We start from the raw sequence: 136,631 nt of genomic DNA on the forward strand, positions 1-136,631 counted from the left end.
TTTATTATAGTGTTATGACTTTATAAATGCTGAAAATGTATTAAACCTGCAAAATATTCCTTATATTAGAGCTGTTTAGGTAGTATCCCTGTATTGAGAACAAAGGAATATTCAACCAACAGTGGTTCAGAAAATACATAACAATGGGCAGTTAATAAAGTTTACGAGAATTACTGAATTATTATAATGTTGATGAAAAGGACGTTAAGTACATAACTGTTAAATATTTGCTGTTGCAGAAGCATATTAATTGCTTAATGGACTGTCAACATGATGTTAGTCACAAGCAAAATTTTATACATGAAGGAAGTTGATATTTTCAAGTGTAGTCCTTTTACTGGATTTTTTTACATTTTTCAAAGTAATCTGAATAAGTTTTCCTTTTTATCAGACTAGATTGGGAATAGTTGGTTAAAATAATGTGGGTGATTGTATGAAATTAGAAATATTTATGTGATTGATACAAGTTAATATTTATGTATCTTTTAAATATCCATTGAAAATACTTCCATCTAAAATCATACTTTTACATTTTTAGAATACTTCAAAGTATTCGTAATATATTTTTGAAAACTTTTTGTAATGTTGAGTCTGTTTACTCTGTACTAAAGAAGGTCTACATAAAATGTGTACAATCTATTGAAATTATTTTAATAAAATGTTACTTTTCATTCCATTAGACATGTTTTTCAGTCAATCTTAAAGTATTAGATGAAAGTTTGGATTATATTTTTTGCCCTTTTTTGTTTCAGTATTTTTACATTGAAATGATTATTTATTGTTGTTTACTTCTTTCAGAGAATAATTTGGCATGTTCTTTATATTCAGGAATTTTTTTGAGATTATTGATAGTAGATAGACACACCAAACTCACAAAAAAAACTTTTAAATGACAGATCTCCAACAGATTTTTTATCTCTTAGCTATCATCTAGGGTTCATATTTATCAGAAATGCTAAAAAATGTATGGCTGCACACACTGTGGAAAGTTTTTGAAACCATAGCTTAAACAAACACATTAAAATATCTCAGAAATCCTTCTATTAAAAAAAGTATGCTGAGTGGTTCTTATTGTAGTATATTTTGTCTTAAAATATTTTGAAGAATATTTTTCATAGTATAACTACCAAACAATGAGTTGTAGTTTATGACTTTTCTTTAATTTTTTAAAACTCAGCTGTATAAAAATGACTCAAAGTTTTGTTACGCTGTCCTGTTATTTATTCTAAATTATTTATGAATTGCATTCACTTGTCTTGCAGAAGTAAAAGCTTTATGTATTTTAGCTGTAGTTGAAACATGAGAACTGAAAATTTATATAATCAAGTGTTGTATATGTATGTAATATGTTGTATTAGTTTAGTTTGAAATTATAAAGTAGTATTTATAGAATCCCAGAAAACTATTATAACATATGGCTTGATGTGTTGCACAGATAATTCTTTGGTGCTTATTAGATGTTTTTGAATATGAAAATAATGCAGTTTTTTTGTTAGTCTAATTTCAGTTAGTTTTGAAAAACAATTTTAACAGTAACTGCAACTGGCTTACAAGAAGGTTTGAACAAATCTTTAATTTGAAAATGAGACCCTTTGTTTGTTTATTCACATTTTTTCTTTGTTTGTGGATAAGAAACATATTGAACTTCCATGTATATTGTATTGTACTCTGCTTTTCAGTTTAAAAGTTTCTCTTGTGAAGTGTGTTGTAATTGAGTTTACTTTTATTTCTTCCATTACAAATACACTGCACACAGAACACAATTTTTTTTTCTTTTAAAGTAGTTTGTTTAACTTACACTTTTTTACCATTATTGTGATATAAATGAGGCCTTCTCACTGCAGTCCTTTTTCTTGTAGTTGATTGTGAAAAAGCAGTTGCCCTCAGACTCGTTTTTAAGAAACCTTCCTAAATGTTTCTTCTTTCTAGGCTTGTCATATAGACACATAAGTCTTGGTGTATTGGACACTGTGTCAGGAGAGGGAATTTCCTGCGACATCTGCCACAAGATTTTTTGTTCTCGTGCATCAATGCACTCTCATCGTTACTTTCAACATCGAAGCTCTAGAAAGTTTCCTTGCTTACAATGTGGGAAAGTGTTTACACGCAAACCTTCTTTACAAAGACACTACCGTTATTCTCATACAATATCAAAGTTGTAGTAGTTTTGTTGACTTGTTTTTCTAGAGATGTTTAGCTTTTTTATTTTTACACATTGTTATGAATATTTTAAGGTGTACTTTCACATTTATTTTTTCCTGCTTCAAAGAAAAGAAAAGATTAATTTTAATTAAAAGTGTAATAGAATAATTGATTTTGTGAGTTGTGGATTCTAATTAAGTATTCAAACCTTTTATATTGAGTTAAAAATAAACACATAATGTGTTTTTCAAGACAGAAATAGACATTTTATGAAAATGTTAGAGGTATACTTATTTTTACTTAAAAATATCTTTAGTTGAATGTGTTTCTTTGGCAATAGGAAGTAAGGATAAATTGAAAGCATAGTGTTGTAAATCTTTTGAACAAAATTGTTTTACCTTAAATATCCACAAAAATATCTAAAAACATCAATCATTATGTATCAGAAATTAAATTGATGCCTTTTTACAGCTTTGTGTGAATTCAAGAAGCCAACATCCTAAGATAGTTGAGTTAATCTTTTGAAGTGTACCTCTTAAGTTCCCTATTTTTGATTGATAAAGCAATAAACAGAACTGTGACATGGCACTTTTATTTTATTTTTTCAAATCTTATACAGTCATTCTTGTAAGAAAGCATATGAACATGTGTGCTTAGAAACAATACCATGGAACATTTGACAGATATTTGATTTTATTTATTAAATAATATGTAACTCTTGACATAATAAGAAGTTTTATCTTGATAAAAAATTGTTTGGTTTTTGAGGAACAAATCTCACTGGTTTTTATTTTTATCACATTTATTTTTGATGTCAGGAAAAGTATTGTTAGATTAAAAATGAGTTCACATATTTTTTTTTGTAAGTTTCATTCTTTTTTAAGTTTCACAAACCTTCTTGCTAAATATTAGTTTATAAGAATACTAAACTAATTCTTTGAAAAGAACCACAACACCAGAATATAAATTATAACAAGAAACATGTATACTTAGAGAAATCTATAAAAACTATTATTAGCATTCTTTTTTAGATAATTTAAACAAAGTCTTCATGATGTACAAAGATGAAATAGATGGCAACTGCCTAGTTCAGTGTGAAGCGTGGAAATAATCTTGGAGAACTAATCTACAAAAGTAGCACAGAAGAAATGTTCAAATGTTAAAAGACTTCCATCTTTTAACTTCAGTTGCTGCCCATTTCATTTTTAATTGTTTACCAATTATTAGTAATCTTAGTTTGTTTTGTTGTATTTTTAATAAGTAAAATGAAAGTGTTAAAGAGTATTTTGTTTTAAACTTGTGTGAATAATATCAGAAATTAGGTCAGATGTAGATAACTAAGATGTGTCTTTGAATTGTAAATTGTTATGAAGGCTCTTTCTTCATTGGAAGCTACATCAACTTAGATATAAAGTTTAATTTATTTTATAGTAATATCTGTTAATTTTGACAAAGGTTGTTTTGTTTTTATATGCAAAAGTACAATAGAAATTAAATAATATCTTTATCAAAAGAAGTTCTGTAACTTTGTCTAAGTATAGTTGAGATCGAAAAGTATAACTGAATTTAATTTATATTTAAAACTGAAATTCAAACCTATGTGGTTTTCTTAAATTTTTTACTTTGTGCTGCTTTTCAAGAAAAATAATGTATGTAGCATGACTGCATTTCATGAAAGTTTAGTATTTTTTTTTATTCTGAAATATAAAAATGTAATTTCTGTGATCAGTTATATATGTAACTGACAGATATTTTCTCTAAGTTATTTATTTTTATTGTTATTATAACTTAAGTTTTTAGATTCACTCTTTACAAATCATTATTGGTATAGGTGTAGTAGCTTTGCATTTAGTTACATAGATAAAACAAAGAACATTTGATGTTTTTTGTAATGTAAGGTTCTTAGCTGATAGTGTATTATTTAATAACTGGAACTCAAAAGCCACATTTTTAACTAGGATCTTCAAATGAATGTCCTGTGTGTCAGCGAACATTTTCCACAAATTATAACATGAGAAGACATTTTCTTGACCAGCATAACAACAAAGCAGTTTTTCCTTGTCGTCTTTGTCCTGCAGAGTTCAGACGATCAGATAAATTAAAGATTCATTTAAGAGCTGTTCATGCATGGGATAACTTTTAAGAAGAAGAAACATTTAATTACGTTTTTAGGTAAGAGTGTGTTTCTTTGTTCTTTATTTTAACCTTGAGACCACATTTAACAAACTTGATAAATATGAATTCTTAAGAATTTCTCTTTCTGTTAAAAAATACAAATTGTCATGAATGTATAAGGGACTGTTATGTATATTAATAGATAACTTCAAAATAAGCATTTCAGGAAAAAGAAAAATTACACATACACATATAGTTTGCCAATTTTAAATACATTTCACATGTCAAAGCATACTGTAAACTTTGTGTATGATGTTTTGTTTGTAACATTGATAATACACAATTTGTTTTGATTCTGAATATCCAAACTGCAGACTTAGAAACTTCCATTGAGAAGAGTTAATATAAAATGTTCACAATAAAGTAAATGCAAATTAATCATTTCACTTCCTTGTGTATCTTCTACAAGGAAGAACAAGTTAACTTATGATAGAGATTCAGTGATCTTAACTAAAGCATTGGTGAGTGTGGTAATTCTTGTTAATGTAGTTTGTGTCTGTACATCTGTGACCAAAAAGCTCAAGTGCTGCAAGCCTTAATAAAGTTGCAAGAGTGAAATGTTGGGGTGAAATAAAGGTTGTTTTATTATTATCTGGAGAGTAAACGTTGTTTCTAACTATACATTTACATGCACAAAGAGATGATACTTGTACTGTAAACCTTAACCTGTACTCCATCATTTCCTTCGGATCTTTTTTAATGTATTCTCCTCCTTTAATTTTCTGCAAGGTTCCACTCAGTAAATATGATGTTTGCATGTGCTGATATGATAATAACCTTTATCCACCTGTACTAGTATAAAATGTTATTCTTGCCCTGACAGCATTTGTGACAAGTTTTTTTCATATAAATATGCTAAATATCACAATGTTAGCCTGCATTGTTTTTGCCAAGAAATCTTTTTTTCCTAACAATTTTTGCCTTACATAGCAATTAATTACTTATTTAGAATTGTATATCAGTGCACAAGTAATTGTTGACCATAATTTTACATTTGAAATTTTCAGTGGAAGATAACTATTTAATGCATTTTGTAATCTAAACCTGACTGCATCCCGATGTTGTGTTGAACATTGCTGACTTCTGCTCTGTGTAGCTACAAATGTACACCACAAGAGTTGTTTTTTGTTTGTTTTTTCTACTCTTCCAGAAGTTTTTTTCATGTTTCTCGTACACCAATTAATCTTCTTATTTTCTGCCTTCGTTGGATATTTGTAAGCTTATTTTTTTCTTAGATTTCTATGTCTCTAGTAGGCTGTTTGTTTTCTTTGAACTTGTGAGATTAGCTGTTAGATCTTATGTAATTACTTTTTTTTCATCATTGATTCTTTACCCATCCTTTAGAGAATGAAATGCTCCTTCTCCTCTGATGATAATGTTTGTTTAATGTATGTCCTCTTCACCTTTAGGATGGTTATTTTTGAACTGTTGAGGTTTAAAAACTTGTAAATGTCCCTCTTTTTTATTTATTTTTTAATCCATTACACATTTTTTTCAAAGCTTAATCTCATTATATGTCAGCAGCCTTCATTGATCAAGCAAATAGGCTTTATTTTGCTGGGTAACTTGTGTTATCTCTTACTAAAGTTTTTATTTGGCATTGTTTTCATATAACATTTAGATACATCTTTAGGTTATGAATAAAAACTGTTTATACATTTCCCTTTTGTTCACTCATGTTTCTGATGACATAATTTATATGCTGAATCTCAACAGTTCTTTTTATTCCAGGTTTTTACTTCAGGCTTTGCAAGCTGATATTTTTGTCGTTTCAAGTCTTAGCTTTAAGAGCATTTTCTTTAATATTCTACATGTATCAGAAGAATTGTTTTTTTTTATGAAACTGGTTTTCCTTTCTTTATGGTATTAGAAATGGACAATATACTACTTCTTGCAGGATTTGTATTTCATCCAACTATCATTGACTTTGAACTTCCTTCTTGCCCTTCCTGTGTTTATGGAAATTTCAGGAAGAAGCTTAAACATTGTTTACATGCAATTTGCTTTCATATCATATTACATTTGTTTAAGTATTTTAGGTATGAAAATTCAAACATTGTCTCTTGCTGTGTTGTCCATTTCTCTGCCATCATGTTCTTTTCATCAGACTGTATTGGAATAACTTTCTCAATATGAGCTTGGTCAGTTTTACTGACTGTGTGACTTCTTTGTATGCATTTGAAGTTTTTATCATTTGATGCTACTAATTTTTAATATTGTAAGTATATCTTCACAAAATTTTGCAGGCTTTCAGTAAACATTACAAGTCTTTCACAATAAAAAACACTTAGTTTAGTAAACGTTTTGATTAAATGAAAGAGAGATTTGTTCATGCATATATCAAGTATTTTTGACTAGTTTGTGTGCAAAGTGATTTTCATGTTAAGATTAAAAATACTTTTCTTCACAATAAAAATCTCAAATTTATTTCTAGAATCTCCAAAACCTCCCAAATACATTTCTAGTATTTGTTTTCAGTAAAATTGTGTATTTTATCTTTCATCTTCTCTACCACAACTCTATGCAATGTTGGTCAATGATTAACCTTATAACCACTAGAAAAAATTGAAATAAATCTAAATAACTTTTTTTTTTCTAGAATGATCTCAGATTGTAATATAAAACTACATTCACTTGTCCTGAGTAGCTCAACTCATAAAAATACACATCTATTTATACTTAATTTTTATTGTTGTGTTGCCCTTTGATTTCTCTTAGAATCATGCCCCACTACTACTATTCATGCTCTTATAAGTTGTAATTCACTTTGGTAACATGGAGCTCGCATTATGCTACTGAATTACATTACCTACGAACTACTCAGAGCTGTTCTCATGCATGCCTTGTGAAACATTGTTGTAATGTTATTATTTATTTTACCTTAACTAGCCTAAATAGAGTCCTGTATTTGCAATTTAGTTACTTTTATGATAATAAATTAAAAAAATGAACATGGAAAACAAGAAATAAAGTGCTTATTCATGTCTTGTTCTTCTCTTTTTTTTTCTGTCAGCTGTCGATAACACTTAAACCTACTTTTTTATACTAATTGTAGTAATGCACTAAATAATGTTCCTTAAAATTAAATAATGCACCAAAGAACATAGAGTAATAGCATACAAAAAACAGACAATTTTGCATAACTATCACAATATATTCGACTTTTCATTATGCAACAAAAGCCATTCCAAGTTCATCCAAGCTAGTTGTCACCTTTCTCATGGAAATGAAGCATTTACGAACAAAGAAAATGACAGTTGTCTTTTCAGAAAACAATGTAATGCATCATTTAATGGATGAAAACTTTGGCTTTCTTACATAGAGTAATAGCATACAAAAAACAGACAATTTTGCATAACTATCACAATATATCCGACTTTTCATTATGCAACAAGAGCCATTCCTAGTTCATCCAAGCTAGTTGTCATCTTTCTCATGGAAATGAAGCTTTTACGAACAAAGAAAATGACAGTAGTCTTTTCAGATAACAATGTAATGCACCATTTAATGGATGAAAACTTTGGCTTTCTGTTGTTTACATAATACAGTATTAAGAGTAAGAGTGATGTATTAAATTCAGAAGGAGAAATTCTTAGAGGTTGTTGTGGCAAGAGGGGCCTGGTTTTCTGTTGGATTGAAGGCTATAAATATTTTGGTTCATCTGAGCAACAACTTCATAATGAGTAATTTTCATCAAACTTTGTACATGTTGGAATGGCAGTGAATAAAATAGAGAGAGTGCCTATAGAAAATTTCTCACACTTAAAACTTGTATGCTGTTAAAATATGGTTATTATCAATGAATTCATATTATACTAATTGGTATAATATAAACAAAATATAGTTGAATTTAATTTTGAATATAAGTCACTAAAATGTCATGAATTGTGCAGTAAAGAATGCCCATGACATTAAGAGTTAAGGAGATTGTGCTCTTGGAGGATTTGTATAGATTTATTGAATGATGCATAAGTTATTGATTGAAACCTTTGGTCAACTTCAGTAATAAGTCTTTAATTTTTATACTGAAATACTGTATCAAGGTTGAACTGTGTGTCTTTTCACACAAGTCATTTACTTTTTTATTGCTTGAGTATATCATAACTCAAATACTCACAAATTTCATCCTTCTATTACTTGTACAGAATGTGTGATTATTTAAATCGTTTTTTATAAATTTTTACTTGGGTGTTTTGCATGTAGTGTGGCATTTTAGTTAACTGGATACCAAAAGGATATAACATGTACTGATACTTTTATTAGAGTTAAGATTACATATGCCACTGGCTAGGAACTGATATAACACTTTTGGATTATTATGGTTATATCTTATTATGAGTATTACATCATTCTACTCAAGCTTACATGTGAGAATGCAGTATTTATAAGGAGGATATCCTTGTCTGTGTACCCTTGAGAGAAGATGATGTTCTTCCCCATTACACAAGTTGTCAGCAATATATTGCTAGAAAATTTGGTAGCAGGTGCCTTTCTGCACCTTAATTTAATTATAATGAGAATGTGAAATGAATAAATCCACTACTGTTTAAGAAGAGGTAAAACAGGATTAGCAAAGACAGTTGGTATGTTAAAAGATCAATGACTGAAAGGAAGTGAATTTCTTGCATTCTGAGCTATCAGGTGATGTTTCAATAAAGAATTAGGTGCATTACAACAAGTCGTAACCATTTGATTAATTTTATAGTTAGGACTGTTGGTTTAAAAAGCAATGCCTGAAAGAGTATTGCAACCCTTGATTTATGAGCTATGAAGTGTCATTTGATAATGATAACCAGTTGATTTTTCTAGCCAAGTTCTAGCAGAACTTATGTGGAGCAAACTGCTAAAAGTTTATAGATAACATTCTAGGAAAGTTGACTGAAATATGAAGAAGCAACATGCTGAAATAATGTTGTAAATCTAGGTTGGATATAAGTTATGAACCCAAACCTTGTTGGTTTAATTTCTAGACACAGGCTGTAATTGATGGTGTTCATACTGTTGCTTTAGCTTCTGACCTTTGTGTATTTTCACTTGTTACAAACATCTAACTTTGCTTAACAACTTGTACAACTTGTTGCAGGTATTTTTTAATAATTGTGGTGCCCCCAAGTTAATCCATATTCTCTTGTTTGTCAATGCTATTAAGTACAAGGAACATCCCTGTTAAGGAAATATTAAATCCTCAGTCAAAACTTATCTTTATGATCTGAGTGTATGGAGGTTTTGAGTCAGAAATGGATATTACATATCTTTCCCAAAAGTGGTTATAAGTCTAAAATCAGTGTGTAATGTGACAAAGATTTATTAAACCTAAGATCTGACCTATCTAAATGGTGTTAGGTTAGGCTAAATAATAATATTTTCTAACATGGTGTTCTTCATGGAGTAAATCAGTTTATATCTAATGAATATACTTTATTAAAAAAAAAAAATCGTAAGTTCATTCATTTATGTGTGTTGTTTGAATATGATAGAAATGAGAAATAATTTCTAATAAATAAGGATTTGAGTCACTGAAATATTTTGCCATCAGTACTGTAATCTTTAAACTAGTAAGGAATACCTGATGTCTTATCATAGAAGAAAACTGCCATAACTTTCATACAAATATCATTTATCACAAAAAACATTTTAGGAACACAAAGAATGTCTAAAGGAACTAAAAACATTTCCTAGATCTATGATTTGTTTGTAAGTTGTCTGAGAGCTTTATATTAAGTTTTGTTATTTTTTTTTACAAGAGCTAATCTAATCACTTTACCATGAAACTATAAATTGCTTCTCAGAACATTGAAAATTGACAAAAATATTTTATAATTGTCTTTATCCAATATTATTTAAACTTTGCTTGTAGCAATTTTCAAAGTTCTTAATTGGTAGCTATTAGCACCTTTTTATGACATCACAGCATAGATATGAAGAGAGACCTCTAATAATAAATCTTCAGACAGGAAAGGAAAATCAAGAGAGAAAGAAATGAGTTGGTTAATTGTATTCTCAAATAAGCATAGTTTCTTATCAAATAAAAAATTTATAGTTTGGGATTATCAGAGGAATTCAAAAAACTATCTACAGACAAAATTCCATAGTTGGAAATTTCACATTGTTTAGATTTTCTTTGAGTTACATAAATTAAGTATTTACAAAATGTGAGTTATAAAAAATTTTTGACAAATCACTGAACTATTCATAATTATTATTTTCTCTGTGCTTATGAACATCAATAACATAATTATTCAAAATAGACTTGTGTATCTAAGGAAGATGATTGGATAATTTTTGTCATGCTCCTCCTTTTTAAGTCTTTATTTCTGTTTTGTCTGTGACCTTTGTTCATGCCTCGATTACTTATGTAGGTTTCCTTTACCCATTTTACTAATTTTTATTTGCACCACATTATTGTATGGTCAATTTTTAGCTTATTTTCTGTACTTGAAATAGATGTTTATTATTGCTTCAAGACCCACACTTTCCATTTTGTATTTTAACATCATGTCCATCAAGAGGTATAGCAAAATGTGTATAGTGTGTATTTTCTTATTAAAACTTCGAATAGTTTAATATCTTCTTATAGGTACATTAATAGGTATAATTCCCATGTTTGTTACCATACAAGAACCATACAAACATACAAGAACAGTTCTTTTTAAACTTTAAGACACTTCCTATCATTGAAGGAAAGTATTGTAGACCTTCTGAATACTAGACATTAAAGCTTACAATCTCAATATAGAAAAAGCTTTGTTATCTGGCATCTGGAAAGCTCTTGAAACCAGAAATTTAAATATCCCTAAATATGGATGCTCATCATAGTTTAGTGTTGTTGTGGCTTTGTTTACATTCTTTCTGACTGGCATGCTTTTCAGTTTTAGCCACCACTACTGTAATGCATACTTAAAATACTGTACTTATAAAGGTTTTTTATAAACATTTAAGGTTTCTTTTAACATTTGCCATTGTTTAAAACTGTTCTTGGTACAGCTGATGTGGAAATATTCTTTAGAATATTAACAAGGTGTTAAAATGTTTTTCTGTAAAGTATCATAAGAGAAACTTTCAGAACTGGAATTTTCACCTATCTGGCACTGCCTATGCCTGGTAGTTGCTGACTACTAAAGCTTTTACTGTATTTAGAAATAATATTTGTTTTACACACAGAAGTATGCCTTTAATTTGATTTTGATGTTATAAAATTGTAAATTTTTGTAATTATTTTAGTGCAAGATCTTGATCACCTTATACTTTCAGTGGGTTCTGAGGTATGATTTACTCATTTGAAGGAAACTGCTTAGGTAGAATTCAATCATTTTATGTATTAGGTTTAAAAGTAACTCTATTTAGGTTAGCAAAGGATTGCACACTTAAGTCTCCAGACATAATTACATGTAAAATGTCTAAATTTTAAGCCTAAAATCTATAAAGTATTTCTCAGTTTTATCTATGTATTCCTGATTTGTGAATACCTTTTATAGTTGTTAACAGAAAATTTTCAAATTTTGTACATAATCTCTTAGCTATATCAAAATAAAAATGGATAAAAATGTTTGCAAAACATCTCAAGGGGATTTCCAAAAATAGGTAATTAAGGGAGTTTTCAGGCTCTCAGACTTGATTGTACAAATGTACGTGAAAATTGCTACTAAGTAATGTGTAAGTTGTCATTTAAAACTATTTAAATTTAGTATTTTTAAATTTTTTATACGGTGAAACCTTGGAGAGATCAAACAGAATTTGGTGGCTTTTAGAGGACTGGATCCAAATCACATCCATGAAAATTGCATGGAAATGTAAGAGATCAGTCAAAATAAGAATGTTTAGATATGTGAAATTTTTTTATTAGGACTTCCAGATTAGACGGTGATGAAGTTTTGGCTTTTAGCATTGGTTAAATGAGCTTGCATGAAAATTGTCACAAACATGCAAATGATTATTTAAAACCAGAGTGTATGTTTGTATTTTGTTTTATTTTCAGTTTCATCCTCCAGTTCTAAGGGGAGCTTTCTGAGAGTGTTAGTATAGATTTCTTTTAAAACTAACAAGAATATGCAAATGGTTGTCCAAAGCAAGGTTTGCAAAAATTTAACATATTTTCAAAGGGAGGTACCTAGTTAATACTCAGTTTTTTGTCGCAGTTTTATAGCTTGTGTGTTTGTACAAAGGCCACTTATTTGTTTTTTAATTTACTTTGTCTGTAAGCATTAAATTACTCGTTTAGGTTTACTAAACAGTCAAAAAAATCTTCAAAGAAGGTAACATATTTCAGCTTACATAATATAAGGTTGTAAAATTTAAATTAAAGATGACTGAAAACTAATAATTTTTATAAAAATGAGTTTTTTTATATGAAAGGATATCAGTTACTTAACTGAACAGATTTAATTATAAATTTGTTTACTTTTTTGTAGTTGTGTTTTGTGTTCATTTATGATACTATTTCCAGAAGTTTGATCAAGCATGAACCATGTCTTTCAATCTTTTCTTGAGATTTACAGTTGAGATTTGTGTTCTATTTAAATAACTCTAATTGAAAAGCTTCTATTATGAAGTTTCATGTTCCATTAATGCAATGGTTTTTAAACTCATTTTCCTGTTGTGGCAAATTTTTGACTAGTTATGTTAGAGTATATTCTCAACCACATATATACATTATATTTTGAAGTTTTGACTATATTTATGAGAGATCCAACACTTACATAGCTTTATTTTAACTTTTTGTTGTTAAAACACTTAATTTTTCAAGTGGATTTTTTTTAAATAGAGTTTGGAAACTTTCACCTGTATTGTTCAGATTTGATAAATAATTAAAATTCAAAACACTGATCACCATTTTAGCTTCTGTACTGATGGCACAGATGTGTAAATTTATGTAATTTTGGATATTTCCTAAATTTGTGTTTGAAAGAAATATGCCAAATAGTTGGTATTTTCTTTTCCGAATTTCCACATAATTTACATTCATACATTTTTAAAAGTAAAATTAATTAAAAATATATTCTGTTTTTTTCTAAAAATGCTCCAAATGTTTTTGTTGTTGCTGTTGATGGTGGAACTGCTTTACATGTGAAAAGGTAATTGGATTCTAAAATGCAGTATTTGCTGTGAATTGGTAGTAGGTATACATTGGAAAGTGGGTGTATGCTGCTGTAAACACTGTGAAAAGCAAAAGAATACCATAGAATATCACACATCATCAAGATGTCATGCTATACCATCTTAGAGATTGAACAATATTAAAGGAGAAACATAATTGCCTGTACTGGTAAAAAATTGGTTGAGGATGAGTTATTAAATAATTGGTTACTCCAAGAGACAACAGGCTGAAAATTATTGTGAAGGAGAGTGTAGAAAACTTGCCAATCATTCATAATGCAAATGTCAACATATTTTAAAGGGTAAATCCTTACTTTAATATAGTAACTTTAACCCTATGTCCACAAGTGGGAGGTCAAAGTGTGCATCTCACATTCTTGTTGTGAAATTCAAAATTTAATTAGAGAACTTTATTATCAATGTACATTAGTGAACTTGACATTAAAGTGTAGTTTTAATATAAATTTTAATTTATAAATTTAAAAAGGGAAATTTAAACAAGTCCTTAATTTTAACTTTTCAGTTTATTGTGATGCCTCTGTGCTCTGAATTTGCCATTGTAGATTTTCTTTCTTTGCTTTTATGGAGCTCAAAATATACACCAGTCAGAAATGCCAATAGCCAGAATTTAAAATAAGAACCACCATCATTACTCTTTTAATATGTCAATTAATATGTTACACCCTCCTCAAAAACTTCTCATTTGAAATTACTTATTTGCTCGTGCTTATTTTGTCAATGGTCTATGTTTGTAACTAATAAAAAGGAAATTTTATGAACTATTTGATTATGATCTATTTATGTTAATTTACCTCAATAAAAGATGCCATTTCTCAAGTAGATTTTGTTGAGTGAAGACCAAAGTCACTACTCCAGTAAGTAATGAAGTTACTTAAATTTGTTTTACTGGTCAGTTAGAAAGCCAGATAAATTATGGTAGTTTTGGGGTATTCCATTTCACTGTATGAAGTATTGTTTGTGTTTTAAAATCACATCTGTAAGTTACATGAATTATTTTTTGGACAACCAACATAGGGTTAGTGAAGAATGACTTTTAGGAGCAAAAGGTTTCAGACCTGAAGTAAGTGCCAAATTTCTTATTGTGTATATATATTTTTCACCAAAAGTAACTAAAATATAAAAATTAAAAGCTTGTTTCATTAGATTAAAAAAGGAAATTAAAAAAAAAATTGTCAAGTAATAGCATGAGAAACATTCCTAGCAAGACATTACATGATGCAACATGAAATCTTGTTTACTCTGAACTTTTTGCTGCATGATTTATTGCTGTTGCTAAACACAGTTCAAAGAGCAGTAAAACAATAAAATTAAATAAAAACAGATGTAAACTGTTATAAGCCTTAAAATGTTTGGGATATGTAAATGTAATTTTCTGTTATAATCTGGCTTCATTCTAGAAGGAAAAAAGGATAATTTAGATTTTTTTTGTGATTCTTACAAGGTTGGTCAAATGGACCAAGCATTTTAGTGTTTAATAAAATATAAAGCTTTACTCAACAAATTTTTTTATACTCATTTAGTAGATTCTAGAAGTTATGCAAATGAAATATGAAAACTGTAAGATGAATGATATTTTTATTTTTAATATTTAAATCATCTTGCACTTGAACTATTCCAAGTCAGAGTGACTAAAGTAAATTTAGAAATACATTATTTATCCAACATGGACTCAGTCTTATGAACCAAACCTGTGCATGAATGGTTCAGAAACACTTCTCAGGTTGTTTGAGGTTTGAGATCATTTATTATGTTGCATGGCATTTGTTGTGTTGTTGTGTTTCCTTTTGGAAATTAGTAAAGCATTCCTTTACTCCAAGTTGTCAAGTAATGGTACTTAACTCTCACCTGCATGGTGACCTATAGTGCATAGTAGAATAGACGTTCAGTGGTAAGTCATTACTAGTCGTTTAGGATTTATACTTTTGAAAAGATTATGTAATTGCTTCCGTTGACCATAATATACACACACACACAGAAAACCATAAGTCCAAATATGTTTAGAAATGTACTTGTTAAAATTTATTGGATATATATGAGTTTGATCTGAAATGAGGTTTGTGTTTATTGTTTCACCTATGGGTAGTCATGCTGGTAAGGTACAATTTATACAATCATATATCAAATCACTCTGTAAAAGTAGCTTTGTATTTGCTAATTTAAATAGAACAAGTACTTTCTGAATTTCACTTCTCCCAATGATCAATCAGATTAAAAAACATTTTTCTTCCTGTTTTAAGTCTTTCTTTTTTTTTCTTTTTGTAGGATGGAAGAAGAAAATCATGAAAGTTTATACATGTATGTCAAAGGAAACATTTTAAGTGTAACTCCTCATTGCATTTTGAAGAATGCCATCAGAAGAAAATTACTGTAATTGCAAGATGATTTGATACTTCAGATATGTAAAGGTTGAAGTGAATTACTGGCTTCAGGAAGAAAATTTGAAGAAAAGCATTTTTGTTTTATTTATTTAATGTGATAATTATTTGTTGGTTGTTAGACATTTTTTTGTACCTAAACAGTTACTGCTATCTTGATTTGGAGGTTTTAGATTTGATTCCCATTTTCTCCAAACTTACTTGCCCTGTCTGGACCTGTGTTGTAGCCACTTCACTGATATATACTTGGGTTGTTGCTAAACCACAGTTACTGGCAATTTTACTAGTTTGTAGGTAAATTACAGTTGTTGACTGTTAGGTTATTGCTGAATCACAATTGCTATTACGTTAAACCCTGAAGTACAGTTACTCTATAAATAGCATAGGCTGACTGTTTCATGATAATTTCAGTTATTGACTTTTTTCATTCCTGAACAACAGTTACTGCTGATTGTTCTGTTATTAAGGATCATGAATACCAGTATTGACTTACATTGTAGCTGAATCACAAATGCATCCAACAGTAGACTAAACATATCTAATTTGAAGATAATTTGTTTTCATTTGATGAACATAAAAAAAAAACAATTCATGTCAACAAAAATTGGAACTCAGTAAAAAAAAAGCATTAAGTTTTATGATGACAGAACCTTCTTCAAACATAAATTTGTTACTTGTAATAAAATTTTCTATTAGCCATTCATCCCATCTTTAAATTGTGTAAGCTTATTTTACTTCAACTTATCTGATGTAAAAACAAAACTTTAACCTATATTTATACTCTACTGTTACATAACAGTCTAAGTATTGCTCTATATAGCCATATTTAAATTTTCTTTATACCCACTTTCAAAGCAGTAATTAATCAGTAAATGAACAAACCACTTGATGTGGCACTGTAACAAGGTTTCAGCTAAAGCCTATAGAAAAAACTAAGCAAAATGTTTGAAAGTTAAGAAATAGATAATATATTTTTATGCAATGAAAGGTTCTTAGTAGAAATAAAGTTGTTAATTGAAATGGGCACTAAAAGTAAAATAAAGTGGAAAGTGTGTTGTTTTGTTTATAAGCAAAAGTCTCTACAACTTTGAAGAAATGAAAATATGAACTTTAATTGTTTTATTGAATTATAATAACTATTATAAATTGAGAAGAATTTTTGAGTTAAAATTCTTGAAATGTAGTTAGAATTAACATACAAATTAATTGTAAAAATTGTCTAGTGTTAAAAAAATATAAAGAAATTGGAGGAAATCCTATTTTCAGATTCCAGGCAGAATAATTTATAACTAAGTTTCTTTTTTAATTCCAGATTTGATACATAAGATAGTATCATATTTTCAATTTGGTAAAATATTCATTCACTTATCATTCAATCATTCACCTGTTGAAGCAATACTGTGCACATGTTTTCAGACTTTTAATATTTATGAAGTGTTTAAGTTCTCTGTAACTCACCATTTAATAATATAAATTAATTGATTTAAGTATGTGAATTATGTAGTATTGCAACAAATTTATTATTTGATATAATATAGTGGACAGTTTGATGATGTATTTTTTTCTTATAGGTGAGTAAATGATGAGTTAAAAAAGGCATTTAAAAACTTCATGAATATTATATAAACACCATCATTATAAAATATATTACTATATTTTGGTTTGCTGACGATATTTGAATTGACAAAACTGTAGTTCACAGCAGAGGATACTGCAAATCAAAAATATAGTAGGTCTTTACATCATAGAATATATTTTCAGTTGTACCTTAGGTGAAAATAATTCTATGATATTATTTTGAAGACAATTAAATATTTAATTACAATTAAGAGAAATAAAAGGTTAAAATCATTACATAATAACTATATATGAAAAATAGGGACTTGCCCAGAAAAATAAAAGACTTGCATATGTTTCGTTGCTCTGACATCTTCAGGCATAATGGTAAAAGCATTGTTGGGTCTCGTATTCCCACATGATCACTTACGTACCAATAATGCCATCTTGGCTTAAACTACCCAGAGTTACATAACATCTGTTCAGTATTTTATTATTCCTAGACCTTAACCAGCTTTTTTGTTTAATATTATCTTTTTTCTGTATTTTCTCTGATACTTAATTCTATTTTAAATTCCACCTGTTTCATCAACTTTGTTACCTAAGTCACATGAGATGTTTCTCTTACATGTTCTGCTAATACCAGTTCATTTACTTTGTATTTTTCTACCTTGTTTTTGTTTTCCTTGTTCTTGAATTTTAAATTTCTGTATGTTTGGCCAATATAAAGTCATCCATATATATAAGTATGTTTATGATAAGGATTTGAAATGTTAGAATTTAAATATTAGCTTGATGTCAAACATTTTGAAATTTGTTATCAAATGTTAAAATTCTGCAGATCAAATACTAATAAACTAAGGTGCTCAAAGATAATTTCAGTGTTTACATCCTGCTGTTGTTGCAATGTTACTGGCAGATAGGGAGCATCGTGTTTTGCCTTTGCATTGTAAAAATATGCTGCCATTCAGGTTCAAACAAGTTTCTTATATTGCTATAATTATTAATATTATTAATTAATGACAGATTTAACAAATAGGTACCGCATTTTATGCCTCATAAGACGCTACATCATGGAAAGACGCACCCTAATTTTGGAAAGACAATTCTGAGAAAAACATATTGTGTCTCAGCAACCAACATCTTGATGTAGTCTTGATTTTTTTCAGCCTACTGAGTAAATACAGTCAAATACATCATATTCTTCACTATATCAACAATATTAGTTAAATTGAATGCTTTATGTTTTGAAAATATTTGCAATTGGTAATTAATGAGATTATGATCTGTATGAGAGGCCGTTTTGAGTAGACCATAAACTAACCTCATGGCTTTACCCATCACTTTTGTCTTGGAAGATGCATGGAGATTTTTCAAGGTATTTAAAAAAAAGTGCATCTTACAAGGTGTAAAATATGGTAACTACGTAATTGAATATAAGACTTGAACAGACAAGAAAATATGTGAACTTGTGTACATATATAATATGAGAAATAATTGTTGGATTTCAATGTTTAGCAATTTATATAAAAAATGATAGTGTAATAATATTTAAACTACTTTAAAACATGCAGCCAACACAATTTCTTACTGTGTAGAGATACAAAAAATGGATGTGAAAGTGACCAGGATATAGAAGTATTGTCTTTGAGAGCTTAATGTAAGTGAAATTCTGTTTAGGTGTGTTTTGATACAAAGGAAGATCAAAAAGTACCATGTGATCTATGTCCTTCAGAGCTTAGTTATAGGGACAGTGCAACAATAGTGTTATACCACATCAAAATGAAGCCTCCTGCTTGGTATAGTGTTGAGAATAGTAGGCCCAGTCAAACAATCATGCAAGTGAATAACAAAAGACTTGTGGGTCCAATTTGAACCAAAATGTAAAACCAAATAATTCATATATCTATATATCAAGATTTCTTTTGAGCTCACTCAAATTTACTGCTTTTACAACATCTGAAGACAACCCATTCTATGGGCCAACTACTCAATTTGAAAAATAAAATTGTCTGAGCTGAAGATGGCTTCTACCTTGCCTAAATCTGTATTTGTGTCCTCTAGTTCTGTAATTCTTATTAAATATGAAAAATGTTGATGCGTCAACAAAATCAATTCTTTTTACAACACTTCAGTCAGATCTCCTCTAACTCTTCTTTTTTAAGAGAAGACAATCCTTTAATGGCAGCCATCATCAGTTGATGCTGCTTCCTACAACATTATCACTGTTTAAGGGTTAAGGGATCATAATATTTCCTCATATGACAACAACTCCATTTCAGGTTCCATTTTAGTAACCCTTCTCTGAACCCTTTCCAAAAATTCAATGTATTTCCTAAAGTAAGGAACACAGTTCTCCAAATGTGGCCTGTACAATGAAATTATAACCTCTTTAGACTTGTATTCAGTATTTCTGTAGATAAAACCTAAAATCTCATTTGCTTTCACACTAGCAACAGCACACTGGAAGGCTTAAGAGACTGATTAAATATTACACCAAGATCCTTTTTTTTTCATGACACTGTTAAGGCTATTCCAATACAAATTATACTTATAATTCAAATTATGATAACCCACATGCAATATCTTGTATTTATCATAATTAAGAACTATCTGCCATTTACTTGTACACCTTACTAAGTAATTTAAATCCTTTTGTAAAGCAGCAGCATCCTCCTCACAGCTAGGAACACTCAAAACCTTGATATCATCAGCAAATTTAAATAATTTATTGACCATTCCTTCATCTATGCCATTAATGTAAATCTAAAAGTGCAATGGTCCTGAGGATTGATACCCTGAGATGCACCACTTGTAACATTAATCCAGTTTGATTGAACTCCATTTAAAAATCCCTCTGCTTTCTTCCATCAAGCCACTCTTCTATTCAATTAGTTAACTTATCCTTCACACCTACAGAGATAAATTTCTTTATGAGCCTTTTATGTGGCACTTTGTCAGATGCTTTCTGAAAATACATATACACTAATTCTCATCCTTACCCTTGTCTACATATGCACTAACATTTTCAAAGCATGTCAAAAGATTTGTAAGGCAAAATTTTCTCTTAGTGAAACCATGCTGACTATGTGATAAGATTCTAAGCTTTTGACTTTACAAAGTATCTTTTATCAGACTATCCAAAACTTTTCCCATGACTGATGCAAGACCAATAGGTTTACAACTTTTATTTCCTCCCTTGCAGATAACTGATGTTAGATAATTTCCAATCTGTTGATACTTCAAGGGCTTGTAAAAAAATTGTGATAAGTTGCTCAAATATCCAATCCATGATTTGTGATCCAGAAGCCTTATTATTCAATAAACTTCCCAATTTTATCAAGCTCAGAATTTACGCAATTGTTTTGTTTAACTCTGCTTCCATCTATCAGTTGCTCAAGGTGAGGAATACTATTTAAGTCTTCATTAGTCAAAACTGAAGAAAAAACAATTTAATAACCTTAGCCATTTCATAATCATCAGACACAAGGTTTCTTTTATCATTTTTCAAGGTTCCTATCCCCATCCTAACATTTTGTTTAGACCTAGTGTACTTTAAAATTTCTCTACTGTTAAGTTTTATTACTTCAGTTAAATGTTTTTTATATATCCTTTTGGATGTTAGTTGCACTGATGTCATTTCCATATGAATGTGATTAACACTCCTACGAAAAGTGGGGCCTAATAGGCCCCAGAGCAACTTGAAAGGTTATTAATATTAGGCTAATAATTTTGTATTTAAATGAAATTGCCATTTAAATCCATTAATGAATGGATTAACGAGATTCCCACTGTCCCTATCTACTATCTAGCGAAACCACAGCCAGGGGAACGGGCTTGAAGAAATCAGGACTAGAAACGTCTTTTCGTAGGAGTGTTAATGGTAGCTGTCTAATAAAAACTTGCTATGATTGTATCCTAGGTTCAAGTGTTTTTTGTTACTTCACTATTTTTACGTATTAATAAATTCACCAAAATCTGTAGTGTTTTATATAACCATTTGTTAATGTGTGAGTTTACATGTTTACAAGCAAGAAAAAACACTTTTTTTCTTTTAATTGACATAATAGCATTTCAAGGCTAAAACGTTTTTCTAAAATATAAACAGTTACTACAGAAAATTTAATCTTGTACTTCCAGTTTACAACAGTGTTGGGTCCTTAAGTTTTGTGTTTGTAACTACACAGTTACTCTAGAACTTTGCAACCAATCAAGAGATATGAATAATCATAACTAATTTTTATTTACTAAGCAAGTGAGCAATTACCCAATGTAAAGACTTATTATATATTTTACATTATTCAAGCAATGTAAATTTAAAGTCAAAGGCAAAAAAAAAAATTGAATAATCTCAATATATTTTTGTGTGTTAAAACTTTTAGTAGTTATGACTTTTATCTTTCAAAGTTTGCAAACCATTAAAAAATGAATAAGATTTTTTTTTTACTTGAAGGAAAGAGATTTTCGTTATAAAATAATATTGTATTTTGGAATAATCATTGTTTAACACATAGTCCTACAGTAATCAAAATAAGTCAAATAAAGTTAAATAATGTTAAAATATTCTGTAAATGATTAGCTCAGGCTAAAATCTACCACTGCCATAGCTTATATCTTTGTTTCTAACTGTAGTTGACATGAAAATAAAAACAGGAAATAATAAACATTTAAATTTTTTAAATAAAAATTTAATAATTATTTACAATCAAATTTAGAAAGAAAATTAAAACATTGATAAGCACAAGGCCTGTTTTCAATTTCTTGAAAATTTTATTACTTGTACAGTCATTTCACATGCATTTTCACGTACTTTGTACATCAACACTATGAAAACATCTTTCTCATATGAATTCTAACTTCTGAATAATTGAAAATGGATTATATAACAAGTCTGTGTTATATACAAATATTCTAGCAATACTAACTGACACAAACAAATTTCTGAAGCTTAGGTACAGTGTTAGTGTTTGGAAAAAGCAAAGGTATGAAAATTTACCATGGTAAGGTGTAATGGTACTCGAATTAGCTTAGAAATAGTTACTGGCTGAGGTCTTAACTAGCTGCTGTAGACTCCAACTGTGTTGATTTAAAAAAACCTGAAATTAGCTGTTATGGTAATTAATAGTCCAATCAAATGAAAACAACCTGAATTTCTTTTTATTTGTATTGTGTGGTAATATAAAGATGTTTGGCTTGTGAATGAACCCATTTAATGTGGATTTGCTGTATAGGGTACAGTCAGCCTCTAGCAGTTGTATGTGAATGTGCTGTATATAGAACAGAGCTTGCAAAAATTCCTTGCACATTTAAAACAGTTGCAGTCAAGTGGTTAATATCTGAAAGAATGTAGAGTATTCAACAACACTTCCCCTGAATATGTACCAACTTACACAAAATTAACTTGTACATTTTTTTAAATTCTGAAAGAAAAAAGGGTAAGATCTCTCAAATTTATGCCTATTTATATACAGTATCTACAAAATACAGTTATTAGTTTCTGATGGTAATGGGGTGAGGGTGTTTGCTTTCTGTAACTTCATCCCTTAGGCCTGCACCTACTTATACAACATTAAAGAATACAATTATCAATTTTTGAAAAATAAAAAAATGTGGGGAGCATCAGGGCTTTCTTCTAAATTTGTGCATTCTTTTACAGTGTTAAAGAATACAGTTTTGCAGTTATAAATTAGAAACATAACACAGTTTAAAAAGAAAATAAATATATACCTCACTTAATACTTAAGTAGCCACTGAATTGGTTGTTGGCGATGCCAACAGTTTGCCTTCCCTCTAATCAACAGTTCCAAATGAGTTACAATGACAGATAGCCTTAGTAGTTTTACAACAACAAGGACAGGATAATACAGTTTAGTAATTATATGAATTAAAATCGATACCTTCAAATCATAAGACACTCCTTATTTTGTAACTTTGACAAAGAACAAACATTATTTTTATTACACAAATGGTTGGAATAATTTAAAACAGTAATGGCATGAACATCCAATTTCAATTATTGCATTGTTTGAATTTCGCAAAAAAGCTACTCGAGGACTATCTGTGCTGTATTGCATTGTTTTCATGACAACTTTTCTGATAGTATCCCTTGATCATATTTTTATTATTAACAATTTTTCTGGTATAATTTTGTTTGGAGAGTTAAAGGTATTTAAACAAGTTGTTACATTACTGTAACTTAAAATTATCTTTTTATGCAAAGAGATAATGTGCTTTATATTGAAATTTATAGGCTGAAAGCGGAAAAGTATCTAAGGTATAGTGCTTTAAGGACTTATTATGATTCTGTAGTATCCATTGAAATCAAAATGTATGTACATATAAATAAAATAATACTAATTAGTGTAAAGATGGATGTTTATTTATATATATATATTTGTTAATAAAGAAAAGAAAAAATGAAATAATAATAAAAATCGTTTTCAACCATAATATCAGTTAGTGTTTGTTTAAAAACTGATTTTAGCCTCATAATTGTATTTATGCAATTGCTATGGTATTTGTGTTTATTCGTTACATTTGTATCTAGTAACAACTTTAATGCATATTATTTAGAGTGGTTTATGGGGCATTATGAAAGCTTACCATTTTTGTTTGTTTTTTTGTCTAGGTTTATAGTAGCAATAGATTTTTGCTTTTCTTGTAGATTAAAAGTATACAAAAATTCTGTCTGATGTCATTTTTCTTTGAAATAATTATTTGTTGCTGTTTGTGTGCTTTAAAAAATGTTTTATAATAATTAAAAATTTAAAGTTTTGAAATTATTGTCAGCAACTTTGTGACTGATTGAAAATACTAGTAAAGTACTTCTACAGCAAGTTGCATTTATTATTTCTTTATGTTTTTGTGGTAGTTTGAAAATGCAGTCAGTTCTTTTTCTTTTATATAAGCTACTATCTAGGTTTTCATAATGTACTTTTGTAACTGTGCAAAAATATTTGCTGAACAAAAACTTGCTGTTAATTTTATTTTAAGTTTTTGAATTTATTAAAATAGTATTGTTAGAACAGTGTTTATGTCTTTCTCGTGATATCATTTACGTCAAAATTGTCTTTTTTTTTTTTAGGTCGAAAGTACACTTGTGAAATATGCTTTACAACTTTTACCTTGAGCTCTAACTTGTGTAGGCATCGTCGATATCAACATCGCAAACAAGAAGTATTGATATGCACCTTATGTGGGAAGACCTTCAAGAGAAGTGACAAGCTGCGACAGCACATGAGAACTGTTCATGAGACACTTCCTGAAAGCATGAACAAATGGAAACACTGATGATAAAAGTTTGCTTTATTGTTTAATAGCTTTTGGAACTACTTAGAAATTCTGTTAAACTTATAACATTTATTGTTAACTTCTACTACTAAAATCTGATATTAAGATATTTGTTGGATATTTGTGCTTAGCAATGAAAGATGTAAAAGATATTACTGTTTCACTTTTGTGCATGCTGCTTAGATGCAAGAAGTGGGAAAATAAATTCATCATTGATCTTATACCATCTTGTATTTCAAACTTGCTAAAGTTAAGTAACAAAATGATTGTATCAATCATAAGGTTTTTACAGCTGTTCATTCTTGAAATTTATATGAATGAGCTAAACACTGGGTGGGAGTCCATAGGTTATCTTTCTCAGAAATACAATTTTATTTTAAAATCTATAATTACATAACAGAACTTCTTGATAACTTTTTTTTATCAAAAAAACAAAGATTGACTCTTTCTTTGGTAATTTACTTTTATCAAATTATAAAACTACTATTAAATAGATGAAGTTATAAAAATCTTTGAAAATGTGTAACTGAATGTATGAAAAAGAATATTTCAGTCATTTAGTTTATATGTTTGTTTTTTTCACAAATTAATTCAAAAAGTTAACCATAACAAGTTTTATTGATTAATGTTTTCAGTTTGATGATATACTTTAACAATCAAAGATAAAAACTGGATCTTGATTTCATTACCTGAATTGCAGATACTACTGTTATTAAACAATTTTACTTGAGTTTGGTAAATCACAACATATATCTTAATTCTAGGTCATTACTCTTACAACATTATGATTAATTTCCATGCTGTTTGTAACTTGTTTAATAGTTTTATTAACATTTCAAGACACAACTTTATATGTTTATGAAGATTTATATTTAAAATTAATGGATATTAAGGTTTTATAGTTAATATGACCAAATAAGTATTTATGTAGGATCATTTGTAAATAATGTGAAATTCTAAGGGCATAAGGTATGACATCTTCCTGAAATATTATCCTACATGTATCAAAGGATCTGTGATATTGTTTCACATACAGTTAACATTGCTATTTTGTAATATTTTCTTGTTAGCAATGGTATAATGTTCAATTGGATATTAAAATTTCCAAAGAAGAAATAATGTTGCTTGTACTTGTATTGATTTTTGGCCTCAGCCATTCTGTTGTTTCTTTATTGGAATTTATTGGTAGAAGAAATATGAAGCATCACTTGAAAAACAATGGTATAACATTCAATTGGATATTAAAATTTCCAAAGAAGAAATAATGTTGCCTGTATTTGTATTGATTTTTGGTCTCAGGCATTCTGTTGTTGTCTTCATTGGAATTTATTGGTGGAAGAAATATGAAGCATCACTTGAAAAGCCATAATTGAACCTGACTATTCAAAGAACTGGTGTTTAGGTTGTAGAATAAAGAAATATAATATACTCTAACGTCAGCACAACCATTTTGAAAAACATTACAAGGTGACTTACAGTGCAACTGTATACAAATTTTGGAGAACCTGGTGTCCTTGTTTGCAGTGATTTAATTATAAGGTTTGGAGCACAGTAACTTTTCATACTCAGTTTGCATATTAGCAGATTGCTAAATATTTCAATTAATGTAAAGAAACAGAGTGCTTATCTAATTTTACATGTTACAATGATGTGCCATTGTGTTTTTTTTTTAGATTTTGTATCTTACCTTAAATTTTTAGCCATCTGAAAAATGTTTTTTCAAATTTTTCATAATTCTTTCACTTTTGAGCAACAGAACATTTGTTATTGTAACTTTTTATCTCAACAGGTTACACTAAGCACCAGATTTTTTTATGTTTGAAATTAATTTGAAGAAATTATATTACTATTTGTGGTTTATATTTACGTATAATAAGTTGGAAATTTAACTTTATGTTAATTGAGGGAAATTGAAAAGTTAATCTGTTTCCTAGGGAACACAATCTGATAAAAGTGAAGCACGTTAATAAGTGTTCATTATGAATTGTTTTGTATTCTAATTGCTAATGGCAAAGAATAATCTTGTTTATGTGGATATAGAATAAAAGACAAGTAGTACCTTCCCAATGATATTTTTCATGAGAATCGTAGTTTAATTCTTGTACATAATTTCTTTCTTGTGATCCTGGTTTTATTAGAAATAAATCTCTATGAAAGTATATTATGCATTACAAGTTTGTATATAACAAAACCTAATAATGTTATTGGTATATGTAATAATAACATTTTATGCAGCATATTTGTTTCCATACTGTAAGTAAGTTCAGGTAATGAGTATCTTGTTCTTATTTCACTGTATTATGACAAACCAGTTGAATTTTCTCTCCTTGTCTTGAACATAGGCATTTCTATATAGCAAGTGATAACAGTGTAATGCATAAAGTTATAAACAGTGGTGGTTTGGTTTAAATCATTGGAAACTAATTGACAAGAACTTGACCAACTCTTTTATCACTCCATGCTGCATTGTTATTATATCTGTTGATGTCATACAAGTTCTGAAAGTATTGTTGATAAAGACATTATTAGTCTTTGATAGTACTCTTCCAAGTAATTTGAATGTGGAGTATATTTATTGGTTATATATTATTTAATACTTTTTTTCTTTTCTTCAGTATATTTGCATAAGAAACTCTTGCATTTTTAAGCAAAGTTTTAAAATATTTGTGTCAGTGAAGCATAGTTTGTATGTGTGTGTGATCAGACTTGGAAGTTGTTTGCTGCATTATTTGTGACAAAGGCCCTTGAAACGTAGTCCTATTGTAATTCATCTGTATGCCTTTCATTGTTAACTTACAAAATATACTTTTCAATTGAAACATTGTAATCTGTTTAAGAAAAACGCATAAATTGTTTGTGATATTTATATGATTTGGTAATGATATGCTTTTGTGTTAAAAATCTCATCCTTAGAATTTGAAAATATTTTAGTAGAGTAAAACATTTTTCAGTATATAGTTTTAAGTAAAATTAAAAAACTTTGTTAGGAATGTGTTTTAAGACTAATTAATCACATACCCCAGTTAGTTACACATATGTATTTTAAAAAAGGCGACATGCTTTGTGTTTTAAACAAAAGTATATTTTTTAAAAAATTGTCCAGGGAAAGAAAAGCATATTTAACAATAAAAATTTGAGCAGCTCATTCTCTTTGAGTTTTAGTGTTCTACTGCTTACTATTTTACCTATCTAGGGTAATCAAAATGTAAAATGTGGAATTTTCTTGAACCCACAGTAGTGTTGCTTTAGTTTTAAATGTGATTTTATTTTGTCATAACAGAACAACATGACTGTATTTTTCCAGTGGACATATAATTAGTTTTTCTAGACATTTCCGAGTAAGTTATAGGTGATGGTGTCAGATGTACTTTGACAAGCTGTTTTTTTTCTGCTTATCAATAAAAGAAGATTTACAACAAAAGTGTTTTTCAATGTTTTTAGGTAATCCTTTTTCTTGCCTTACTTTTATATACTATGATAAAATTCACAACAATAAATTGTTGAATTTCCAAGTACACATCTCATACAGGTTAAAGTTAAGAGTTGTTTTTATCCTTGTTTCATTGCTGGCAGTAAATGCACTTCATGTTACAATGTAATTTCTCCAGATGTTTATTATAATAAAGTTTGTATTGTAAGTTTTGTTATGTTTTTATTTTGCAGAGCTTCAGCAACTTTTCATTGATTTTCAGGACAAACATTCTGTTCAGTTTAAGCCAACATGTCCATACTGCAAAATGTCCTTCTTTAACAAAAGCAGCCTAACACGACATATGGAACGCCACAAGAAAAAATCATATCGTGCACATTACGTGTGTGATATATGCCAAAAGAAATACACTCGAAAAGATTATGTTAAAGAACACAAGTTAAATATTCATGGAGTGTCTGTTTAAGCTTATCTGAAATTAGGAAATATTTTAGAAAGATTTCAAGTTGATCTTAATTATTTCATGTTTTTGTAATACACACTGACTGATATATATGTGTGTGTCAGCATTTATGTTATTTTGAAGACATGCATGATTTTACATCTGTGTATGTAAGAAAAAGATTTAACAAGTTTAAGAGTGAAAATAATTGTTTTTAGCATGACTGTATTTTTCCAGTGGACATATAATTGGTTTTTCTAGACATTTCCGAGTAAGTTATAGGTGATGGTGTCAGATGTACTTTGACAAGCTGTTTTTTTCTGCTTATCAATAAAAGAAGATTTACAACAAAAGTGTTTTTCAATGTTTTTAGGTAATCCTTTTTCTTGCCTTACTTTTATATACTATGATAAAATTCACAACAATAAATTGTTGAATTTCCAAGTACACATCTCATACAGGTTAAAGTTAAAAGTTGTTTTTATCCTTGTTTCATTGCTGGCAGTAAATGCACTTCATGTTACAATGTAATTTCTCCAGATGTTTATTATAATAAAGTTTGTATTGTAAGTTTTGTTATGTTTTTATTTTGCAGAGCTTCAGCAACTTTTCATTGATTTTCAGGACAAACATTCTGTTCAGTTTAAGCCAACATGTCCATACTGCAAAATGTCCTTCTTTAACAAAAGCAGCCTAACACGACATATGGAACGCCACAAGAAAAAATCATATCGTGCACATTACGTGTGTGATATATGCCAAAAGAAATACACTCGAAAAGATTATGTTAAAGAACACAAGTTAAATATTCATGGAGTGTCTGTTTAAGCTTATCTGAAATTAGGAAATATTTTAGAAAGATTTCAAGTTGATCTTAATTATTTCATGTTTTTGTAATACACACTGACTGATATATATGTGTGTGTCAGCATTCATGTTATTTTGAAGACATGCATGATTTTACATCTATGTATGTAAGAAAAAGATTTAACAAGTTTAAAAGTGAAAATAATTGTTTTTAGCATGAAGACTGAGACTATCTTCTCAAAGTTTTTAAAACTGAAAATTGTGGAAAAGTTTATTACTAAGTTATATATGAATGTTGATATTGGAAAGATTAATATCTTTTGTGTTTCCCACTACTTGACTATTAAACTGTGTATGTGGAGAAGTGAATTACAATATTGTTTTGTAGGATTATGATTTTTGGTGTTTTCTTGCAAGAAGATTGTACTATATAGTTCTTGCAAATTTCTTGTTATTAAGTTTTAAAAAGTATTTTTTTATATAAATGTATTCTTTCAAAGTAAGAAAATTAATAAAATTTTTGTAATCATATAGATTCCATCTTCATAGACAAGGGTTATGTTGTATAGTATCACAGTTTTATTTTTCATTGACTGTTATTTATAACTAATATTTACAAATAACCTAAATAAATTAGACTTAGCCAGGACAAAAGTCTTAAATTAATACAGAAACCAAACCCACACTTTATCCACTTTTGTCTGGTATCTACTGGTGCCTTAATGTATAAATAATAACATATTGGTTGTGTTGTAGGACTAACTTTTAGTGATTGTGTTGTATAGATTAATATTGTTTATTTGTTGATATTGCTAATGGCTATTTAGGTAGTTCAGTTAATTATTATGTTTATTCTGTAGTTTACATTAGGTAGCATATATGAAGCATACATGCAGTAGCTTCTTCTTTTCATCAAAAATAGTTTCTTTGTATATAATTTGTAAGCAAAAGTATGAAATCACCCAGAAATCACAAAAAACACACTTTGTGAATTAGACCAAATATAGCTAATCTTGATGTTTACTTAATATATTGCCTTTAGTACTGTTGATTATTTCAAATTATCAAACATTCTACAGATAGTACTTTTTTTACTAAAAGAACTCATTCCTTAGTCAAAAACATCTTCCATATGGAAGTTTTCTAGCTGGTGTTAATTTGAAGGGTATTGATTTTAAATGAAAAAGTAACAAATCCAACAGTATCATAAGAATTAACAATGTTTTATCCAAACTATTAGAATACCAATATGCTAAGATATTTGTATATTAAAGAACACAAAACATTAAATATGTAACATTGATGGAGTATGCTGCATCGACTAAATCATCAGCATTAATGATATGATCATTAAGGTGCTTTAAATCTGTGTTGTGGCTGTTAAACATTGTACTTGTTCAAAATGCAACTGGATATATTTATTACAGAAATGTATTATTATACTAATATTTTTTTCATTTTTATTAGTTACTGTTTGTTTAAATAAACCTGTGTTTCATTTCTATATTCTCTTGATTTTATCATATCTTGATCAAAGTATTGCTTTTGTGGCGTGACAATTTTTTATGGTTATTCCTGCATCACACTTGCTTTGCATTTAGTTTACGTGAAACTTGTCCAATTTTAGACTTTTATTTATGTGAGAAATACAGAATAAAAAACGTTATTTGTATAAATTTCTTCATATAGTTGGATAAGTCTTTTATTACCTGTTATTATTTAGTCTGATGGCATAACAGGCTTTCTTGGATACTTAATAGTCAATGCTTTTTATTTGTGCTTTATCACATTCTGTGAGTTTATTTCCTGAAGTAATATACCAAGTCTGCTTAAGTGTCTTAATTTTATTATATGGGGCAGTGATGTTCAGTATTAGTCAACTACCTACATTCTATCATGATTAAGAACCACATTATTATCAACTTGAACGGTACATATTTATTTATTGTTAAATATTTTTCTTGAAGAACCAAGACAGAAGAAATCAAAAGATAACCGGTGTGAATATTGCTCAAGAGATTTCTACGATCGTTCAACATATCTTCGTCATATGAAGAGACACAGAATTTATAGAGAATCATTTATGTGTCAGATATGTCAAAGAAACTTTACACGACCAGACAATCTAATGGTTCATAGAAGAAAAATTCACTTTCTGGAAAAATAACATATTTTCAAAATAAACTTTACTGTACTGAAAATAATCACAATAAACAGTAGAGTATGCAAATTTTTTCTTGTGTTTAACTTTTAATTAAAATGATTTGTTAAAAACTTGCATCTAGCAGAGTACCTCAGTATACTAATAAATCAATAAAGAATGCATTTTACAGTGTTGGTTTTAGGTGTATAAATTGTAGATTAAGACTCAAGTCATGTAATCATTAATTATGAATTAATTTGCTGCTGAGTAACACAGAGATCATTTGATGCATGCTAGAAAAATATCAATTATCCAGAAAATGCAAGTTCCAGAAATGTCTTTCAAAGAATAAGACAGGTGTGGATAGTGAAGAAAATGTAAATAAACATAGATACAAATAAAACAAAATTTTATGTACAATGTAAGTTTTCACTTTATGGTCATATTCTTATGCTGTTATGAGACTTTAATATGATGCTGGATAAAATAATGTCTATTTAAGATGAAAACAAGAGCAAAAAGTATTTGCAGCAACACAAGACACTCATTAAAAATATTTTTATACAGAAGCAAGATTAATAAAACACAACATTGTTCTCTGAGGATAGAGTTTTTGTGTGGCAATTCACAATCCATAGATTACCTAAATTGCCAATCATTTACTTATAAATATATTAAATGAAAGTAAACTCCTACCTTATACAAGTCTCTGTACCATCCCTTGAAGTGATTTGAAACAAAGGCCAAGTAAGTATTAATTATATATATATATATTGAGGTACTCTCAGATTCAAACCTTGTGTGCTGATGGGTCAAGTTAAAATTCATATTCAAGGATTTAAGTTCCAGTGATTGACTCCTTATGTTACACACATTTTGTCACATTTACACATACAAAACAAAGGAAGATACAAAGATCAACAACCAGTGAAAATAAAAAAAGCATATCAAATGAATCTAAGCATCTGTTATAACCTAAAATGAACAAGGAAATATTAAAAAAATATGGATTTAAGTAAAAGTTGGGTTACTTTAAAATAAATTGCTAGAACATTGCTATACAAAAAAGTAGGAAATGTTTTCAGGTTCAATTAATGGCACAAATGCAGGAGAGATCAAAATAAAAGTCATCGCAATAAAAGACTACAGTAGTATAAGATAGTAAAAGTGATCATTCTTACTGGGGTGTAAGGTGATAGCCCAAGGGTATGACACCACTTGTTGGCATGAGAGAGTACCTCAGTTGTGTGGATAACACATGCACGTGGAGAAGATAAGCTTAAGTATATATGATCATGATTTCTTTATTTCACAGTGCGACTGACTGTATATTTTGATACATTCATTTAAGTTTTTTTGAGACAGTTTTGTGAACTGGAAGTAGACTGGTGAAAAGTGTTTTTTACTACTACTACTTCATCACCTATAGATGGATCTTTACAAAATTTGGTGTCGAGGTTCATGGGGAGATATGTACAAATTTTCAGTTTTATGGTTTTTATGTTCGTTTTTTATCCGTACTTTGCAACCTGTTGATGGATCCTCACCAAATTTAACATGAATGTTTGTTCATCCCATGCAGAGAAAAATGCAAACTTACAGTTTCACATTTTGTGTTTCGCAGTTTCTTATGGGTATTGTTTTATAATTACGTATAAGAGAAACGACTTTTGTATGCAAAGATAATCTTTCATTAATTCTGAATTTACATATGTTCCGTCTTGAAGACAAATGCTCCAGGTGGTGTGTGTGTGTGTCATTTAAAATTTGGATGAAATCCTTTAATTTCTATTCCTTTGTTATTTTAAAGTCGTGTTTTTTGTATATATGACTTGTATCTACATCAATGGTTTTATGTGACATGTGACACGCTGTCTTTATTTAACCATGTACATATGAATATGAACATCACATATTAATATGCTTGTTGTGTCCGAATGACTACCTCATGACTTGTACTCGGTAATTACGGTAATGTCAACTGTTATTTTTGCGAGCTATATCTCAATAAACTTGCTTTAGAAAATATAGTCATTTATAATCTGACAAGTTTAGCGTAATGAAGTAAATAACACAAGCATAATTCATTTGAGTTGAAATTTTTTAATTATAATTTTTTTCGGCCATGGTTGATATTCATGCCATCCATGACAAAAACATCATTATACACATTCACATTTACACCGGTTAAATACAGTATTAAACAGAGCAACACAGTTACCGACTTGTATAACTACAAACGGAAGATTCCGTACTATTATGACATTGTGTCCCCATCTTTGGGTAAATTTACACAGTACAGTCAGCATTGCAGAAAAAAAAAATACAAGCAATCTGATTAACAAAAATTACAATTCTTCCCTGTAGAGTTGGAAATCATATATAGGTCTCATATGCTTATGTGTAAATGTTACCTGAATTTCACACTTTTATAGCAAAAGGTATCTCGGGTGATATTTGTATGAAATTCCTACCAGTTTCTAGAACAATATTCCATCCATATATATGTAAAAATGGCTGGTTTGGGTTATATTTTTCTCTATAAGTTGGGTTTCTCGTCATCAGTGATCACTAACTTTCCATCTGTGTTCTTGAAAAGCAAGTAATGTTCTAGAAATTGCATCTGATATCATCAGCTGCTATATATCTATTAAATATTGCACAGTATACTGTGCAGAAATTCTGCTACTACTAAGCTAGATGATAAAAGTGACAATAACCATTTTCTCACTGGAAAGTATAGGTCACAATTTCATGCTAGATTAATTTTTCAAACTGATAATAAGCTTCTCCATTTGTATAAATTATCGATGTTCTAGGCATTATATATATTAAATTCAGCTGTCTTAGTATGACGATCGAGCAACTGTCGCCTAATATCATACAGGTACTTCACTGTGAAATTGTTTGATAGCCAGGTACAACTTCCTTTCAGCTGTTGAACTTACAATCAAGTAATTGCCCAAACTCCTAATCTGGCAGTTAACTCTAGCTATATTGATCAAAAGGTCACTTTCGCTATTTCAGCCAACCTTCAAAGCTGTCAAACAGCTCCTCTAATGGTGCCCCTTCTTCTTACTCACGTTGGACCATCAGATTATTACTTATAGATTTCTTCTCTTCAATGGTTGAGTCGAGACAATAAAATGTTCTCATTATCACGCAATTTATCAGCTTTGATCTCTGATGCGTGATATAATAAGAGAGGCTTATTAGTGGCATACGATTGTCATGTCTCAAAGTTTTCAACATGTTTAAAAGCACAACACAAATGAGGAAACACAATTTGATTGATTGAGTTATTGAAGGATCGTATTAGGACCGGTGCAGCTGGAAGTAAATTGTTATCAAATCCATGCCCAGTCTTCTCACTTCGCCTTTCATATCTTCATTGTTTTGTAATAGCATCTTTTCTGCTGTGTGGTGGTTGTTTTTTAGCTGCTGATATGCAAATTTATAAATTCGGGTATATTAACCAATGCACACCTCATACACGTGACATATTCTTGAGGACACTGTGATTCATTTGCCCTGTATACTTTAATCAGACAAATATTTGACAAATATCCTGACAGCTTGTGTTTAGTTGCTTAATAATCCGACATCATTATGGATGGTATGTGTTCATTCTAGTCAGTTGGGAAGAAGTTAACAAACCCTGCAAACATCTTTTTGATAATCTGCATTACTTATTCTTCCAAATAATTATAATTGGTTTGGTTTGATGACGTATACATTTTAATAACATTAGCACTGCAAAGGCCCGGCATGGCCAAGCGCGTAAGGCGCGCGACTCGTAATCCGAGGGTCGCGGGTTCGCGCCCGAGTCGCGCTAAACATGCTCGCCCTCCCAGCCGTGGGGGCGTATAATGTGACGGTCAATCCCACTTTTCGTTGGTAAAAGAGTAGCCCAAGAGTTGGCGGTGGGTGGTGATGACTAGCTGCCTTCCCTCTAGTCTTACACTGCTAAATTAGGGACGGCTAGCACAGATAGCCCTCGAGTAGCTTTGTGCGAAATTACAAAATACAAATACAAATACAGCACTGCAAATCTCAGAAAATAACTTACTGATGAAGTTTGTCCTTTGGTCAACGTGTATCTTTTGTAGTTGATCTGAACCATACTATCCACGAATAGATGATGCTGAGATTGCTTTGTTCTAACTACTTTGTTTTATGTAGTAGAAAACACATTTTATCTGATGGGATATTGCTGGAAAATGCAGCATCTGTGTTTAAAGGATCATGGACTGTAATATACTTTGGTAGTAGAATTGCTAGTTCTATAAAGGAAAAAGTTAAACACCCTGGATTTGACATCTGGATGCTGGCAAGTTGAGTAGGACAATGAAAGTAGGGCCAAGTCTGTTTTTGGCACAAATGGTGATTTATATGGTTTTTTGCTTCATGCTATTAAATCTAGATTAATGATGTTTGGCAGAATTTTGAAGTATATGTGTGAAAACTTGAAGATGGTATTCCATTACATATGAAATGCGGGTTTGAATCTCATCTCAAACCAGGAGCTTCTCGATCATATTATGGGGAGAGATTGAGTCTCAATCGACCAGCTAAAATAGCCATGATAAAAGATTAGACCTATGACAGAGTGGTTGTTTCAGAGAAGTTTTGGGTTTTTTTTTGTCGTATTACTGATTATTTGTAGCCAGTTTTCACGAAAATGGATGTGCAGTTTGTTTGGACCAAGAAATACAAGTAATCGCGCCAATTCATAAAACTTGTTTTGGTGCATGGTTCAGTAATTTCTTATTTGCACCAAATGTGTAAGTTTCTTTCTAACACTAGTGTCAGCAACAATGGAGTCAGAGCAATGTTTTTGCAGTTGCAAGATGAAACAGAATATATAATCATATCTGCTGATACATGCTCACGGCTCACAAATACCAATACCGCACAACAAAGCAAGTGCTTCTAGTAGTAATTATCTTCATAAAACACTACCCCTATGGTAAAAAGTTCACCAGCCGGGTGGATCAGGCTTTGATGAAGTGGTTAGTAAACATCAAAAATACAGAGAGGTTATTAGCATGTTGAATATTGATGTTGTAAGTATTGGCAAAGCCCACAACATGAATATGTAGATAGATTGTCTCGTTGCCTAACAAAAACGTGTGTGCTTGTAAAATATCCTGAGTTTTGACACTATGTGGTAGTTGAAACCATTGATGTTTTAATCACAGCAATTGTAAACTATTGGGTCTACTTCAGATGAGAATTGTGTTGTATGATTTGTAGCCCAGCAGGAAATGCAAACAGACCAAGGAGCTAGCACCAATTAAATTTTTGCTGAGTTATGTAAAGCGTTTAGTGTGATTAAGACTTGTACTTCACCTTATGAGCTCCAATCTGATGGTTTGGCACAGTGGGTAATACAGACTATCAAGCAAATGCAAGCAAAGTTTATCAATCCGGATCGAATCATCTTGGATGTGCTCTTGCTTTTTGTGATGATGACATACAGAGTAATGAAACAGGGATCAACAGGCTTTTCACTGAACCTTTTCATGTTTGGAACATAAATGTTACTCTCTGTGGACATGATATGTGGCCCTCCGCCACAAGAATAAATTCTTTTGTGTTCCAGAGAACATATAGAGTGGCGAAAGTTGGCAATGGCCAATGCATATAAATTCACCCAACAAAACAAATTGAAAAGACCGCACGTCAACGGCATAAGTGCTGTAATCAGATGGTGAAAGAATGGTTATTCGAAAGTGGTGACTGGGTGGGGTTGTAACACATGCCACTGACATCAAAGCAACTTGTGTCTGGTTGGAATGGTTCGTTCCCAAAACTCTTACGATTTAGTTCTTTAGTATATAAACTACTGTAAATTCAAGGTCCGTAAATGTGTATAGAACATAGTGTTGAGTTGAAATTTTACATAATAGTAAAGACTTGAGTGCACTAGCTTGATAAGGACTCTGGAGAAGAAAATTAGAAGTCAAGAGAAGGATGAGGACACTGTCTTGATTCATCGTGACATACATAAAGAGGAAGCTGCACAAACTTATCAGGCATATTTATTAACCAGATAAGGAACATTTGGAAATTATAGTGGCTAACAGCTGTGACCAGTGGACAAAATTCCATTTTTAGTTTCCAATCTATCAGGTGGTTACTAATAGAAACGATGTTACAATCCAAGTCATCGAGTAGTAATGGTAGCATAGTGTATGCATGATATTGTATTTTTACTGCTAAATCAAGAATGCAAGGATGGCTGAATAGTTGGAAGACAACTTATTAAAAGTGAAATGTAGTGTATACTCTGAGCATAGTTACTGCTTCATTAATGACACTTCAGACAGTCAGCTTATCCCTAAGGTTATAAACTTAAAGGAAGTTGTATTCCTTGCTTAACAAACTGTCAAACGATACTTGGGTGTGATGTTGTATAACGCTGTACAATTACAACCCTATTATTAACAGAACAGTTATGTGATTTAAAATCATTGATTGAAAGGGCATTGCGACCTTATTTTCCAAGATACTGGTTGAATTTTTTTCACGAAAAATTTCATCGTATGTTTTGAGAAAATCACTCCAATAACATAGCCAGTTGGTGAGAACTCTACACACCATACAATTCAGTGCTTGCTGTGCATTTGTTAAAATCTCCTTGTAAAGAGTGTGTATGGAGTACATTAGTATCATCATAAAGTTTAGTTATTGGCAAATAGACTTTTGCTTTGAAAGTCTTTATTTATCAAATATTTTGCCAGTCGTTGTTTATTTTGTGAACCTTGAAATAAAAACGAGTTTGATGGCCTCTATATGACATTACTATTATGGCTGAGCATAGTTTCTTCAGGTACTCTAACGTAATAGCTGGAGGCGAGTTATATTAACTACTAGAGAACTTAATAAAATGTAATGGTGGCACAGGTATATGGCATAATATATATGCACACATATGTGTGGATCATATGCTGTAGAAATATTACATGGAGTTGTTTGGGGATGTTTTTAAGACACCTTAATACACACGAACTGATTACACAAATAGTATTGTAATAAAGAAGAAGAAAATAAAACAAGGCGACAAAGGATTTGAATTTTGTGTTCAGAAGTGTTTAATAAGAGGTGACAATGATCAATACCTTCAAAAGTATTATTGGGAAATAGTGTCTCTGTTAGTTTTATTAACGGTGAGAGATGCTTCACAATTTTATATGTGATTTTAAAGAACATAGTCTAGCTGGTATTTCTCGAAAAGGTATTTTACCTTGACATCATTCATGATGTTAGGAAAACGAATAACTTCAAACACTAAAATACAAAATCCTATAACCCGAGTATTTTCTAAAGGTGGGCCCTTCTTTGTCAGGATTAAACTGATCTGCTTGCTATCTAATAATGAAAGGTTCACCTTTTTAAAGTACTTGGATTAGAGGGTTTTTCATTTTGTGTTAACTTGATATCAAGTTGAAATGCTAATGAATGCGTGAAATTGTCAGTAATAGACAAAATTCACAAATAATGGCTGAAACATCAGACACATACGTATGATGTACCTGGGAATATTTTCAGTCCTGCAGTTTGAAATATTGTAAACAAGCAAACATTTCACTGAATATTTTCTTAATTTCTTACGCAACTGACTGGGTGGAAACGCAGAGAAACCAGGAGATTGTGAAGTTTTCTGTACACATGTTCGAAAGGCAAGGGTGGATGTGAACACCTACAGATTTAACGGATTCAGTAGTAACTTGTTCATGATCATTATGCCACTCCTTAACCAATGCATGCAGCTGAAAATATATGACTAACTGGAATTTAGTTTATCTTTGCCTTTGAATTAGGACTTTAAATAATTAAGGTCCAAGTTTTAGTCGTGGTCAGTCTCTCTCTCATTATCTACTGAGCAGCTTACCTATCTTGTTCCAGTGAATCTTCTATGTAAGTTCCTTTATTTGCTTTGAAGATGAATACTCCACAACTAATAAAGCCCAGTAACTACTCCAGGATGCTCATGGCTTCATCTACACTAAGAGTTGTGAAAACATTGCAGAGACGTAGTGCCAGATTGTTGTTTATATGAAAATGCCTCTAACTTTGTAAAGCTTACTAATTCTGTGAATAGATTCTTGATAGTTTATAATAAAATAAAGTTACCTCTGATGACTTCTGTGAAATCTGGGGTGGTCAAATCATCGGATTTGACACTGTTTCTTTTGGAGGGTTTTAACTTCCCAGCAGTAGGAGTCATCAGTGTTGCCGTTGCCACACAAAGAATTGAATAATGAGGGGCAACAGGGCCCAGTAACTTGTTCCATCGTAGGACAGCACTATCGCAAGAAGACAAGAGCTGCTTTAGTATCTCCAATAAGGCCACAACATCATGAAACCAGAGACAGGCTTTTTGGTACCAGGTGGTCTCAAGAGGTGTTGATATTCTTGGAAGATAGAAACAGGGTAGATTCCAGTAAGATTTCAATATTACTGTTGAAGGCTGTATAGGGGGCTTGAGTCTTTTTAAATTTAACTTAAAGTAACTTAATTTGGGTATGTGAATAATATTATGATATTTTGCCTAATTCATTGTTCGATATTATAGAGTGTGTGTTTTGTTTTTCTGGTAGCAAAGCCATATTGGGGTATCTGTTTTGTCCAACGAGGAGAATCGAACCTCTGATTTTAGCGTTGCAAATCCGAAGACTTACTGCTGTGTCAGCGGGGGACGATATTATAGAACAAACAAACAAACTGTTTAATTACATATATATATGTGTGTGTGTTAAAGGTTCCTTTTCTTTTTCACAAGATGTGAAATTCAAAACGAGAACCTGTTATCAAAGAAATACACGTAAAACTTTTGTAATGACAAAGTGCGTGTAATACCTATGATGGTTTGATTCATTTTTAATTCACCTTACAGTAACTTAAACTAATTTAGGTTTTGGGATAATGTTATGACATTTCGACTGATACATTATTCGATTTTATACAGAAGACCAACTGTTTAATGATTATATAATGATATATTCATGATGTTCTAAAAACACGTAGGTGCAAGAATTCTTGACACAAAAAGAAATAGAAACCATATAACCCGAGCGCTTTCGAAATGTGGACGTTTGGCCCAACATGGCCAAGCGTGTTAAGGCGTTTGACTCGTAATTCGAGGGTCGCGGGTTCGATTCCGGGTCGCACCAAAACATGCTCACCCTTTCAGCCCTGCGGGCGTATAACGTGATGGTCAATCCCACTATTCGTTGGTAAAAGAGAAGCCCAAGAGTTGGCGGTGGATGGTGATGACTAGCTGCCTTCCTTCTAGTCTTACACTGCTAAATTAGGGACGGCTGGAGCAGATAGCCTTTGTGTAGCTTTGCGCGAAATTCCAAAACAAGCAATCTGCATATTCCTGTCAATTTAACACATATTTCTGGGAATTCTGAGATATACGGTAATATATTGTGCGTAGTCTCTTTCGTTCTTAGCAACCAACTCAAGGTATACAGTTAAGCATAATATTTCTTTTCTTGATGTATCTCAAGACGGCTGGTATGGGTATTAAAACTTTTATTAAAATAAAGTAGAGAACAGCATTTCGACCTGAAGATGACCTAAAAGGGGCGAAATGATGTTCTTTATTTTAATTTATTATTATATTATTATTGCCACTCGATTGCATGAAGGAACATAGGGCCGCAATCGCTTGCGGATTCATTAACAGGCTGGTTTTTTAAGTGAGCAGATTGTTAGCCTACTGCACAACCCCCAACCAGGTGGAGAGACCTGAGCCGTCCCTAATTTAGCAGTGTAAGACTAGAGGGAAGGCAGCTAGTCATCACCACCCACCGCCAAGTCTTGGGCTACTCTTGTACCAACGAATAGTGGGATTGACCATCACATTATAACGTCCCCACGGCTGAAAGGGCGAGCATGTTTAACGCGACTGGGATGCGAACCCGCGACCCTCGGATTATGAGTCGCACGCCTAACGCGCTCGGCCATGCTGGGCACCTTTATTTTAATAAAAGTTTTAATATCCATACCAACCGTTCTGAGATAAATTGTTTATTTTAAGTGGGTTTTTCGTCATCACGAATTACTTGTGCTGTTTTCAGGACATATTCGATTGTTCTAAGGAAAATCAGTGCACGTGAGAATAATACAACACTAAGTTCGTGAAACTCAGAAAAAAAATACATTGAGAGAAATCGTTGCAGTCTTCTTTCAATCCGAATTAGGATTATCTCCAAAACCGTATTAGATAAGCCAGATATCAGGAGCCATAGGGTTTACATATTATTGGTTTTATATTTTGTATTTCAAATTAGATCCATTGCAAATAATTATTTGCATATTATTTTCCACGCTTTAAATGTAATTGTTCACAATCACATTACAGTCTATAGTTCAACTTGCCTCCATACTTATAATTATGTTGAATATATATTCGCTTAATTTTACAACTTATTCTCGGTGCCAAAGCTCTACCCCGTTGCCTACGTAAAAGAAATAAATAAATAATAATAGTAAAACGTTACGATCAATTCAATGAAAAGTACCTACATGTTAAGAATGAGAGAGAAAAGTAAGCGTTCTACTCGTACGTCAGTTGACGCCCTCGGCATAGATTGCAGGATATGGAAATTAGGACCGATAGGGATACTATTTGATTGTGTTACACCTGTATTAATTTTGGTGTTTCCTTTTTTTAACTTTTAAATTACAAAGTATGTTTACATTTTATAAAACTATGTGTTATTATTAGTAGGTTACTGTTAGCCTTCTACTTTAATCCAGATTCTAGTTAAATTCAGTTTCATTTGCAGCCTTAGCTTTAGGTAAGTTTCCTGTGTAAGTTATTTTATAATCCTGATTAATTTTTCAGTTTCATGCAGGAAGTAAAGTTAGGCTTAATTCTTACCGTGGCATTTAGGTGAGCAAAATTAATTCGACTATCCATTTTTTCTCCTTCGTTAGTGTAGCGTTATCAGAAGAAATCGTGATTGTCTTAGTTTTCACATATATTTTTTGTCGTTGTCAGAAACGCGAAAACTTCGAGTTGTGTTGATTACTTGTTTCCATGCATTTCAGTGTGTTCACACATTTTAGAGTAACAATGAATGGTAACTGTGAAAAAATGTAGGTAAGTTTTTAAATTTTACTAAATTTTAAATGATGAGCATTCTTTTAAAGCCAAGGGCAAACATGGCATAATTAGCATGTTAAACTACTGTAAAATCTATGAACTTCATCAAGAGTTATGAAAACAAGCTTTTAGTTCTGTAAATTGTCAAAAAAAAAATCCACCTACAGCATTGTTTCACAGCTAATGGTACTGATGGTGAATTTTATGTACATCTGAAAATGAAAATATGGCGTTACCTTCCATTGAAATTGTGTTTGTATCCAAAAGTTATACAACTTTCAAATGGTACCGAGTTAAAAAGAAAAGAAAAAAAGATCACACACACCTTTCCCTTAGTGATAAACTTTTAAACCACAATAATGTACAGAGAGCTTTAAATCTGTTGTTTTACCATCTTGAGTAAGTTCTATAGAAAATTGTAATATTTCTAAAGAAATAATCACATGCTTCATGTGTGTATCATACTTCTGTTTCCATTATTTACAAAAAAATTAAGTAAATTTTTTACCTTTGAATAACACGTTTTTTGTTGTTGTCATAATATTGCAATTTATTGCTTCATGTATTTGAATATGGTGTTAAAATATTGATCTTAATATATTCAATTAGACTTTTTAGTATGCAGTAAAATTGAGTACAAGATTTTATCATTAAAGAAAGAAAATATTATAACAACTTTTAAAAAGTAGCACATGTGAATTACTCAAAGAAACTGATTTCCTTGCAACTATCAGGTAGTTCTGCTTAAGAATTGGAGGATCTGGAAAGTAATTAAGTTGAGAAATGTGCAGACTGGTAATCTTTCATGGGAAATAAAGCCATTCTTTGACTAATATATCAAAAATATTATGGATATTTGCACAGGTAAGTGCAGAATTGCCTCAAATAGAACAATGTATAGAAAATCAGTTTTCTGTTATAAATATCTGCTGAGATAAATGCAATGAAAGCGAAGTAGAACTGGGAAAGAATAAAGGATGCAATTTTGCATTAAATCTTTTATGCTTTCCATTGTAGTGTTGTAATTACGTGACTGGTTATATTCCTACAGGATTTACCAGCAAAGGATGTTGCACTCATTGACCTTTTTTCAGACAGAGTAGATATCATCTAAGAGAAATCCAAATGTGTAGACATACTTCAGACTTGAACATTTTACAGCCCTATGTTTGGATTAATTAAGTTTTGATAAACTTTAATTTTACCATCCTTTGTCACAGTTTTGATATAATTAAATTTTATGTAGATCTACAAGTATTTAAATATCTTTGTTTTTTTTGGATGGAAAAAAGAAGTGATCAAAAGAAAATAACAGTATTTTTATAGGAACTTAATTTTCCTTTTACAATTTTGCAATATTGTACTTAAAAAAAAAAAAAAAGTTATTGGTATATTAGTTTTTGACTGAAATATTTTCTGCATGATCAAGGATTGAGTATACTATAAACATTAAGACCTTTCGAGTGTGTGGAAAATAGAGCTGAAGGACTTAATTGATATGAATGGTTACCTATGAACTGTGATTACATCATTTAGTCTCTTGAATGGATAATCAAAATTATGATTGACTGATGTTGTGAAAATAACTAATGAAAGTTAGTTTCCGATCAGCAATTTTTTTTCTGTCCCTTAGGAATTGAAAAAAAAACCTCGCTGCTCTATTCTATATACCCCACAATTGTCATCACCCACCTGTCTTGATGCAGCTAACCTCTGACTTTCCCATTCAATCCTCACTTTTATGATTGGTACAGCATTGTTTAGACGTATTGTTCGATATGACTAATGCTTATAATTGTATTTCATTGACATTTCAATACTTTTTCAACAATTTTCCTGTATTTGCATTCATTTCTTTCTTTCTTTTTTTGTATTTGTTTATTGTTACTGACTTATATGGTACTTTAGAATGACTTTTTGATTCAATGTATTGATGACAGAAATTCCCATTATGGTAGACAGTGCTTCTGATACAATTACATATGCATTGTGTTTGACTTTATTTGCTGAGGAGTTACAGGTCTTAATTCATGGGGAGCTAGATTCTTGTTTTTCACTGTCAATTTCCCCTTGGTGTGGATTTCTGTATGTAGTGAGGGGACCTCCCAGGGAAGGTTTTGTTTTTTCTGTTTACCTCCTTTGGGATCTAAACATCCACCTACGTGTTTGCCATGCATGATGACGTGAAGGGGAGGAGAGGATTCTGGTGGTTGAGGGGTGCAACCCTAACACATCACTTTGGCCTTGAACTCCTGTAGACAGGCAGCCTTGGGGTGGCCACCCTTGGGTCAGTCAGCTGGTCCACTTGGGCAAAGGTCAACCAAGTACCAGTGTTGGATGTTCTCAATAGGTGTTGTGGACATTGTATCTGATGCTGGTTTTTGGTTAGAGTGCTCATAAACCCTGGCATTGCTGCAGTGTCCTTATTTCACACTGCAGTGCATCCTCTCATAGGATGCATGGTGGGTGGGGTCAGTGGGCACTGAAATATTCTTTTGAAAATTATGGATCCTCCTAATGAAATAGTGAAAAACAGTCCATAGGTAAATGACCATGTCTGAAAGTTTCTGAGCCCGAGTCTCAATATCTGTAACACCTGTATCTCATTTTCTTGTACTACATTCTCTTTCAGATAGCCCTTTAGGGCAGATGTCTCTCTTTTTCATTCAGAAGGGTCTAGAGGGACTTGCTGGCTCTCCAAAGTCAGTAAAGAAGCTTTGCTCTGGTGACATTGGTGGAAACATCCACATCTCAACACAGTAACCTCCTTTTGCATTGAAAGGCAATTGGGGATATACCTATTGAAGTTATATCTCATGCTACTTTGAATTCATCACAAGGAGTTATTGTTGAGAGGGATTTGAAGAACATCCCCGAGTCAGAGATTCTCGTTTGTTTTAACCCCCAAGGTGTTTCTGCAGTGAGGTGTATCTCCACTTGCAAAGATGGAATTATGATGCTGACCAATGTCTTCATTCTGACACTTACATTACCACGTCCACCTGCCACCATAAAGGCAGGTTATCTTAATTGTAAAGTACAGCTATACATTCCAAACCCTCTTGTGTGTTTCCAGTGTCAGCAGTTCAGTTACTTCAAGACATCATGTTCTGATTCCTAGACGTGTGCTCACTGCAGTGGCGAGTACTATGATGCCTCTGAGTGTGGAAGGACTTTCATTGTGTCACTTGCAATGGCTCTCACCCATTCTACTTTTGTTCTTGCCCTAAGTGTTTGGAAGAAAAAGAGGTGCAGTGTTTGAAGAAAGTTTAAAACATTACTTACCCTGAGGCTTGGAAGTTGCTGTCCACCACACCATCTCTTTGGTATGCTGCTGCACTTCATTCCACCACTACAGTGGGAGTGCAGACAGATCTCTCTGTGTTTCCAAAAGAATTGTTCTCAAACCAAATGAAAAGTCTTTTGACATCCATCTCTGTCCCTAACATACATTCCAGCAAACCCCAAGATCCACTTTCTTGGGTTCTGAGTACGGGAATTTCCTGGGGTACATCTTCTTCTCCCACCTCAAGATGCAAAATGATCATTTGCTTACGTCCTCAGTCACTGGAATCCTCTTCCAACAACAAAGACTTGTCAAATCGATCCAAGGCAGGATCTATGGAAATCGACAGATCTCCCTAGAATAAAGAAAATAAAGAAAAAAGACATGGTTGTAAACAGAAGGGCTCTTCTCTCAGTTTGCCTACACATAAATAAAACGGCCTCTTTGATGCAATGGAACTGTCAAGGCTTACGTTCTAATTTGGATGTCATCAAAGCCCTGATTGCTTCCTACCGTCCTTACAGGAAACATTTTAGAAACCTGCCGATACAGTCATCTTTCAGCAGTTTTCTTTGTACAGAAATGACAGGCTGTGTGATAGACGAGTGCATGGAGGGGTGGCACTGTTGGTTGATCAGCATGTGCCTACCCTGTCATTGCCACTCAATGCACCTTTGGAGGCCATAGCTGTCTGTGTCTCTTTGGGTCATATCATCACTGTTTATTCTCTCTACCTGTTGCCTAGAGAGACCTATGATCATTCAGTCTTTGATGCTCTTATTGAACAGTTGCTGTCTCCTTTTTTAATCCTGGGGGAGTTTAATGGACATCACCCTCTCTGGGGAAGAGCTGATATTGATTGGAGGGGTTGCCCCATAGAGCATGTGCTCTCTGATCACAACCTTTCTCTTTTCAATACTGGTTATTCTACTTATTTTCATGTACCTAGTCAGTCCTTGACTGCTATTGATCTCAATTTGTTCCCATTCACTGTTCTCCCACTTTTTATGCAGGGTTGACAATAACCCACAAGGCAGTGATTGTTTTCCTATAATTTTGAGAGAGAGTGGCTATGGTTGTTGCCACCTGATTCCCATGCTCCAGTGGAAGCTGGATCAACCTTTTGAGTTAGGGGTCAAATGTACAAGAGCACTGAACATCCTCTGTGTCCTCTCTTCCATCACTTGGGGAGGGAATCGATGTTCTATGCTAAAGATATATTGTGCTCTTATTCAATTGAAACTGGACATATGGATCATTGGTCTATGGCTCTACCAGGACCTTGGCCTTGAAGATGCTCACCCCCTTCATCATCAGGGACTTCGGCCCTGCACCAGGGCTTTCTGCACTTCCCCAGTTCAGAGCTTATACAAAGTCTCATGAACCTCCACTGCACCTCCTCTGTTTGCAATTGTCTTTATTGTATGCCTTATAACTTTGTTTCTTACCAAAGCATCCCACCTGGTGTGGTGTTTTCCTTCCTCAGTGGGCCATGCTTTTTCAAAACAGATGATCTTCCATTGCTCCTTTTGGCCTTCGTATTCTGGTGCAGTTGGATGAAATGGGTCAATCTTTGAATAACATTGCTGCATCCACTGGTCAGCCTATCCCACCATGGCTTATTACAGTCCTCAAATTTGACCTTTCTTTAAGTCATCTAAGAAAATCAGATACTCCCTGTTGCAAATGCTGTTATTTGCTCAACATCTTTTGAACCATCCTTCCATTCCTATTTATACAGATGGTTCAAAATCAGGTAACTGTGTGGGCTCTGCCATGGTTTGTTATGGTTCAGTGGTTGCATGCAGAATACCCTCTATAGCTTCTTTGTTCACTGCTGAACTATGCCATTTCACCTGCCCTGGATCATGTAGAAGCTAAGCAGTATTCAAATTTCACTATTTATACTGACTCGCTTAGTTCTCTACTGGCTCTGGAATCATTTTGCATTAGTTCTTACCCTGTTCTTGCTGATATTCAAAACCAACTGGCTGATTTTTCTTTAACATCTACTTTATCCATTTTTTCTTGATGCTAGGCCATGCTGGTATTTGCAGGAATCTGCTCTGGTGCTATCACTGCTGTGCCTGTTCCTTTGGTCCTGTATTTAAGGCTTGGCTCCATGCCAGTTGGCAGTCGACTTGGAGTGAGCAATGTGAAAAGCTTTTCCAAATAAAACCGTACATTGGACATTGGTTGTTTTGCTACTGTAAGGATCAGAAAGAGAAAGTTGTTCTAACAAGACTATGCATTGGTCACAGTTTTTGAACTCAGTGTTTCCTTTTATCTGGAACTGATGCATCAATGTGTAGTCTGTGTAACACTCAGGTCACAATAAGCCACATATTACTTTCTTGCTGTTGTTATGACTCTCAATGATAGCAACATTTTAAACATGTTTTGTTGCAAGGTTTGTCCGTAACATTAGACAATGTTACTGGTGATGGTGACACTGTCCATCTTGGAACTGTTTTTAGTTTTTTAAAGGCCATTAATCTTTTTAATGCCATTTAAGTTTTTGTAGTTTATACATTAGACTTTTTTTAATGTGATTCCCTTTTAAAAATCACAGTTCATCTATTTCGATTTGAAATTAGAAAATGGCCGTAACATCAAATAACTCGAAACCAGGACTAGAAAGGCCAACTTCAGGTGACTGATGCTGCTGTTTGAACTACCCGTTAGTCATTCTGGTAAGTTATTATTAAAATTTTGCTATAAGTCTTTTAAAATTTTTATTACCTTTTTGAAAATGGCCATAATGTCAAATAACTCTGAACCAGGACTAGGAAGAGCAACTTCATGTGACTGGTGGTGGTTTTTGTACTTTCCTATTAGTCTTCCTGGTGAGTTATAATAATTGCAGTTATGCTACAGAAAGTCTTTTACACCTTGTATTACTGTAGGTTTTCTCTTACCATTGCAGAATAGATGTAAAAATTGGATTTAATGCTGTTTATGTTTTTAATTCAAAAGTTGAACTTTGTTTTGTTTTACCTTAATTTCCTTTTATGAATTTTACTGATTTTACTTTAATTTTAACTTTTTACCAGATAGCCCAGTTGCTTTGGGCTATAAAACACCAAACCAACCAACCAACCACTGGCACTTTTTTTTGAACCTGACAATATTTCTGAGAATGAATACAAGCAAGAGGAAGAAAATTGGAATCTCTTTTCCCAACACTTTGTTTTGGTCTGTCACACACTACACCTCAACAGGATATCTCCCCTTGCACATTTAATTTTTATTCTTTTACAGCTGGTTACTCAGGTACGTGGTATATTACTTGTTCCCTTTTCCTCCTAGCTTATGGATATCATCAATTACATATTTATTCTATTTATGTTACCAGAATTCTCTAACATTCATCTTATTTCATTCCATATTTAGACTGGTCATTCCTTCTTAAGACCTCTGATGTCTTGGGAAAGACCATTTAACTTTCATATCCATTTCAGCCTTGGTGTGGATTCCCATACAAGATGAGAGGACATCCCAGAGAAGGTTCTGTGCTTTCAGTTTACCTCTCTGGGATCTAAACATTCACTCATGTTTACCATGCATGGTGACCCATGAAGGGAAGGAGAGGATCTTGTTGGTTGAAGGGTCCAACATTAATACACCACTTTGGCCTTGCATTCCTGTAGGCAGGTGGCCTTGGGGTGGCCCTCCACCCCAGGGTTAATCGACTTGTCCACTTGGGCTAGGGTCAACCAAGTACTGGAGATGGACGTTTTCAACAGGTGTTATGGACATTGTGTGTGATGCTAGTGTTTGGATATATAGTGCTCACGAAACCCTGGCATTGCTACAGTGTCCTTGTTTATCATTGTATGTCTCTTTGGGCACTAAAATATTCTTTATTATCGATCTCTTAATGCAAAATATAAAAAAAAAAACCAGACCATAAGTAAACAACCATGTCTTGAAGATTCTAAAGAGCTGTCTTTAACTTTAATACTTGTACCTCATTTTATGATATTGCATTCTTTATCAAACAAATCTTTAGGGCAGATGTCTTCCTTTTCTATTCAGAAGGGACTAGAAGGGCTTACTGGCTCATATAAGTAAGTCAAAAAGCTATGTTCTGAAGACATCTTTGTGGAAACAAACTCCTCTTGGATGTGAAGTCCATTGTAGATTACCCATTGAGGTTATTTCCTATGCTACTTTGAATTTGTCACAAAGAGTTATTGTTGAGAAAAATTTGAAGAACATCCCCGAGTCTGAGATCTTTGCTGGTTTCTCTACCCAGGGAGTTTTTGCAGTGAGGTGCATCTCCATTCGCAAAGCTAAAATTATGATGCTGATAATTTTGACATTTACATCACCATGTCCATCTACCACCATCAAGGCAGGTTACCTAAATTGTAGGGTGTAGCCATAGATTTTGAATTCTCTCAGATGTTTCCAGTGTTAGCGGCTCAGTCACTTGAAGATGTCGTGGTTCCTTGATATATGCTTGTTGTGGTGGCAAAGACCATGATGCGTGTAAGTGCGAAATGGTCCATAATTGTTTAAACCGTAGTGGATCACTCTTCTTATTTTTGTTCTTGTTCTAGGTGGGTGGAAGAAAAAGAAGTACAATGCTTGAAAATGGCTCACAACATTTCTTACTCCAGGCTTGGAAGCTACTGTCTACCACTCCATCTCGAACAGGCTGCTGCATTTTGTTCCACTTTTACAGTTGGAGTACAGACAGGTGTCTTCATGTCTCTGACACAGTCATTTTTAAATCAAGTAAGGAAGCTTTTGCTCTCTGTAGTAAAGAGAGTTCAGAAATCAATATCAATGCCTATCTCTATCCCCATCATTCCTTCCAGTGGCTTTCCAGATCCACTTCCTTTGACTTCGGCTTCTGGTGTGTCCTCGGGTCCATCTTCTTCCTTGGTCCTGAGATGGAGAACAATTATTTGTTCAAACCCTGAGTTACTGGAATCTTCATCTACAAACAGAGACCTGCTTGCTCAACCTAGGGCAGGATCCACAGAGGTTGATAGACCTAATAAAGAGAAATGATGTAGATGAAAAGAAAAGTGTTCTCCATTCAATTCTCCTTCACATAAGTAAAAATGATTACTTTAGTGCAGTGGATTTGTTGAGGTTTCCATTCTAATTTGGATGACATCACTGATTGATTCTTACTCTTCCTTACAAAAGACAGATTCTGAAACCTGCTGATACAGTCACCTTCCGGCCATCTCACTTTTTAATCCTAGGGGATTTTAATGGACATCCCTTCTGAGATGGTGTTGATTGCAGGGATGGTTCCATAGAGTGTATGATCTCGGATTATCACCTTTCTCTTCATTACTGGTACTTATACCTATTTTAAGGCACCAAGTCAGTCTTGTTGTGCTATTGATCTCTCTTTTTGCTTCCCTTCACTTTTCTCTCATTTCTCCTGGGAGGTTGACAGTGACCCATGGAGTAGGGATCATTTTCCTAAGGTATTCTAGAAAACTGGCAATGGTTGAAATTCCCCAACTCGTGTGTCACAGTGGAATCTGAATCACACCAACTGGCCCTTTTTCATTGCTCTCTTGGAACTTGATCCTGCCATTTTCTGTAAATCATCGACAGATGACTGTGTGGCAGCAGTAACTGACTATTGTCCAAACAGCTGCTCAGTCTATTCCTCAAAAACCTCAACATATTTTCCATGTTATCCTCATCCATGGTGGAATCTTGCTTACCACACAGCTCAAAAGGCACAAAAAGTGTGATACCTTTTGTAAATATCCCATACTAGGAAACCACACCACTTCCCAGCAGGCCTGTGCATGTGCTTGGCTTGTAAGATGTCAAAGCCAGAAGGAATCTTGGATTAAATACACATTTATCATCTCTTATTCCACCAGTTCCAGAGTCGTATGGGAAAACTTTTGAAAGGTCAGTGGACAGTATACTTCTGCCCCCTTTCAGTTTTGCTCTCTGATGGCTGGAAGTTGCTGGTGCTCAGAGCATCACTGACACTCTCAGCAAAAGCTTTTCTTATGCCTCCAGCACTTCTCTTTGAGAACCCACCTTATTAGCCATCAAGACACAGGCGGAGTGGTCACATCTTTCCTTTCAGGCTAATTGTCTCTCTAATTATAATCCCTCCTTTATGCTGGTGGAACTATTCTTTGGTCTGGCAGTACATCAGTTAGACCTAATGATAATCACTGAGAGTTGCTCCACCATTTCTCTCGTGCCTCTCTGTTTTTAACCAGATCTGGCAGGAGAATGTTTTTTCTGATGCACAGTGCTTTGCTATTGTCTTCCCTTCTCCTAAGCCTGGGAAAGATATCAAGCTTCCTTTAAACTACTGTCCAGTTGATTTGATGAACTGTCTTTGTAAGATCTTAAGAGAGGATGGTCAATGCTAATCTTGTTTGGTTCCTCAAATCAAATAACTTCCTCTTGCCAACCAATGTGGGTTCTAGTGACAGCACTCTACCATGGCCCACCTGAATTGACTTGAAGTCAATTACAAAACTTTTTCTCAAGTGACAATATCTTGTTTCTGTATTTTTTCTACATTGAGAAAGCTTATGGTACAATGTGGAGGTATAGCATCTTGCAAGACTTCCACTTGTACAGGTTGTGTGGCCATTCACCCACTTTTATTAAACATTTTTAATGAACTGGCGATTCCAACTCTGTGTGGGTTTGATACTTTTCTGTTCTTTCTCATAGAAACTTGGAGTCCGTCAGGGCTGAGTCTTGAGTGTTATGCTTTTTATTATAAAGATTAATGTCATCAGTGGACAACTTTCCCTTACATTTGCAAACGGTTTCTTATGTTGATGATTTCCACATTTTGTGTTAGTTGTCGAGCATGAGGTTTATTGAACAGCAGCTACAGACTGTCTTCAATCACGTACTGAAGTGGACCACAGCAAACAGTTTCATCTCTACTTGCTCTAAAGCTTGTATGCATATGCTTCTGCTGCCTACAGGGTATTCACCCAGATTTCTGGGCTCTGTCTCGGAGAAGTTGCTCTTCCCCGTGGTCCCTGAGGCAATGTTCTTGGGGCTTAACTTTGACTGTGGGCTGACCTTTATTCCACATATCAAGCAACTACGTGACAAGTATATAAGGGCACTGAACATCCTCCGTTTCTTCCACCTGTTGGGGAGTGGATCGATGTTCTATGCTAAAAATTATTGTGTCCTTATTCAATTGCCCCTGCTAGTACAGAGGTAAGTCTATGAATTTACAACACTAAAATCAGGGGTTCAATTCCCTTTGGTGGGCTCAGCAGATAGCCCGATGTGGCTTTGCTATAAGAAAAACCCACACACCTTATTCAATCAAAATTGGACCATGGGTCTCTGGTCTATGACTCTTTCAAGATCTTGGCCTTGAAAATGGTAGACCCTGTTCATCATCAGGAGCTTTGACTGTGCACAGGGGCCTTCCACACTCCTCCAATTCAATGAGTCTCGTGAGTCTTCATACCTTTGCTGTTTGCAACTGTCTTTACTGTATGCTTCAAAACTTCGATTGCTACCACAGCATCCCATGTGGGGTTGTGTTTTCCTTCCTCGGTAGGCCATGCTTTTTCAGAACAGATGATCTGCCATTGCTCCTTTTGGCCTTCGTATCCAGGTGCAGTTGGATGAATTGAGTCTGTCCTTGGATAACATTGCTGGCTCTACTGGTCAGCCCATCCCACCATGGCTTATTATCATCTCCAAATATGACCTTTCTTTGAGTCACTTGAATAAGGCTGATACTCCCAGTTGAAAGTACCATCTTATGTTTGCTGAACATCCTTTGAACCTTCCTTCCATTCCAGTTTATACAGATGGTTCAAAATCAGGTGACTCTGTGGGCTTTGCCATGGTTTGTTGTGGTTTGGTGGTTGCACACAGAATCCCCTCTACATTTTCTGTGTTCCCTGCCAAACTGTATACCATTTCTCTTGCCCTGGATAACATAGAAGCTATACAGTACATGAACTGTACTATTTATATCAGTTTGCTTAGCTCTCTAGTGGCCCTGGAATCACTTCATGTCAATCCTCATCCTGTTCTCATGAATATTCAAAACTGACTGGCTTGTTTCTCCTTATCATCCATTTCTGTCCTGTTCTTCTAGATACTGGACCATGTTGGTATTTGCAGGAATGAGCTTGCTGACGTCACAGCTACATCTGTCTGCTTTGGTGCTGTCATGACCATGTCTGTCCCATACATGAATTATGGTGCAGTGTTCAGTGCTTGACTTCATACCAGTTGACAGGTGAGTTGGAGTGAGCAACAAAACAAACTCTTCAAGATAAAACCTTATATTGGACTCTTTCTATCTTATTTCTGTAAGGATCAGAACAAGAAAGTTGTTCCAGGTAGGCTATGTAATGGTCACAGTTTTTTAACTCATTGTTTTCCTTTATCTTGGACCGATGCACAAATTTGTGACACTCAAATCATAATATCTGACACTTTAATGCCTTACCATCATTACAAGTCTCAACAATGACATCATTCTAGACATGTTTTGTTCATGGGTGTGTCCTCATGTTGGACAATTTCATTGGTGATGGTGTCACTATCTACCTCAGTTGTGTTTTTAAATTTTTTATGTTTATTGGCCTTTTTAACTGTATTTAAGTTTTTAGTTCAAAAATTGGACTTTATTTTAACGTTTTAATAATTTTATTTTTAAGTTTTTATAGGTTGTATGGGTGCTTTGCACCAATAAACAGCAACCAACCAACCACATCCATTTCTTTACCTTCCATCTCCCTTCCCTTTCTTATCCCAGTTGTCTTCTTGTTAGGTTTGTTTCATAATATGTTCATGTGGCATGTACTGCCTCCTTTTTGGATTCACATTTCTAACCTTTTATTCCCTGGAACCTTTCTGTTTCCAGTGAACTATCTCCTGTCAAATTAATTGGTTGGGTTTATCAGCTACTTAGGCTGGCATATTCAGATTTACACCATCAAGTTTAGTATATTACCATGTCTTTGGCTGCTCATCTTCATCATTCATTAGAAAAATTGTTCAGACTGGAATGTGGACTTATTCCCTGTTCTACTGTCACCAATTATCTCCCTTATCTGGCTGTATCTTTCTTGGGTGGATATTGTTTTCTTCCTGTAGCAATTCTCCATGTATCCATTCACATTTGACTTAGGTTGTCTTTTCACAACATTTCATTTATGTTTTCTCTGCTGCTAATGGGATCACACTTTGTAGTGAGTGTTTTTTGGCTTTCAGTAAAACATGCACTGTATACTTAGTAGAGCTATATTTCTCACTATAGAGGTGGGGTATTCTATAAAACCACTAGTGGCATATCTAGTGACACTTGTGTTTGTCTTTATGTTTCAGCAAGTTTAACTCAAAATATGGAATTGTAGAAACCCACTCCATTTGTTTGAGTGTGACATTCCTCTGGTCTCCTTACTGCATTTATTTCCTCCTCCCCCCCCTTTTTTTTTTTTTTTCAAGGGAAGCATGGGAAACCTTGCCACTTTCCAGTTCCCAGTCACTGGGTTGGTGGAGCAAGGGGAGTTACTTCTGTGTGTGAAGTAAACATTTACCTTACTATAAAATGACACATTTATCCAGGGCAAAGCTAGATTCTGTTTTTCTTTTTCCTTTGAATTTTTATTACCAGATGAACTGAATATCAGTTGGTGCAGGACCAGCCTGCATGGGGTTCTCCATGTAATACTGGGTTCAAGATGATATGGCCCTGTTTCTGCAATTAATTGTAGTGGAGAGGCCCCATTATGATTCAAATCGGTTGCAGTTGTTTTTTTCTTCCCCTTCTCATACTGTTGAGTTAGGGGGACTTTGCCTCATAATACCAGCAACAGAATATATGTACACTATTCCTACAGTTGAGCAAATGTTCCATGTTCTCCTTGTTATTCCGGTTGCAGGATGTTTTCCCTCATTTACAGCAGTTACAATTTCTGCTTTTAATATTGGTTATAGGTATTGTCTTATTCTTGCAGTTGAGTTGAGTTGAGGCAATCACATGCCCCCGTAATGCCAGGTTTGGTTTGTTGTACTTCTTAACTCCTTCAGTGGCTTTGGGAATTTGTTCGGTTTCGACCAAATGTTAAATTTCTCTTCATAATTTTGCTTGCTTGATGTATGAACACTGTTTACTTACAGTTAAGTTGGTATATGTATATAAAGATATAAAAGTTCATGTGCCTTTGCCACAATGCTTATGTTACTCTAATTTTGCTTATATCTGGGTGGTCCTCAACTTCTTAATGCCAGAGATGGGTCTTGGAACCTCATCTGTTTAGTTGTGTATATACCTAGCTAGAGCTAGATGTTTCTCTTCTTCTTGTGGGTATCAAATTTGCTTTTGAGTTTTTGTTTCATATAGTGGTTTTTCCCTACAGGGGCTGGCTGTTTTCTGGTCTGTTTTGTGAGATAGACAACATGCATTGTTTTTTTACTATGGATTGTACCTCTAAGGACAAATTAGGTTGTACATATATTTTTTCCTTCTCATGTCATGTTCGTTTCCTTTTTTACAGAAAGGAGAGTATACCTGTATCAGAAGTAGTATGTTTCAGTTTTGTCTATGAGCACTTCAGTTAGTTATAGGCAGTTGCTTTCTGCTTTGTTTCACAGTTAGCTACTGACATTGGTCCCTCTGTTTTTTCAGTGTGGGAATTTAGCTTTATGTGAGAAGAGGTAAGACCATGTTGGATGTTAACATTTTCTTTTACTGAAAATGTATTTCTTATCTTTGTTAAGTGCTTCACACTCTTTTTATTGCTGATATTATTCATTTTCAACCCTACCAATTCTCAAAAGTGATGATTCAGCATGAAAATAAGAGGGAGCTTGTTATGCTAATATACATCGTGCAATATTTTTTGTGGAGGGTGTTAGTGTGATATAAACATGTTCAAAAGTGCTGCAAAATGTGTGGGGTATGCAGACTGGTTTGCTGGGAGTGTATTTTAGGAACGTGTTTTAGAGAAGATTAAGATAGCTTAGTGTGAAGATATATAATTACGTATTGGGTAATACTTCTGTCTTTATAAAAAGAAGTTAACTTTCATTATTTAAACAATTGTTTAATCAACATTATGGTTAAACTTATTTTCAAATAAATAATCAACTAATTAAAAGTAATGTTTTTGATTATTTAAACACTTGATTAATTGGAATTATGATTAAATTGATTATCACAAAAATAATAAATGAATTGATGTTAGTTGTTTTTTTTCATTGAAGTGGATCTAAGAAGGGTCCAATATTTCCTTCAGAAAAATATTTTAAAAAAATCCAGCCATCTTTACACTGTTGTTATATTCAAGACAAACATAAGATGTCATTTTTTTATTTGATCGGGCTAATAAATTGGGCTTTGAGGTTTTCTGAAATCAACATAAGTAGTCTATAGTAATCTCTCTCTCTCTCTCTCTCTCTCTCTCTCTCTCTACACTAACAATTTGTCTAGAATTTGGAGATTTTTTTATTTTGCAAGAAGGATGAATAGATGTTTCTAGTATTTCCTACCTTGAACAAAAAGGTTTTTGTTTTCACATTGCATACCTCTGTATGTTGAATAAATAAAGATTAAAACCACTTGAAAGTTTTGCAGTTTGCCATTGTTTATCATACTGTCTAAACATGGAAAGGATTACCTGATTTTTCTGTCAATGAGGACCATAGGTTTCTATCAGATATAATGTAACAAACATTTTCAGGAACAAGAATAACATGCAAAGAAACTATACAAAAATTCCAAGATGTATGATTTGTATATCTTTGAATTATTTACATTTCGCAATAAATTCTATGCTTTTTTCTCTGCAGGAGCTGGGTTTTGTCACTTTACATAAAATGGCAGCTTAATTCTCACTAGTTTATTCACTGTAAATTGTTGTAAGTAATTTATAATCTGTTTTATCCTATGGCATGTAATCTGTGCCTTTTTCAAGCTGGCAAAAGGTAATTATACTTGTCATAACATAAAAATAGTGTGATTGGAATGCTGTTATCATACACTCTTCTAATTGAAAATCCATAAGGGACTAAGTGGAGTATTTATTGTTTAAAAATATATTAAGGGTAATTCTGATGTTTTATGACAAGTATAGTTCATTTATACTGGTTCTAAAATGTGATATGATAAAAGGTTGTGAATGATTGCAGTTGTAGCAGAAGTTTGCAAACATATTCCTCTAGTAGCAGCATATCAAGTTAATTTTGTCACTTTTTCTGCTAATTACTACATTCTCAGTGGAACTGAAAGCCAATTGAAAGCAAATGAAAATGGAAACTGTGTATTTACATCACTAGTATCTGGCCTCTGAAAATTAAGATTTGTATGTACTTACATCACAACCGTGACAACTAGAGTTGAGTAATAGTGAGTGAATAAAGGTGGAAAAATTGTGCTTGCACTGAACTTATCAGTTTTCAAAATTCCACTGTATTGTTTGTTTTCAAAACTATTTTGACTTTCCTCCAAAAGGGTTATGAGTGCTGTATTCTGTCCATCAAAAATTCACAGATACTAATGGTTTTTGTTCTGATTAAGCTGAATTGAATCCAAAATCAAAAATTACAAATACTTTTATATCTTGGTGGTTAGGGTGCTTGGCTTACAATCTGAGAGTCACAGATTTAAATCCCTGAAACATGCTTGCAATTTAAGCCATGGGGGCATTATAAGTGATAGTCAATCCTGCTATTCATTGGTAAAAGAGTAGTAGCCCAAAAGTTGGCTGTGAGTGGTGATGACTAGCTGCCTTCCCTCTGGTCTTACACTGCTAAATTAGGGACAACAAGAGCAGATAGTCCTCGTGTAACTTTACAGGAAATTCAAAACAAATAAATCTTTGTAAATAAATGAAGTAAATAAAATTTATCAGCTTTTTAAGTAGGTAAAAAAAGTGTAAAGGACATTTAGAGGTTTATTTTTGACTTTTTAAACTTTTGTGCATTTTTTTTCCCCTTAAAGAATGTGCTCCATCATATGCTAGAGTTAAGTTGTATCTCTACAGTGTCTTTTTTTTCCAACACTACAGCTACTCTGTCTTTTCCAAGTGACACTAATCTTCTCGCATCAAGACCAGTGCCTTTCAATTTTTAAATTGTGAGATCTTTTGTTGTTTTTGGGTTTCAGTTACTTCTATAAAATAAATCAGAAAACAGAAATGCTTTGTCACAGAAAATGCTGATTAAAATCCAGTTTGTGAACTTGTTGCCTGGTATAGCTATCAGAAAATGATGGAAACTTTAATTAGAGATTTTGTATTTTTCAGTTACTGTTTCATTGTAACCAGCTGATTACACTTGAAAAGGAAAAGTAAACATTTATTAGTCAGCTAATAATACTGGGGAATTCATTTCACCAACCAAATCAAACAAGTTTTCTGAAATTTTAAATATAGTTCAATATGTGCTTCAGGAAAGTTAACAGGTACTACAAAACTTGTAAAACTGAACTGTGGTTTTGAGAGGCTAATGCATTCAGTAGAGTTTCACTTGAATAATCAGCTTGACCCTGAATTTTCAAAAATAAGTTTTCATACACAATTGCTGGTAATTGGTGGTTACCACTGTGCTTACTTAGCTAAAGCTTATGATAAATGAAACTGATGTATAGGTATAACAAAAATGAGAAAAAAATATTTATTACACACATGCACAAAGTTCACGAATTTTTATATTTATAAGTTACACTAAATAAAATTTGAAAAGTTACAAAATATAAATTTTTGGATGTATCTGAGTAAAACAGTGCTTGAATTACAGTTAAAGGTACTATTTTTACTTAAATTGCAAAACTTGGTGTGGAAGCTTACCCATTGGATCCTAGAGATTTTTCTAGATAGGATTAAGGGTTTGGTCACAGATACTTGAAAAGTTCGGGAAAAGTCACAGAATTTATTGTCTTGATTTTACACAGTTATTACACAGATTACTGTATGTCCAGTTTGATGTCTCTCTCTCTATGTATATGCATGTGTATGTGAAATGTATAAAAATTCTTCACAAAATTGAGGTAATATGACCAGCTTGCAACCCTGCTTTTTTTGTGACATATTTTAAAAAATCATTAGATCATTTTATTTTCTGAAAGATATTCCATTGTAAATGTCATGTAGCCTTGCAATTACATTCAGAAGAAAAATAACATATTGAGGTTCATATTATTTACTGTAACTGTACTGTAAGTGTGAAACCACTTCTTCATATTTAACAAGTTTGTGGAGGACATGGTGTTTTGGAGTCAACATGAAGCAGGAACAAAATCAGTAATAATCCAATCAAGAAAGTAAGATGGGAAAGGGGCATTAAAGCTTTCTCAAGAACCAGAATAAAAAAAACAAAACTGGAGTAACACACCCAAAAAAATGTCAAATATCTAAGTTATTAGTGCAGATAAGGACAAAGGTAGATATTACCTGAATGTAGTTAAGAATAGAAGAACCAGAACCAATTACAGGCTGCGAGAAAAGCTGGTCAAAGATGTCCAAAGATAAAGCAGCATCAGCAAAAATTACAGAAACAAGAGACCATGAGCTCTGGATTTATGATGATGAATGTAGGGTAGAATTAACCATGGCATGTACAATGTTGGTAACTCCAGTCACCAGTTAAAGAAATTAATTTGTGTGAATAAAATAATACTTCATCAACATCATTAAGTTTCCTCCACAAACCGTAGAAAACATTATACGCGCACACACCTAGACAAAAAGCAAAATCAACCAACTAAAGTAAATACAGCTCACGAATCAAAAAACCACGAAACCATATACTGCTGTATACCATATATTCCTGACATCAGCAAACAAATAACCAACATTTGGCAAAAATTAGTAACAAAATATGACATTCCAGTTAATACCAAATTTATTCAAAAACCAGGCACAAAACTGAGGTCTATACTATGTAAAAACTACACTGACAAACACCACACCAACATTATTTACAAAATACAATGTGATAACTGCCACGACTTCTATATTGGAGAAACAAGCAGAAAAATGGAAACCACATTCAAAGAACATAAAAAGTCATCTTCACACGTTTTCGAACACTGCAAGTCAAATAAACACAACATAACCATAGAAAACACTCAAATACTAAATAAAGAAACAAACATAAACAAACGCAAAATTAAAGAAGCCTTACTTATACAACAACTTAAGCCCAAAATAAACCTATACAAAGGAACATCTTTATATCTATATTAAAAATAATATAATAAATAATAATAATAAAATAAATAATATAAAATTATATATTCAAACTTTTAAGCACGCCCTCAGTTACCTCTTTCTTTCTTTGTGAACCTGACGATGACCGAAGAAGGTCGAAATGTTGTTTGCTCCTCTACATAAAAATTTTCTCAACCCAAACCAGCCATTTTTAGATATATATTTCTCGTGTGAAGAACTGTTTGGACCTTGGGAGGATTTAGAAACATGGATATGATATATATATAAAATCCATGAATTTGAATCCAAGAAAAACATCAATATTATTTTATTTCAGTACATCTGATATGCCTGGGGTACTTAGGTCTTAGTAGTTTTTGTACTGATGAGGTAAGTATTTATCTGAAATGAAATTTCATATGTAAGTTGAAATGCTGATTATAATGAAATGTAAGAAACAAACACAAAACATTGAGTGGATTTCTAGTCTTCTTATTGTGGAACTAATGTATTCTCCTAGAAAAAGGTGATTTATGGGAGCCACACAAATTCTGTGAAATGCAGAAGTCTAGCATATGCACAACAAATTTTTTAAAATTGCATACCTTTAAACCTCAATCCAGTTAACAAACCCTGAGTCGCATACACAGTAACAAACTATTGAATTAATGCAACTATATTATTGTGTGTGTATGTATAAAATAAACTTTAGTTCATGGAAGCATTCAGTGGAAATCTTAATTTCATTATCACTTCATGTGTGTAGTATTCTAAATGATATGCTGTGGAAACATAGTAATTAAATGTTTTAAATTATGGAATACTTTAATATATATTGGAGAATGTCATACATGTCCATCCTGACACAGTTGACCTGCCATCTGTATTGATTTTGGACACTGTTAAATAAAATTAAATTCCTAAAAATTATATTTACTGTTTTGTGTGTGTGTTTTGTGGGATGGGGAAGCAAAGGCAGTTTCATTTTCTTAGTATTTTGTTCCTTGGACAGAAATTTTTAAAAATTCTACACACTGCATTTCACTTTATTTTCTATTTATGAAATGCATATTATTAAAAGTGTTTATCAGAAAACCTTTATTATTATTATAATCAAAATATTTTAACAAATGTTTTAAATAATAAATTGTAAAAACTGAAATTTGTGAATGACTTTGTAATTTGTGGTATAAAGTATTTTGATGGTTATTCAAAGGTGGTTTTTGTGCAGAAGCAGAGGTCTTATTCTCAGCAGTGTTTCATTCTCTGCGTTTGCAGTTATCATGCTCTGAACTAGTGTGCCATTTATCATTGTGGAACTAATTTAACTGTTCTCACAATTTTGGGCAGTGGAATTAGTAAAGCACACAGAATTATCAATGAAGGTATGTGTTGTTCTTACTTGAGAAAATATTTTAAAAGATTGTGGGAGATTTAAGGAAATTTTTCAGCTTGCTTTGACCAGTGTGTGTACTAGTATTTGGTAGAAAGGTAAATGCAGCTACTTCTGGGACATTAAAATTAGTTAAGGAGAGCTGTTTTACTATTATCTCAAAATTATAATTTACAAATGTTTTGGAAAATAATTCATTCTTAAATTGTTAATAAGTTATTCAGTTCTGTTTAAAACAAACAAAAAAACAACATATTGTCAATGATGTAAGAACATTATTCAAAAAATTTTATTAGGTTTTCTTTATAATGATGTGTGATATAAAGCTGTTTTGCAGTGTTAGTAAAGTTCAATGTCTATTGGTTTATAATATACTCCATTGTCAAACGTTCCATGTTTGTTGTACTCAGTGTTTTCCATAAGACAGATTTTGTTGGCATTTGCAGGTAAATTCTGTAATCATGTTAATCATTCATATTGGTGACAAACTTCAGTAGCTGTTCTTCATTTATAAACAACACAAGTATGTCATTGACACAATAATTATAAACTGAAAAGGATAGTCATTTAGTCATATTTTTTCACTTTCAAAAACAAATGCATAGCTATAGTGCTAAACATGAACTCATGCTAATTCTGTCTGTTCATAAAATTCAGTTTATTAAAAAAAACAAAGAACTCTAGTTGTGGATTTTATTCATTTTGTAAGTATTCATCTATTTAACCCTTTTTTAAAATGTTTATGCCCGAATAATGATTTCAAACAAATCGATAGTCTTATATTTTTGTGAATAAAGACTCAATATCTTGGTTAACTATAAATACTTTTTCAAATATCATATCAGCAGTTTTCTTTTAAAATTTGAAACATCCTATTACTGTGTAATTATTACAGTTTAACTTAAATAAAAGAAACATATAAATGTGACTAAATTATAGTTGAAACAATCTATTTCTAAGACCATATGAGTGAAAGTAATTAAGACATTAGACTATAGGTTTATCAGGACAACCAGATTTGTGAACTTTTGTTTATTTGTATATAGATATACTTGGATAAAATCCTATTAGTCTAATATTTCTATAGATCATCTTATCAATTATTTTTTTAAAATTCCAACCAATATTTGATTTTTTTAGCTTTTGTTGTATCACTTGTCAGTCTATGAAATGTAGGATAGTAATGTCACTAACAACCTGTTTGTGTGGAGAACTTAATTCGACATCAAATACTAGAAAATTAAACTCCAAATAAGGTCTTATTCTGTGTATATATGAAAGTCAAATCAGTGTTTCCACATGTTTATTGCTTGAATAATTTTATTAACTTTGCTAATTAGTGTGGTAAGTGGCAAGAGATAATTTTTGAGACTAAAATGGATAAAAAACAATTTTGGATTCTGCATTGGAACAAGAGAAATTATAGTCTTAGCACTAATTTTTATAGAAAGTGAAATTGTGAGATAAATTAATGTGGACAAATTAGGGGAAATTTTGCCACATTAAAACCTTATAAAGTTTCAGATTCTAAAGACCAATCTTTTTAACATATATATATTTCTGCTGTGTACCATTTTTGTGCTTGTATTTTGGATTTTAAAAACAAATTTTAATAAAGTGTTTTAATTACAGAAAAGAAAATTTGAAAAAGGGCAGTATTTTTATTTTCATACCCTTTAATTTTTGAACTTGAGCCAGTACTGATGATGACTGTCTGTTTATTAGATTTGAAGTTGTCCAAAGCATTTTTCTCATCATTGCTGGTATTAAAAGATTTTCTTTCAAAATTATATTAATGCAGACTTGTAAGGCAAATACTGCTCATATGGGTCTTAACATTACTAGATATCTTATCACTGGCAGAATAGATATCATGGTTCTCAAGTTGTCTTAATTGTTCAGATGCTGTGAGGTAACTGTAGAATTTGATCTCCTTTGTGGCTGAAGCAAACCTTAATTTTCATTGATAATGATTTTTATTTCTGTTAATGTACGAGTAGACAAATTATTATAGATCTGAATATATTCTTTATTTAAATGTTTCTTTAACTTGCATTTGTTTGAAATTTGAGTTTTATAAAACTTGCACTGAAATATGGAATAGTTTTATTGTTTTTACATTTAATAAAGCCAAAATGTCAGGAAGTTTGGAATAATAAGTTTTGAAAGCCCTTAGGGGAAAAAAAAGGTTTACCTTCCTAAGTCATGTTGTGCAACATATGAATCTGTTGATCAAAATGTGGAGGCAGTTGTATCAGTTCCACAATGAGAATAGTTGTGGAATGCTCAAAAGAACACATTAATTTGACATCAAAAACCAGTTAAGTTATTTTTCAGTGTGCAGTATCTGATTGTTATTTGGTGATATCTTAAAGCATGTTGAAGATAATTTGCAGGTAACAGAGTGAAATGCTTTTAAGATTAAAGGAGACTGACTCAACACAAGAAGCTAGCTTCGAATGGCTGTCAGATTGCTACAGGACTTTCATTACTAATTTAGGGTAATTCAAAAAAAAAATAAATTCATTTTGAGATAGCTTTGATGCTGCTTCCTACTTTATTAGTTCAAAATGAAAATGTAATGTAAGCAGTTCCTAATGTGGTGTTACTCACATGCTATTTAAAGTCAGAAAAAATTACCATTTTGAGTAAAAGCTATAATAATGTATAATTCCATTGTATCAAGTGTAGTAGATACAGAAAACTAAAGAATATGGATACCACTTAAATATTATACTTATGTAAATTTAGTGCCTATGTTTTTGTTTAGAAACTCAGTGTCCACATATTTTGTTCACAGGTTTTATAATCATATATTATTTCATACTAAATTTAACTGAATCACCAAGGCTTCTAAACAGGAAGATCTTCAAAACAGCTGTGTAAGGTAGTTAAAAAGAGAACTCTGTGAAGAAAGAGGAAGTAATAGCTGAATAATTTGCAGCACAATCAACATCTCCAGTGACTACAAAGGTCAGAACAGTATGTGCTCTTGTGTTCAACAGAATGCTCTGTAAAAAAAAAAAAAGAAGGGGGGCAGCCATTGCCTAGCACCAGTCAGGAAAATAAAATTATCAGGTATGTTAAAGAACACTGATGCTACTATAAAAAACGTTGTAGGACTTGTGACAGGAAATAAGGTCACTTTTTGTGTTGTTAAATGCACATATTTGTCAGCTTCGTATAAAATTCTGAAAAAACAAAATCTTGAATGATTAAATAGAACTACTCACTCTTGTATCATTACAAAAGTTGAAATTACAAAATTTACCATGGGGACTTCACAAATTATTTTACATATAAATGTATAATCAATAAGACAAATTGAAAGATTTAATGTTTTTGACATTGGTATTGCTTCAAGATTAATTTTAGTAGTAAGTTAAGCAAAGATTTAAGTCAACTTTTTAAAACAGTAAATGGTTATAAGAGATGAATAGCAGACTAAATAAATTAATAAATATATAATAATAAATAACAATGTGTAATTTATATATATCAAGGTTAGTAGATGTGTGAAAAATCAATTAGTATAGATACTGCTTAAATATTATCATTCTGTCAGCGTAGTGCTTGATTATTGTTATTATTTTTTTAAATTAGAGATTATGCTCACATATTTTGTTTACAGGTTTATGAACTGTAAATTTTTTTCATGCTAAATGTAATTTTATCATCAAGGCTCCTAAAGTGCAGTAGGTTGTGGGTGAATGGTTACCCAATGGTTTTTAAGATGAGTTTATAAAAATAAGGATTAGGCTTTTGTAATATGCAAACTAATTGTAAGTGGTATTTGTATTTTATTGGGCTTATATGCTATTTTAAATAAGAAAAACGTTTTTTTATTCCTAATGTATAATTTTTATAAGAATTTATTTTTGAATGTGTGCTATTTTCTTTATTAAAATATATGGCCTTTTACTAATTAGGCTTATCAACTTTATCCAATATATCACATAAATTAAAAGTAATAGTTATATCACAAGCACTGCTAAGTTTTTGAAGAGAGAAATAGTTTAAAAAAGCTCTTTTAGAAAACAATTAAAACCATTATCTTTCATTTTGTTTCAAAAGTAATTAACAATTTTAAAGAAAAGTGGAATAGTTATACTTTGAAACAACTTGATTAGTTTTAGGTATTTTTAGTTTGCAGAAGTAAAGTATTAATAGTTTGAACACTTCTTAATTGTTATGTGATTTTAAGCTGTTTGATTTGATTAATTAAATCTTACAAATCAGTTATTTCTCTGTATGTGTGATTGTGCATTTTACATAAAATATTTTCAGAAAATATACACAAATATTTATAAACAATTGTTAGAGTAATTTTTCCTAATATTTGTGGTACTACAAACATCTTTTATATTTGTCAAGAAGGATTTGAACATCTATTTTATATTACTAGTTTAAAACATTTTTGAAAAGACTTCAAAATTTTCCATATAACTGACTCATAGTTAGAAAGGAAGAGAGTTATTGTTGTGTAACCCTAAAGGTACTGTAAGTCAGTGGCTTAAAGAACTTTTAATTTACATTGTACAAAAATATACTTCAGTAACTTTTTGTTTCCTCCAACTTTCTTGTGGACTGGCTGAAGTCTTCTTATGGATCAGCACTTGTCTTGGACTGGTCTAGTCCATAATTCCCCCTTGTCTTAACCTAATGTAGTAGAATGTGGGAGAATGGCTGTATTATAGCTTTTGTAACAACAACAACAAATAGTTCATAAAAATAGCTGGGATGGTTACAAATGAAATAGTCCTGAAATAAACTACAAATGAAACATATTAAAAATAAAACAGAATAAAAATCTTTTAACTTATTGTTAGATAACAGTATAACACTTCTAATATATGCACTATGCAAACAATTAAAACTTTAAAAGACAAGACACTGTATAAAAAAGTTGATTGTACAAACTTACTGCAGGATTTCTTGAGTAAAACATCTGTGATGAAATGGCATGGTTTATAAATTTAGTTGATTTTATTATTAAATATATAAACCTAAAATAATATTTAAACAGGTTTATTAGGTATTAGAAATTGAGTGACAAGGTGAAATAAAGAACTTTGTAATGTGCATTTACATAATGTCACAATGGAAAAATCAAATTGCAGCCTTTCTTAAAAGTATTGGTAGTTATTCAACTTATATGCCATGTAAAATAATCATAAGTGGTATTTGTATTTTATTAGGCTTATATCCTATGTTAAATAAGATAAATAGTACTTTTTATCCCCTGTAGTACATGATGTTTTATAAGAATTCAATTAAAAAGTTACTCATTTTCTTTATATTCACTAAAATACGTAGGATCTTCCTCTAATTAAGGTTACTGAGCATGTCATGTGGATTAACACTGAGTTTGAAAAGATTGACAAAAATATTTAGCATTGTTTAAGAAAAGTGGAATAGTTATACATTTCTTTGAAGCATTTAAGCAGTTTGAAAGATATTGCACCTCTACTTAAAGTTTGTCATTTGTAAAATAAGTGGAAAGACTAGTTAATTTAAAAAAATATTTTTGTGTATTTAAAAAATCATTACAGAGGAACTTGTTCATTAAAGATTTTTTTAAGCTCTATGTACTATTATTTACATACTTTGTAGTTACTTTTCATACAAGTGTATTTGGATAAATTGTTGATAACACGTTGTTACAATATTTAAGACTTAACTGTTAAATCATCAACTATATAATACATTGTTGCTAAATTAGTTTGATAGTTAGTGACCATTGAAATGCCAGTAACTTTATATATTTTGTATTAAAAATGAATAAAATTTATTATCAACACATTATGGTAAAAATATTTTTATTAGAGTTTTTTTGTTAAACTGATGAAATGGGTACAAAACATTTGACTTTCTAGAAAACTAAAGGGCATGGATCTTAATAGTTAATTTTCATCTTTGTTACTTCACAGACATCACATGTTTGTGTGACTTTCAAAGAATTTTGTTGCCTTTACCGTGATACTTGTGAAACTAAGTAAAGAAGCAGATAAAGCATTGTGGCAGGATAGATCACTGTCACTTTTGGACTGTCTATATTCTGTACAGAAGATGAATTTTTAAATCAGTTGACAATTCTCTTACTCTCCATAAGAAACAAAACTGCACCTCTCCGGTACTGGCCTGGTAGATCAGTAACAATTGTGTTACAGTGTGTTTTATAAAGACACTATTCTTGCTATGCAGGGTAAAATCATTCTTTTAGCATCTGAATCATTTATGAAAAGATGAAAGTTATTGAAAACCTTCAATGTAAAGCCTTTTTGAGCATCAGAGGCTATAGTTTTATGGTAATTCTTTGTGATTTGAATTGACATGAATTACAATAGACTTAGTGAAGATCTGGTTAAGATTGATTCGTGTTTGTCATGTTTGAATAAAGTATTGTCAGTAGGGTATGCAGAATTTGACCTTTGTAAAATAACTGGCCAATTATTGAATATATGATATTCTTGCTAGACATATATATGTTGAAAAAGGATTTGTATTTTTCAAAGTATTCACAGTCATCTTAACTGATTGTGTAATTTATTTGTAAGTAATTTTTCAGTTTTTATGTCTATTTATTTCATTATGCTCCTTTCCTCTTTTATCACTTAAAATATTATTATGTGGTAGAATACTAGATTCTGCTAGAGCCAGCCTGGTATAAACTGGTAGTCAGTTGTTTAACTCACAATCTGCAGGTTATAGGATTAACACCTGTTGCTAGGAGTTGTGGTTTTTTTGTAATGTGATGAAAGAGTAGTCCAAGTAATTAGCAGTGGGTGGTATTGATTAGCTGTCTCTTTTCTAGTCTGTCACTTCAAAATTAGGAAAGACTAGCACTGATATCTTTTGAGTAGTTTTGCACAAAATTCCACAAGCAAAATGTATTACATCCACAGAATACATATACAGTGGTGAAAAAAGATATTGCATTCACTCAATTATTCACACTTTTCTTTGGAATCATTGTCTATTTTGAGTTTCTAAATGCATGTAGATGCACATATATTTCACAGATGATGTAGTACTGTCTAATTATTGCATCAGCAGCTTTATATGCTTAGTGGGTATTGCATTAGTTTTTTTTTGGTTACAAATAGTTTCTTGCTGAAAATTAATTTAGAAACCTGAGTGCTAGAATATGTGTATGATACTAATGTGGTCAAGGGTTGCAAGTTAACTCTATGGAAAAATCACTCATTGTTTCTTTGAGCAAAGAGTGACTTTTGATGAGGCAACTAGATGGAATAATTAAATTTCACCAGCCTACTGTCAACTGATTGGTGAAGATTTATAGAGGCTGGCTGTGTGGAACAGTGGAAGAGAGAGGGTCAGAATAAAACTTCTACAGCAGTTTACAGTCATGTTATGAAATACACAAGCTACAGAATCATTGACAGTCATTTTTCAGATCTCGGATAGAGCATGGTAGGAATCTTGTGGGGTCACTGTGTGCACTATCTGGTATTGTGTTTTCAGCTGATTTCCCAGCAGAACAGAAATTTCTTACCTTTCAAAAAAGATGAGTATTATGGAGTGCAATTGGGCCAAAAAGTACACTGATTGGACTGAAGCAATGTGGAGTAGAGTGATCTTAGAGGAATCAGAGTTCCCCTTGCATGGATCTGATGGGAAACATTTTGTACAATGTTGATGTGGAGAAGAGGTTTGTACAGCATGTTTGAATGCAACCATGAAGCATCTTTAGGGTCAGGTGACACGAGGGTGCACCTCTGGCCACAATGTAAGATGCCTGCATTTTGTGAAAGGTATTGTTAGAGCAGAGAAGTACAGGTTTCTAATATTCATGCATTTTAAGCATTAGACATGAAATAAAGAGGAATGTTACTCTACATGTATTTAAAAGACATTTTAAGTTTTATTTTATCACTTCAGGTGAAGGACTGTATTTGAAGAGAATGGATCAAGACACTGCTGGCCAGGCAATAGCCCAAATCTCAGCCCTGTTGAAAATTGCTTGAAGGTAGTAAAGTGCAAGTGAAGAAATTAAGAAGTACATTCTAAGTGGAGGAAACTCAAAGACTTGTCATGAACTCACCCCTGCCTATATTCAGTCCTTTGTGCACTTTATTTTGCAGTGATGTCAAACAGTTATCAAATAAGAAACATATTCTGTGACCAGTTTTTGCTAATTACATTAGTGGAATAATCTTTAAATCTAAGTTTTTCATACTTGGAGAACATTATTTGCCAAATATTGGTTGATCATCACATATATGTCACAGTTGATTTGTTAATAAAGATGTATAAATGTGTTTGGATGATTGAAATATGAGTGAGCTTACATCATGCAATGTCCATAAACTGGTTTACAATGGTTCTGATACTTCTACAGTTTAAAATCTCATAAAAAATTTCAGGAACCAAGAAAAGATTTAGTAAAATTGGACAATGCAATAATTTTTTTTATACCATTGAAATTTCTAAATTGGGAACTGTATGAATTTTAAGTAAGCATCCAATGGAAGTATTTAAATTTAAAAGTACTTTTCATTTGACCCTGCCTGTTTTAATTATTGTTTGTCAAAGTTTATCTCTTCATGTTGACTGAAAGTTTACAGGATTGTGGATAGTACTGTATGGTATTGAGTGTCTGATAATAGGTTGATGTGAAAACTACCTCAGTAAATATCATTGATGGAGGTTATCTTATTTAAAAAAAAAAAAAACAATCTTGAACATTTAGTAATGGATATTTAAACAAAATAAAACTACACTATATTTGTGAGTTTTGAAACATTGATGTCTATTTTTTTAGTGTCTAGCACAAAGATTTAAACTGGTCAATTAAAGCCTACAGTACTAACTCTTATGATACTTTGGATCAAGCTTAAAATAATTTATAATTGCAGGTTTACTCTCTTCAAGTTTCTTTAAAGTAGTGTATGGACTTGTTTGTATGTATGTGTATATATATATAGTACTGACAATTGAAAAAAGGAGTAAACACAAACTGAGCACATTAGACAGTGTAAACAATTTAATTTGTAGAAGTTTCTTTCATGGTTTTGCAAATACTCTTGAACCTGCAGACTGTGGGGCAAGGCATTGCTTAATGGTTACTGTTCTGTGAATCCAAGAGTTAACAGTTTGGTGCATCCTTGCCACAAAAATCTTGCTGTTCAATTAGAATAGCACAAGTGTTGATGTTGAACACTGTTGATTAGCTGCCTTCACTCCACTTTCTAGTCTGTCATTTTAACATCAAAGACAGCCAGTGCAGATAACTTTTATATACCTTTGAGCAAATACCTGAATCAAACAAATAGACTTGAGCAAGTTACATGATGTTTCAAGGGTAGTTTTTAGGACAGTAACTTCATGAATAAATACAATTTTTATGTTTGCAACAGTTGTATAATTACAAAAACTTAAACTTGGCTACATGATACACGTGAATTTCTTTAAAATTTTTGTAAGTGATTTATTCTTATAGTTGAAATATCTGAGGAGTAACTAAATTTTCTTGAGCATAATTTCTGTGTTCAGTTTAGATTATATAATCATCATTACTAGAGATAAGGATTGCATTGATAAAACTCCAAGAATTATCAGAAAACTCAAATTCTTTTGTTACAATTAATTTTGGTTATTTTTTAAAATTGTATCAATCATAAAGAGATAAAATATGTACATTCAATATTATTTATATTCAAGATGTTGAATGATTATACTTGTTCAGGGAACACATATCTTGTGAAATAGTGATAGGAATATGCATAACCTATTTTTGAACTATTTTATCAACATCTTTTTATTATTTTAGTCTACATCTACATTACACCAAAAATTGTATTTATAAATTATTATTCAGAATCAAACTGTTTTGACAAAGATGCATAATGAAAGTGTTTCATGTCAACATATGAAACAAATATTTTTGCTTCCAGTAGAATAAATAAATGAATTTTTCTTTCTGTTACTGAAACATCTTTTCCCATTTTTTCTAAGTGCTCGGGTATATTCAGAAACATCTTTCATGTTATCAGCTGCAAAACCAAATTTTGTGGCACGATTGTACTTCTGATTGCTATAAAACAATGCATTTGGTTTACAGCTGTGTTTGTAACAAAAGCTGAAATTGAGTTAATTAGTTATACTGTAGACAAATTACATTAGTATAAAATAGGGGCTGGAATGCTAATGTCAGAAGGTAAGGTTTCCTTACTTCTTTATTGTTTGTTTTTCTTTCTTTACACATTTCGTTTGCCATGTAGTGGCACAGCAGTATGTCTGTGGACGTATAATACCAGAAACTGGGTTTTGATACCCATGTTTGGCAGAACAGAGATAGCCCGCTGTGCAACTTTGTGATTAACTTCCAACAAACAATACTTTTTTTTGAGCAGTCATCTTCTCCCAAATTGGTAGACAGTGATTCTCATTATGTCTCCCCCTTAAATGATTGGAAGAATGAGATGAATGATGAAATATATAATTACACATTAGCATACTGTACACTTTTTCATTTTCATTGATAAAAATATATTAAAATACTTAATTTTGCATTATTGTGTAATTGATGTTAAGTGCTTCTTTCCCCAAAGGTAATTTGCACCACCATTTTGTTTTAACAAATGATAAACAAGTTTCATTATCTTCTGAAGTTAATTACAGTTTTCAAATAGTTTAATTCTTGATAGAAATTGAATGCTTTATTATTATATGTCATTATATTTTTCATAGTTCTTTAAATGTATTTTAAAATAATTGTTATAAAGAATTGTCTTTTTCATTCATGGTATGAAATGAAAGGACCTTAATACAACTTGACACCATCTAGATTAGAATGTTAATGTGCTTGATCCCTTATTCATAAAAATAATTGTAAATACAAGTATTTGAATTATACACCTTAAATTTAGTAATAAATTAAAATCAACATTTCATATTTACACAATTTTAATAACTATTGAAGCCTCCAACCTCTTTAAAAATACTCTACATGTATAGTGTTTTGAAGTTTTCTATGTTGTCTTCCACAGTTATCTGCAAGACATGGTAATGCATAACCTTTTCTTCCTGATTTTGTTTTTACATAATTCCTTAGTTAACCTTTATATTACATCACACCAAATATCAATGTTTTGTCTTGATGGATTTTCATCTCTGTTTAATTCCTTTTTTCTTTTTTAAATGTTGTTATTTCTAGTGATTATCTGACATTTAAAGCTGTAACATTACAAGGTTGAGCTAAAAGTATAGATTTTTTCTCAAAATTTTCTGTTGTGTTATGTTTTACATGTTCTGCAGTAGTTAAGTTTTGTCTTATTTTCACATGCCTGTCTCATCTTTCTGCATCTTTACCACCACCATATTTTCTGTTAGTTCATACAGACAACACCACTGAGGTTTCTAACTTTAACATTCCCCTATGGTTAATTGGGTTAATTGGAGATGAGACACTTTCTTGTATGATATTCTTACAGGAATGAAAACATTATTTTTAACTAACATCCCAAGTTATTCTTGCCAGAGAATCAAGCATTAGTTGTGGGTTAATCGCCCATTATCTTCACAGTGTTGGCCACTTAATCTGTTGGATACTAATCACTATTTTATTGTCAGAAATCAAGTTTGTTTTGGCATGTTTCAAAAAGTAATGGGATGTGAGAGAACAGATTTTCAGCATAATTTTCCTACCTTTAGAGCAGATGTGTGCATAAATTTATGTAGAATTTTCCCAGATTTTACAAGGATTTTAGCAGAAGTTTATTAGATTTTCACATAGCATTTCTGGAATTTTTGCTTCTATTCTTATTAAAGTTCTTACTTTTAATTATGAGTAACAAGTCTGCATATTTTTGTTCAGTCATATTTTCTGACACTTAAGTTCTCTTGTAACTTTAAAGTTAACTTTTGTTTATGTGGATACTGTTTGGTTTTTACCTATAATTTAGTTGAGTGTACAAACATTTGTTTAAGTTTATCAGTGAATAAATAGTGTATAATGTGCCACACAGAATAATGGAGCATAGATTTTTATTTAAAATATGCACTGTTACTGCTACTTAATGAAGTTGAATGTTAACATTGTGTTTCATGTTAACTTGAGGATTCACTCTATGGGCATCGACTTTTGTGCTTCCTCAGACTCCTGAAAATAAAAAAATTTAGTTTCATTATCAGCATATTCATCTTTAAGTCTTCACATTCCTGATGTGATGAACATTGTGGTCAACTCTCTTTCTCGAGATCATTAACTTTTCACACAATGGACCCTTGACCATTTGTTTTTTCAGTAAATTTACCAGTCTTGGTTACACACTACTGCTTTTCACTTACAAAGATCCAAATTCTTTGGTAGTGCATGCTCTGAATCAGTTTTGGGAGAACTTCCTTTATGCATACTTTTTATCAGCCTTTGCTATTGAGTTCTAGCCAAAACCAGCTTTTCAAAGTGCCTTGTTGAAAAAATGGATTCTCTTCGTGGGTGGTCCAAATGTTGACCAATTCTTGCAGACTCTTCTCTAGATGTTTATCACTTTTTTTGGAATATCTTCTAGAGTTGTACACTAGACATGTTTTATCTTGTTTGTCTTTAATTCAAATAAATTGCTTCATTCTTTTTATATTATTTCTTAGCTTTAGTTTATCATTTTCTTCTATAACTGGTTAGAACTGTCTTGTCTGCCACCTTCTAAAGCCACCATTTCCTTTATGTTCCAGTTACTCAAATGCCTCTGCTAAGCATTTTGTCTTCAGTAATCCAAAATTCCAGGGAATTATTGTAAATGGTCTTGGATTTCACATTATGCTTCTCCCTATTTTGAACCATTACAAACTTTTTGCTTGATCATATTATCTTTTACTGGTGAAAGTACCCAGCTTTACTTGTGTTAATAGGTTATATAGTGTGTATACTCTGAGTGTGTTTCAGCACAAAAGTATAACCTATATACTTTTGTTGGTAGACAACATGACATAAGAGCCATTGTTGGAATGCTTTGTTACCCAAATGCAGTGGTTTTTCTCTATATTAAAAGTTATGTGATGAACCTCTTCTTTTGTGTGTCAGTTTTTGGTAGCTTGAGCACAATAAAAAGTTGCATATGTGCATGTAAATAAGTAATACTCAGGTGCATACCTGATTCCCAGATTGCCCCTGAAGAAAAAAGCACTCTTGTTATAAGGGTTTCTATTTGTTTCATGGTCCACTTAATATGGGTCCACAATTGATGGTTTTTATGTCCTTTTCTGTTGGTGCTGTGGTGGCTAAATGTGCACGTGCATATGCACGCATGAGGGGGGTTGTGATTTTTATTTGTAACATAAGAAAACCACCATTTCCTTTCCAAAAGTTTTTTTACTAACTTGCCTTATTAAAAAGATGTACATGTATGCATGAAGACAAATAATATCAAGATACACACCCTCAGGGTCCACTCAGTATGGTTCCAAAATTTCAGGTTTCCATGTTCTTTGCTCTTGGAACTATGGCAGTCACTTGTTCTTTTCTGTGTGTTTTTTCACTTGCTTACCCCCTCAAAAAAGATTCATTTGCATGTGTGTTTGTGATTTTGTATTTGTAATATAAGGAATCGGATCTTTTCTGCATGATTTTTCACTAGCATGCCTTATAAAAAAAGATGTATGCACACATGTGGATAAGTAATAATACCCAGGCACAAACTCTTATGGTCCATGTAGTAAAAGTGATTTTGTTTGTAATATAAGGAACTATGTGGTTTTTTTGCTAGTTTTTATCGTAAAAATATACATGCACGCATGTGGTTAGGTAATAATACACGTGGGTTATTCTATGGTCAGTGACTTTGCTATGTTAATCAACCATCATCTCATACACACTTTTCACTTACAAAGATCCAAATTTTCTGGTTGTTGTACATGCCCTGAATCAATCTTGGGAGAACCCCACCCTTCCTTTAACAGACACCTTATTCATGTACCTTAAGAATTTTTTAATGAGTATAAAATATTTTGTACAGTATTATACACTCTTAAGGAAATTATAAGAATTAAAAAATACATACTTGAATATCTGCAAGGTATTCAACATTTTAAATTTTATAGTTTGTGCGTAGCTCGTCTAAGTGAATTAAACCTTTGATATTACTAATTTATGCTTTAATTTATGATACACTTTACTTAATTAAGGTATAACTGGAAAATTTAAATGAAAATAAGATAGTTGTGAGATTAAATACAGTTTACTGTTTTCATAGTTGGAGCTGTGTAAATGGACAGGTTTAATTTTGTATGGTTTATGCATAGTAGTCATGAGTGAAGACTTGTCATTTTTCCAAATATTATCTTCAACTTTCATACGTTGAGTCTTGTATGGTCTGTTTTGCTGTTTTCCTTTTTATTTTGTTAAAAGTATTGATATTTTTCAAAATATATTTTAAAATGTATTTTACCAGTTTTTTTTGTATTATAGCATATTGTGTAAAAATTAATGGAATAAGTTTACAATAATAAAAAAAAAATCAAAACCACACTGCATTTATTTTTCTGTAGCATTGTAGATTTATTGTATTTATGAGACAAATTAAATCAGACTTATTGAATCATGTTAGGCTTAAATGTTATCAAATATCAAGTGCCATTGTTCAAAATTACATGTTTTTTACAGCTTATTGACATTTAAAGTGATGTGATTCAAAGCTGAGAATATTTATGAGGATTATAGGTTTTAAATTTAACATAATTTTAGATACAAGAATTTTAGTGTGTTAACTTCTTAAACAAGTACATGTGAAATTATGGGAGCTCAGGTAACAATGCCTATGCTGGTGGATTTGAAAGATATTTTTAATTATTGTATTTATGGTTTTGAATATAGTTTGTTTCTGTGGGTCAGTAGCTTGTTTTCAGTATTTTTCTGTATGTGGAATAAGGTTAGAATTTCTAATAGCAAAAATAATTGCTACTGAAATGTTTGAATCTTATGGGAGTTATAAAATTAGTTTGCCACTTGCTCTATAATGCGTGGAAGTAGGAATTTTAATTCTGTAGAGAACACAAAGCTTAAAGACATTGAATGTATGAGCAGTTTAAACTGTTAAAGATCAATCCTTTATTTGTGGTGATTCTTGATGTTTCTCCTAGTTGAACGTTCCATAAATAGAGAATTACTGTAATGAAAATTGTGTAAAAGAGGTTTTTGTTATAAGTGCTCTGTTTGTGTAGAGATGTGTTGTAATTGTTTCATCTGCTTCAGTAAACTGCATAGTGTTTGAAACTTTTTTTTTTTATTAAATGGGTGATTGTTCAGCTGTTGGTAACCAATGTTGCCAGCTGAAGCCAAAACCAATTAACATTTAATTTGTATTACATAAAATGTTGTGTGAGTTATTTTATAAATGTTGGAAATTTTTTATTATGTATACTTATATCCATAGATGTAAATAGTAAACACAAAATAAAACTTTTTTTTCCCCATTTTTTAATGCACAGGCTTTTATGGTGACTTGTGTCAGGTAGTCATGATACTACCAGAGAGACCAGCAAAGAATCCACGAATCTATCAGTGTGATGTTTGCCAGAAAACTTTCACTGAAAAAGCTAACATGAAAAGACATAAAGCCATTCATAGCAATGATAGACCAGTTTTTTTCTGTGACTTGTGCCCTAGGACATTTTGTTGGAAGGACAATCTTGAGAGGCACAAGAGATACAATCATTCCTGTGAATAAAAAAAACATTTTATGAATTTATATGTATTATATGAAACTACAGTGCAATTATAAGCAACAAAAGTTATCAATCTCTTGCCCTGCACCAACTTGGTTAAATAAAGACTTATTAATTCTTATTATTAAACTGTATGTATTGAGTGATGAAAATAGTTGTATGCAGCTTTTCTCCTTTTTTATTTCTAATAGCAATTTGAAAAGTCTTCAAAATCTTGTCATAAGATATTTATTATGGTTAGGTCAATCATTGTTTAAAAAACAAAGAAAAACAAATCTAAATGTATTATTTTAACTATTGAATTGCCCAGTGAATCTACATTTAGGGTCAAGTTTCAAATAAACTTTATGATAGGGATGTGTTTCATAAACGTTTATATACTGAAGCTTTAATTTTGCAATCGATAAGGGAAATGTGAATCAGCTAAAGAAGACTGATTGATTGTTAAATACAAAAGTTGCTTTTGTAAGTAACTTTGTGTTCAAACTGTATCAAAAATAAATATATTACATCTTTTATAAAATCTAAAATTTTGGGTTTTAGTCAGAATATAGATCTCTTTTACTTTATTAATTTGCCTACTACTTCAGAAAAGAGCATTAATGGTAACTTAATATAAAATGGTTTCAAATAGTTTGTGGCCATGGAGTTTTATAGGTCATTCATTATCTGTGGATGTGTATCCTAAATCAACAGTAAAATAAAAATATACTTTCTATTTAGATTTTGTAAGTCTGACAATAACTGAAAATAGATTTAGTTTAAATTGTGTTTTTTGCCATAGGCAAATTTTATAATGACTTTTTGTACTGCTATGCATAATAGGTTTAGAATTTAGCATTGGTAATGTGGTTCATATGTTAGAGCAGAATTGAAGTTAAACAGAAAGCTTTCATAAGATGAAAAATTTTCTTTGAAAATTTGCATTTTTGAGTGCACGTTGACTTGAAATGATTGCTTACCATATTAGCTTAGCCCTGTTTTACATCATTTAATGATTTTTATGGATACACTTAATTTACCAACTTACCTTTATTCATTTGTTGGGAAATTAGTGTAATGGCTAATGAAAAATAAAGAATTAATAAAAACATTTGTTGTATTTATCTTAGATTTACAGTTTCTCTTGAGTGAAAGTACTTTAACCTGTCATTATTCACATGCCCTTTGATTGTCACGTGATGCTCATATGAAGCTCTTCTGATCTCATTCATTGAACCAAAACAACCAGTTCCTATTGCTAAGTTTATGAGCATCATCTGTATGTCAAATAAATGTCACTGTGTGTTATATATGTTACACAGAACAAGGATGTGTGTTAGGTTTTACTATTGTAGGTTAGTTGGAAACAATTTCATATAGCCTTACCTCTTGCATTAAATATTCTTTCACATACTTTCAGGTTCACTTTTAACTAACCCACAACATTATTGGTTTTATAATTTCTACTTATGTGTGAGTTACCACATGAGATTGAGGACTTCTCTTACCAAAGAGCAGTTTGCATAAACTTTTAGCCATAATTGCAACTGGTTAGTGTGTACAGAATGAAAAGTTACTCCATGGAGGTACTTGTACTGCACTACTATTATGTTTCAGGAGATTTGACTGTCTTATAGATCTGCTTGCATTATTCTGTTGAAGGATTAGAGAGTGGATTGTTTTAAGCATCTGCTTTTTAGAGATTTCTGTTGAAGGAACAAGAGAATGGACTCTTTTTAAGGATATGGTTTGTAGAGGTTTCTGTTGAAGGAACAGGGAGTGTATTGTTTTAAAGATGTGTTTGCTAGAAGTTTCTGTTGAAGGAACAGGGAGTGTATTGTTTTAAAGATGTGTTTGCTAGAAGTTTTTATTGGAAGGACAGGAGAGTGGACTGTTTTAAGGATATGTTTGCTAGAGTTTTCTCTTGACATTACAAGTTTACTTAGTCACTATGCACTGCAATAATGTTCAGATAGTGTCACCTAAATAAGTAACAGCTTGTAAGATGTGTGCTAAAATTGATCATTGAAACTATCAATTCATTTTAGAAATGATGTACCTCATGACAGATGACCAATAAAATGTTTTAGTAACTGTGTTATGTATATTACATTCTGCAAAGCTCTCAGTTTTTATTATTTATTTTTGTATGCTTTCCTTCCTGTACACCTCAAATGTGCCCTCTTCGAGAGTAAGCATTCTTGGCTCTGCTGGTGGTTCATTATTTGTGGATGATGATGAATGTTAGCCTACCACATAGATTAGTTACTCAACACTGTTTTAGCTCTTTGACATGTTACTGAGATTCTAGCAGATGTGATGCAAGGTTGGAGATTGCATATCTCCTTAGAAAGTTGGAATCTGTTCATATAGGTACCTTTCCTACTGTTATCCCTGTCTTCTCGCATTTGCTTATGACAAACACAGATTTAGCTAACCATTTGGGACATTTTGGCACCAAGGTGGTCAAATTAAACATGGGTAAGTTGTATGGAAGGTTCTGACTGATTAGTTAGTGGTTGAGTCTTAATGATTTTGTTGAAAATGTGAGAGGGAAGTTGTGTAATGTATGGATTTTTGGTGTGATTCATCAGAAGTATAACATTCATAACTCAAATGAAGTGGGATATAAGGCATTTAATCCTTTTTTTTTTCAATAATTAAGTATTTTTGGAACCAAATATCATAAATTTGTTAAATATGTGTATATATATAGTAATATTTAAATCTTAAGTTTATTTTAGTATTTTTCTGAGTTTAACATTTTAGCTTGATATTTTCATCAGTTCTTGAATATTTGTGATGTTTTGGTATTGCAATCAAATGTAATTTTCAAGATTTTATTTTTCATATCTTGGAACTAAGTTTTTATAAACATTTATTATATTTGATTTTGTAATTTCATGTATAATATGTATGAATAAATAAATAAAAACAATGGAAAAGTCCTGACTTTCATAAGTTTGATTACTAAATGAAAGTTTTGAAATTCATCTCGTAAGAAAATACATTGGTTGTAGTAAATGTATACTGAATCAAAAGAGGTAAATTTTCTTGGTTTTACAATTAGTATGTTGTTGAAACTTTTTTTTTTATTTCTGTATGTGTTAGGTTTTGTGAACTGGTAAAAACATGCTTAGTTCTCAATAAAAGTATTACATTTTTTGTGATGTATGAAAATATATGAAAGTTAGTCTAGTTTGTAATATAAGAAACTTCATATTCCTTATATATGATCTTGTATTGTGTATTATTAGAAGGAAGTATATGTGCATTTTAGTTGTATTTTATGTAAAACAAAAATATTGACCCACATAAAGAAGTTGTTTTTTAAGTTAGAGTTTAGCTATTAATTTTTTGATGAAATAAACCAATATCTGATTTTACTTACAATGTCAGTTTTTTTCTAGCTGTCTATTCAAGAAGAAACAATTATCCTTGGTTAAGAACATTATCAAGAGATGTAAACACTACACCAACTGTATGGGCAAAACACCCATGTAATAAATGCAACAAAGTATTCAAAACCAGAGACCTTTTGAGGCAACATATGACTAGTCATGGAGGAAAGATTCATCAGTGCCCTTATTGTTCTGTGAAATTTAAATGGAAGAAATACATACCCATACACTTGCGCACAACATGTCCAGGACCTCAACAGAAAGGTTCCAGGAAACCAGAGTAGAATATATTGAATTTTCAATTATTAGTCTATATGCTATATATATTTTGATAGTCTTTAGCAAGTTTTCCTAATTTTCTTCTTGTACAAAGTTCAAATTAAACAAGAGATTTGTATCAGCTTTGTTTGAATCTTTATTATTTTCAATTGGAAATAATTTTCATGAAATAATTTATGATAATAGTGTAGTTATTTAATTAAGCTAACTAACTATATATATAACTAGTGTAATTTAAGTTATTTACTTTAGTTTTTACTAAATTGATTTTCTTTTACTCTTTTCAGTTTTAGAACAAAGTAGTAGAAATTTGTATATTTGAATTCTGTACATTTAGGGGAAAAAATATTGGATGCTTCATAGACTTAGTTGTTTTTATTGCTTTCACCAGTATTTTAAAAGAAAAGGCCAAAATAATAAAAAAGTGAAAATGACATGTGCCAAACCTACTATACCAGCATTAAATATCTTGTAAAAAAAATAATTATAACTTGGGGTTTCATAGAGGTAATGGCTGATTAATGATTTTCAATTAAGGTAATTTCAATTTCCTTTTTTTCTTCTTGATTCAAAGAAGCGGCCATAACACAGATTGGTTTTAAAATATTTTTAGTTATTAGATGTTGAGACTATGCACGAAAGATAATCAAGGCATAACTTAGTCCCAGAATATGTGATATTTTTAAGTTATTTTAAGTTTTTGTGGGGGCTGTTTACTTTTTAAAGACTTTTTATTTAACTGCTTTTAGAAAAGTAATTTTATATTTAAAATTGTTGTGTAGTTTGCAGTGTAAAAGTCATTTATAGTATATACAGTTGTTACTGATATTTATTGTTATTATTTATATCTTTATTTTGTGTGTCTAGTTAGGGTTGTGCTTGTCATCACCCATTTATATCTTGATTTTGTATGGTATTTTTTGTTATGGTTTTGGTTAGCAACACATATTTTCATTATTGTGCTTAGTATTATCTGTGTTATGACTTAGCATGATCTTTTGCTTTAGCATTGTTTTATGTGAATTTTTTTTATCTTCTTTATGGTCATGAACAGTTACTTTAATCAGTCTTGTTTTATTATTGTATATCTTGATTTGAGGATTAATGGACCAATATGTTTAAAAATGATTGATATAACAATATGCAAAGTCATGATATCATTATTTCATATTGCAGTAACTAGATCTTGCCCTGTCTGTTGAAAATTTAATATTTCTAAAGTGGTTTTACATTTATAGTATGCAAGTTTGTTAGCGATAAACCTCTTGAACTAATAGTACTCTCGACAAGAAAGGTACTTTTAAAGTGCGGGAATGAATTAATGTTTTTCATCATAAACATATGATGTATTTTGTATACCACAAGCAAAAAAAAAGTACAAGTGAACTTGTTAGATAAAGTTCAAGAAAATGGAGTGAAGATTTAAGACTTTTTATTCTATCTTTCAGTTATTTTAAATGACTTGCAGAGTTCAGGTGTTTTTCTGACTAAATATTCCTCCAGGAAGCAACAGGTCTACAGATATACAATGCTAAAGTCCAGCACATAACCCAATGTGACTGTGATCTAAAACAAATTGATTTAATATGCTAAAATCTTTTATTCTTATAGTAGGCTATGAATTTGAAGTTTCTGTAAAGAAAACATTTTATAGGCTAAAATATGTTTAAGATTTGAAGGTGATATATTTTCTTTTAGTAATAATACATGAAGTTAAAAGTTAAGTATGTCATGAATTAAATCACTTCGTTCTTATATTAAGCTAATACTTTGTGATTATCTTTAGAGATATGGTGTTGCCTTTTGAATTTTTATATATTGAACCTTTGTATAATTTTTGTTGTTTTTTTGTTGTGTAGCAATTTTTGCTGAATTGATATTTGTAGTAATCTAAACCTATAATTTTGAATGATTTTTCCTTAATAATTACTGAAAGTTGTGTGATCATGTGTTGTTAATTGTAGCTGAAATGTGACAATTGCTTTAAGAATGAAATTTTTTAGACAATTTAATTGTATTTATACACTGCTGGTCAAAATCTTAAGGCCAATGAAAATAAAGAAAAAATGTACATTATGCATTGTTAGACTCAACCACTTGTTTGAGTAGAGCTTCAAAAGATGACAATAAGAAAAGGGAAAATAAAAATAAAAAACTTATTTAGCATTTAATAGGGAAAATGTGAACACTATGAAATTAGCCCAAATACTAGCCGGTCAAAAGTTTAAGACCATACCAAAAAGAAGTCCTAAACAGGGTAGGAGATGGCCAACAAGAGGTCTCAGTAGTGAGTTGCAAGACTGTCATTGCGAATAACTTCAAACATTCGCTTTGGCAGGGTCGATACAAGCGTTTGCAGAAGGCTGGCTGGAATGTTATTCCAAGTGATGAAGATGGCTTCACGAGTTTTATGCACTCTTTGGAATTGACATCCATTTCTATAGACTTCCCTTGCCATCCACCCCCAAACAGTTTCATTGGGGTTCAATTCGGGCAAACACTTTGGATGGTCCAAAGAATCGTGTTATTCACCATGACAAAGTCTTTTGTACAGTGGGCATTGTGGATTTCAGTGTTGTCCTGCTGAAAGATCCAGTCATTTCCACACAAGCAAGGACCTTCAGTCAATAAGGATGTTCTCTCCAACATGCCAATGTAGCTAGCTGCTATTTGATGCCCCTGTATAATCTGAAGCTCCATTGTTCCATGGTAGGAGAAAGCAACCCAGATCATGATGGAACCTCCTCCACTGTGTCATGTAGAAAATGTCTCTGGTGGGATTTCCTTATCATGCCAGTAACGTTGGAAACCATCTGGACCATCCAGGTTAAATATTTTCTCGTCAGGATCTTTTAAGAAATTTGCCACATCAGTTTTACTACGCCCAATCCCACCAGCAATGGCACATTGAGAAAGACCTTGCTTTTGCAGCTTGACAATTCTGCCACGTTCAAACTGTGTCAACTTTTTAGCCTTTGCCATGTTTTTACCCAATGTAACACAGGAGATGTCAGTGGGAGATGTTGACAATGCTAATGCTTGAACACAAATGACTAAATTTTGTTACCTGTTTACCGATTAACACTTTGTTTCAGTATGGTATTAAACTCATGATCAGCTAATATTTAGACTAATTTCATAGTGTTCACATATTCCCTATTAAATGCTAAAAAAGTTTTATTTTTATTTTCCCTTTTCTTATTTTCGTCTTTTGAAGCTTTACTCAAATAACTGATTGAGTCTAACAACGCAAAATGCATATTTTTTCTTTATGTTCATTGGCCTTAAGATTTTGGCCAGTAATGTGTGTGTGTTTTGTAGCATAGTAATTTTTATAGAAAATGGTTGATGACAAGCCAGAAAAAAATGACATAATCTATTAAAGAATCTTGATAAAACTTTCTTATGTTAAAGATATTTCCTAAAATGTCGTGTAAATTGTTTTATTAAAGTTTGCTGTATTGTGTGCCATTCTCTTTTGTGGCTTGTTTCCCTAAATAATTAATGTGAACAAATTAGTTTCAGTATTAAACTAGCATGGGTACAGTTTTGTTACCTGTAAATATCAACATGAGACCTTAGCTGTAATCAGTCAGTATCTTTTGAAATAAAAACCTGAATAATACATTTACAAATGACCAAGTTTAGGTGAGTTAAGAAACAAATCTGAAGACTAGTAAGTACCTTTTAAAATTTAAATACAAAAATATTTCTAATTACTTAAGCAGTTTGACTTAAGTACTGTAGAATTGATGTGTCATTTTGTGATATTTATTTAGTGTATTCACAAAGAAAAATGTGAAACATGTTACAGGTTACATACCTGTATAACTCTATGGAGTCTTGCCTTAAAAAATACAGTTACTGATTTTTATAGAATTTTTTAATCATCCCAAAGCATATGTTTTTATTTGCTAAGAACTTATCATTTGAAAATATAAATAGAAAAGTTTTTTCTTCCTTTATCTATCTTGAAGATTTATTATTACAGGCTTATATTTACATCATGTACTGTGAGGTCATTAAAGGAAAGAAACAACTGTGCAAAAAGCTTTATGCAAAGTTCACCATGAGATGGAGTAAAATTACAATTTATTTATAAACTAGGAATTTTGTATAGTTCCTTTTAACATGCATTTTATTCATGAAAATATTCTTAGGTTAAATTGTATATACATGTTGGAAATTTGAGGATTTTTTAAAAATATAACAGGGCACTGGGTAAGTTTTTTAAGTACAGATAGTATGGTAGCAGTGGCAAACTATATCAGTAACTCAGTTCTTTACTGAATTATAGTTTTATCTTGTTCAAGAGATTTATCTAAGTAAAATAATGTATTCATTAAAAGTAAACTATAAATATATATGAGATATAACTTAATAAATTTAACTTGATCAAGATTATTTGCAAAAATAATGTCACCTTGTCACAATTTTGAAAAGTCAGGTCTTTAGATCATTGATAAATCTTTTATAATTTCTGTAGTGTTTTTACAATTAACAGCTGCAAGTGCTGACTACTGCAATTGGAAAACTAGTTGGAATTGACTGAATATATAAAATGGAGCTTCCTGATCAATAAAAAAGTTGAAATTCTAAAATGAAATGAAGTATTTTGAATGTTTTTTTTTTATTTCAAGAAGTGACAATGAAGGTTTAGAAGTTTCATGACGTAAAAAGTGGTAGAAAACGAAACAAAATTACATGGATTTTTTGAAGTAAAAACTAGATATTTAATAAATTTGTTTTAAGTTTCATATTTAAGTTGGTTAATTATGTCAGTTATGAGAAAGAAAAAGGAGGAATTTAGTGACCTTCAGTAGTCCAGAAAGTGTTATATAATCACTCATCACAAAGATTCTGCCCTTATTTTTTATCACTTGAATTGTAGTACTCATTAGCTATAAATGAAAGGTGAAATAAGTGCACAGTACTAATGAAAATGATGGAGATGAACTACACACCAAAGAGAACTAAAACATTATGCGTTATGTAATTTTATGCACACAGTGCATTTTACAAATAAAATAAACCATTGGATGTAAAACATCACAATTTAAAGATTTCTCTTTATGATCAAATGTAGCTGACTGTCTCATCCAACTTTGTAGTTCCATTTTTTTTATTAAATGTTTGCATGAGGCACTAGTAATTTATTTTCACGTAACGAGAACACTTTTTTTTTATATTTAAGAATATTCAAGTTCCTTAGGCAAAGTAAAAAGTCACTTGAGTCTATGTAACAAAGCAGAATTAGGTATATGCTATAGGATTATTAATACTAATTGGTGAATCTCATTGTTTATTTAAGAGAGATTAGCCAAAACATGAGTCTGTTTCCACTATACAGTAATAGCTACAGTACTTATGATTGTGATGCAATTATTACTTCATTTTTAGTTCAGATAAATGTTTTATTAATTGCATTCAACATCATGTTAAAAGAAAAAAATTGCTTTGAAAATTGTAAGGGACCATAATAGGCTAGCATACTTAAATGGTTTTGTATATATTTTGCCTTATGAACTAACTGACTAATAACCAGATGAGGTTCTATAGTTAATTTGGGATAATTCAGGGGGTTGTAATATGGTATTATATGAGTTTGGAATAAATATATGTGCACTTTTTTCTTTTTTTTTCTCAACGAACCTTATAAAATATTTTCATTTTACAGGACCTTCTGTTGTGCAGTGGGAAAACAGAGAAGTAACAGATGGATTAGGTTTATTTTGTTCTATTTGCTTTCAGTATTTTAACAAAAAGAAAGGTTTAAAACAGCACTTAACAATGCATAATAAAAACAAACACAAGTGTAACATATGTAATAAAGAGTTTAAATGGCAAACCAGTCTATTCAGACACATGAGAGTTGATCATAAGTAATATATAAATTTCATTGATAGCACCTTGAACTGCACCTGTTGTTTTTGTAAACTTCAAACTGTGTTGAAACCAAGAAAATCCATACAATTTTGATTAACACTCCTACGAAAAGTGGGGCCTAATAGGCCCCAGAGCAACTTGAAAGGTTATTAATATTAGGCTAATAATTTTGTATTTAAATGAAATTGCCATTTAAATCCATTAATGATTGGATTAACGAGATTCCCACTGTCCCTATCTACTATCTAGCGAAACCACAGCCAGGGGAACGGGCTTGGAGAAATCAGGACTAGAAACGTCTTTTCGTAGGAGTGTTAAGCATGATTTAATGTGGTAGTGTTTATATATATAATATTGACTGTTAGAATCTTCACAGATAATGTTTTCCTATTTGTAATTGTTTTTGTTCCTTTTATTAGTGGTGAATTAGGTGTAATTCATGTTTTTCTTTTCATATTATAAATGCTACTAATCACATATTGTAATTTAGTGAAAAAAAATTGTAGAAAGTTATTGAGAAGATAACATCATTTTATTTGCTCTGAGGAAAAAAATTTGTATTTTTCCCTTTTGAGTGAGATTTCTAAAGTAATTTTAAAACTCATGTGCACTATAGATACTGTATTATTGTTCAATAGAGTAATAAACGTTTGTTTTATCTTTTACATAACTATTTTATATAATTTCTCGACATGGATGTGATGTAGTTAACAATTAATTACACTATGTAACACAAATTTTGTTCTTGGATAGTGTGTGTTATTTCTTTACTGCTTATGTTGTAAAAGTACAGAAAATGGCCATTATTCTTTTCAAACCTTGCTTTTGTGATCTGGATAATGAAATTTAGAAATTAACCTATTTTCTATGTAAAAATGGGCAAATTTGCACATTTTCATTTACATAAGGTCTCAATAAAACAACATATGAATCTAGATTTACATATATTTTATACTAAAGTTATACAAAAATGAACAAAAATGACTATTGTTTTTAGATTTTTAATTGTAATGTAAATCACTTTCATGTATCAGTTCCAAAATATAGTCTCCCATTATGTATTCATTATAAGCTCCTTGGTAGAGGCATTCAAAGTCTTGTATATCTTGGTGGAAGTGCTCGTCTTGCACCTCTGAGTATGCTCCCATGTTCTCCTTGAACTTATCAAAATGAGTGTTAAGGATATGAAATTTCAGGAACCTCCTGCAGCGTATTTTGCCATAGTTCTTCACCATAGTGTCAACCAGTTCCATTTAATTTTTGGCTTTCTGATTGGCCAATAAGCCCCAACCCACTGCAACAAAGCTGCCCCAAGCTATTTTTCCTTCTTACTGAGCTTCTTGGGTAATTCTGTCAACTCCAGGATCTTCTTTATTTGTGGTCCAGTGAAAACACCAGTTTTGACCTTTGCCTCAGACAGCTTAGGGAATAAGTATCAAAGGCACTTGCAGGCTGCAGACTCCTTATCAAGAGTTGTGACAAATTGTTTCATAAGACCCAATTTTATGTGCAATGGTGGGAACAACAATAGTGGCTCACACTTTGCATTGTGCCTCCCTACAGAGAACTCAGTCTGTTATGGCCAGTGCTTCCTGTTGTAGCACACTGCAGTATCCCTGCTGTCCCAAAGGCAAAGATAACAGGGAAACTTGGTAAAGTATCCCTGGTGATCCAGGGTTTATCTTGATCTCCAACATGCATTCTGAAATCTGCCTTGTAGGCTTCACACATTTTAGCAGATGCTGTCACAGAGTAATTATTTGGCAAAAACTAGTAACAAAATGTGACATTCCAGTTAATACCAAATTTATTCAAAAACCAGACACAAAACTAAGATCTATATTATGTACAAACTACACGTACAAACACCACACAAACATTATTTATAAAATACAATGTGATAACTGCCACGACTTCTATATTGGAGAAACAAGTAGAAAAGTGGAATTCAGATTCGAAGAACACAAAAAGTCGCCTTCACATGTTTTCGAACACTGCAAATCAAATAAGCACAACATAATAATAGAAAACACTCAAATACTAAATAAAGAAACAAACATAAACAAATGCAAAATTAAAGAAGCCTTACTTGTACAACAAATCAAGCCAAAAATAAACCACTTCAAAGGAACACCTTTATACCTATATTAATAAATATAATCACACATCTAAGCATGCCCTCTACATTCCTACACTCAGTTACACAACCCACTTCAAACTTGTGGTCAGCTATCGGTCAGTTACCTCTTTTTTTTTTCTTTGTGAACCTGATGATGATCGAAGAAGGTCGAAATGTTGTTTGCTCCTCTACATAAAATTTTCTCATCCCATACTGGCCGTTTTACATATATATTTTTCTCTACAAGTGGGATTTATTGTCATCACTGATTATTACTTTCCCTTATACATAGCAGAATGCATCTGGAGAATGCTAACAGTTTCTTGATGCCATCTTTGATAAAATCAGATAGGTCTATGTGTTCACTTAGGCAGTTAGAACTGAACTGAAGTGTGAGCCCCTGTATATATATTACTATGGAAAGTTCTTGAAAATTCTCATAAGTTCTACAACATTCTTGAAAATTCAAGAAATTCTCTATCAGCTATTTAGCACTTAATCTACCTGGAATGTTCTGGAAAATGGGTTAATTTTAAAATTTCATTACCCAATTGGGAATAACACTTTCTGCCTAAAGTAAATGGAAAAGACCTATTTTTCTCTTCAAACTTTACTTTTGTTAAAAATTTTGTTACATAGTGTTATCAGTGAGATTCCAACATCTAATATTTTATCTGTAACACAATTAATTAAAGAAATAGATTGAGACCACTTATTTCTGTGGTGAGTGATAGTACAGTATTGAGAGTTTGTAAAATGGATGTGGTTAAGCATTTGTATCATTTTATCAGGTTTATGCAATTTGTAAAAGGTTATTTATTAAAGCTGTAAATAAATGAGTGAGTATTAAAAAGTACAGAATATGTGTGCAGTTATTAGTTGAAAGTGTTTAAAAATTCAGATTTGATAATGTGGAACCTTGTAAAGTGTCAAGGTAACAAGAGTCATGGAACATCATATAATGAAAGGTGATAATTTCATTGGTGCACTTTCTACTCCACTTAATTATAGACTGCTATAAACAAGGCCTTTTCCTCAATAGTGTATTAATTATGACCATGTTTAAAATCTTTGCTTAAAAGGGTATTTGTATCATTCATATTCATAACAAAAATTATTATATTTAGTTGTTGTTATTGGCAGACTTTTCTTTAGCTTGCATTTATTGTCTTCAGCTACTGAAAAGGTCTATCCACTGCTGATTAAAAATATGGAACAACTTTAAATATATAACAAGGAGTATGTATAACCAAAATATCACTGGTACTGGTGGTATAGAATTCCTGCTTTTTAATTTATAAGTAAAGTGTTTAGAATCATATGAAGATATTAATTGCTACTAACATTAAATTACTCTTTTTTACAATAAAAGCTGTATGCTAAGAAAATATTCAAAAGTATTTTTTTTTTTTTTTATCTTAATGTAATTCATGTGTGTTTTGTTTTACTTGCAGGGATGCGTACCCAGTGTTTTCTCTGTGAAAGATGGTTTTCTTCAAACTCCAACATGAGAAGGCATATTCGAGATCAGCATAACAACCTGGCCATTCATAAGTGTCATATCTGTGAGAAAGCATGGTCAAGAAGGGATAAACTAAGAAGACACATGCGAGGAGTTCACCAGATCATTAACTGCTGACATAAGTGTATATATAATAGCATTGGTAATACTGGAACTGTTTCGAATTAGTGGATAATTGCATTGATTATGGTGGTATTGTACCAGTAACAATAAATTCATATAGACACTGAAAACTTCTTTGTCAGATAATGTTCCAGGTTCTTGTGAAAGTAATTTCTTTTTCCCTTATAGCACTTTTTACTATTTCTTTGCACTGTGTCTTAACTTCATTGTTTAAACTTGATGTCGTTGCTTTCGGTTTTTGGTCATTTCACTGACATGTTTTTAATTTATGATTTGTGAAAAAAGGTTTTGTATTTTTAATGTTTATGTATATGTTATATAGGTAATATTAGTATAAGATTTACATATAGTAGTTTCTTTCCTAAATGGTATTTATACCCTGTATGTATGTAAATAAATTTTATTCTAGTTATATTTCTATTACTTTGTTATTTAAGAAACTTAATATTTTTTTTTGTCCTTATAAACTTTCACATGCAAAAGTAGGCTATTAACAGCAAACTACATGAATATTTCATCCATGTACAGTGGTATAATATTGTATATTGAATACTGAATTAATTAATTAACTAAGCAAATTTTATAACAGTTTTGATAAGAGTTTTGTTACAAAATTACTAGGCAAATAATGTCTTATTTAGAGAACACTGTTGTGATAAACTGATTTATGACTGAAATGTCATCTTGTTAACAATACATTTGTTTATACTGTTAACACTGCATGTTACTTCTGTTATGTAATTTGTGGTAATTGTAAAAGATTTTAGAAACTACAAGGTTGTGAATAAATTAGGTCTGTGAAATATGTGTGTATTTAAAATAGTGTGAAGTAAATGCTTTGTTAAAATAACATCAACAGTAACAGAAAATCCATACTTCAGAATGCACATTATATTTCGTGTTCATTGATTTTGGGTTGGATTCATAAGTGATATTCTAGAAACTATATGTATACACACACACACAAACCATTATGTGCTTGAAAAATATGTTCTGCATTGGTTTAAGAAATTTTAAAACAATAACATGAATTATTTTCATGTTTCAGAATACAGAGGTAGTTTTAAAAATCAAGCTTGTCATATGTTTTTGGAGTGTTTAAGATAACAGTTAACTGAACACAAACAGTTCTCATGTTTTGAGTTATATATGAAAGCTATGTTACTAAACATGAAAAAATTACTTTACTTGATTTATTTAAAATTACCAACATTTCAGTAGATTAACCCCAGATTTTTTTTTCAAAACTGAAAATTAGTGACATAATTTTGTGATGTGTGAGGGTATGTGAGAGTACTTTCACCCAAAGCTATGGAAGTATTTACTGTACGTTAGTTTTAAGGTATATTTGAAAGCAATAAATTGTTTAAAATAATGCATAATGTTGAGTGTGCTATAGCATCAGCTTATTATTCTGAAATATTTAGTAAAGAGTTGTACTTCTGTTAAGATGACTATAATGTTTCATTTTAGTGCTAGTTGATAATTATCTGTATTAATGATTTTTTTCTTCAGAAAGTATAATTCATTATTTCTTACTTAAGTAGATAAACCATATAATGAGTAATTACACGTTTTCTAAATTTTTAATACCTGTTATTTTTATGTAGAACATAAAGAAGAATTTATCTTGGAATGTGATATTTGCCACTACAGCATACCATCATACCGAGAGTACTCTCTTCACAGACAACTTCATCTTTCTCAGCCTCAAGGCTTTGTGTGTCACTTATGTTACACTGTAATCAGCAGGAAAGATCACTTGTTACGCCACATGAGAACCCGTCATCCTCCAAGTGGAGAGTTTCCAGTTTGTACAATTTGTTCCAGATCATTCCGAGGCAGAAAATCATTAGCTCGCCATATGCGTGCTCGTCACATACAGTTAGCGGCCAGAGGAGATGGAAAAGGAAACCCAACAGTGTTGAGCGCAACTGAAAAAGTTGAAGATGGCTTCACCAGTGACAACAATACATTTACTGGATCATTTGAAAATAACCAGTGACCAAATGTTGAAAAAAAAACTGTGGTAAAGGAGCTTTCTCTTTAAACAGCATTTGGTTAAAAAAGAACATTCACCATATATATATAATATATATATATAGACACACACACGTGTTGTAAATTTTTTGCAGTAACTAACTCAAAGATGCAGTTGAATTTAAATTTTAAATAGAAGTAATTTGATATTTAGCACCTTTGAATATTAAAATATTCACAGCGTAATATGGTGAATTTGATATTGGTAGTGTACAGAGTGATGTGAAAGCATGTGAAGTATTGTACTTAACATATGATGTAATGGTAATTGAAGTTATATGGATAAACTAATGTTTTTGTGTGTTATTAATGTCTCACCATGTATACATATAATTCTCTTGGTTTACTGATTACAGTTTTAAGAATGCATGATCCTTTAAAATAAATAGGATAAAAATGTAGGTAAATTAAGAACCAACAATAAACAAATACCTTTATAAACAACTTTTCTTTCCCTAAAAAAGATGGTTGTACTCACAGATAGTCCCTCAACTGTCTTAACTTTTGAGTTGTTCTAGAATTGCTATTTAAATAAAGGAACAAAGTGCACCATAAGTGTTATTATGCCTAGTTATTGCATAAAGCTATTTTATATTTTTAGGTTTTTTTTAAACATCTTATATGTTGTATCTAGTATGATTTGTATGTGCTTCATTTATTCAACTTTCAACGTTTCAATTAAATGTAACTATAAGAACTTCAGAAAGGATATAATTATTGATATTGCATTATTTTTGGAAACTGAAAAATGGACTAACATTCAACTTTAACAACCAGACAAAAGAGGATATATAAAGTATGGTGCTTCAGAAAATGTTTTGTAAAGTTGAATAAATGAAGCATATACAAATCATACGAGACACATATAAGATTAAAAAAAAAACCTAAAAATATAAAATAGTGCCAAAACTTTATACCAATCATGCAATACAGTTTGAAAATTATTTTTTCCCATTCTTTGAAAGTCTATACAATTTGTTTCCAGTCTTTTAACAGCCTGACTCTTCAGAAGTAATTGTGTGGCTAGTATGATACACTGTGAAAGTTTTTAATGAAACTTGCTTATAAAAAGGGAATTTATTTAGTGTTTAATACAAATGGAAATGTTTAATGAGTTTCTGTGGGATATAAGTGGTTTCTTATTTTTTGCAATCAGAATTATTTCTTTATCAGGTAATTTCTCCTGTATAGTTCTTTTTGTTAGAAACATCAAAATGCAGTTAGTAGTCTTTCACTAGCACATACATTTTCAATTGAAATTTTATTACTAGAAATCTATGTAGACCTAGCTTTTAGCCTTAATTTTTCATAAATAAAAGAATACATCTACTGAAAAAACAAAGGCCTTGCCAAGCTTGAGTTTTTAAGTGTATTTTTGTGTAGGTCAGGTGAATTATTACATAGTACTTGTAACATCTTGATTCTAAATGTCATAATGTTTACTTATTTTTAGAGTAGAAGATAGATAGAAGTGTAGTTTGCAAGAAAGTAACTAAGATTACAGAAAATTAAAAGCTATTTTTCAAGAATCATCGTTTCAATAATTATATATATTTTGTACATTAATTTTATGACTCACTATATTTTTCTCAGGTTCAGTTATTAATAATATCAAGTAAGAGTAACCCTGCAAGTAACTAGACTTCAAACTGGAGAACATTAGTGGAGTCAAAACTAAAGGTTTGACATGCTGTTGAACACATTAAAACCATTCCATATTTACAAACAGGGGAGAGTGAAGAGTGAAGAAAATTCTCTAGAACTGTTTTAGATTGAGAAATTATGACATAAACGGAAGTCATTACCAAGTCACTAGTTTTCCACAGTACAGGTAATGATAATTTAGACTTAATTAAACATGGCAATACTACCTATAAGAAATGCTTAAGCAGGTCTAAAGTCATTACTCTACTTTTTTGATTTTCCTGTGTAGAAAGTGTACAAGTTCTCTTAAATCTGAACAGTTTTCATTAGATACACATTTTACCTTATTAAGCTGAAAGAGAAGAAAAAATACTATTATTTCCAGGCACAAAAGAATTATAAAGACATAATAAATGTAAGATATTGGACATTTTCAATTTTCTGTTCCTGTTTTGTATGGTTATTATTATTAGAGATAACACTTACAACTTGGAATTCATAGTAATGTGGGGTTCTTGATTTGTTTAGCCATGTCTAAAACCAACTCAATCATAATTAAAGAAACAAAATGTTTATTGTTTTTGTTTCATCCATCAAAACAAAGAAAGGAATAGGCGTAATATTATTGTTAAAAAAAATTTTAAACAGAAACATTCTGTAAGAAAATTGTAGCCGAGTATGATTTTTATCACTAATATAAAACAGTTTATTGTGAATACTTAACTAATTGTACAAGAGACTAATCTTTTACAAATATATCCATACTCTGTACTGGCTTATAAAATGATCCTCACAAGGAAGAAAGTGAGAAAGAACTTGCCTAATATATATTTTACATTTACCCTTGAACTGTATCAGGATCTTCTAACCTGATGTAGCTATTTGTGTAAATTATGAATCTAAGGATTTATGGCTTATGATTAGTTGCCATTAAAAGATACTCCACACTTGGTGGTTGTGAGGTACTGTTCACTAGCTCTTTAGTCTCTTAGTTCAAAATTAGAGACAAGTTTCATAACAGAATGCACACTTGCGATCTGCAAATTGTGAGTCAAGTGCTCTAACCATTAGTCCCACACAGACAAGGGAATTCAGTTCCATAGATATAATTACAAAACAGGGTGTGAAAAACCCAGGTCAACAACTTAGTTTTAACAAATCCTGAACTGGTAGGTAAAATGTAGATAGAATTAAATATTAATACTGTAATTGAGTAAAATAAAATTATCAAAACAGCAAGCTAGCATTTACAACTATATTAAATATATTCTCAAAATTAAACACTCCACTTAAAAAAGGAAAACTAGTGTGAAAATTTTAAACATTTAAGGAACTATACACAGATGTTTCTCTAATACTGTAGTTACGATTTTCATTCTATATGTTCTTAATTACAGCCTAAATGTGGCTTCATTTTCAGGTTTCCATACAAGCAAACAACTCTCAACTTTTAACTGTTATCCAAATAGTGTTTTGCAGAATTTCCTGAATCTCTTGTTTTATAGTGGCTCAGCAGTAGTTCTGGAGAGTTATTGTGCAAAAAAATTGGGTTTTAATACTTTTATCATGAACAGCACATTGTATTCTATATACAACACTGCCATAATAGCGAGTCTTGCAAACATGAGTGGATTATACTGCTTAGGTCATGCTGGTCATTTTAGTGACTTTTTTAGAAAACTTCTATTTATGTCAATAGATTTCCATGATTTGCTGACCTTCTGTGATAGGTAACTCGGTTACTGGATGCTACTACATGTGTCCTTCTCCAGTTGTTTGCAAAAGTAACTGTAATTTATCATCCATTCTCTTGCCACTGGACTGTCAGATACATACGAGCAAAATACATTGGCATGGTTAATAATATAGCCTTATATGTCAAAATTTATGATTGAAAATGCTATGACAACCAGGGGTGGTGGGCACAAGAGGCCAAGTGAACATAAATTTTGTTCCTAGACAGTATGTGTTATTGCTTAATTGCTTATGGCCATTATTCCCTTCAAATTTTGCTTCTGTGACATGGATAATGAAATTTAGGAATTAATCTATTTTCTATGTAAAATTGGACAAATTTGCACATTTTCATTCACGTAAGGTCTAAATAAAACAACATATGAATCAAGATTTATACTAAAGTCATACAAAAATGTTTAGAAGTGAGTAGTTCTTTTGAAATTTGTGACTGTAATGTAAATCACTTTCATGTATCAGCCCCCAAATATGGTCTCTTTTCATGTTTTTGTTAAACGCTCCTTAGTAGTGGTGTTCAAAGTCCAGTGTATCTTGGTGGAAGCACTCGCCTTGTTCCTCTGAATATGTCCCAATATTCTTGAATTTATTAAGATGAGTGTCAAGGATATGGACTTTCAGAGACATCCTGCAGCCATTTTGCTGTAGTTCTTCACCAAATCCTCAACCAGTTCCACATAATTTTAGGCCTTGTGATTGCCCAAGAAGCCCCAAACCACTGCAAGAAAGCTGCCCCAAGCTTTTTTTTTCCCTACTGAGCTTCTTGGGGAATTCTGGGTACTCCAGGATCTTCTTTATTTTTGGTCTAATGAAGATACCAGCTGTGACCTTTGCCTCAGACAGGTTAGGGAAGAATTCTCGAAGGTCCTTGAAGGCTGCAGACTCCTTATCAAGAGCTGTGACAAATTGTTTCATAAGATTCAATTTTATGTGCAGTGGTCAGAACACCACCTTCTGGAGGTCCACTAGTGGCTCACACTTGACATTGTGCCTCCCCACATAGAACTAGGTCCGTTGTGGCAAGTGCTTCCTGTTGTAGTGTGCTGCAGTGTCCTTGCTGTCCCAAAGGAAACTTGGTAAAGCCCCCTAGGAGACCTGTCAGTAATGCCAACATTTTGAAATCTCCAATAACCTACAGCCACACTCATCATACTTCAAGGCTTCTAGCAAGGTCTTGACACTGTTGTATTCCTCTTTGAGGTGCACTGACTGAGCCAGGAGAAAAGATGGATACTTATTCCCATTATGGAGCAGCACAGCTTTGAGGCTTCTGGATGAGCTAGCAATAAAGAGGTGCCACTTTTTTGGGTTACACAGAATTACAATTGCCTCACACAGACCAGATACATTGTGGCAGAAGCTGGCATGCTGAAATATGGCTTGTAAGCTTCACACATTTTAGCAGATGCTGTCACTGAGTACTTTTTTGCTCATGTCTTGATAAATAGGCCACATACATAGCAGAATGCATCTGGAGAATGCTAACAGTTTCTTGATGCCATCTCTGATAAAATCAGATAGGTCTATGTATTCACTTAGGCAGCTAGAACTAAACTGAAGTGGTGAGCTCCTGTATATATATATTATTATGGAAAGTTCTAGAAAATTTTAAAAGGTTCTTGAAAATTCTCGTAAGTTCAAGAAAACTGTCTTTCAGCTACTCAGCACTGAATCTACCTGGAGTCTTCTGGAAAATGGGTAAATTTGAAAATTTCATTACTCAGGTCACAAATGCAAAGTTTGAAGAGAAAAATAGGTCTTTTCTATTTATTTCAGGCATAAGCAATTGGGAAATAACACTTTTTGCCCAGGAGCAAGAAAAAGTAAACATTTTGTTACATAGTGTAATCTGTCATATTTCTGAGAGATCTATCTTTATCTGGCTGCTATGGCAAAACTGTGTCTCCAGTGAGAGGGTTAAGAACTAGTGTAAAACTGGTAATAGAGAATATCTGCATTTGAATCTGCAGGAACTGCATATCACTCCTGATTCTGGGACTAGTTAGCATAAATATGTCAGTTATTAGGTTGAGGAATAATTCGTGAGCGTTTTTAAATAATTTCATTCAAGCATTACATGCAAGACTATACAATACTTCAATGCATGAACACATTACACCCAAAACATTTATTATGATACTTTATTTCATGTAATACCTAGGTATATAGTATGCATTGTTGTAAACGAAATTGCAAGAAATTAAATGCGAAAAGCAGATAGTGTCGAAAATGCTCGATTTTGTCCACTTGACATTCCATTTAATGAGCTGAAAATGAAAGCAAACATTAAAGACACATGAAAATCAAACACACCATCTATTAGAGCAAAAAAATCATCTACCAAATGACATGAAATATTTTGCGAAAGCGTTTCATTTATGAATATATTTTTTTTAACTTGAAAAAACGCTCACAAATTATTCCTCAACCCAATACTTCCCTCTGTACATGTTATACTCAAAACTACTAAACATGTTGCAGTTTTCTTTTAGTTAGTAATTTGTCTAATCACTTTATTTACATTTCTTTAATGTCAAATTTAATGCATTCATTCACCACCACAGTTGGTTTCACTGAGAAAGAACATTGTGTGCCATGAGTGAAAAAAAAAAGCTAAACACATTTAGTGTTACTACCAGTAAACCAATGACCATATCATTTTAATACCATTTGTATTATAGAAATTAAAAAGGCCATATCATGTTCTCCACTGATGTGGTTCAACATAATTGTTGTAATTTCCACTGCAAACGTGAAAATTCACAAGCTAAATCTACTCTTAGTGCCAATGAAACCCATAGGTGCATCATGCATTCTCTTGATGTGGCTTCCCTTGATATATGTATATCTTAATATCGTGACCAGTTTTCTGTGTTGTGTGTAGGTATTGATGTATATGATACATCATGTTCAGATACAAGGTAGAATTAAATCTATATCACATCTACCTATTATAGCAACATATAGAATAAATGTATTTACATAGTGTATGACAGCCTGGCAGTAGCACATGCAGCATTCATGGTTTTGATCAACTGCTGACACTTGCATCAATGCTGTTCTGTACAGTACTATATATTAAGTTATATTCAGACAACTATACTAAATGTCCATGCACATTCTCTAAGCATTTGATCATGTATATGCTAACTGGTTGTTGCAGAATTGTAAATATGCTAAGCATTTTATAAAGGTAAATGTTACATAGTATAATTTTTGTTCTTCAGTTTCAGGGTAGCACATATGAATACCTGAAATCACTTCTTCAGAAGGTGATACTGAAACCAGTACAATGATGTAGAACTGTGTGCAAACTGTTGAGTAAGATATGTAACCTAAAGATTTATGGTGTACTGTACTAAGGCTTTGTCTTAACATAAAAGTAAAATATTTTCACAGTTATTGTGTTTTTGCTTCTTGACGTTTCTGTTTTCAGCAACAGTAGCCAAGAATATAATCACACAAATAGAAACAAACCAGCAATTTTGTAACATTCACAAATATTAGTTCAAGTAAATAGATAACTTATGTGCTCACTTGTTTTTGTTTGATCTATAAGTTTAATTTATTCTCAGAATAAAAGGCTGAAACTAAATTATGTTGATATTTAAACTTAAAAGTTTTTAGTTTCATGGTTGATTGTTTAATATAAATTTCATTATGAAAATCCACTCAGTAGCTTGAAAATAGTGCCCAATTCCATCTTAGCATTTCAATGCTAATTTAACACCTATCTCCATCCCTACTGCTTTGATGTAGTGGATTCCAGGTACCTGTTTCGCAAAATTATTAAATAATCCCACTCTATAGCTTGAAAAGTACAGAAGTTGTAAGCTATAGTCTCGAAGCCAATCTAATGATCAGTTAGTTTGATGCAAGCTATATTTATTCAGAGATTAATATTTTTGTCCCAGTCAATCTCATAACCAACTGAATCATTTTAATATCTGCCTATACTTCTTTGATACATTGTAAACAACCAGAAAAATCCAATAATTATTCATTATTGGATGAGCCAAGATGACTCAACACACCACCCTCACTATTGTCAGATCAGTCAATATCTTTAATTTTTTATTCTTGTTTCTACTAATGAAGAAGAGGCTTGCCATTGACAAACAGCTATAATTCATCTTCATATAAAATAGGTTATTAATTTGAAAGACTGAGCTTTCATCATAGAACAGGATACTGATAAGATTGACTAAAAACAAGTTTCTTTCATGTTACTACCTCATGGCAAACAGTTTTTACTATTTTATTATATATCAGTATATGACTGATTCAGCTATTTGACGAACACCAATTCATGTGCATCACCTACTTAAAACCACTCTACATACACCCTTGTGCAAATTAATTAAGACAAATTGTCATTTTACAATATTTTCAGCATGGCAGCCAGTGTAGGCTTGCTGGACCTGCTGATTTCATTTAATAGTCATTTTTTTACACAGATGGCGTCATTAGCTGTGTTTTGCAGTACAGCGATCTATTTTTGGGATATATGACGAAATTTTGAGGAATATTACGTCATTTGAAATTGCGTTAGAAGGGCAAGGAAACTAGTCAAAAATCAACTTCTCACCAACTCAATGAAGAAAAAATGGTATCAATGGGGTCTGAAATACAAGAACTGAATGCAAGAACAATGGAGGGTGTTATTCAGTGACGAGACTCATTTTTTTGTACAGGGTCAAAGAAGTCTGCATGTTCACAGATCTCCAGGTGAGAAACTTAGCCTCTAGTATTTGTACAAAACTGTTACAAAGAGGAAGTGTGTGAAGAATATCCATTTAACCAATCATCAAAGAGAAAAACTATAGGGGAAGCCATCTTCTCTCTTGTTTATGGGTTTTACACCACATACAGTCTTTCTTGGATAAACTGTGGCCAGTTGTACTTTGGGAAACAACTAGGTGTCCTTGTTCCAGGTGTAATGCTTAGAGATTGCATCATACATTAGGAAGCATTGGATTAAAAGAAATTACAATCTGAAGCAAAGTGTGGTGAATGTTGTAAACTTTGGGAATAGCTTTTAACAAGCTGTTTTCCATTCTTTGTGGAGATATGGGATTTACACAAGCTAAACTGGTGCACACAGAAGTTGTCTCATGTGAAGATAGTTGCATTGTGCAGCTGAATAATGAAGTTTTTATGGTTTATGGCACTGTTACCCATCTGATATTTATTATGTATACATTGACCTTAATTTGTCACTGTAAAGTTGGAGTAGGAGACAATGTAGATAAAGTGTCTTCATTTTTGCAAAAATAATTATGCTTGTTAATCCAAGCTGTGCTAATGAGCCTTGAATAGGCAAAAATATATTGATCCTCTGTGCCACTGATTGTACTTTCAATTTTGCCTTTGGTGAAATAAAAAACTGTCCTTATTATAGAGGATCTAGCATTATTTTTATTAAATAATACAAGAACCACTAATTGATAGAACACATTATAACAATTTATGTCATGTAAGGGATTGTTCTAATGAAAATACAACAGAATTTTGACTAAAGTTAAACTCCAAATATTTAAGATGGTTATACCAGAAAACAAGCAAGGTCTTACTAAAAATGATGAAACAGTTAAAAGAAAGCCAATAAGAAAATTAAAAGATCAAGAAAAAGATATCTAGAAAATTAGAAGACAGTAAGTATTTCAAGTGCAACTTGAATGGAAATATTGCCAGAAACTGCAGACAAAGGCCCGTATGGAACAGCAACTCTTTCCAAAGGATGATGAAGAAGAGAACCATTACAGATGTTTGAGAACTGCCCACAGAAGCCAAGAATGTCAGGAATAACAGTTTTTAAGTAACTAAGGAGATAATTACCCAATAAATAGTCTTTGAGTCCAACCAGATCAACAAAACAAAGAGGAAACCAGATACTGGAAAACATGTACTTAGGTAAATTGTGGAGGTGAAATCAGCTGGGAATACTCCATCTATCATAAATGAGATATAATGTTCATTTAAGAAAGATAATCCAGGATTCCATGAGCTTATTTATGGAAAACTTTCAATTTGTTGATCAATGCTGGTTTAACAGCTACAACTGTCTCATCCAGTTTGTTTATGAAAGATGAAGAAATTGCCTTCAGAGATGAAGATAGGAGAGAGATTAATTCAATCAACAGTTTCAGTAAAAAGGGAACTTGGAAATTATTCTTATTGCAGGAAGCTTTTCTGCATCTCATGATGTATGGGTAACTGACATTGAGAACTCATTGATGTGGACACATGGTTGCAAGGTTAGGCTAGCTTAGTGGTTTATGATTGAGAAATCCTTATGTGCTAAATGGAAGTTGCTATACAAGAGGTGATACAAGGTTAGTTAAATATTGTATCAACAAGAAGTAAAATAATCATACCATGAGTCATCAGGAATAAATATGTACCTTGTGACTGGATATAGTGGAACCAAACACTTAGGTATGACCTGAAGGATTTATGACTGGAAGAACTTTCATGGATCTAAAAAATGAAGATTTCATACACGACTTTACCTGGCAAAAATGTTAATAAGAGAACGATAGAATGAAAAGTAGCTATGATGTTAATGCTGATAATACTGGACTCCATCAAGATTATATTGCATGACTGCATAATACTCCTTCAAGAAAAGAATGAAGTTAGGTAGGTGTTGGGAATGGCCATGTGTTGTATTAAAAATATTTATGTGCTTTACATAATCCAATAGGACAGATATTCCAAGCCAAAATTCATCCACTATGATTATCTTGGTAAGTTATCAATGAGAGAATGGCTTACCAAATAATAGTTATTCGTGTATTTGGCATGTAGCAGTTAAGGTATTATCTGTTAAACTATTTTGTATTTTAAATTAAGCCTATAGGTGAAAGTTACAAAAACTTCAAACTCCTTTTTTATTCATAGGATTGGTCTCAGTCAGCTGTTAACCATGGTGCATTATGATAAAATCTAAGTTCATCTACTATACACTAAGTGAGAATGAACCTAGAAACATAAGATCATCAGGTTGTCAAACATAGAATAAGGTTTAGATACAAAAATGACTTTGGCAAAGTTTTAGAAACAAAGCATTTTTCTATGGACACTGTTTACAATATGATGCAGTAGACTTTTAAACCTTTTGCAAATCACAATTTTTTATGTACATGCATATATACATTATAACTGTATCACATACAAAAACCTAGCTCTTTCTCAAGAAATTATAATGGTGCTTTAGAGTCTTTTCATTTATAATAAAGTGGCATACCGAGTTCACAGAAAAAATACACAACATTTATTTTGGTATATGATTACATAAGAATAGATCTAGTAGGAATAAACCATGCTTTACACAGGTACAGCAAACATAGTCTCTGTCTAACATACGAAGAATAAACGTTACACAGTCTCCTTTACATGCAGCACACTTGTCAGGGTCCAGGATCAAGCCTGTTTTTTGTTTTTTTTAATCTTCTAAAGCATTATTTTGGGGTTCTCAGTAGCAGAAGACTGAAATGTGCATTCAAATATTAACATGCTATCCTTGTAGATGAAACAGTTGTGTTATACATTTCCCAATGTGAGCTCTATCAACTGCTAAATGGATAGTTGAATGACATAAGATGAAATTTAGTGTTGCAAATAGTTTTATTTTCAGTTTTACCAGTCAGAGCAGGATGCTAGATTTAGTGTGTGTGTGTTGAACTGACAGATTCCTTTCAATGCTTCTAAGCAATCTGTCTATGATAGCAGAAATTTGTTGATGTTTGTCACCATTTTAACCTTCCTAACTTCAACACAGGACACTGCTGCCCTCCTCCTTTGTAATTACTTGGAGACAATCAAACATAATAACTGATTTACTCTGTCCTTTAACATGTGTCTTATTTCTGCACTGGCATTATACCTGGTGTTCCAAAGAAGCCTGTGTAGTGACTGTTTTAAGAAACTTCATAACCTTGACCTGAATGGTTATAAGAACTTATAGAGGAAAGTAATAATATATTTTGATCCACACAGTAAAAATGTAATACAACAGACATTGTACTGGTCAAGAAGCTACTTATATCATCACCTACCTGAACAATACATTTTTGTTTTAAACTAAATTTGGGTTGTTGAACTGTAATTGTTATCAATTTTATATAAATAATTACACATCAGAATTAGATTTATGATTTTTGTTTCCATGAAATTATTTAATACAAAACTGTTTCTTATTAACATATTCTACTTAAATTAACATTGGTTATTTTATAATCAGAAGAATTAGCAAATCAGTAAGCTATTTTTTATCCCAAAGTGGGTCAAGTGATTACAGTATCAACGGGAAAAGTTACTTTGGTTATTGTAATAACACAGAAGTAACAACAAAGAATAATATAATAATATTTCAAATACACTACATCAGCTATATCCAGTGCTGATCAACCATTCTTTCCAATATATCCTGTCACATTCTAACACATTTCTATGACATTTAATTCCTGTAACTTTTGTCTTTGTAATGAATACAAACTTTGTATTGTTTAGTACTAATCATAACCTGAAGAAGATAAACTACTATTCTGTCTAACCTTATAGTACATTTCACCATAAATAAAGTTCATCCTCATGCTTATCAATTACTGTTATTACATAATATGCTTCCTTACTCAAGTGTTAATTTCTCTGTAATAAGAAACTGTTCTGAAAGATACTTATGTAAGTAAGTGCAGCTTTTTTCTTGACAAACATTAATGAGTTTCATGTATTAGTTCTATCACTGTGGCAAATCACCAACAGTACTTCATGAAAAACAAACAAACAAACCTATTTCAACATACTGATTCCATTTATACTCATTTATTTCAACTGCCTGAGGTAGGCAACAGTTAAACTGCCAGTGCACAGAAGCAACTGGAATACACTTGACTAGTGTCACTTTTCCTGATGGAGATCATTCTTGATTATGTTGTATACTTTTGTTCAAATCATGATATCTTTTTACACTGATCTTTGGATTTGGTGATTCTAAATTGTTATAAGAAGCTGCATTTTCCACAGCAGGAGTATGATTTGTTGCAATTCTCTTTAAGGAAGGTCCTGAATACTCATGTTAATCTATATACTTTTTGTTTTCCAAAATCATTAAGTACACTGGACATCCAAGTTTGGTAAATTATAAATCTTTATTTTAGCACATTTTATTTATAAAAGGCTGTTACCTCATGATTACCTTACTGTTTTCCTGGTCAGATTTGGTAGTAACTGAAAATAAGTTGAGGATCAACAGAAAATGTATTATAGAGTTTAATTGAAATTCTCTATCTGAATGAGTTAGAAACAATAGACCAAACATTTTCATTATGGTATGGCACAATCATCAAGTTACATACAATGTAGTATAGCAGAAATTGCACAGAAATGTTTGTTACTAAAATAAAGTTTTCATTGTATATTTATGTATTTTGTTTGTTAATTAAAGTTAGTTGGTCCCCCTTCAAATCCACTTGACATGTACAAATGAGTCATATAATTTATTTGTTTCAAGTCAGCAAATCACATTAAAACCATGGCTAATATAAAATAAAGGTGTAACAGAATTTTTGGAACCATATTTTTGATATTAGTGTTTTGTAACAGCCTTTTATATTAATATATCCACCAGGCATTACCCAAGAACCTGCAAGGGAACAAATTTTGTCACTATAACAGGTTCTTGTGAGAGAAGTCAAATATATATCACCATAATATTCAAAGGTGTGTGGCAAAGGAAAGTCTGCCTGGTAACTCCATGGAATGGCTAGATCCAGGAGCAGGTAACCCAATGCCTGATATTGTGCTTAATTACTGCAGCCCTAGATTCCATCAATAATTTGAAAAAGTGGTAACAAATTACTGGAATACAAGCAGTGTCAAGATGTGCCACTGATTGGGATCACCTCAGACTCGGAAGAGGAGCAGCACTAAGAGTATGGCTACTTATTTAGACTATCTTCACCGCTTGCCTGGTAAAGCTGATCCACTCTTGATTTCTGAGTTATTGAGCAGTTGGCCACAAACTATTATTAATGGTATGAAATCAAGAAATTTATGGACTTCTCACTTGGTCAAAGGCCAAGGCTAAACTCTTATTGCTACTATCTGACTTGGGTCTGTGAAGGCTACACCTAAACCTACAATGCAGTCAAGAAACTCCATTTTTGTGCATATTCTCTTGATGTCAGTTCCCACTTTGCTTTATTTATCTGCCAGTAAAAGCATTTATCCTATTCTAATCCTTTCAGTGTTAACTTCTCAAGAGTTGTGGGCACATCAGATAGGCTAGATAGCATGATGCAAAACTGACACAAGTCATCTTTCATGATAAAATCAATCTTATGTTTGCTTCTGTTGTCCAAATTAACTTGCCAGTATCTAGAACTTTGTAACACATCCAGATAATCATCTATTCATGGTAGGGGAAAAACATCAACACAAGTTATTGTATCTATCCATCAAAATTCAACACAGTATTTTGACATATTCCTCTTCTTTCTGGAGATGATCAACTGTATTCCAAAGACTGTATAACTCAGTCATTCAATATCCACAGTATTTTGGCACTGGCTGCTTCTGTAGTGCTTCAAGAAAGTCAACACAGTGGTTTATTGGCACTGTTTCATCTGTGTCTATATGATGTAAAGCCACCACTGTTCAATCCAATTGCCCATCTGTTACCACAAAAAAGGAGCATCAATAGCCAGCTGGGGTCCCACAACAAACATCCTCACTGGGCTTTTTTCTTCCTTAACATTTTAAGGAACTTATTTAAAAGAAGATACTACATAAGAACAGCAAAAAGCTCATAAATAAGACAAAATCATAGCAACAGCCATTTTTTAGCTAATAGTATAAGTGTAAAAACATTAATAAAGTAACAACAAATTAAATCTATTAAATCTATCAAGTAACAAATATAAATTAATTACTACTCAGATTATTATTTCAATCATTCTTAATGTATCAAGCATCCTATATGCAAAGAATAGCCAAAAACTATGCTTTCTATGGTTAAATGAAGATATAGGCAAAAGGTGTTTTTTGCAAGCTATATGGCATAACGAGGTTTTAATTGCCCAGGCCCCTGGGAAGTTGCATCACATCCTGGCATGCCTGGCTGGTGTTCTGGAAATCTCAGCTGATTTACCTTTCATCTACCCAGATGTTAAGGACTGTTCAGCAGTCTGGGATATCTGTAACAACTTGGGAAATTTCAGTGCCAGCTAATTAGCAATCTTGTTCAGACCTCACTCATCTGATGTTATGGAAAGCAACACATCTTCATCCATGAGCTCTATCAACAAAAAGTGGGGTAGTAAGAAGTGTTTTTGAGATTGCCAAACAGGAAACTTTAATCAAATTCTCTTTCCACAATGCAACACGGAACTTAATAGTTCAAAAATACAAGAATGAAGTAGTAGAAGCGACCATTTGAAACAGATATAAAGGCTATTTAGTGCAGTAATTATTAATTAATTTTGTGTTTGTAATTCATTGTCAAGGCTATCAAACGTTTTCAATCCATTGATGTAAAGGGGAATGGAGATTTCTAGAAGGCTTAAGTGGTATATATATAACTAATGGTGACCAGACAAGCAAAAAGAGAGAGTACAATGTAAAGTCAAATTTGGTGAGATAAAAGTTAAAAAATGCAAAATTAACTGTTGTAAAAGTAAAAGGACTAAAAGTTGATATATTAGAGTAAGATTAATAGTTTGGCAGAAATATGAATAGTAATTTTTCTTGTCTAAGGATGTTCTAAGCTAATTGAACCCACCTGTGTGGAGTTTGACAAAAGCATACAATTATATGAAAGCACAAAAATATAGCTGATTATTGGAAGTACAGGACACAACTGCAGTAACTCATATGACAGCTTAAGTTAATTATACATGGATACTATTGCAATATACAGGATCGTGCAAAAGTGTTAGGATAAAGTTAAAAATTAGATTTCAGGCTACTTTCAAAAACAATGGAAGTAAATCACAGGTGAAACATCAAAACTTTATTAATCTTTATATACAGTACAAAAAAAAACAAATTCAGTGCTTGAGTTCAGTAAATAGTTAATATTTTGTGTATCCCCCTTTTTGCTTTAATAGTTGCAGACAGTCTTTCAGACTTTGTTGCAACATATTTCATTAAAATTCAGCAGCTTCTTTGTTAGTTAAATTATTTCTGCATAGGGTGGATGAGTGTTTGGTGTCATTATATTCTTGGTAGTAAAGTCCTTTACCCACAACACTAGGTATATCATGACAGATCAGTTATCTGATGGTACTTACACTGGTCCATTATTCCATCTATTTCCCACTGCTTTAGCAGAAAAAACATCCTCAAACCAACACACTTTGCACTGAGGTAAGTATTTTCCACTTTTCTTTTGTCAGACATACAACCTACACTCTGGACCAAGTATTTAAAACTTGAACTCATCTGTCCATAATGACATTTTCCAATCATCAACAGTCCAGTTTTTGTATTTTTAGCAAATTTCAGTCTCTTTACAATATTCGGAGATTGAAGTAAAGGTTTTTTAAACAGCTACATGACCAAATATTCCATTTTCCATGATTTTTCTTGATGCTGTATATCTGGACACTTTTCTATTATTTGATACATGGTTGATTATCTCATGTTTGAAATCAGTGGCACCCTTTCTTCTGTCTTGAAGGCTGAATAAACGAAGATACTTAACATCAGTATCATTGAGGTTATGTGTTTTGCCTGTTCCTATTTTCAAATTTACCTGTCTGGGATCACATGAGACAAGTGTGCATTTAAAGTCCAACCAGCATTTCATAAAGATTTTATGCAAACTCTTCTTTACTAACAATTCTCTATACTCTTTGGGCTGTGGCAAGACAACAAAACTTAATATATGGTGTTAAGAACTGTTTGTATCAAGATTTATTATGACTGCCATTAAATTGACTTTTTTTAGTATATACCATACCATATGCTAGCCTCTTGTTAGCTTTTTTTTTATGTAGTTAAGACACTGCATTGGGTGCCATGGCAGTTATTTCAGACCCTAAACTTGATCAATATGTTAACTTAAGCAGAACCATTATGACATGCCTTTGGTACAATTATATGGGAAATCTAAAGAATGATAAGTATTCTCACCTTAGCTTGTTCAATTGTCAACAAGGATCAGTGAAGCATTACCATACAGTTGAAGTTTATATTCTCTTATGGCATGGAAGAATTAGACCCATAAAATGAATAGAATGACAAAATATTCTCTTTTCCTAACACTTTTGTATAGTACTATATATTATTTAAAAAACAAGTGGAATGCATGCTGAGATATATGTTCTTCATTTATTGTCACATTTATCGCCAACAAGTCACAGATCCTCACTGTAGAAGAATCCTTAGCAAACCCCATATACAAAAAATAAGTTCATACCAAGTAACTAGAAGGGTTAAATAAAGAACTGACATTGTACAGAAAAAGATAAGACATAAATGTAAAGTCAACTGAACTCTCATTGATTAGAACTGCAGAATTGTAGACTTTCATTTGTATCCTCCAGGTATTACTTGACCCAATCATGAAAAGGTTTGCTGTTTCCTTCAGTACAGTGTACTCTACTTCACAGTATTTATTACTACAAGGAGCCTATGATACCAAACTTTAATGACCCAAAATAATAAGCAATTAAGATTAAGGGAACTTAACCACTTATTTTTTTCAAAGTTCAATGTTAAACCTATATGCAATTGTATGCATGAATATTTTGAAACATTTTCAATGAACTTAACAGTTAAAGTGGACAGAAAACATCTCATGTGCTGGTATATCACTCTGGTCAGATTTTTAGTAGTACCTTAAGGTCACAAAAGAGGAGGACTTGTCCAAGGTTTGAGCCTCAACATGGTTGCTCAATAGTTAAAATTTTGAGATGGTTATTACTATTTGGTCCATGTGACACATAAGGTGCTACTTAGGGTTGGAAAGCATACCAGTAGCATGTGGTGGTTTTTAAGCAGGGAATGCAGTAATAACATAATATATCCCAGAAAATTATACATTTAAAACTGGCTGGAATGGGTAGAGAAAGCACTAGTATAGGAGCAAACAATGTTTCGACCTTCTTTGGTCATTGTGAACCTGATGATGACCTAAAAAGGTTGAAACATTGTTTGCTCCTCTACTAGTGCTTTCTCTACCCATACCAGCCATTTCTAAATATATAATTTTCTCTACAAGTGGGTTTTGTCGTCATCATGAATATACCCCAGATTTAAAAAGAGAGAGAGAACAGGATTGCTCACCCTGTGTGTAGATGAAATCCAGCCAACACATGGTAATGGTGTATATTACTAAAAAAATCATAAAATCAAGAAAAACAAAGCATATAGCCTGTATATTGTTGATACTGAACTTTTGTGCGTATAGTAGCCGTAATGACATTTCAGTGAAGCATGATTTGCATGGTTTTAATAACAGGTGATGGTAACATTACCAGAAAACAGGATGCTGCTGTAAGTGCAATGTTAGGTATGTAGAATTTGCATAGCATAACATAATTGAAATCAGATATGCAGAGTTCTCACAGCACAAAGAAACATACTATAAACAAATGGTAAAATAATAGTAATAAACATAAAAGACATATTTCAATGTATAATGTTATTACCACATTTTTAGTTTTTTTGTTTACTCATACAGTGCATGACTAGCATACCAATGAAGCATACTAACATATATTTTAGACTCAATTGGTCCATTCTTTTTTCCATAAAAAAAAGATATCATGTCTAAAATGTTATTGTAAAATTAAAAAACAACAGCCATTAAAAAAAGTATAATGATGTAACTAAATAATAAGTAAATTAAACAAGACATATTTGGATTTTTTTAGTAAAATCAAAATGGCAAAGATAGCAAGACTGAATTTGAGTTTCACAATGAAGAATATAAAATATATTTTATATAAGGAAACAGTGGTGAGGAAAATAAAAATGAAATTAAATAAATTTTATCCCCACCCTAAAATAAGTATTTTTGCAATACATACATACACATACATGATTCATGATGACAAGAAACCCATTTGAAGTAAAAATGTATCTAGGTTAACCTGAAGATGGCCTAAGAAGGTTGAAACATTGTTCTCTGCTTTATTAGTAAAAGTGTTAATACACATACCAGCCGTTCCGAGATGCATACACACACATAGCTGTTTTCAAAATTAGATATTGTAATTTTTTTCGTTTTCATACAAGTTGTATTTGAACTTTTAATTTTGTCATAAATAGTCTTCCTAATGGTGCTGATATAAAGAGGCCCATAATAAAATATCAAAATCAAACCACACCAGGAAGAATTTCAAAAATGCCCATATAATAAAATTTATTTCATGAAGTAAAAGTTGTAACATTCTAGATACATCTTTCTGAATCTCCAGATTAGTAGAGTCAAACACTTTAGCATTTCAATCCAAGTTTACATTTTTTTATAGATCTTTGTTTCATTTCAAACATACTACACTAACAATTGTACAGTAAGTTATTCAGTATAAAGATTAGTAATTTATACTATTTAATTTCCAAAATATTAGTAATGATATCTGACAACTTTAAGGTCAAAAAATGTTCTGAAAACTACTAGGACAATGCAGATGTGGAAGACTTGTTAGACATACAGTACATTCTGTGTGAAATACTTAACAAGTTATAAATGACAGTGTATGCAAAGGATTTATTACAAAAGATTATTCTTTAGCCAGACAGTCTTATATCATTGCATTATAGAAAGATTCTGACAGGTAATATATTGCATTATATATCATGAACTTGATAAATCAAACTCTATGAGATTAACTTTGAATATCATCTAAGAACCTTGTAACCTTAGTGTACTTTTTGTAATTCAATACAACATTTCCACACTACTAAACATCAGTTTTTATAGCTTATCAAGTGAGGTTTTCTGTATAACATGTATAAAAAAAAAAAAAGGGGGGAAGTGACTTGAACATTTTTTGAACCTTTGATTTAAAACGAATTAGAAAATCATTCTTAAGTTTATTTCCTTGGTTTGTTGGGGCAATATCGTTTCACATGTACATCTACGTAATGCTTCCACTTAATAACCAGAAAACAGTAAGGACATTTGTAAACTTTGTTGTTATGACACTGCTCATGCTGTCTGAGATACTTTGTCATAGTAAAAACCTTTCCACACTGTCCACATGGATATTTATTGGTGGAAACATTCATGCCTGGAGGTGGCCATGGTCCCACTGAAATACAATAAAAGCTGATTTTATCTATACACTTTGTGTTAACAAAAGAATTTTATAAAAAATCAGTTTAAAAAAAAACTTTAGAGTTTTTCAGATTTCTGGTTATTTGATGAGAGTTTACTATACTGTACAATTATTTTCACGATTATTAATCTTACAATTATATATGACACACAGTACCTACTTGTAGATGAATTAGTAGAGTAGGTCTAGAATTATTCCATTAGGTGAGTCTGACATGCAATTGGGTTATTCCAATCCTATATTTTGTTACATTAGTATTATGAACATCATGTTCATCAAGCTTTACAACAATAAAATGACAAGATATGAGATGCTTAGGCTATTTCAGCTGAGAAAAACAATTAGAGGAACAAGGAACAAAATTATCTGACCATAACAATGAACTGGTAAATTGGTAGCATTTATTTTTATTCTTCTCCGAAAAAAAAAATCATGATAAAGCAGAAAGCTTTGATTTTGTGAACTGTAAGTAATAATGTATTAATTAATTTAAATAGATTATTTTTAAAATGCCAAAGTTATACACTGCAGAAATAAAACTGAAACAGCAGCAAGGAACTTCTTAAATTTTGGCTAGAGACTAGGTCCTACAGATTTACTTTTATAAGCTTTGGTGAATTAGTGAAGTCAACCTTACCCACAGATATGTATAAGCTAGCAGAGTGGCTAATAACTGCAATAACATTAAAAGCTCCACTTCTGCAATATGCTTAAATGTAGGAAATTGTAGCAATAGAAAAATATGAAAAAAAAGCCACAAGTGTGAAAACAAAGAAATGTGCAATATTTGTTTGCATTATGTACCAAAATGAGTTGCCACATCTAACTAAACCATTGATTATAAAACAGCTGGAAGTGAACTATTCTTAGAATACAAGGAAAGAAGATATCACACTACATTTTGTAAAATTTTCAAAATTAGCTGAGCACATAATATTGCAACTATATTAAATTCACTTGTAATACTTTCAACTTCAAAGTCCATTTTTGTGTGCCAAAACAACATGAGTTTTGTTGTGTATATCAGACAATATTTAAAAACCAAACATATAAAAAGAAATAATAAATGCTAATAAAAACCAAATTAACTTTCTAAAATATTAGTTCTTCTCTCCTAGATGGTCACTTTTTCAAAACATGCATAATTTTGATTAAAGACAAGTTATTTATAATACCATTATAAGGTTCAGAAAGACATGTTAAAATTACACAGAGTACTTCTGATTTATAAAGCAATTTATTAGCCATATTTCCATACACTTTTTAGTACAATACACTGTTTGAAATTAGATAATATTAAGCATATTTTTAATACCTCATTGATTAGTTACAATTCACAATTATTCACTGGTTCAGTTTTCTTACCCTCATAGGAATGCCTGCAATTTTCATCCAAAGTTTCAGTTGCTTTTCATTGTTCTTGGAAAAACATACCCACTGGTATTATTACAGCCTGGTACAGAACACTTGGTAGATGGTATTTAGGAATTAAACTAACATAGCACTGAGACTACTTAATAACACTTCTTTTTATTTGCAAATTTTCATTCTGTAGTACAACTACTAGTACTAAAACAGAAAACATGTAAACAAAATATATAAGCCAATTGACACCCAGTGCTTCCAATTTGATAACTGTATTAAAGTTCAATCTCAATATTTTCCATTAATATAGGACAGTGTGCAGTGATATTGAAAATAGAGGTCATTTGTTTCATAAATTCATGATAAGCTACAGAAGTTTATTTGCATTAAGTGAGATTTCATCCACAGAACCAAAATGTGAAACATTTTTTGTGGCAAGAGGATGCAAATCATGGACTCAGACCAACAGATTAGCCACTAGGGCACCAAAATCTGATTCTGTAAAAGATTCTGTTAACTTCTAGCATAAATTCAATATCATACAGAACTTTTGATGTGGTATATTTATAAGGTTTTCTTTTTTTTCATATTCCACTATAATATACTTTAAAGTTTAAGAAAAAAAAATTGCGTTTCTATAAGTAAACTAAAACACTTTTTTACTTCCTTTAAAAGAAAACAAAATTATAACTCTTTTACAGTTTTCAAAAATAACATTTATGCTAACACCAGAAAGCATAAACCATTCACTTTATTTTCAACTATGAAAAGAAATACACTAAAACCTTGGAGACCTAAAGAAAAGATGATGTAATAACCTTTAAAAAAATTTGGATAAAATGATTAAAAATGCTTCAAAACCTAAATAACCTTCAACTGGTTCTGCATATATCATACACTGAGGTCATAAAGAATGAACACAGTCTTGTAAAGAAATAAATTCCAAACCTTGACAGTCCCAGGAACAGAATTCAGCTGTTATGCCTTGTGGCAACTGACAAAATCAACTTTTCTTTCAATGATACTATTCTGCCTAGGGCATTATTATGAGGTCATTCACTGAATGTAAAAAGTGACCAAATTGTGTGTGTGTGTGTGTGTGTGTGTATATGAGGTACAGTACACAGATATACTGAATATCTAAAACATGGTTTTAATGTATCTACAATAAACTTAACAATTGTACTCTCGTTCCATACACTCAAATAAGAACAGCAATGATAAAATTAAATGTTTTAGCAAAATAAAAGGAAAAAAATCAATTTGCAGTTTCTTATAACACAGTACCTAATTTTAAATGTTAATAAATATGGCATTATAAGATCAAAATTTAATCTCTTTGCTTAAAAATGATCACACCAATTTTATTCTTCTACCTTATATGTTATCATGGTAAACTCAGAAGAAACAACAATTACTCCCAGTAACCAATCATGGTACTGCTATTTAAAATAAACTAAAACTTATCAACTGCTTTCATGAACTCTGAAGGGGCAAAATCGTCGTTGATGGCGAAACAGATTAGATCTAAATTTAAAAGTCGCTTGACAGTTTATACAGAGGAACTTCTGTCCATGAATTTGCATATGTTGCCTGAGATTTTGTTTAGCTTTAAAAAATTTCCCACATATCTGACAGACAGCTGGAGATGTACTGTTGGATCTGGTGCTGGTGATGCATGTCCAAGATTCATGATTGATTTGACAAATCTCTGAGTTGAGGGTTTGGATAATTTCAATCCCTGAAAATATGAGAATACAACTTAGTTAATTCATAATTATATTTTGTAAGAGTTAGTGTTATGGTTCTACTTGGACACATAATTTTTAAAAGTAATCTAGTAACTAAAAGAACTGTTTCTAATATGAATTATTAAAATGTTTTATTAATAACTTTGACATTTAGAAACACCAGTTTTTATATTTCATGAACACATTCATATTACCTGATATTCAAGTATCTTATACAGTAGTTCTTACTCAAATAAAAGTTGGTTTAACTCTGGGCTAGAGGACTAGCCCTCAACACATCAATTTCAAATCGATACAGTAATCGAATAGACCAATTTTTTGATAACAAATATCAGGAAAATTATCTTTCTAACAATATCTTGTTGAATGTGGTAGCTTAATTTTGTCAGTGTGGTAACACATAGATCATTATATAGATAAAAGTTCTTTTCCACCTACATGACAACTTACACTTTGCTTTGAAACTACTTTTGAATATATCTTTTTAGACTAAATGCTTCCATCCAAATTGAAAACATGGATACAGTAAAACCATAGTTTATTTCACTAACAAAACAACATCAAATGATCCTCAAAACAAAGACACATTACAAACTTTTTCAAATAATATTCTGTAGTAACAGTAAATTTGCTAACTGGTTAGACTCAGAATATGGTTAATGTGGTACATTTTCAATACAGCATTTCTACCACAAAACAGTACACTAGCATTTACTTTTCAAGTTTTCTGATGACAGTTGGAATGTACTTAGTATATTCATTATTGGACCATATTTTAATTATGCCTAAATTCAGAAATATTTATAAACACCAATATTTTGGTGTTTGAATTGATGTCATCAAGACATTTTTATTATTGTCTTAACTCATAAAGCCAACCTTAACAATATCTATTGCAATAATTGAGTCTATCTTTATGATATATTATGACAGAAGTAAAAACATCCTAATAAAGGTAGAACATTTGTTGTTAATAAATATGCAGTTTATGGAGTTATTCACAGTTACAGTTTGACCTATAAAACTAAAGTACAACAAAAATAGGCAATATTAACAAATGAACTTTGACAAGTAAATGAGTGATACAGGTTATAACCATTTTTTAATATAATGCTTATTATTTCTACAACAGATTCAGTTGAATCATTTATGATACAGTGAATGTGGTACAGGTTTTTGTTTCAATATAGTAGTAGTCACAAAATATTTAAAACAGTAATGTTTTGCCTTTCTGTTACCTTGGTCTTGCAGTAATATAATTTGTAAATTATGTTTTTATGTTACATTAGCCATAAAAGTAATGTATATGAGTGTAACACATTGCCATTTTCTGTTGATTAAAATGTGTAATGGTATGACATGTTTTCTTATTGAATTATTCCTAATGACAAGATGCACACAAGTTTAACATGTTAAGGTTCTCTGCTGCACTAGAAGTGTGTGAAAGTAACAGATTACACTCTTCTGTTGCATTATTTATGAGATAAAAATCATGTAAAAGAGGAACATGTTACATTATTATAAAATATGTATGAAAGTTTATTCATTAATGAATGAATTAACCCTGCAAAATGTTTTGTTTGGTGACTCATGTCAACAGTTTAAAAAGCAAACTTGTATGGCATTTCACTTCTCTTCCATTAAAAACTGCTTGTCAATTTGTTAATTTGTGTGCATGTTAAAATTAACGCTCAAAAAACATAAATGTTTATGCTCCCGTAGCATCCAAAGTAAGTTTCAAATTTTTGACACTTCATCAACTACAAAAATACTTATGTGCAAAAAAAACAACTAAAAAACTGTGTATAAACAATTTTGATTTGCCATCTAATTGCACTAAAACTATCACAGCAGAATTTATAATCTCAGTAAATTCTCAATTTACTTTTAATATGTCCTGTATTTACACAATCGCTTCATGTGATACTGTAGATTTCTTTTGTATAAGAAGGTACTGTGACAGAATGAGCACTCATGCACAGTATGCTCATGAAATTCTCTGTGTTGCCTCAAAAGATCCTTTGTCTTGAAAACTTTGTTGCACATGTCACATACAAAGATGCTTCCAATCTTTGTTCCTGACATCTTCAAACAGTCAACAGGAACCCATTGTTTTACTGGGCCTATGGAATGAACAGTGGTAAGAATGAGATACAAATAAAAAAAAGAATCTATATATTTAACATAAATTTCTAAACACTAAAAATGATAAGCACTTTTTTATTTAGTCTTTAACTTATTTTTTTGGACATGCATCAATTTAAATGTAAACTAACCTACCTTAGGGGAGCACACTATATTTTTGTATAAATGAAGATTTTAAAGTATTAGAAGAGGTATGATTTTTCAAGCAATGATCATGACAAGCCTTTTTAATACAATAAATATGGGATGAAAAGAGTGCCAAGTTCTCTTAAATTTGACAAATATCTTATTTAATAAAATAATTATCTAGAATCCAGTGACACACAAAGAAATTAAACTTTTAAATTATTGCACCTTTTCAGTTAAACTCAGCTGAGAAAATATTTACATCTAGAAATGTATTTAGAAAGAAACTTAAACAGGGCAAATGAGAAAAAAAGTGTTTACAATAAAACACATAGTGTGATTGACGTATTACTATACATTATTTTTTAAATTTCACTCTGATCGTTTGGAAGTTTTTATTAATAATAGCATGTATGGTAAATAATTACAGCTCAGCCCTGTGCCAACCATTTGCTCCAAGGAAGAAGAATGGGAGGTGTTAGCAGTGGGTTCTGATACAAAGATCCCAGTGTATGTAGAAGTTGCTTAAACTGGTTGTCATCATCTTCATTTCCTGTAAATCATGTTTTTGACCTTTATGGAAAAAATATCACTTAATGACGTCTAATTAGCAAAGATATTTCTATTGAGAACTGAGCTTACTTTGACATTCCAAAATGAGTGAGAATACTAAGAATGTTTGGTGCAAAATTTCCCATTATTTTCACAACATAAACTAATATCATAAATCTAAAAAAATACATTAAAATAACACAATGTTCTTCTAATCAATACCATTATAAGTAAATTAAACTGCAAAACAGGATATAAATTATAATTCGTTTTTCATTTCTATTCAAGTGAAGCACTTCAACTTCTAAGGCATGTTTTTGTATATTTTAAACAAAATGATGTATAGAGAATGTTTATAAACATGAAAATTTCTAGATAAAACCTGACAATCTGTTTTCATGATATACAAATATTTTAACATTTGTTGCAAATGAATGTTAAGTTTGAGGTGTGATTTGTTTTTATGTATATACAAAATGAAGTGCTCATTCTCCGTCCAGGTAATGAACTTAGAAAAATGCGTGGTTGAATCCTATGATAAATAAGACAAACATCCTAATTATCACACATTTTATTTAAAACATATTATTACAATATTCACTATTACCTTACCAGAATTTTGTAAAAGGTTTAAGAACTCAGTATGTACATACTTAAAACATGGTATCTTTCTATGAAGACGTAGTGGCAGTAGAAGTGCTTTCTCTTATCCACTTTCAACACTCACCTCTTAATGGCCCCCCAGCTTGTACAGCGGTATGTCTACGGATTTACAATGCTAAAATCAGGGGTTCTGTACCCCTCTATGGGCTCAGCACATAGCATCAATGTGACTTTGCTATAAGAAAACACACACACCTCTTAATGTTCTTCCAGTAGTTAATAGGTAGTCATTGGTTGCAGAAGTGTTTTATACACTGAAATTGAATGGTCATGAGCAAAAGTAGAAAGTTGGTATAATTAAAAAACTGCTCTTCATAACAGTTTTATTGTGGTTTCTGGAGTACAAACTTAAGCTGAGATTATGTATTATTGCTACATCAGCAACCATTCTATTTCATTCTTTCATAGAGAGTACTAGCACATTTTCTGATATACATAAGATATTTGTGTGCCCTCCTTCTCACACTGTGTGTATGTTGTGTTATAGAAAATTTAATAAAGTTTTTCTTCTGCAATAAAGACATGGTGCCACTTATGAATGTACTTAACATGAAATTACATCAAATGTAATAAACACTAAACAACAGCAATAATAAGGATGGTGATGGTAAAGAGAGTTGTGAGCCCTCTCATTAAAATGTTCCTTCTTCTAAACTATCTTCCCACAAAGTTTGTTTGAGATTGGCCCAGTGAACTAGTAGTAGTTAGATAACAGACAAACAGAGATACATATAAAACTTAAGAGCATATAATAATATCATGCATGTTGATTGAAATTTCACAATTTCAACTTATAAAATTACAAATACAGCCTTTCTTCAGAAAACAGATTCATTCTCAATGAATATTATCAAAGTACAAAAACTTTAACCTGCATTTGTTTATTAACTAAGCTACTTTGAAACAAATAAAAGGAAGGCCTTTAATGACGCCTATTGAATAAACTTATGTTAAAAAATGAAATATAAAATATTAAAAATAACCTTTACAAAAAATATTGGTTGTAGATGGATGTATGTGTAGTTTTTCACACATGTATATATATATTCCATACATTTTGTAAATAAAGTACAGAAGAGGTAAAAATTTAAATCATATTTTAAGATAAACAACAGTCAAGTGAGTTAATAATAAATTTCAGTGTACTTACAAATATTAATGCAATGTTATGTAACAGTGGATGTTATATTTCATAAGTTTAGTGTGTACTTTAAAATGCACGAACTTAACAAAGAATATATTTAATCATTCATTAATAGCTCTTCTGAAATAAACTGAGTAAATATCAATGAATATGATGAGACATTGTTAAATTTGTGTGTATGAGAGAGAGAGTATGGAGTAAGCTTGATGTAAAAAGATTTAAATACAGCCATTCCTAATTTTGAGTGCTACTGACTATTTAGTCAAAAGCATCTACTACCAAAAATGGCTTTCTTAAGCTTTACATTAAATAAAAGGACTGACTGTCAATTTATAATGTCTCCACAGTTGAGAATGTGCAATGATGTTTATCAGGGCTTCAACATGAACTGTGAACCATTTTATTTATAGTTGAGCATGCTAACTGTTAAGCCAAATTCAGCCTTAAAGAACTGCTAATCATCTAACCAAATTAAGTATATGCTAATGCCCTCAACAGAATGCACTACTTAAAAAATATATATAATTCTGTGAAATTTAAAGATTTTCCAAGTACAGTAACAGATAATTCCAGATTTAGAAAATTTAAAACTCAAAGTGACCAAAAGTGAATACATACTAGCACAACAAATATTTATAACGAAAGATGTCTAGTGAGACAGTTTCCAATAAAAATATATATAACTGCAAGTGGTCAGTTTTATTCTAGACAATCTTATAAGTCTGCATAATTTATTACATTTTTGTCATGGATTTAACTATGCATTAAGAAAAGATTTTGATTTTGAAAACTAGTAGCACATCCAACAACATGAAGATGTAATTATAGCCAGTTTTAATGTTGAGATGTTATACAATTCAAAGTCTTAACAATAAGACCACTATTTTCCAGTCATACATATAGTGCTAACCTTAAAATAAAAAACAAAGTGACGTGCCCTGTTCATGGTGATTGTAAAATACCAGGCATTTCTTTCTAATTTACTTCAAAAAGAAATACTTTTTTCTGCTCACAAAATTTAAAAAAATCTTTCTCATTTAAGTGCACATGTTCCCATATAACCAGTCCTGACCTGTTTTGGCCTTAATCTTATGTCATTCACACACTGTCCAAGGTCATTTCCCTTTGTATATAGGAAATAATGCATTTTGTGAGAGTTTGCCATGCTAAATAACAGCATGGCTTAAGATTAAAAGGCAACCCTTCAGCTCCCTTTACACATATATCTAATAGATAAGTGCAGAGGTTTTGATAATTTGTACCTGTTGTAAAACATTCTTGTCCATTATCTTTCTTTAATTTTGGCAATTTGGAGTTACACACTAATACACACTGCATATACTGTGGCTTAGTAAACTTACTTTTTGAAGACCACATGTATTTACAGCTTCAATTACATTTAATTTTTAATACAACAATTTTGGTTGAACATTACTTAACTTGAAAGACATTAAATATGAACTGGCTGTTAAAAACCTGCATGTCCATGCAAAGCATAAAATTTACAGTTAAGTCTACACATACACGCAAAATAACAATTCTCCCACAATACATTCAATATACTTAACCAAATTATAACACTTAAAAAAACACTGATGTGAAATCCAATCTTTTTTACATTTTATAAGTAATCTATTGGGTTTAAAACTTTTACTTAGATTTATTCTGATATCAGAATATTTAGTGTTAATTACACAAAAATATTTTCCGTTTTTGTTTCTTATTTACATTCTACTAACTTTCTCTGTTAAATTGCATTTGATCTTAATTCCTTTATTCAACTTCCAGTGTCAGGTTCACTTAAATAAATAATAATTTTAACTCCAAATTAACCTGATGTTTTAAACCTGGAACTATTGTTCTTTTTTTTTTATCACAGCCAAACCTATATATATATTGAAACATGAGCTAGACAGACACTGTTACTTTCTTTCTCTCATGTTTCTGCTTTAATAAAAGTAAAACATTAATGTTATTTATGTGTTCTCACTCTGATTAAAGATGCTATAACTGCTTGATTTCTATTATATATCGAATTATTTTACTTTCAACCTGATCAGTAAATAAATGATGTTGTTACGTAAAGCTGTTTTCTCCTACAAAATATTCTAACCACCCTTCCTCTCTCTAAACAAACACACACAATTATATATTTAGTATAAGAAAATAATTTTCAATGTTTTTATATGTTATTTTACCTTGGTTTAAAATTTAATTTTTAACCATGTCAAATATATAAATAATGATAGACTTTTTACTACCATATTTTAACAGCTAACTTCAAGAAAAAGTTAGCTATGATCACCAATAACATTTTTAAGTTAATTTTTTCAATTTTCTAAGCAACATTTTAAAATATTTTTTTATGTTAGAAACTTGTTACAGCCATTCTTCAAAAACAGACTGTAAATACATATAACATGCAATTTCATTATACTATAAAAACACAAGTAAAACAGACACTCCAGCACCTTCAACCTTCAAACACTCTGTATTTACAAACATGTTTCTTGTGATACCACAGGTTTCTTTTGTATGCAAAGTTACGATGACAGTGAGGACATTCATGGGTAATTCTGTCATGGAACTCTCTGTGTTGTCTTAAGTTTTCTCTTGCTTTAAATAATTTATTGCACTTATCACATGAATACATTTCTCTTTGCCTTCTCCCTATCAATTCTGGACAGTCTGATGAAATCCAAACACCTAAAAGATTAACAAGAGTTTAACTGACACGATTGTTTACGTTATACATGTTTGATGCCATTTCATGTATTTTCTTATGTGATTAATTTTTAAGTCATGATATCATTAAATACATCTGATTTAATGCTAAAGTAATTTATCATGAGGCAAAAAAAAATTATGTTTTCTCCCAGTACTAATTTGAAACAATTGTTACAAAACAGTTTTAAAAAATCAGCTGTTATTATTATTAAAAATTTAGATTTTGGTTAATATCCAAATCAGCACAGAAGTTATAAAATACTTAGACACTAGAAGCAATGTATTAGGTTCAACACTATTTCAAAACACAGATATACATCTGTTTACCATTCTCAAATAAGTACACCTTAAACTGTAGAAAAATTACAATGAAACAAAGGTTAAGGTCATCCTTTATAAATTAGAGACCAGATAATATGTTTAAATTATCAAAAATTTACAAATAATGAACACAATTTCTCTTTTACCATCTAGACACAAACTAAAAATGTTACTATGTTAAATCTTATTATTTAAAAAGAGACATTGTGTTATAGCTAAAGCATTACTTGGTAAAATTGTTTATAATCTTCAATAACTTTAATAAATATATTATAAAAATTTATATTTGAAAGCTTCAACTATCGCACTGTGCTCTGCATTAAAAAACAAAAAAATCTTTCCACAAAATCACCAATATGATCCATATATCATGTCGCCCATTTATACATCAAACTGATTAAAAAATGGATGTGTGCATAAACATGACAAAAATTAAGTATATAAAGATACAGGAAACGCTCATTATGCATAGTTTGGTTTGTTCTGAATTTTGTGCAAAGCTACGTGAAAGCTATCTGAGCTAGCCATCCCTAAGCTGAGTAGTGTACGACTGTTATTATCACCGCCCACTGCCAACTCTTGGGCTACTCTTTTAACCAAGAATAGTGGGATTGACCATCACATTAAATTCCCCCACAGCTGAAAAGTAAACATGTTTGGTGTGATGGGGGTTCAAACCCATAACCATTAGAATAAGAGTCAAGTGCCTTAACCACTTGGCCCTGCCAGGTCATTATTATGTATAGAAACTGTATCTAAATGACAAACTGAAGTTGTCACGTTTAAATATTTAGGTTAGATGCCTAGGCAATCTCTTGTTATCAAAGCTCACATTTATTAAGTACTCAGAAAATCCTTTTTCTCAAACAAATTTGTTTTATTTTCTTTCCTTTGATAAGCTATGTTATCTAAGCTATTCACCATACTTTTAATAAAAGCCAAAAACACAAATCTGTTTTTATACACTAATAAAATACTGATGATTCAGTTATGTCCTGATTAAAAGAAAACTTTATTATCACAAGAAAATAACCATAAATTTACAAGTGATATATTACAGAATTGGTCAATGAAAGAACAACAAAAAAGTGACCTGTAAAGATTTTCTGTAATTTAGTTTGTTTTTAACTGCTGTAAAACATTTCAAAGACTAAACTCATCTTTCCATCTTACTGTCCAATGCCAATTTTAATTTAAAACTGTAAAATACAGACATCTGCTGGAATAATATTTAAATAGTCATGGTTGTAGAACACAACATCCAATTCAAAAAATTCCATACTTCTCAGTTTACAGAGGTTCCCATGTTTTAGTTTGAGATCACCTGAGATTTCAGACACAATGGCTGATTTTACACAAAATTTAAATAACAGCCATTCAGAAGTAGAATTTTTTTATTCCACTTTGTTCATTATAATAAATAAAATTCATCTTGAAAGTACTGTTTTGTCCAGTGTCAGGAAAGTTTTAAACATAATATTTCTTCTTGAATTAACATTGGCTATTGGAACCCAGTTTGGTGAAAATCTGGTAAAAGTAAATTCACTGGAACTGAGTAATCATGAACTAGGACTACTACATATATAAAAATGAATAAATTTGGAGCCTAACAATGGAAAAAAAAATATGGACTGATGGTTTTAAAAAAACACACCAGAATTCTGAAATTTGCTCAAACATGTTTTTCTTTTTCAATATAATACATTTTAGTAAAAAAATAAATAAGGAAATTGCTCTACACTCAAGCAAGCAGAAGAGTTATGTCTAGTTCTCCTCTGGAATTCATTTTACTTGACATACTTTTGTGTAAAAAAGTGTATTTCTATACTGCAAGCACTTTACACTCTTAACTTACAACAAACTAAGCTTTAGGTAAGCCTACTTTAAGCTTTGTAATACTGGTAATGATATATAAGGGGTTAAAGACCATATCATCACATTTGTTGACTTGCATTTAAAATTTTATTGATCTATTATTTTATGAATTTATGTAATATGTTTGGAATCAAATTGTAATTATAATTCAAACATTCATATTATATATGAGTTAATTTCTTACATTAAAAGTAAATATTAAAAGAATACACCTAAATATAGATTTTAGTGAGTCATGCGGTATGTTAAATGCAGCATTGTTTAAAATTAAATGTTTGTGATGTCAAAATACTAACTCTATAATTTTTTACAAATTAGGAACTCAAATTACTAATACTGAAGAGCTAAAATATTAAATAAGAAACTAATATCTTTTCATTTTGCTGAGATATGACTTACATACTAAATCAAACATGGAGGCCTTGTTCAACTCTTTCCATTTTTTGAAACAGTCCCTTATGTACTCTTACTGTAGTATACGACATATGAATAACAAATCAATAACTTTGAATGTCCCCAAAAAGGTTTTCTCAGCCATTTTAATCTTCACAAAAGCTATCATGTTCTTTTGATTCAAGTTTTCAAGGAAATAATTTGTGTCTTTCATCTGCTCAAAGATTTATATTTTTTTGAAATCTAATTAAGTCTTAGTCACTACACTTAACAGATTATAGTAGAATTATATGTAGTTATTTAAGATTTTTGGTTTTTTAACTGTATATATAAACCAAACAAATTTGTCTGATATTTTCAATCTGCAAAATTTTAAAAGGCTTAGCAACCTGTGTTCAACAACAGCTGAGTACAAAGGTCATAGTGAGAAGAGATAATTGTTAGCTTTGCATCTTTGTTCTATATTTTAATAAAAATAAATTTAATAATTTATTTCTAAATAGTAATATTCCATATACATATATATATAATAATGAAATTTGACTGTATATTACAAAATATTAGTCCACTAAAACATAACCAAGATAGAGAAGACTAGGTCAGTTTTATATTATTGGATACATGACCTGACTGCATGTGCACCACATTAATATTAAGTTATATAATGTTATGTAGGCATGACTGGAAGGTCAATATAATAAAAAAATATATACTGGTATATAATGTTATGAGACTTTAGCTACTTAGAATAAACACTTGTATTTTTTGTGTTACAATACAAAGCCATTCTAGCACGAAAAAAAAAACATAATTTATATTTATTTCCTAATTTTTTATGATGGTTACAAGGTCAGTTGAGTGATAGACCCCACATAGTTAGAGTATAGAAAATAACATAAAATAAAGTCTTACTGAAAACAAACGTTTGAAATGTATTTAGGAAGTTTTAAGATATTACACAAATAATATGAGATTTTTAAAGCACAAAAAAGAGATTTTAATCATTATATAAAATCATTCTGCACTCAAATTAGTAACAACACAAACTATATTTTCACAAACAAATCTTTAGTAAAAATACTTTATTAACCAAGTTGATTTTTTGTACACAAAATGTAATCTTTACTAAAAGTATACCATATTTTGAAGATATACATACTGTATCAAAATATCAAAAGTTATAATGCAAATACTTAATATGTACAAGTGTGTAGATAAACATGGGTATATTATACTGTGATTCCTACTAAAGGGTCAACTGCCATAAATATAATTTTATAACTTATTTTCGAAAATAAAGAGAGTTCTTTGCATTGATAAACACAGCACTAAATTACATCAGAAAGCAATAAATTAAAAAGGAACAACTTATAATCTTAGCGGTCAAGAATAATTAACATAACCTTTGTTTATTTGCACAAATGTGAACACTGTATTAAGGGACGAGCTACAAATAATCAGTGTTGGAAAAGGGCACAATAAAATAACTATCTAATGCTAACATGTCCCAACCAATAACAACAGTTTCAACAGAGGAATCACTAGCACTGGCACACAGGGCTTATGCCCCATTCTAATACTCAGTTGGTGTTTTGAAAAATCAGAGTAAAAAAACATGATAAATATCAATCCGTGATGACAAGAAAACCTACCTGTTCGCTCCTCTACATAGTGCTTTCTCTACCCATACCAGCCATTTTTACATGCATAATGACCAGCATCATATTAAAATGACAAATATTTCCTCCCCAATGCTTAAGCCTTAAATTTTTTAAGCACTTAGCAATGCCACTGAGTTTCAGGATAGTTACAGAAGGTTATGTAAACTTCGGTTAATTCATTTTCAGATATTTACTTCATGCCATACAAGGGCAACCTGCACAAACTGTCTCTCATTTTGAACTCAGAAAAAAGGCAATTAATCAACAGTATCCACTTCCAACTCTCGTATGACCAAATAGTAGAAATTGACCATTACCTTTGAACATGATATTTTTTGGCAGTAGTGGGACAGGAATGATGAATACTGGGCAACCCTCACCACAACTTCAGTTATTAGCTCTACTGAAATTAAAATATCATACACCATAACACAAAGCAAGTTTGATTCACTTTGCACAGTCCTTCATCGTTTTTAATTTGCAAATTTCCTAAGTTCCTTGATTATTCTTTAGAATTAATTACTGAACAAAATTAAAAAAAACTGTAAAATATTTACAAGACATACCAAAAAAACAAAGTATGATATAAAAATGTTAAAATATGCATACAGTTTAAACTACACCTACATTATCCACAAACTTTTTTTTCATGCAATAGTAACTCTGAAAGGTAACCACAGAATTTACAAAGCTGGTGAAATAAATATTATGGAGATCTATAAAAATCTTATTACTTAAACAAATGTATCATTATATGCAATATTGCAAATATTTATGGAAACAGAGAGAAATCACAGACTATGAGTAATTACAACTAAATGGTTAATTTATTACTAGTACAATTACTTATTAAAGACAATAAGAAATTATTAAGTTGAAAAATAGAATAGTATTTTGTATTCATTTTAAATAAAAGCACCACATCTTGTTCTTCATACTGATTGTGAAATATTATTGCAAATTTCCTGCTTTTATTCTCTACAATTTAACAAAGTTGTTTGGTTGCTATTTGTACTTCTCAGTTTCCATACAGATTTAATATTATTCATGCTGAGCTTTAGTGCAGACAAAGCCATAACTGGTGTTCCTCATCTTCTTTTTACCAATTCACCACATCTGCTGTATGTTTGACATCACTGTCTTGCTTTAAACTGAATTTATTCTGAAACCCTTGTTCCTGAAAGAATGAAATGATAAGAATCTTCTTTTAGCTGTTAGTGGTCATGGTACTATTGATTTGGTGTAGGTTATCTAGAACACTGGCTGATGTGCAGTCCACACTTGTACTGGTTCCCTCCCTTCACAATATGTGTATGATGGCTGTGATATCATTAGTTTTCAAAAAAATAATTTAAATTTCACTTCATCTTTAAATAAAAACATCCTTCAACTTTGGTCATGCCATTGTTTGAAGTCTGGTACTCATTCAAGCCTTGTTTAGTTATGTTGTTTTAGAACAGCCACATATCCATTGAAGTCAGTTTGTGCAAATGCATATCCTAGTGTTGTGGAGGAAACATCTACACCTCCACTTATAACTAAGCCATTGGCAAAGTCTCTTCTATATTATCATGTATCATGTTACTTAACATCATTGTTGAAGAGTTTTTACCTCACTACTTTAGTCACTAAATTTAATAACAATGGTACCATTTTCATACACCCTCTTCAGTTTCCATATAGTTCTTACTAAGCCATGAAATTGTATCAATCTGTTACATGGAATAGTCTTCCCATGCAAAACTTTGACTTCAGAATGACTGCCTGTAATTCTGAATATGGTATAATTATTGATGACACACAGAATAATAACCTGATAAATGCATAGTACATATACTTGCTTTTTGTTTACAAATATCATGCCGATACTTGCTAGTTTACATCCTTACATTTATTAATGGATGTCTTGATAATGTTTGCAAATCATTTCATTACAAATGCAGCGGGATTAATAAGATTTAAGTGTACATTGATGCCTATCCATTCCCATGAAATGGATTAATGTCTTGCTGTATTCAAAGGCACTTATTGGTTCAGCACTGCAGTCCAGGTTTCCAGATACTAACAAGTCAAACTGGATGAGCAAAACAAACCTAAGACTGCATCTAGGACTCAGGATGGCTTGTACAAGATCTTTGTTGTTCCATTAGACTTGTGTAACATGTCCACCATTTTCAAAAATCAAATGAAGGTAACACTGAAAGAGCAATGATGAGAGATCTTATTCATATTAATGATGTCTTCAAGTTTGACTCCAAGATCAAAGGTACCAAAAAGAACGTGATTTAGAGGATAAAAAATAAAGGTCTGATATCAAAATCAAGAAAGTATGTACCTATGTAAGTGGAGTTTCTTGGTCAATATGTGTGTTGAGATGGAGTCCCCAAAAACCCTACAAAGATTGCAGCAATGGAAGATTAGCCTTATTTACAAACTATAGTGATATTTACAGTTTACATGGTTTTAAACATATTATCAATGTTTTATGGTTATTTTTATGCTAGTACTGAATCATTATCTGCTCTTCTAAATCTAATTCAATCCTGAGATGGACTGAAAATTGTAATCCAGCATTTCAGTGACTGAAATGTACTTCAACTGATGTTCCAATGTTTGTTTATCCACAACAAGATTGTCAATTCCTGCTGCAGCCTGATGTCAACAACAGTAAAAGTAGAGCAATATTATTACAGCAGTAGAGAAAAATGGAATATATAATTATGTGCACTATCATAAGTTAATTGCTCTTAGCCTTATAAACTGCATAACAAACAAAGAACTACTAATAGTTTTGGTATTTATTAAAAATTGTTTGTTTGTTTTGAATTTTGTGCAAAGCTACTTGAGGGCTATCTGCACTAGCCGTCCCTAATTTAGCAGTGTAAGACTAGAGGGAAGGCAGCTAGTCATCACCACCCACTACCAACTCTTGGGCTACTTTTTTACCCAAGAACAGTGGGATTGTCCCTCGCACTATAACGCCCATGAAATTGTGAGCATGTCTGGTGCAACCGGGATTCGAACCCGTGACCCTCAGATTACGAATCGAACACCTTAACCCACTTGGCAATGCCGGGCCCATTAAAAATTATTGCAACTATTGGTATGATAGAAAGTTTATCATATGAATAAAAAGGGCATGTTGCTGAAGCTGCTTATTGCTTTTAAAAAGCCAAAAGAGATAGCTATATGTTGGGTCACAAAGTTGAAATAGTATGAATATTGCATATTGTTCGTCAAACCCAGAACTTAAACAAAAAAAAAAAAAAGAGTTTTCTCACCACATTGTGAGAGCATGATTGTTTATCAAATATTTGGATCCTAAAGACCGTGTGGAAAAATTAAGGCCATTTTTAAAATAATAATAGTGAATCCTATTTCAGGAAATTCCCTTTGAGGATGGATACCCCTGTTAATGTTTTAGGATCTCTGGCAAGAGCAATTTAAGGACCCAAGTCTAGCTTGGGTGCAGCAAAGTGAAAAGTAGTCAACTCACACGTAATGTGGATGCACATAACCTGTTACAGTTGTGAAAACATCCATGAGTACAGGAAATTGTGCTGCATCACTATTATAAACCACTAAGGTATTGTTGACAACCTGTGGCCTATGGAACTGTTGGTCAGGAAATAATTCAGACTTCACATAATACAAGAATTAGAAGTCACAAAGTACCTGTACTAAAAGTGCAATGGTGGCTATAATACCCATATTCATGCCAAACTATTGATGTGCACTTTCCAGATGAAAAACTGACTAATATAGAAAACTCTGACTGGCAATTGTCAGTTTTCCATTTTCAGATAAAGATTGTCCTCACCAATTATCATGTTAAGCATGCTGAAGCTAAAAGCCATGGCAAAATTTTAATACAGGGCATAGCAGATGTGTTGGAAAAACATTAGATGTCACAATTAAATTCATGTGATGAAATTCACTTGAACCAAGACCTAATTTCAACAGCCAGCTGTTTTCGAAAATGTGTCGGGTGTTATGAAGACACACACATCATCCTAGTCTGATGGTTTACCATAAATAATAATACAAACTATCAAATATAAATGCTTGTGAAGTTTATCAATCTTTGCAAAATTGACTGCACTGAATATTACCATACATCATGATGCCATACCATGCAATTATACAAATACTAACTGGTTGGTTGCCAAACATGTTCATATTTGGTTGAGAAAGGAAATGCAAATTCCTGTGAATGTTACAAATAGTCTGAGCTTAAAGCTGATGTGATACAATGACTAAAAAATACTGAGTGTTTAGAGTCTGCATCAGTTGAAGATCTTATCTTTGTGTCAACAGCTAGGATTATTTGTTCTATTTTTAAGTACAAAGCTACACAATTACCTATATATTTCATGCCCACTGCAGAAGTTACAATAAAACAGTTGTGCTATAAATGTTAAAGCAAGGAGATCTGATGTTGATATTATATACTTCAAGGACATGAAAGCAACTTCATTTAAAAAAAGGCAGCTTTAGTTCTTATCTTACTCTCTGGAAACTTCGACCAATCATCAAATTATAACCTTCATGATGTGCTTAAGTAAACTGACAAGTTAAGACCGTATGTCAATGATGAACCAATCATATGCTTAGCACTATGAATCAAATGTTGAACCTAATGTGTAAGGGGATAATGAGAGTATTGTTTTATATCATGTGAACTCAGGTGATGAATAAAAAGATGCTGGAAGGATTTATTTGTCTGTCCTAGAGGGGCTAGAAGAGAAATGACTGTTAAGGAACTGTATAACAATTTCAATGATCAGCCAATATGTAAACAACCTCCTTCTCAATATGGTTTCATCAAGTACCAGACTAGCAATTAGGATAGTCACTTGTTTGTAAGATCAGTGACAAAAAGGAAGTGACATTGTTTTTTTTCACTCTTCAAACTGTTTCACAGTGAAATGTATGGATTACACTATTGCTATAAACTTAAGTTTTACAAACTTAGGGGAGCTTAATGATTGCAAGATAAATGGGACCAAAAAAGATATTGCAACCCTTACTTTTTAAGATGTTGAGCAGAATTTCATTCATATATCTACAGGATATTAAGTGATAACTGATAGTTTACCACACAGGAGTAGCAAGTGTAAGCAGAACATGGTCAGTTTGTACCACAGAAGATAATTTTATGACCATTAATTTCTAATCTAGTAAACAATTTTGGTAGCTGTTCATGTAAAGCCTGGAAATAAGTGCTTTTAATATTTAGACAAGTAGTAGTAGAATTTCTCTTAAGCAAATGGTACAATTTTTACTAAATTCACAGCTAGAATAGTTAATGAGATTATTTATAAAATAGAGTATTTAGAGTGGGCAAGGCTGTGAGGGTTCCTAATACATTTGAAGGCTGAAATGACATTGCAACCTTTCCTCTCTTAGTACTCAGGTGGCAAATATTTTGTGGTGACCAATTATAGAATGTTTAGAATAAAGAACCACCAGAGCTTTTGTGTATACAAGTGTGAAGTTCATACAGTTTGTATACACAAGAATACACAGAAGTAAAGCAAGAATTCGTGAAACTATGGATTTAAAGAACATGGAGGCCCATTTAAATCAGAAACTTACAGTGTAAAATGCATGTTTTACATGCATCATTAGGATACCAAGAGATATTAAAATACAGTAGTTTACTTTTTTTTGCAGGAATTATCTTTTGTGGTTTTATATTGAAACCTGTTTTGCAGGTTTTAACTTTCAAGGAAAAATGAAATTGAAAATGCATCAAGTTTCCATTGTCCAAATTAGAATTGTTTTTAATATATTATTCTTCATATGGTAATCAGTTGCAATCACACTGTGCAACTAAAGTGTTGATAATCCACCTATTGAGAGCAATGAACTTCAGTGATGTCGAGACACCCACTTGTTGAGAAATTTATATGCAAAAACGGCTCGTTTGGGTTGAGAAAATATTTTACATAGAAAAGGTGAACCTGACGATGACCGAAGAAGGTCGAAACATTGTTCGCTCTTCTATGTAAAATATTTTCTCAACCCAAACGAGCCGTTTTTGCATATAAAAAAGCAATGAACTTGTTTTAGCATGTTGAGACAGGCATTGCAATTGCTTAACTGACTACAACTTGTACTTCATCAACATTTGCTGTTTTCATATTACAATTATTATCTCCATAGAGCATACTGAGAATAGTTATTCAAATTGCTCGAGAGGTATAAAATTACTTTTAATTTTTTAGCAATATCAGACAAAGAACTAAAGTATAAACAATACTTACTTGTATATTTCTGTTTGGGTTTCTCTTACCACTCATGAGAACTTTTGCTGTTATGCACCAAGTATTTTCCCTAATTCTGATAAAATAATTACTTTTTCAGTTTCAACACTAAATTATTTTTGAGGTAGATAACAGTAATGGGTAATCTTAGTACATTTGTGGGGAAACACATTTTTACCTAATAATTTCACAAATAGTAGTAAAAAATATTTTTGATTAAATCAAATTAAAATGTTGATGAACACGTAAAATTATTTCTGGAAAGTGAGCTCCACAGACAGTAGCTCATGTATTATACCATATATAACTTTGATGTATGAAGTGTTTTATTTGGTTATGATTTAGTATTTTCAGTCATGGATGTTAAAATAATTTATAAAGGTGATGTTTCACTAAATAATTTAAGATTTGTTTCAATTTGTACATGTTGAAGTTGAAATTCACTTTGGTGTATAATTTCAACATTTTCTTAAACTGAGAATACATTTATGAGAGAAACCTCCTATCACAAAAAGCTTTCTCAACTTACACTGCTCTCTATTGGCTTAAATTGTTGTTTGTCTTGATATTCTCATTTATTTCTGAATGCTAACATACAAATGATTATGCAGCAACCCTCCCCCAATAGGAGAGTGATGTAATCCTTATCATAACTAGCAGCTGCAAATCATTTTAAGATTGGTCAGAATACACCAAAAGTGGGAGAACTTGGAGAAAATATAAGAAGAGGTAAGTAATAATTGAAAATATATTTTTAGTTCAAGAAAATGTTAACTTCCAATACAATATTGTATTGTAAAAAAAAACCAAGAATCTGACACTAACCAGGAGGAAAGCTGGTGAGATGATCCCCCTTGAGGAAGCACCTAAAGTAAAACTATGGTGTGTGACAAGGGTTTGTTTGTTTTGAATTTTGTGCAAAGCTACTTGAGGGCTATCTGCGCTAGCCATCCCTAATTTAGCAGTGTAAGAGTAGAGGGAAGGCAGCTAGTCATCACCACCCACTGCCAACTCTTGGGCTATATGTGCTAGTCGTCCATAATTTAGCAGTGCAAGACTAGAGGGAAGGCAGCTAGTCATCACCACCCACCACCAACTCTTGAGCTATCTGTGCTAGTCATCCGTAATTTAGCAGTGTAAGACTAGAGGGAAGGCAGCTAGTCATCACCATCCACCGCCAACTCTTAGGCTACTCTTTTACTAACGAATAGTGGGATTGACTGTCACATTATAATGCCCCCATGGCTGAAAGGGCAAGCATGTATTGGTGTGACCGGGATTCAAACCCACGACCCTCGGAATACGAGTTGAACACCTTAATACGCTTAGCCATGCCGGGGCCCATGTGAAAATGGAACCAAAACAATACACTCAGGGACAACCGCACCACTTTTGAATGAAATATGCTCTTCTCCCATTAGTAATGTGCCACTAAAAAAGTGGAAACAAAGGAAGGATTACCAAAAAGTTAGAGAAGTAATGTACTCTACGAGTGTAGAGTGGTTAGGGCAAGGCAGATCATAACAAAGAGTTTAACTTCAACCAACACCTGGTGGCATCTGGAGTTTTGCAGTAGAGAGAGGGTCCTCTGCCATTCCCTTCAAGAACAGGTACCAGCTGGGAAGAGGAGTTTGAATACCAATAACCCATATATGCATGCATGCATCTCCAACACAACCATCACCAGATCCACCACAACCTGATATCCAGCAGAAGGCAGGAAGTTTAAAGGCTCAGGCAGATGTTTGTCCCCAGTCATACACCTTGGGAAGATTTTGTCCAGTCTGCAATAGAAGAAAGGTGACCAACCTAACACTTGCATGAATTCATGTGCTTTGTCCAGCTACAACCACCATCAGATACACTAGGAACAGACATCCAATTGACAGAAGGAATAGAGATAGCTATATGAGGTGCATCTCCAGTCTAAAACCTGATGGCATTGGGAATTTATCATCCAGCACAGGACAAGAGGAGGGTAATCATCCAAATATATAAGAGAAGTTATGTGGTTTGTCTGGCTCCAACCAACACCCAATCTTCAAGAACCAATATCTAGTGGACAGTAAGAAGAAGGATGCCTCAAGCAGGGGAAACCTGCTGCATTAAAAACATGAGGGCACTTGGGATTATAAATCAGGTCTGCAGTAGGAAGAGTGTCACATCATCTACACCAACAAAAAGCCACCCCCTTTTCTCAACTCTTATTATGCATGCTGATGAAGACAGGCTTCCATGGTCCACCACAAAAGCAGCTACAAACTGCTAAGTGGCAAAAACTCCCACACTCCACTAAAGGAAGGAGAAAAAACTTTGTTGGAGAATCCAAAGGACAGCAGCATCAGAGACAGTACAGCAGATGACTGCAATGTCTTACTGAGAATTCACATTGATGGAGTTAATCAATCAATACCTGGTGACATTTGGAATGGTACATCTAGTTGGACATAGGAAGTTTCAAATGCCACGATTCATCAGAAA

The 136,631-nt window shown here is 31.6% G+C and overlaps 1 protein-coding gene across 50 annotated transcripts; it reads left to right on the forward strand.

Annotated features, from left to right (window-relative positions):
- Positions 1 to 41,865: 41,865 nt before the first annotated feature.
- Positions 41,866 to 100,268, forward strand: LOC143258707 (uncharacterized). Of its 50 annotated transcripts, none has more exons than XR_013032494.1 (7): positions 41,887 to 42,305; positions 43,335 to 43,464; positions 48,484 to 48,579; positions 62,258 to 62,426; positions 65,235 to 65,512; positions 87,458 to 91,449; positions 93,041 to 94,999. XR_013032494.1 is itself a non-coding variant. In XM_076518171.1 (4 exons), exons 3-4 carry the CDS (start codon positions 48,546 to 48,548, stop codon positions 93,433 to 93,435), a joined length of 429 nt encoding a protein of 142 aa, XP_076374286.1. In that variant the 5' UTR covers positions 41,982 to 42,292; positions 43,335 to 43,464; positions 48,459 to 48,545; the 3' UTR covers positions 93,436 to 94,999. The 50 variants fall into 50 exon arrangements, 10 of the variants coding, with proteins under 10 accessions (XP_076374293.1, XP_076374292.1, XP_076374291.1 ...); XR_013032492.1 differs by having other exon boundaries at positions 41,888 to 42,292; XR_013032499.1 differs by lacking the exon at positions 62,258 to 62,426 and having other exon boundaries at positions 41,887 to 42,292.
- The last annotated feature ends 36,363 nt before the right edge of the window (positions 100,269 to 136,631 follow it).

The sequence above is a fragment of the Tachypleus tridentatus genome, chromosome 8, assembly GCF_004210375.1.
Source record: "Tachypleus tridentatus isolate NWPU-2018 chromosome 8, ASM421037v1, whole genome shotgun sequence".
Classification (NCBI taxonomy): Eukaryota; Metazoa; Arthropoda; class Merostomata; order Xiphosura; family Limulidae; genus Tachypleus; species Tachypleus tridentatus.

What these genes read in the sequence shown, in the direction of transcription:
- LOC143258707 (XM_076518171.1), top strand. Translation starts at nt 48,546, where the DNA reads ATGCTGCTGTTTGAACTACCCGTTAGTCATTCTG. An exon ending in ACTACCCGTTAGTCATTCTG is followed by an intron (nt 48,580 to 93,040) that starts GTAAGTTATTAT and finishes ATTTTTATGTAG; the next exon opens with AACATAAAGAAGAATTTATC.